Source organism: Perna viridis, chromosome 4, assembly GCF_037379345.1.
Source record: "Perna viridis isolate PV_CMFRI_1.1 ecotype Kerala chromosome 4, ASM3737934v1, whole genome shotgun sequence".
Classification (NCBI taxonomy): domain Eukaryota; kingdom Metazoa; phylum Mollusca; class Bivalvia; order Mytilida; family Mytilidae; genus Perna; species Perna viridis.
Genome location: NC_142448.1, coordinates 4,627,325 through 4,751,656, shown reverse-complemented (window position 1 = coordinate 4,751,656; position 124,332 = coordinate 4,627,325). Strand labels below are relative to the sequence as shown.

Genomic DNA, 124,332 nt, shown 5'->3' with positions numbered 1-124,332 from the left:
ACAAAAACTGTATACTATAGTACTTGTTTGCAGCTGTATAAAATATATCAGGAGGCACTGCCAGTATCATTTGGTTTCAGAACCAACATAACGTGTATGTACATTCAGCACTTCAAAACACTGTCACTAACTTTTCTTTAGAATGTCTATTTCATTAAATCCTGTGTAAATCTTGACAATTTAATAAAACTTAGTCATTTTTACGTGTGAAGTATTGATGTATTGATACTAAATAAAACCCTCATCCTTTTACCATGCAGGTAGATACAGAAAACTGAAAAAAATAGTCAACAGGTTTGGTCAAGTTAAGATTTTGTTTGTGTTTCTACATGTATTTAATTATTTTTATTTCAAAAGCCAGTTAACCGTGTTACTTTTCATGTACTTTTGTACACGTATAAAACATACTTGATTTAACAAATGTAGACTTTACGGACCAGTCGTACTTGTACAGTTCATAAACTATTTACACACAATAACATGTACATAAAGTCATAATGTGACGGTTTTCTATAAATCGGAAATGAAACAAAAAATGGTAAGTAAATTTTAAATATTAAAAAAGAAAGATTTTATATGGTAAGCATCTTTAAAAAAGGTAATATATACATGTACATGTTTAAGTATGAAGGTGACTGAAATAATATTATTATGTACATGTAAACACTTTACTTTATTTGCACGAAGTTACAAAAAAAAAAATGATTAAATAAAAAATCATATTAAGAATTGTCAGTACATGCAGTCTGACATATACATATATAGCAAAATTGAAAATCAATGGAGCTCCTCCGGATTATAACTACATGTACACAGTACTTTTACGTGCACATTACCTCTATATGTATAATATAGAGTCCTCGAAACTTCATGTTATAGTAATGGGTAGCTAATTCGACTACCCCAACTTAACAGATTACTCAATGCCATGTGTTTTGCAACAAAACGTCGGAAAGTTCATATACATGATATACGTATACGTGTATGAAACATAAACTCCTAAAAGATATGTAAAAGGGAGGTTATATTTAACCTTTGACCCCAAGTTTTTCCTCCAGCAAAATGTGAAGAAGTATGGACCATATTCAACTTGTGTTCTTAATAAAATGCAATTTGAAGAATCTATACATTCCTCCTGGACTGCTTTATGAGCATTTTTCCATTGAAAAAATGACAATTTGAAAAAAGTCGATTTCAGAACCGCTTTTGAAAATACAAAACCCAAACCTCATATTATTTAAGACTTGGCAATAAACAATATGCACATGGAAAATTTATGCTATTTTTCAATGGACAAAAGTTTTATTATTGCCAATTCTTATAAATTAATTTTAAAACATATTTTTATCTTTAAACATGAGAAAAGTAGCTCTGAATTTAACTGAATAGGGGATTGAGAAATAACAAAATTATTTTAAACAATTAGATTACAGTATTTATCTTAAATGAATTTATTTGTATATATATATAAAGACTACTACTATAATGTAAGAGGTTGGAATTCTGTTCCTCCATACCCCAACCCAAGTCAGAAAATAGCTTGCCAGACAACCTCTAGCACTGCTGGAGTAATAAATAGACCATCCGTTTAGGCCTAAAAATGTTCCCGGCCACCTACGACCCTAACCATAAGTTTTTATTTGTGATACTGAAAAAATAATAATTAAAAAGTATGCCGATTGTCTTTTAGAAAAAAAAGAAGAAAATAAAGGGAGTCGGTATTTCGGGTATACCGAGCCCGAGCCCGAGACCGAGCCCAACTTCCCCGAACTGGAAATGATTGTTATCGATATCTTCTTTAAAATGAGATGAATTTCTTAGATTTTTTTTTAAATAAGTGTGTATGAGTACAATATAAATGTATTGAAATAATCAATTTAATGGTAGATAAATTTTGCTTTCCAGTATTGCAGAAAATGTGTTTCAAAATGGGTATTTTAGGTATCCCGTACCGGGAAAAGGAGGTAACTCGATCTAAAAATTGCCTAAATTAAAAAGTGCAATTTCTGATGATAAACAAATCAAAATTTTAGTTTTGTCTCATTTTATGTATTTTAAAAAATGTTTTTGCTATTGTATGAATGGATGGATTTGTCACATTGTCATATTTAAATTATTATTTCTTTTTTTATTTATCATGCTATTTATAGATAATTTTCATTTTTTTGCTGTCATTATTAATTATCATCTGATACAGGGAGTGTATATTAGTGTAATATAAAGTCCCTGTCTAATGTAAATATATTTTCAACAATCATGGAAGTTAGTACGTATTTAAACCCATTTATGTAAAATTACAACATGAAAGTTTACACCACCTGAAAATGCCTTAAACGGAAGAGGTCGTAATAAAGTCACTGAAACAAAAAAAAAAAACAAACAAAAAACAAAAAACAAAAAACAAAAAACAAAAAAACAAACCAACAAACAAAAAGAAAAAAAAACAGATGTGGCTTTCCCCTCTTTTAATACATGTTATAAGTAAGTAAATTATGAAAGTAAACGGCTTCCTTGCCAATTAAAAAAAACCTGTTTATTTTTAAACTGTTTTGTTTTCAAATTTCATATTTCATGTAATAAGTCTTTTTTATTTGATTGTTTGTTAAAAAAAAAACAACTTTCAACTCTTCAAACAACAGAATACTTGTGTACCGATATGATATAAAATTATTTAATTTCAGTATTAAATATGAATTTTTATCATTTACAGCCGATGATTTCGGTAAAAAACCATTACATATTAGGTTTAAACTCTGACTCAATTTCATGTGGACTTTACATTCATAATACAGGTGCTTGAGTTTGTGAGTTGGATCTATAATTTAACCACCCCCCCCCCCAAAAAAAAAAACACACAAAAAAAAACTCTAAAATGCTGAGAAAAACTTCATTTAATCTATAATGTTAAGCACGGAGATGCTCCTGAATATTTACGCGAACTAATACCCCTAGTATTCAAAATTTGAGTACGCGTCCGCCAAGAAACGGTAGTGCTCTGGGTAGTGATATAATGGTACCATTCTGCAGACTATCAAAGAGTAATTAAGGGAACCAAAGTTATAGCGGTAATCAAAAGAATGTACACCAGGGACAAAGACCAGACATGGAAAACAGACATACACAACAAAGAACATAAAGTAACTAAAATCATACATACAAAGTAACAAAAGCAAATGAGCAACTCGGACTCCACTAAAAATGGGAGCATGGACCAGGTGAACCGGTAGGGTAAGCGTCCTCTGCTTTTCTAGAAACACCCGCCGAGTTGCTCATAAAAAGTCAAGTCCGGGGTAGACAAACGAGGAAAGGAAAACTATGACCCGTTGAATAAATCAGTTTTCATGGTGCTGATGAATACACCATAACGATCCACGAGTTCATGATGACGACCATATGAATCCTTCATTCCATCCAATATTCGTGAATGGAATGCACTTGATAAATCTACAAGAAATTCAGAAACTATTTCAAAATTAAAACGTGAAGTAAAACAAAAATCACTTAATAATATTCAAGTCCCTGTAAATGTCTCGTGCGGACCAAGAAGATTAAACGTTCTGTTAACGCAGCTGCCATTCTCTTCTTCATTCCTTAATTTCGACCTTTTTCGCGTCAATATCATTACTAATTGTAGTTGTCAATGTGGGCACGAGAGAGATGTTTATAATTACTTCTTTGAATGCCCCCGGTATATTGACGCGAAACATGACTTACTTCAAAATCTGAGATGGCTACCTCAAAACTGCATTATAGTAATCGATTTTCTTACTTTTGTTAAACTGTGGAACAGAACGAACTAGTTTTTAAACACGTCTATGAATTTATTAAGAAAAGTAAACATTTTCTTCTAGCTTAATAGTTACTAAGAGTAATCAAGGAAACCAAGGTTATAGCGGTAATCAAAAGAATGTAATCCAGGGACAAAGACCAGACATGGAAAACAGACATACACAACAAAGAACATAAGGTAACTAAAATCATACATACAAAGTAACAAAAGTAAATGAGCAGCTCGGACTCCACTAAAAACTGGGAGAATGGACCAGGTGCACCGGTAAAGGTTTGGTCTACAAGACATTATCATCATCAACTTCAACATCATCACCGTCATCACCATCGTCGTCATCGGAAGTAACATCTGTACATGGCAGATCCATTACTTTATAAGTAATAAGATGTTTAAACTCAATTGTTACATGTTTCAACAAAAACGTAATTACATACACCCTTACAAGTCAAGAAGATCCATATCTGAAAAAAATTGTCAAAAGAATACATTTAGTCAGTTCTAAATGTGTTGGGCTTAATATTGATTTACTTCTTTGACAAGACACTGACAGTAGTCCAATAATCAAACTTGTCAAATTGTCGTCTGTTAATTGATGGGAATGACGAAAGATTCCGTGTGTGGGTTGTATGGTCTCAACTTCAAGACTATAACAAAATCAACACATGAAATTGAAAGAATTTCATACAGTTATTCTTGGAAAATTTTAGCGGTCCCTATTTTAATTATGTATCCAACGAGACTTGCAGATCGGATATTGTTCTCTATAATTTATGCAGTTTTTAGGTAGAGTTACCTCCATTTCCCGAGAGGGGATACCTAAAATACCCATTTTGAAACACATTTTCTGCGACACTTGAAAGCAAAATTTATCTCTCATTAAATTGATTATTTAAATACAATTACATTGTACTCATAGACATTTAGTTACAAAATCTAAGAAATTCATCTTATTTAAAGAAGATATCGGCATTAATCATTTTCAGCTCGGGGAAGTTGAGCTCGGGCTCGGGATACCCGAAATACCGGCTTCCGAAAATAAAGCCTAAGAAGGAAAAACAAAGAGTTAGAAATACTGGTTGTTTATATTTAGAATCGAGTGTAAACACACATGCCGTGAGTGTTCCCTTGGTCGTGGATAATAGAATTTAAGATTTAGCTTAAATTCGGTTATCGATGTGCCGAAAAACGTTCCGTCTTTTGTCGAGTTTTATTATCTGAATAGTGACGTCACTTGCGTTGACCATTTCCTGATCAAAAAGATAGTGTGGGTCTGACGATTTTTGAAGTTGAATCTATCGACATCATCGCTCGAAGCAGCTTTGATTCAGCTTACATCAAAATGTACCGGGTGTCAAAACGTAAGAGAACGCCTATTTCATTGGCTTTATCCAGTGTTTCATCTCGAAAAAAGCAGCCAAAATCAACTACAAGACGTTACGTGGATGAAATGGTACCATCATCATCTGCACCGATTTTACCTGTAACTCAACAATCCATACAAGTATCGTATGCCACAGCATCCATGCCGATGACGGATCCTTTACCAGTGACATATCCTAGTGAGCCTACAGTCACAGTACCAGCAACTTTGGCCTAACAGTCGATGACGCCTAATCTTACAGTTCCGATTCTGTCATCAAGTATTCAGTCTTCAGGTAGTAGCGTGGTTAATAATTCCCTACCCATATCAAACACACAACCTAAACTAAATCCTGCTCAAATACCAAGTGTTTATTCAAATTTAAATATTCATGTACCTCAAAATATCAAGGAAAAAATTCAAAGGGGCGATTATATTGATCTAAGTACCCTATTGTCAAACAACCAGCATAAATCAAAAACACAGAAACTCTCGTTAGAAGGTGGCCAACTGGTCTTGCAGCATGATCAAAGTAGTTCAATAAAAATTGCATCGATTGAACAGTGGACCGATGCGTTCATTATTTTTACAAGTATATTTTGTTCAGTCCACCCACTTCGTTTCCAGGAACTTTAAAAATATATGGCAAATGTTCGTTTGGGGGCTCACAGATGTCATGGTATGAGCTGGAAGCTCTATGATGAGCAATATAGGTTACGCAAAGCTACAGATCCAAATAGTTCCTGGGATACAATTGACACCGAGCTATGGTTACTGTATATGTCTAGGACTAATATGGTTGAGTTACAAAGCACCCCAAATTCGAAAATTCGAGATTAATGTGCTATACATTTAATTATCAAGGTACCTGCTATAGAGTTCCATGTCAATTTGCACATTTTTGTTTATTTTGCAATGGAGGTCATCCAATCACACAATGCAAAGTAAAACCAAAAAATACAAATATTACTAATTCAAATACAAGATTTTATCAACCATTCCAACCACAACATACACACTTAAGACATGCTGTCAATAACACTTCTCTTTCATCACATTTTGGGGTTCAGCAGCAACGATTCCCAAGACCAAGAACTTCGTGGCATATTGCGGCAAAACTCCTATTAAATTGATTAAATTGAAGGAGTTTTTGGAACATTATCCGAATCATTTAGAAGCAAGAGAGCTTTATAAAGGTTTTGAATCAGGTTTTAGGATTCAGTACACTGCTCCTCGTGTTTATAATTTTTCAAAAAATCTCATTTCTGCTGATCAATACACTGAGGAAACTTTTAAAAACTGAAACGTGAAATAGATCTGGGACGAATATTAGGGCCATTTTCAATCTTACCGATACCAACTCTTCGAATATCCTCTATAGGGCTTGTTCCAAAACATAATGGTACGTGGCGATTAATTACTAATTTGTCACAGCCTAGAGAAAACAGTGTAAATTCGGCTATAGACCCTGAATTTTGCAAAGTAACCTACTCCTCATTTAATTCTATTTTGGAAAAAATCCACGATTTGGGTAGGGGTACCAAGCTCGCAAAAATGGACATTAAATCCGCCTTTCGCTTACTACCTATTCATCCCGCGGATTTTGATGTAATGGGTATCTATTTTGAAGGTCATTATTTTATTGATAAATGTATGCCAATGGGTTGTGCTATCTCGTGTAATGTTTTTGAAAAATTTGCAACTTTTCTACATTGGTTGGTTCAGTTTCGCTCTGGCTTAGATTCATTAGACCACTACCTAGACGATTTTATTTTCATGGGGAAAAGTAATACCGGGGACTGCAAGTACCTGATGTATATGTTTGAAGATACTTGTAACAAGCTTGGTGTCCCTCTAGCTCATGATAAAACCTCTGGTCCCACCACTGTTTTAACTTTTTTAGGATTTATTATTGATACTGAATTAATGATGGTTATCATACCCCCAGAAAAATTCAAGAAATTGCACGAACAACTAAAATGTTGAAAAAAGTAATGTTGAAGGATTTACAATCGGTTTTAGGCTTGATGTCTTTTTGTGCAAGGGCCATCCCCTCTTTCAGAGCATTTTTAAGGCGTTTTTATGATCTTATGTCGCAGATGAGACACCTTTTCATAGAATTCGTTTAAATAGTGAAGTTAAAGCAGACATCAGATTGTGGTAAGAATTTATAGATAAATTCAATGGCCAAATATTTTTTCCGGAAAAACTTTGGACATCAACTTAAATTTTAAAACTTTTTACTGGTAGTTCTGGAAACCCAGAATTGGGATGCGGGGCCTAAATGTCTGGGAAATTGGTTCAATTAAGATGGCCACAGCATTGGACAAAAACTGAGTTAATGAAAAACATGGCCTTTCTAGAGCTATTTCCGGTTGTTCTTGCGACTTATTTATGGGTCCACCTGCTTGACAATAAAAAAGTTATTTTTCATATCGATAATCAAGCTCTTGTTTGTATATTGAATAAAAAGTCTTCTAAAGACAAAAATATCATGAAACTAGTCCGACCATTTGTTTTAAAAAACATGGTTCATAATGTTCAATTTAAGGCCATTTTTATCCCAACTGCATTTAATTGTATTTCTGATGCTCTCTCACGTTTTCAGGAAAACAGATTTCGTGCTTTGATTCCGGATGCAGACAAGAACCCAGCTCAAATTCCATCCGATTTTCGGGACTTGATTTCGACATTACCATAAATAATCTGTTGTTCAAATCAGTGGCCCCTAGTACAAATCAAACGTATCAAAGAGGGTTAATTGCGTAATTTGAATTTAGAGATTTTGATATTTTCTTATATTGAATATTGATTTGTACAAATTAAACTGTGGTCCTTACCGCCATCTGTTAGTTTTACTTTGTCAGGCATATTAGATAATCCCTTTTCTTTTTGTTTTGACCAGTACCGTCAAAACAAAAATCAATATCTCAAGCGCCGAATCCCAAAAGAGATTATCCACGGACTAAGTCTAAAATTATTAGGTGTTTAATCTTTGCATATTTGGTTTCCATTGTATTTTGAGCGGTCACCATAATGACTTATTTCATTTCAAAAGTTTTAAATAAAAATAAATCCTACAAAATTTCAGAATGGTGATCGGAAACATAACATTATTTTTTTCGGCCTTTAAGATTAATTGAATGGCATGCACCAATAAGTTTACTTACCTATCTGTCTTACATGCAATGGAAAGTGTTGATTTTATCCCAACATGTATTTTGCTGGGTCAAAGATTCAGCAATTACTGTGGAATGTACAACATAAGCGTGCAGATCACAAATTGGATCACTAGGTCACGGATTTGACATTAAATCACGTGATAGTGCATTTAATGAATGAACGTGGTCACATGACAACTAATTTCCTGGAATACACCATGACTATGCCCGTGGATTGTGTAAACGCTTCGATGCTTTTCACCATCCATGAGAGAACCCAAATGATAGCCAAGGGCGTTAAGAAACCCCTCAGTCCGTCGTGTATTACAAATACCACATATGAGTGCAAACCGCGTCTAAAAATATTGAGTTGATATGTTAGCACGAAAAAAAAATTAAACCAATGGTTGATGGTCCGCGTCACTCATATCGTGCAAATGATTGGCTAGAACCGTGTTACGAAAGATTTTTGTTGATTTTAGTGTTCTATATCCACAAAGACAGTCGAATTATCTTCTAGAAGCAGCGATGTCCTAGCTTAATAATGCACGAAATGAAGGATGTAACGGATATAGGGAAAGTGCTATCCTTTTCAACTTCATTGTTATAGTGTTATTTAATCAATTTTGCGTACAAAATGAGTTTTGTCGTACTTCATTTTGTAATAACGAAATTCATTTTTTTAGACAAAATTAAATTTTGTGTAACAAAAGTCAATTTTGTATGCAAATTAGTTTACAGAATCCTTTGGATATGCAAACAAATTCTCTCTTATTACGATTTTTGGAAGGAGGCCTCTCATTGGATATAGTAACCGCGGGTCTCGTAGGTTTCCGATTACTTCGAGCAAAAGAATATCATATGGTTGATGCACTATTCTGCAAAATTAATACTTTATTATGTATTATTTGATTTTAAAGAATAGCTCATCACCCATATGATATATCCTTGCTCGAAGTAATCGGAAACCTGGGTCAGCGAGACCCGCGTTTACTATATCCAATGAGAAATCCTTACAAAATCGTGATAAGAGATTCATTTGCATATCTGTAAACTAATTTGCATAAAAAGTTGACTTTTCTGAAAATAGACTTTTGTGTTACAAAATTGAATTTTGTGACACAGAATTGACTATTGTGACACAAAATTGAAAAGTATTTTGTTTTAAATTAAAGTTGAAAAAGATAGTACTTTCCGTAAATCCGTTACTCATTGACACCTTTGCATGTTTCAATGCAGACTTTTTTTAATAATGTTTTGTTGAATGACTTAAAGCACTGAACTGATCTCCTGTTTACTTTTTTAATGAAACCCACTGATATATTTACGCAGTTCATATAACAGTCAATCACATAAAGACTTGGCGCTACAAATTGATCCAAATTTTAGGCATTTCTGATTAAAACCCATTGACATTTATGCGCAATAGGTACTGTACATGGCCACATAAGTGGATAACAAGGTGGTGAATAAACTTCATGTTGATTTTTTATTCGTGTTTCAATAGCTTAGTCACTATTTTTAACATAAATTATGCCGTCTTATCTTATCAGTAGTAAAAAAAAATGAAATTTCGGTAACACCGCAGTACTCCATATTTTTATTTGAGTTTTTATACCATATTTGACATTGTTTTTTTATGTCGAGTAATTTGTCTACAATAGTGTTATACATCTATACAACTGCATGCACCTTTATCATCATTTTTTTTTCTTTTAAACAAGTGTGGACACAGACTGGTATTGCCCAAAGAGCAAATTTGAACATAAATATGTTTTGTCTTCTAAGAGTTACCAATGGAACCAAGATTCTAGCGGAAATCAAAGGAATGTAATCCAGGGACAAAGACCAGACATGGAAAACAAGCAAACACAACAATAAACATAAAGTAAATAAAATAACACATACAAAGTAACAGAAGTAAATGAGAAACTCGGACTCCACTTAAAACTGGGAGCATGGCCCAGGTGCACCGGTAGGGTGAACGTGTTTTCATCGTCCAGAAAACTCCTCCACTTACTGAAATCAATAATTGAGTTATGCACGTTCATAAATATATATTAACATGTGTTACTAATTATCTACTGATAACAATAAATGTATTGAACTTGCTGTGTCATGTTAATAGGGATTGGGCATTTCACTTTATGTAGGTTAGCTTGGTAAAATTCTGGGGTCTCAGTCTTTTTTAGGTTAACAGAAACCGGCAGTGTAGTACCTGTCAGTTACATGGATGGCCCTAATTTTAAAATGGTAGGGGCCATAAACTAAAAAAAAAATAAATAGGAGCAATCATTAATCAGTAGTTAGTAAAATCATATCAAAATTCACAACAAGTGATCAACCATAACCATAAAGTCACCGCACGAAAATCAAGTGAATACGGACGATGATGACGTCGCTGTCAGCACCATTTTTCGGTGACACTACTATATTAAATATACACGGCAAATTCGGGATTTTGGACATGCTCAATTCCCTAATAAGCCTGTCAATAATTACTCTTCCTCAGGACCAAATTGATAATGTATGCTTTGCTAAGAATTTACTTCTATAACGTCTTTGTTTTTACATTAGTCATAATTTAAACAGTTCTCTAGCAAAGAAGAATAAAACTGCATAATGGAAAAATTTCCACTTACAGTCATGAACTCAACGAAAAACATTCGAAATTCTCATGAAACAAAAATACAATACCGGTATATAAAGAACTTTAATGCTAAATCCATCGGTACTGACTCACAATAACACTTCAAAATCAATATTTCAACTAAATCTTGTATCAAACAATTTTATCTAATTCTAAATAGTCACATACATTTGTAGCCTGAAAAATGTTTCCTTGGACAAAAACTGTATACTTGTTTTGCAGCTGTTTAAAATATATCAAGAGGCACTGCCAGTATCATTTGGTTTCAGAACCAACATAACGTGTATGTATATTCAGTACGCAACAACACTGTCATTAACTTTTCTTTAGAATCTCTATTTGTATATATATAGACAATTGATATCAGAAGTTGGAATTCCGTTCTTTCATACCCCAAGCCAAGTCAATATCAGACAATCTCTAGCACTACTGGAGTAATAAATAGACCATCTGTTTAGGCCTTAAAATGTTTCTGGTCACCCCACTGACCCTCCTTCAGACACCCTACTCATACTAAGTTTTTATTTGAAATTATGAAGAAAAAAAAATAACTTAAGAATTCGGCCGATTTTCTTTCCCAAAAGTGATAAGTCTATTACATGGTTAGTCTTTTCATATTTGGTTTTCGTTGTATTTTTATGACTTATTTCATTTCAAAAATATCAAATGAAAATAAAAATTCCTACCTACCGATATTACAAAATTTTAGAATAGTGCTCGGAAACATAACATTATTTTTCTCTGCCTTGGAATTTCTCATCAATGCCCGGGGACTGTGTGAATGCTTTGAGACCGAAACGATAGCCAAGGACGTTAAGAAACACCCCAGTCCGTCATGTATTATATACATAAGTGCAAACTGGGTCTATCATTATTGAGTATATATGTTAGCACGAAAACGAAAATTAAACCAAGTATAGGAACAGTCAGCTGATTGTCAGCGTCACACATATCGTGCAAATGATTGGCTAACACTGTGTAACGAAAGACTTTTGGGGATTTTAGTGGTTTATATCCACAAAGACAGTCGAATTATCTCCTAGAAGCAACAATGCTCTAGCTTTATAATGCAAGAAATTAAGGGTGTAACGGATATACAGAAAGTGCTATCATTTTCAACTTTATTGTTATAGTGTTATTTAACAAGTAGGGATGCGGACTGGTATTGCCTGAAGAGCAAATTCGTTTTGTCTTGAATGTGTTTGCATTAGCTAAAACAAAACATAGTGGTATTTAACAGCAATTGAAAACAATATGGTTACTTGTTACAGAAATAAAAAAAGATATATTATATATATCGTAATTTATCTCAGGATGAAGAACATACTTTTTTTAGATTTGATGTCTGACTCGGATACTAATTGTTTTTTTATTTTTGTTCTAAATTTTCCAACAGTCATATACAATCATCATTGCATAAAACACATAACTTATATTGTTCACAAATATCACAACATGATTTAGTATACAAAGAGTACATATACTCATTAAGAAATGTATATATTGTTGACAAATATTTTTGTAAATAATGGGGGTTTTTACAGAAAAATCAAAGGATAAAAAAATAATAAAAAATAATGGAGAAATAAATCAAGAGAAAAAAAATCAAAAAACAAACAAACAAAAAAACAAAAGAGGAGAAGTCCTGTTTTCTAATTTGAAATACATTAATAAATCATTCATTTCACTTACATACATTGTGAGTCCTAGACATGAAATATATTTTGGAATTTACTCCACTTATTATTGAACTTAGTAATATACTTATTTTGTACTGCTAACATTTTTTTCTATCTTATACATATCTTGCAACTTACATTTTAATGCTACTATAGGTGAATTATTATTAAAACACCATGTATCATAAATATATTTCTTAATATTAAAAAATATAATGTTTTGGGGGTCATTTTGGGAAAGTTTTGAAACATCACCGAAAATAAAACTCAGTTTTGTAATTATTAAAATAAAAATACTAAAATCATGTGAAAGAAACCAATATTCAACATTATGTAAAAAATCTTGAACTATGTTACAAATCCATAGCAAATGTTCTATTGTTTCATTTTCTGTGTGACAAAATGTACAATAAGGATCATCAACAATTTTCATTTTAAAAAGAAGTTTATTTTTAGTAAGTATGTAGTGGTTTCTTCTATACTGAAGCCACTGGAGTTTAGTTTTCTTAGTGACTACAAATGGAAGCTTAAAAATACAATTCCATTCAAAATTGTGTTCACTTAGTAGTTCCCTCCCTTTTTTGTCCATTAGGACAGATTTCATTTTTCACTGATATATTGTACATATCTTTTGACCCTTTATTACTTCTAATGAGGTTTTGAAATACAGAAGGGATAAATGGTCTACATAGAATAATGGTACATTTTATAAAAAATTTTTGCTGCTGATTTTACAGCTGCTCTCAAACTATTGTATTTCATAACATCAATGTTTATTCCACACTTTTGGTGTAACTAACTGTTCTTAAGTAAAAAATCAGCCATCAGAATTATACAAATAATTAATATAAATAATACCATGTTCAAACCAATATTTGAAGCATGGTGGCTTATTATCCATTTTAATAATATTGTTTAACCATATATTGAAAGAAAATATTCCCAATTAGTTAACAAACTACAGAAAAGACTGAATGAATCAAAACGTTACAATCTTCTCAGAAATATTCGACCTGTTCTTGGGATGGGTAATCCCTCACAAAGAAAACTCTTCTTTAAGAATTAAAATCATCGGCAAACATCATCCTACTTAGAAAATAGCAGTGCATGGAGAAAAAGAATAACAACACTATGTGGTTTGATATTTGGATACATGAAGAAGAAAAACAAAAATAATTTCATAAGCTTGCCAACTTCATTCACCCATGGAGTCAAGTTGATCTTAGACATTCTACCAAACAAATGAATAATCTTATAGAGTTTTTAAATACGATTTTATATTTTGAAGGGATGTATAAAATGAGTCTTTACGAAAAGAACACAGATAAACATATGCATCTCGGATAGGAGACATATACAAAAACAGGCAAAAGTGACATATCAAGGGAAAATAAATTGAGTTGGAGAAAAATAATTTCTGGGATGAGAAAAATCAAGACGGGTAGAGAAATAAATAAATAATCTGAAGAAAGAAAATGATAATGTTACAATTGAACAAAAAGAAATTTGAATAAAGATTAAGGAATACTCTATCAGTATATGTATTCCGCTAAAATTTACCCTGTGACAGATGTGTCGACAACACCATGATAGCATAAGCTAAATAACGAATCTAAGCTGATTTGTAACGGTCTTTTATCTGTAGAAAAATGTACATCCTCTATTTTTATTATAAAGCTAAAAGATCTCCAGGATCGCTAGAAATCAACACAAAGTTTTGGGACAAACTTTAGTACATTACTGTACAAGTTTTAACAAAGGCTAACAGAACAGAGAAACTTATTCGCTAAGAACAAGTTTTCTTTCCTTGACATCTAGCAATCGTTTTAGAATTTCAGAATTTTTGGAGAAAAATTATAGATATTAGAAACAAGTTATTCAGACATCAAATTTAACAAAAGCTTTGAAAAAATCTCAGAATTTTATAAACATTTTTTTTATATTAAGCAATGGGGGAGACAAAGCTACCAAGATAATTTGAAATAACTAGAACATAAAGCTAAACGATAGAAATCTTAATAATGAGCATTGGATTTAAAAAAGGACAATATACATCTATGATGTAATTGATGAGAACGAATTTCTAGATTTTCGATGAATTAATAAATCGAACTAATATAAAAAAAATAAGTAAATTTATAATGTAGTTCCTTTGTATTAAACATAGGGTTACACTAATTTAGCTCCTATAAACTTAACTAAGCATTTAGTCCTGCTGATGAGGTTACTCCTAGAAACACGTGTAAAATTTGCAAAATAACTAGTACATGGACTGAGATACCCCAGTGCACCCCCACTCATCAACCAAAATATGATTTTCAGGTACCTTTTTATCCCCCCCCATTTCAGAATATTTTTGTCGCTGAAAAATTCACTGAAGCATTTTTGTATTTTTTGGCTACTTTTATACCTCGTTGAGGCAAAAATAAATTTTTTGAGTATTTTGATTCTACGAACTTCCTCTTGCTTCATAACAAAATAAACTTACATATGTATGTATCATCATGTAGCCCAATGTCTCAGCTTTACAATGGTACCAATACTGTTGCAGTAACACTTAGGGATTTATGGTAAAATGAATAAAATATACCCCTCCCCGCCTAAAAATTGCTTAAATTGACTTATTTTTCAATGTCAAAAACCCTAGAGTAATCATACGTCAGTAAAAAAAAGTTTATTTGGTATTTTCTGTTTAGTATTATCACAATTTATACTTCTAGGGTTCTTTTGATAAATTTTGCCGATTTTCGTGGTCAGAATTTATCCAAAAATGCAAAAAGGGATTTTCGAATTTTCCGTAATAGTCAGATAAGTTCTCCTCTACAAAGTATTGCTTGTCTGAAACGTCTCAAATTTGGTATCAATCGATAGATAATTTTATTTTCTATATAAATCAATCACAAAAAACTTATTTTCAACAAAGACGTTTCAAAAATGGTAAAATATTACCCCTACCCCTAGAAAACTGGTCATATATATATATATATAGGTATAAAGGTATCGAAAAATCACCATGAAGTTGATGCGTGGGGGGGGGGGTGCACGGTGGACCCTCCCAGCCCATGGACTAAACCTACGATTGGTATTTTTTTTATGTAGAAACGAAAGTGGGTCGATGCAACTGCTGGTAGACCACAGGTCCCCTAGGTATTCATCAACTAAATCAATGATTGCACGAGGAAAACCCAAGACAAATCTTGAATGATTTTTTCGTTGATGAAAAAACTGTTGTTAATAAAGGAACTTGGAATAGGAATGATACAAAGTAAAGTATTTCCACATTGTGTAGTCAAACTATGACGAAAAAACCTTATATATATTGGGTCGATAAAACCCACAGACTAAATTACCGACATGTTTATCATGGCTTTCATTTTGAATTTCCAGGGTAAGACATTGTTTAAAAAGTCTTTTGTTAATTTTTTACACTATCACATAGCTTAAAGAAACATTAATTTTGTATGCGTGCATCTATTTTGACAACTGAATCTTTTAAGATATTAATATCATTTAGAGAAGTACCTGATCATTGGTGAGATATTTTGTTATAATGTTTTATTCAACTTCATCAAGATATTTTCATATTCGTAAGTTGTTTCTAAGGATTTGACAGTGTTGTCGTGATCCACCACTTTTAGGTTGGTTCTAAATTACCGACATGTTTAGAATTTCCAGGGTTACACATTGTTTAAAAATTCCTTGTCTAAGTTTGTACTACCACATACCTTATGTAAACATTAATTTTGTATAATGTATGTATCTATTTTGACAATTGAATATTTTAATATATCTATATCATTTATAGAAGTGTCTGATCATTGGTGAGATATTTTGTTATAATGTTTTATTCAACTTCATCAAGATATTGTCATATTCGTTGGTTGTTTTGGATTTGACAGTGTTGTCGCAATCCACCACTGTTTGGTTGGTTCTAGAAGAAGTATCATACTCTATAGTCTTTCCATTAATACTATTATTGCTGTGATGATATAGACTATTTAGAGAATCGACTCTGTCTGACAAATCAAAAGCTAAATGGTTATAGCCATATTTATCTTCAGAGTTATTGATGTTTTCATCTTCTAGATTAATCTCATCGTAATGACTCTCCATGTAGTCATTACTCGACATTCCAGTACTAGAACTGGTTTGTTTCTTGTGCACTTCCAGAATAGATGATTTGTGTTGCTTTAATCTGTAAAGGAAAGTTTACTTTGATAATAGATTCTGTATACAAATAAAAAATATATTTACCATTGATGATATAAATATTTTCCTAACACCGGTTAAAGAAATCAAAAGAAAATCTTTAAATGCATAGATGACTGAGATGTCAATTTGTCCTGTAACTTCTCCAACGCCTTCAAATTGATCCATATTTTCAATAGGATAGAAATCATTAAATCTTAATTTCACTTCTTGAGAAAAATATTCACGAAACAAAGTACCTAGGAAATACGTCCATATTGTCAATTTTGAGAACATAAGGCATTGGACCCTAAATTTCACTGAAAATTACCTGGTGTATTTGCATGTTGACGTTCATGATTGAACCAGATTAAATCCTTTATAGAATCAGATATATTGATGCCGGTTAGACTATGAATAATCCTGTATTCAGGGGTTTATAAATCGAATCTACCCAAAAAGAGTTGGAAATAAAGGACACTACAGACAATATATTATTACATCAAAAAGAGTTGTGATATATAAAATAAGCCTCATATTTTCACCAACTCTAAGAGATCGATATAAAGTGGAAACACATGAGTAATATATACGACAAAAGCAATGTTGTTCCGTATTGTCAACTTTCCTTTTATTCGTGGCAGCATCCCTTGTCTGTAGAAAAGAGTAATGTTGCTTTAAGATCAAAGTCATCACTAGAAAAGCAGAAGACGCTTAGCCTAGCTGTGCACTTGGTCCATATTGCCTGTTTCAGTCGAGTCTGGGTTGCAAATTTACTTTTGTTTCTATTTGCTTCTCTTTTTGTTATTTTATGTAATTTGTTGTGTGTGTCTATTTTTGTTCATATATATATATGAAATTGTTTTTATGAATAAGCTTTTACTCAAACATTTTATTTAAGACAATTTTGTCATTTAATTTTTTAAGGTAGAGATATAACATTTAAGCAGTATGGGTTAATTATTACTTTTACCAATTTAAAAATTAGACAATACACTCAGGGATTTTTGTTAGTAACTTTTAATTGAAATGAATGTCGTCGGCTGTCTGAAATATGTGGTCATTCTTTCATTTTTTGTTAATTAAGAACTTCACAACAAGTGAAGTTTCGTTCACCATTATAACTATTGACCTCACCTGGCGTATCTATAGAAATCAGTTGGAAAATCTGAATGGTATAATTATTGCACTACTCAAGTATTGTATATCAGTTACATACACCTGTTATACCTATTTGACTCATCCGGTATATCTATTGAACTCACGTGGTATATATTTTCGACTCACTCGGAATTACATTCATCTGTTATATCTTTCGAAATCATCTGATATTTCTTTTGAAATCATCTGGTATATCTTTTAAACTCTTATAGAATATCCCTTCGACTCGCTTGATTTATTTACATAACTCATCTGGTTTATCTTTTGGAATCGCTTTCGTTAATCTATTGTACTCACCTGGTAAATTTATTGAACTCACCTGGTATATATTATGATGTATGCCAAGCCTGTGATAATGATCACAACACAAAGAACAGCTGCCCCAACTCCAAACAAATACGTCAAATTATCTTTGAAAACAAATGCAATGAGACTGATTAACTGATTATGTTGATCCCACTTTATCAAACTTTAATTTAATTTAAGACAAGAAATATGCAAATGGAATATTCTATTTTCTTTTCGTATACAAGTAATGGAAACATTAACATGTATATTATAAAGGGAGTAACTATACGGAAATACCAGCCCTATTTAATCATCCAAATACTTACAAATATATTGAAAATTCTAACAAGGCAAATCGAAGTATCATATCATTTGGCAGGAAAAAGAAAATAAGATGATATAATTTATAAAACTAGAAACAAAAGCTGTTAACATTACTACCTTCCACAGTTTTCGGCTGTTGGTTTATAGGATCAGTGTAATTTGCTAAAAGTGTAACACAAATATTAAATACATTACAATGAAGACTAATGACATTAACATATTCAATATTACGTAGGAAGATGAATGATATTTCAAGTATGTGACAGATCATCGTTATAAAGAAATTGTGCAATCTATTTTCGTTTAAGGAGTTTGATATCAATTTTTAGTGATTAATATTTTTTAAAGAGAAGATTATGCGGTCACGTATAAACAAAAGTGATATGGTGAAACGAAACAATGCAACAGCGTATAACCTAAATATAAAAATAGTAGATACTTTCAAAGATCACCAAAAGGTTTTACAAAGCAATGGAAATTATAAATGTTATTAGTGTACTAAGATTTGTCATCTTAGAGAATAAAACTGGTATATTACCACCCCACCCCCCCCCAAAAAAATAATCACTCTTAAGAAACCTTATGAATGATCGGCATTTGAAGCAATCGGGTGGATGTGCAGAAAAATGAATATTACTTACATCTACATAAGTATCTTAGTTGGAGATAAGGTTCAACATTTCTGCTACAGTTCCCAGAGGATAGTAGTGTACCATTATTAACAATTTCGCAATTTGTTTTATTTTCACATCGAGCAGTAATCTTCATCCCTGCCTCTGTTGTACCATTACATTTACTACTAAAGTTCGGTATACAAAAAGATGTTTGGAACCTTCCATAGTCAATCGCCATCACATCGATGATTTCGTTTTCCGAACAATTCAGTGTTATCTTATTGTCCATACAAATGAGTATGTTTTCTATAAAAAAAGATGAAAGAAATAAAATCATTTCTAGTTTACATCAAACCGATAAGGTTGAGGCCTATCATAAGCATTGTATTGAAGCCTCAAATTATTAAATGGAACTACTAATTCCTTTTTGGACTTAATATCACAACAATTTTTCTCTCAAAATATATCCAAAATGTTAAATTCTATGTAGAAAAAGGGTAATTATATTAAAAAAAAATTCAGTTGCAGAATATCATATTTAACTAGCAAGCTCCTGGAAACAATACCTGTTCGTGACAATATTCACCAATTACCTTATGATATCGTTCTTCACTAATTTTCGTGTTTTTTTTTATTATTATTATTCATTACCGTTTTATTTATTTATCAACTTGAATGTAAGAAATAATCTACTTACCCAGTAACAATACAAAATGTATATTGCTAACGATAAGAATAATTAATGGTAAGTTATCCATTTTATGAAATTATAAATGCTGTCACAATTCTTTTTTGTTTTGTTGATCTTAGCGTCTAATTTATAAAATATTCATTGTTACGTCTTTAAAAAAAAACTTGTACTTTTCAAGTGTTGTCCTATGATTAATATTCTTCCGGTAGGAAAATAAAACTTAAGCACACGTTTACTATTTTTGTTGCATGTATTTATTAGTCGATTTTGAGTTCAATTGTTGTTTATATGTCGATATAATTTGATGTGTTACAAAGACAATAAAAGCTTAAAGTTGAATATGATAATCCCCATACCAAAAAAGTAAAGGTTTGTCATACGTGAATCTTTCTTCAAATCATGTAATGTTGTTGAAAGTAATAATTACACTTGACAAACTATGCAACCTTCCGTTTTTGTTCTGTTGACATACAATATAATGTATCTTAGTGTGCATATAGAATTGACAACAATTCTTCATATTCAGTGATGTACAGTCACGATATTAATACAAGGTTCTTCCTCGTTTGTTTAGAACATTTCCGTAAAAGTTCAAGGCAAGTTGTAAGTTTATTTAATACTTGTTACGTTCAACTGTGGAAAATACACGTACTCATGGAAAATAGAACTCGTTCTTTTATCTAAGTAAAGTACTTTTATTTTTTTAATGAATTATCGTTAAAACTATCATAGAAGAGCCATAATGCAATAATTTAAGAGCATAGGGTTGATTTTTATTAGTATAAGAACTCAGAATGTGTATTGCTATTATCAATTCACTAATTGATAATCATATATGTATTGTCCATTTAAACCATTAAAGTGATCCCCAGCCAAAGTGACTATATTATTAATTTTACTAAAGGGGATTCTTCTGTGAGCCAATTAATAAACATATCTAATGACTTCGGAAAAGCTCTTGACGCTGGAAAAGGAAAAAGTTATCTTTTGTGATATAAGTAAAGCCTTCGACAGAGTTTGGCACAAGGGACTATTATTCAAGCTTACAAAATCAGGAATATCGGGTAGTCTATTAGAATGGTTTCGTAACTATTTATCGGGTAGAGCTCAAAGGGTTGTTTTAAATGGGTCACATTCGGATTGGTTGTTTATAAATGCTGGAGTACCACAAGGGTCTATTCTTGGACCCTTGTTGTTCCTAATATTTATAAACGACATTGTTGACGAAATTCAAGCAACAATCAAACTATTTGCTGATGACACAAGCCTATATGTTATTGTTGATAATCCTATCAGCGCGGCTGAAACTTTAAATCATGATACCTCAAAAATTTATAAATGGTCTCAAGATTGGCTAGTGAAATTCAATCCACAAAAAACTGAAACAATGCTTGTGTCTCGTAAAGTAAATAAACCTATTCACCCTTCACTAGAAATGAACGGTCACGAAATTGCATCTGTTGAAAATCACAAGCACTTAAGTGTTTATTTATCGAGTGATGGTAAATGGATTGACCATTGCAATTACATAATTGACAAATCGTACAAAAGAATCAACATTCTCAGAAAATTAAAATCAGTTTTAGATAGATTTAGTCTTGAAAAATTATACTTGTCTTTTATACGTCCGATTTTGGAATATGCAGATGTAACCTGGGATAATCAAAACCAAACTATTATTGATAAAATTGAAAATGTACAATTAGACGCTGTCCGTATTGTAACAGGCGGAACAAAATTAACCAGCATTCTAAAACTCTATGCATGCCCATAAGCAGAATTATTGATAAAATAAAAATCAAGATTATTCTCTCGCTGCCCACTGGCCATGGAGTAAAAATTTGGGCGAAGCCTCAGGATAACCAGCTAATAGCATCAGGGTTACAGGTAGAGACTGTTAATCTTGAATTAATCGACCGCTGCAAAAATACGTCATTGACGCAACGCTCGTCTGGAGCAGTCATATCGTTTCTTAATAAGAGTTTGTTTTTTTTCCTCAACGGGCCATATCAACTTGTAAAGTCTTCTCTTTGTGTTTGCTGGTGTCGACGTCACCGTAAAACATCAGTTCCTCACATACCCCTGTGTTAAATTAAACCTGGGACCAATAAAACAGCTTCTTGGTCCCAGATTAAACCATTTTTTTCCAGGAAAGTGCATTGGCATGAGGGTATGAAACTTTGCTTAGGGACGCACCATTTAACTTCCGGTGGGACTTGGTTTTTTTTCTTTGGTTGTTAAAAATATTTCAATTCTGACTTTGGAGAAAAGATAAGGTAAGGAATATTTAAAAAATAAGTAATGTTAATAAAAAAAGGAAAAATAATTCACTTAGAAGCGTTAGAATAGTACATATTTTTGCGCGGTAAGTGCAGAAAAATCTGAGTCAGAAGAAAATCAAATCCCCTGAAAGGTTAATGGTCATCTCCTCTTAACCCACAAAAGCAATTTGAACAATGGTAGATGATCGAAGATCCTCATTTTGTTTGTATGTGTCAAACTAATACTGTGTCCACACTTTGCTCAATCGACCGCGATTTCGATCCTCTAGTATAGTCAATTGTATTAAAGAGCCCTGTGTTTGAATCGGAACTGGGTAATATTACGTGAATTCAATGGTAACCGATCATTTATTTTTTTAATGTAAACTATCTCACACAAGCAAACAAACAAACAAACAAACAAAAAAAAACCCCAAAAAACCCCAAAAACATGTGTATGATATTTTAAAAGAGGTACGTTAGAGCGATCTTTGGGTCGCTTACGATATAAACCAGGAAATCATATTATACAACTGCCAATGCATATTCATAGATATCGGGGCCGTGCTAATGCATATGACCTACATATTCTTGTGACGAGCCCATGTGCCTGAATCGGAATCTGGGTAATGCTCAATGCTAACCGATGATTTCATGTAAACTTCCTCTACAAGCAAGAAACACACGTAGAACACACGTACATGATACTTAAGAGGTACAGTTTCATCTCGTATGAAGGTAGAACTATGACGCTATGGCAGTAAACACAGCGAAAGAGTAATCAAGGGAACCAAGGTTATAGCGGTAATCAAAAGAATGCAATCCAGGGACAAGGACCAGACATGGAAAACAGACATACACAACAAAGAACATAAAGTAACTAAAATCATACATACAAAGTAACAAAAGCAAATGAGCAACTCGGACTCCACTAAAACCTGGGAGCATGGACCAGGTGCACCGGTAGGGCAAGCGTCCTCTGCTTTTCTAGAAACACCTGCCGAGAAGATCTGCAGCATTACGTGGTGTATAGCTATATATTTACGCAAATCATATGCGAATATTAAGTACTGTAATAACGAGTGCAAGAAGTCGCTAACAATATTAGCGACTTAAAAAGTAATAGACAAACGCCCAACGACTGGCAAAAAAAAAAAAAAATTATCAGTATCGAACTTGAATTGTGTTGATCGGATCTTTGGATCCGCCGTGGAAACAATAATGGTTACTTGAAATCCGGAATGTGTTTATGTAATGTCATTTTCGTATTGATATCCAATCCGTACTCGATATAATATAAAATGGGAAATTCAATTTGATATCATTCTTCAATTTATTAATTATTTTGAATTAGATAATTAAGGAGCATAAAATTGTACTTTTCATTTATACTTTATTTTGCAAATAATCCATCTACCAATGCCAGAAAGACATATATTTACACTTCTTAACTATGATGTCAAAGAAATTAATTTGCATAAATAAAAAAAAAAAAACAAACAAACAAAAAAAAACACAAAAAGAAAACAAAAAAACAAAATTAAAAAGAACAAACAAAACACTGTTTTTGGTATGTTTAATGAAAAGCAGATAAAAAGTAAAAACAAAGGCAAAACCAACAACAAAATACAAACTTATCACAACCAAAACAAAAATAATCAATTTTATGATTTTTACAGTAACTTAACTTGATATCATGTTGGAAATATCACTGTATTACTTCTTCCAATATAAGCGTTGTCACAAGACAATTTAATTGAAGTCATTGGATTGGTTACCATGGGAACGGTTTTAAGTATTGGTTTACCTGGTATGTAGGTAAGGAATATAACATCAATAAAACGAAGGCAGATTCTTGTTCGTTTCTACTGATATATAAAACATGGCTATTTTTCTGGGTTCTCTTGTTTATCTTTGGCTGATTCGCAGCAGCAATACTAAAGGTAAGATTGTTAACTATCAGGTAGAAATAAGTCGCATTTTAACAACCTCTCTCTTGATCATAATTCAACCTCTTTATGTGAATAATTGAGTGTGCATATAGGCATAAACAAACAAGAACTTTTACTCAAATTGAGAAGATATATCCATAGAATGCCATGGCAACATAAAATTTATTTTGAATCATTTCCTACATACACAATCGATACATAATCGCAAACTTAGAACATTAAAAAGTAAAATTAAAATGCCCAAGGCAATCATTTACTCGCTAGGTACCTTTCTTCCTGGAACATCAATTTTCGTAGTTTTCAATAAATTTGATTCCAAAACGATATGTAAACTTAAGTGTCAGTCCCTGTAAGAATCATGCAGTAGGTGAAACATGGTACAAAAAAACCCCACCATTTTGATAGTGTAATTTGACTATTTTCACCATCAGAATCAAGGAAAACAGACAAAAGTTTCTATATTATGCTAGACTATTGAGTTAAATTTTCATTGAAATGCACCGAAAATGAATATTTAAGGACTCTGTCAAAAACCTCATATTTCTAACATTCTATTGAAAAAATTCTGAGCAAAGCTGCAGTGATACAGAGATAATGGTCTTTTCAAACAGAGTATCCTTGAGTGGTATTACATTGTCAGATCGGTGGGGTTTTGACGTGTATGTTTCCGATTCTTCCCATTTTGCCTGATTCTTACAAACACTTACACCTAAAGGCTTTACACAAAACCACGAAATCGGATTTCCAGAAATATTTGACATACCATGGTATTAATACCCACCAATTTATATATAAATGTTGTAACAAAGCGATTTCAGTAAGCCCATCAGTTTAAAGTCTTTTGTTCCGTACAATACCATATACATGTAAATATACCAGACACTGGAATGTCCTCTAGTAGAAGTTGTCATTGTATCAATCCTGTATATATTCATTGTAGGTACATGTACATCGGAAACCATACCAGGTAAGTTAAAACTGTAAACAGAGCTCTTTTCTAAGGTTTTGTTTTATCTTTGTTTTAAAAGTATGTATATTTGTCATCATATGTTCTTCTTCTTGTTTAATTAAATTATTACAATATGCAAGATTTTAGTTTATGTTATAAACTCACAGTTCCTGTTTGACAACCATGTTTATTTTTTGCCATATGTTCGTGCAATTACTTATCAAAGGCCTTTTTATACTTTGACAGAAGCTTTATATATGTGTGTCATATCATGAGACTTACTCTCTGACACAAACTTTATTTTTGATGGGCGTATCCTTTAGTTAATTTTGCACACATTTTTTTTTCAACTTTGTCTATTAATTTTCATTACTGACTCCCTTATTTCAGAATATATTACTTATGATTATTCTTATTTTTCTAACATAGTTGTCCGAATGTGCATGGGAGGTGCTGCAGTCGGCCCATCCGTTCTCATGAATTTCTATGACGCAGATTTTCAAAAGTTCCCACAGTGCAAATGTTCAGTAGAAGTAAAATCTGGGACATTTTTGTCCTTGAACGAAGTTTTTGCTCCAGAAGGTTTAAAATGTGGTACATCTATTACAATAAAGGATGACTCCGAAGACATCAGACATATTATTAATTGCAATGGTGAGACCACAGTCAAGTATCTGCAACGAGGCCAGGTTATAAAATTTATACTTAACAGACACTTTTGGGATGCTGACGCGAATTACTGCTACAGACTGAACATGGGTAAGTTTTCGAAAGCCACTGCCATCTCCAGTTTCCGATTTGCTATTGGTAATGTAGTAACATTAACATTAGTTGAAATTGAGAGCTAACTTTTGTAAACTAGATAAAGCCTCTTTTGACATGCTATACAGACCATCTACAGAGGCACTGTTTACCAAATTATATGGTATTTGACATGGGCTATATTCACGGTTGTGCCTTATGTTACAGACTTAAATAATAAGCACAAAAGGTTATTTAATGATTTGCATCACGAAATATTAAGCAATATACAAATCTGAGGAGAACCAGCAAAATGACAATACAGTTAATGCATTAATATACTATCTATCTTTAAGGTGGAGGAGCCTCTCCTTCTATTCATGTAAAATGTGATTACTACACAACATCGACTTCAACGACAACACCAACAACGACAGAAACAACGACTAAACAGTCAACTTCATCTGAAAGGGGAAACATTACTCAAGCTCTATACACAGATCAAATTCATGGAAAAGTCTCTTCATGTACCAATATTACAGGTTTATAAAATTGTAAAATTTTAATGTATAATTAATCCAAATACCTTACACTAGTAAGTGTCACTTAAGGATGGAAAACATGTCATTGGACGACTTTATTTTCTAGTAATATAACAAAAGCTATCACTGTATATTAAACAGAGTTTAATTGTACATTCAATAAATACTTTTCTTAAAAACTAAATTTAGAGCTAAAATAAGAGAACTTACGATAAAAAGCTGAAAACAAAAACAAAGAAACAAAAATAAACAACAATAAATAAAAACAACGAGGGCATAATAGGAAAGCATAAAATAACACAATGTGTACATCAGCAAACTGAAATATTTGTCCATCAGCCAACTGAAATAAGTGTACACCAGCAAACTGATCAGACTTAAAATAAATAAGTGTACACCAGCAAACTGACAAGACTTAAAATAAATAAGTGTACACCAGAAAACTAATAAGACTTAAAATAAATAAGTGTACACTAGCAAACTGATATGTGTACACCAGCAAACTGAAATATGTGTACACCAGCAAACTGATAAGACTTAAAATAAATAAGTGTACACCAGAAAACTAATAAGACTAAAATAAATAAGTGTACACCAGCAAACGGATACGTGTACACCAGCAAACTGTTAAGTGTACACCAGCAAACTGAAATATTTGTACATCAGCAAACTGAAATAAGTGTACACCAGAAAACTGATAAGACTTAAAATAAATAGGATTTTGAATGTAGATAGTTAAAGAGCAGTCAAGATAACCAAGATTAGAGCGGAAAGCAAAAGGTCTAGACAGGGAAATCAGACACACACAACAAAGAACATAAAATAACGAAAATAACGCGTACAAAAAAAACCAAAACTAATTGAGCAACCCGCACTCCCCTAAAAATTGGGAGAATGGACCAGGTACACCGGTTGGTTAAGCGTCCTCTGCTCTTCTAGAAATACCCGCCAAATTAAACAAATTTCGTATTAAAAATACTACAAGCAACGATTAAAGGTCGACGATAACTAAAGAGTGGTAAATATAGGATCTGTAAATGCATAATTCTATTTTCTTGTAGTGATGGTTTTAGCTTCATTGTTAGGCGTTATAACGATCTACAGTGTTTCTATTACAGTCTTCATCTTCAGGAGGTAATTATGTTGTCATAATTAATAATCCTTTCTAATTTGGCGATTGAATTACACATGTACATGTATTGTAGAAGTCAGATATTGTGTATTAGTTGATCGATCACATATTATGGTTCATTCCATGTTCTTTATTGCGTACAGTTGAATTTACAAATGTGGAGGTAAAAACTTATGTTAATGGTTTTTACGTTTTTCAACATAATGTTTGACAATATATATATTCTTCGAATAAACATGACTATTGTAAACAAATGATTTTTCGTTAAACAGGAACAAAGGTAAAGTTCCAGATGTACACGTTCCAGAGGAAAGAGATGAAGTGTATGAAGAAATCAAACCAACATATAACCCGGGAAACGGTATTATAACCCATAACCCGTCAATAACAACCCGTCCATTACCTAACCCATACCACGGACACTCATTTGATGACAACAATACCGTGCTACGTAAAGCACCAATACAACCTAAATGGAATAACACATATGATAGAGTGGAGGATAATATCAATGGAATGATTTACGTTAATCAGAGATTTTGATGTTAATATTTGATTAGATAGTTATCGTACAATATAACCTAGCATGAAATACAAATTAAAGACAGACAGACAGACTGAGACATCATTATTACACAATTTGATACACAAAGCCCAGAGCCCGAGCTTGTTTAAGTAAGAAATCAAATTGGTGGGAAAAGGTCATTTATTAAAAAATCATTTAATGCAGTAGTTATGTATATATGTATATAAAAAATATCAGTTAATTAATATAAAATTAAAACAAAAATAAAACATATCAAATGAATAAATGACAGATTAGCAAAAGGTGGGGAGAAACTTTCTGACCAAGAAGCGAAATAAAAATATGAGATAAAATTAAACTAAGTAAAGGAGGTATGTGGGTGGGTAACCAAATTGCGAACCACAATTCACATAAGTATTATTGCCAAGATGTCAATTAATGCTGATGCTATTGAGTGATCCCACAATATATGATTATTTACACGTGAAACTTTCTTACGTTACCAGGTTACTGACCAATCATAGGAGCCATGCTCTGATCATAAGTGAAAATTAAACCTTATCATTTATCAGATTCCGACTAATTATCATGAATAATATTATACTTATACGATTTTTATTTCTTTACTTTCTTAGAAAAAACTGCCGGTCCATATAATGCCATATGGACCGGTAAGAAATTATATGGACCGTCTCGCTTTCAAATTAAGATCATGACGTCATACATGTAATTTAAGAAGTTGTGTATGATTTTTTTTCTCCCCCCCCCCACACACACATTAAAAAGAGCTCAGCTACGCTTCGGTCTATATATTTTTTGGGGCGATCAATCGGTCCATATATTGCCCTATGACCCTTAGCATCATGAACTATTTGCTAAATATAATATTGTTTGACACATTTGTTCATGAGCAGACCCTTGAAGAGAAAGATGATATAACGAATCAAATAAGAATGACCCCCAATAACTCCATATGACAGCTTTGATAATGACCAGCTAGACACTTAACAGGACGTCTTTACTGCTTTCTTAAATTATTTTATTCATATTTTCGGTCTACAAATAAATTCGGTTTTAAGATACCAAATGAATGATTGCATGTGATTGGTCTATTCTTTTCAGTGATACCACTTTTCCTTTCTCTCATACACCTTTTTCTGTTTCATTGATGATAAAGGAAGTTTGAATTTGAAACTTCATGAAAAACGTGATGATTTTAACTTTCCAAGTGTAAACTTAACCTTTCTTGAGGTAATATACCAACATCTCTAGTATAATGCAGATCATGTTTCATAGTAGATCCATTATGGTCAAGTCTGTGATATATACGCGAACTTCTTTGTACAGCATGGGTACCGTCAAATAAGCTTTTGAATGAAGGGTATCCTGAGTCTTTGTTAATATCATTACTATAGAAGATTTAATTCGTCATCACAATTTGATTGAACGATTAGCAATTTGTATCTCAATTTTAAGATGAGACATGATGTTCTCAGTTAGATTCAACGTCTTACCGGACTGACAATCCACTGAACTTGACACTTACTAGCTGTACATATTTTGTCGGAGGAGTTATAAGAGATTTGTAAAAGGAGCTAAAAGATTTAGGTCGTATGACTCAAAACCGTATTTTCTCCATTGCAGTTTTTAATCACACTTTTGGCATGTGATGACGTTGAAATAAGACGGAGACACATTTCATTTCCTTTGAAATCTTGAAGTTAATTCTTGACGCTGGTTCAGTTGATTTCAGAATGATTTACTGTGATCTCTATTTTCATCATATGCATACTACATCATGAAACTTGATTAAAATACATGATATCGTCTAAGTGTGAATCACTTCTTTGTATCTGATGGGACCCTATTGTGACTCTTGTCTGGAGAGCATGTCGGGGAGCTGCATAACTGTAGTTAGATTCCTACTGAATTATACTCACTTGCAATGGATGCCGTGACCGGAGTAGGACATGTTTAGGTTACAGACCACCAATTCAACCAATGAACATTTGGAACGTACGCAAAAATAGTTCTACGCAGAAATTACCCCTGTTCCTCATAGTGCTGTGAAAAAAGTTCTCATCTTATTTTAAAAATTTAAACAGTTTCTGAAAGGAAAAACATTTCTGTACATTTTATAGGTGCATTTTGCTTCTTGTGATGTGAAGCCTAATCTCCATAATGATTTTTAAATATACCCCTATCTTGTGAAAACACTGGGATTTCCCATGCTATTTATAGACCCTTCACTTCCGGTGACCAGTACTGCACTGCAAGTCTGCTAACCCCACATGCCATTCTGAGGATTGTGAGCTGACATATGTAGAATCATGCTGATATATAGTCCTCTGCAGGTTAAAGTTAAGGTAAAGTCCAGAGAAGCCATTGAATATTGTGAAATTAGCATAGAAGCCTATGGAAAGTGGAATTAGTGGTTTTTAGCCTTAAGCTGAAGCCATGGCATAATGAAAAGTTTCTTGAAATAGCTTTAAACTACTTGAAGATCTTGTTAACTTTGCCATGAGAGGAATACACTACAAAAATCCTTCAAAATATGCATTTTTTTAAGTTATAGGTCCAAATTATGGAAAATTGGTCTTTTTGGCTGATTTTTATGTCCTATCTTGTAAAAAGTGTAGAAAATTTAGTAAAAATATCAAATATTAAACTTTGAGGGCTATATTTACCTAAATATGGTGGTAATAAGCACTTGAAATCAAGTTTTGTGTAGATTTGAGCAAAAATTAGGTTAGAAATGAGGAAAAACTCACTTTCATTACTGCGGTTAAGGCCATATCAGCATTCCCCTATGGCAACATGGAAAATCCATTATTGAGTACTTTTTTTGCTTTAGGTGCCCTTTACTGGTCATGTTTTAATGTGAAAACACTGTATTTACAAATTTAAAGCCAAATATATCACCTTTTGTGAAAATTTAAAGATTTAGGATTTTTGACATGTGATCAAGAAAAAGGGGGAGGCATGTCAGAAATAAATTTTTAAAAATAGACCAATTTCTCAGAAAATGATTACTTTTAAAACTATTTCTTTATTAATATTGTTAAAAAACAAGTTGTGATTGATATTTTTTATTTGAAAAGTCAGAAAAAGTTCTTTGCAAATATTTAATGCATTTAAGTATGGTAGAATATTGTCACTTTTTTGCTCGCACAACTTGGTTACCCTATATTTAAAAATCAAATATTTAAAAAAGTGCTTGTCACATTTCACTGACACTTTGCAAATGCATTCAGTATGTGTGTAGGCAGATACCTGTATAGTTATTTATTTTTTCTAAGACAAAAAGTGACTCTTAAGAAGAAGCCATGACTAAATGAAAAGTTTCTTGAAATAGCTTTAAACTACTTGAAGATCTTGTTAACTTTGCCATGAGAGGAATACACTACAAAAATCCTTCAAAATATGCATTTTTTTAAGTTATAGGTCCAAATTATGGAAAATTGGTCTTTTTGGCTGATTTTTATGTCCTATCTTGTAAAAAGTGTAGAAAATTTAGTAAAAATATCAAATATTAAACTTTGAGGGCTATATTTACCTAAATATGGTGGTAATAAGCACTTGAAATCAAGTTTTGTGTAGATTTGAGCAAAAATTAGGTTAGAAATGAGGAAAAACTCACTTTCATTACTGCGGTTAAGGCCATATCAGCATTCCCCTATGGCAACATGGAAAATCCATTATTGAGTACTTTTTTTGCTTTAGGTGCCCTTTACTGGTCATGTTTTAATGTGAAAACACTGTATTTACAAATTTAAAGCCAAATATATCACCTTTTGTGAAAATTTAAAGATTTAGGATTTTTGACATGTGATCAAGAAAAAGGGGGAGGCATGTCAGAAATAAATTTTTAAAAATAGACCAATTTCTCAGAAAATGATTACTTTTAAAACTATTTCTTTATTAATATTGTTAAAAAACAAGTTGTGATTGATATTTTTTATTTGAAAAGTCAGAAAAAGTTCTTTGCAAATATTTAATGCATTTAAGTATGGTAGAATATTGTCACTTTTTTGCTCGCACAACTTGGTTACCCTATATTTAAAAATCAAATATTTAAAAAAGTGCTTGTCACATTTCACTGACACTTTGCAAATGCATTCAGTATGTGTGTAGGCAGATACCTGTATAGTTATTTATTTTTTCTAAGACAAAAAGTGACTCTTAAGAAGAAGCCATGACTAAATGAAAAGTTTCTTGAAATAGCTTTAAACTACTTGAAGATCTTGTTAACTTTGCCATGAGAGGAATACACTACAAAAATCCTTCAAAATATGCATTTTTTTAAGTTATAGGTCCAAATTATGGAAAATTGGTCTTTTTGGCTGATTTTTATGTCCTATCTTGTAAAAAGTGTAGAAAATTTAGTAAAAATATCAAATATTAAACTTTGAGGGCTATATTTACCTAAATATGGTAGTAATAAGCACTTGAAATCAAGTTTTGTGTAGATTTGAGCAAAAATTAGGTTAGAAATGAGGAAAAACTCACTTTCATTACTGCGGTTAAGGCCATATCAGCATTCCCCTATGGCAACATGGAAAATCCATTATTGAGCACTTTTTTTGCTTTAGGTGCCCTTTACTGGTCATGTTTTAATGTGAAAACACTGTATTTACAAATTTAAAGCCAAATATATCACCTTTTGTGAAAATTTAAAGATTTAGGATTTTTGACATGTGATCAAGAAAAAGGGGGAGGCATGTCAGAAATAATTTTTAAAAAATAGACCAATTTCTCAGAAAATGATTACTTTTAAAACTATTTCTTCATTAATATTGTTAAAAAACAAGTTGTGATTGACATTTTTTATTTGAAAAGTCAGAAAAAGTTCTTTGCAAATATTTAATGCATTTCAGTATGGTAGAATATTTTCACTTTTTTGCTCGCACAACTTGGTTACCCTATATTTAAAAATCAAATATTTAAAAAAGTGCTTGTCACATTTCACTGAAACTTTGCAAATGCATTCAGTATGTGTGTAGGAAGACACCTGTATAGTTATTTATTTTTTCTAAGACAAGAAGTGACTCTTTAGGTTACAGACCACCAATTCAACCAATGAGCATTTGGAACGTACGCAAAAATAGTCCTACGCAGAAATTACCCCTGTTCCTCATAGTGCTGTGAAAAAAGTTCTCATCTTATTTAAAAAATTTAAACAGTTTCTGAAAGGATAAACATTTCTGTACATTTTATAGGTGCATTTTGCTTCTTGTGATGTGAAGCCTAATCTCCATAATGATTTTTAAATATACCCCTATCTTGTGAAAACACTGGGATTTCCCATGCTATTTATAGACCCTTCACTTCCGGTGACCAGTACTGCACTGCAAGTCTGCTAACCCCACATGCCATTCTGAGGATTGTGAGCTGACATATGTAGAATCATGCTGATATATAGTCATCTGCAGGTTAAAGTTAAGGTAAAGTCCAGAGAAGCCATTGAATATTGTGAAATTAGCATAGAAGCCTATGGAAAGTGGAATTAGTGGTTTTTAGCCTTTAGGTTACAGACCACCAATTCAACCAATGAGCATTTGGAACGTACGCAAAAATAGTCCTACGCAGAAATTACCCCTGTTCCTCATAGTGCTGTGAAAAAAGTTCTCATCTTATTTTAAAAATTTAAACAGTTTCTGAAAGGAAAAACATTTCTGTACATTTTATAGGTGCATTTTGCTTCTTGTGATGTGAAGCCTAATCTCCATAATGATTTTTAAATATACCCCTATCTTGTGAAAACACTGAGATTTCCCATGCTATTTATAGACCCTTCACTTCCGGTGACCAGTACTGCACTGCAAGTCTGCTAACCCCACATGCCATTCTGAGGATTGTGAGCTGACATATGTAGAATCATGCTGATATATAGTCATCTGCAGGTTAAAGTTAAGGTAAAGTCCAGAGAAGCCATTGAATATTGTGAAATTAGCATAGAAGCCTATGGGAAGTGGAATTAGTGGTTTTTAGCCTTAAGCTGAAGCCATGGCAAAATGAAAAGTTTCTTGAAATAGCTTTAAACTACTTGAAGATCTTGTTAACTTTGCCATGAGAGGAATACACTACAAAAATCCTTCAAAATATGCATTTTTTTAAGTTATAGGTCCAAATTATGGAAAATTGGTCTTTTTGGCTGATTTTTATGTCCTATCTTGTAAAAAGTGTAGAAAATTTAGTAAAAATATCAAATATTAAACTTTGAGGGCTATATTTACCTAAATATGGTAGTAATAAGCACTTGAAATCAAGTTTTGTGTAGATTTGAGCAAAAATTAGGTTAGAAATGAGGAAAAACTCACTTTCATTACTGCGGTTAAGGCCATATCAGCATTCCCCTATGGCAACATGGAAAATCCATTATTGAGTACTTTTTTTGCTTTAGGTGCCCTTTACTGGTCATGTTTTAATGTGAAAACACTGTATTTACAAATTTAAAGCCAAATATATCACCTTTTGTGAAAATTTAAAGATTTAGGATTTTTGACATGTGATCAAGAAAAAGGGGGAGGCATGTCAGAAATAAATTTTTAAAAATAGACCAATTTCTCAGAAAATGATTACTTTTAAAACTATTTCTTTATTAATATTGTTAAAAAACAAGTTGTGATTGATATTTTTTATTTGAAAAGTCAGAAAAAGTTCTTTGCAAATATTTAATGCATTTAAGTATGGTAGAATATTGTCACTTTTTTGCTCGCACAACTTGGTTACCCTATATTTAAAAATCAAATATTTAAAAAAGTGCTTGTCACATTTCACTGACACTTTGCAAATGCATTCAGTATGTGTGTAGGCAGATACCTGTATAGTTATTTATTTTTTCTAAGACAAAAAGTGACTCTTAAGAAGAAGCCATGACTAAATGAAAAGTTTCTTGAAATAGCTTTAAACTACTTGAAGATCTTGTTAACTTTGCCATGAGAGGAATACACTACAAAAATCCTTCAAAATATGCATTTTTTTAAGTTATAGGTCCAAATTATGGAAAATTGGTCTTTTTGGCTGATTTTTATGTCCTATCTTGTAAAAAGTGTAGAAAATTTAGTAAAAATATCAAATATTAAACTTTGAGGGCTATATTTACCTAAATATGGTAGTAATAAGCACTTGAAATCAAGTTTTGTGTAGATTTGAGCAAAAATTAGGTTAGAAATGAGGAAAAACTCACTTTCATTACTGCGGTTAAGGCCATATCAGCATTCCCCTATGGCAACATGGAAAATCCATTATTGAGCACTTTTTTTGCTTTAGGTGCCCTTTACTGGTCATGTTTTAATGTGAAAACACTGTATTTACAAATTTAAAGCCAAATATATCACCTTTTGTGAAAATTTAAAGATTTAGGATTTTTGACATGTGATCAAGAAAAAGGGGGAGGCATGTCAGAAATAATTTTTAAAAAATAGACCAATTTCTCAGAAAATGATTACTTTTAAAACTATTTCTTCATTAATATTGTTAAAAAACAAGTTGTGATTGACATTTTTTATTTGAAAAGTCAGAAAAAGTTCTTTGCAAATATTTAATGCATTTCAGTATGGTAGAATATTTTCACTTTTTTGCTCGCACAACTTGGTTACCCTATATTTAAAAATCAAATATTTAAAAAAGTGCTTGTCACATTTCACTGAAACTTTGCAAATGCATTCAGTATGTGTGTAGGAAGACACCTGTATAGTTATTTATTTTTTCTAAGACAAGAAGTGACTCTTTAGGTTACAGACCACCAATTCAACCAATGAGCATTTGGAACGTACGCAAAAATAGTCCTACGCAGAAATTACCCCTGTTCCTCATAGTGCTGTGAAAAAAGTTCTCATCTTATTTAAAAAATTTAAACAGTTTCTGAAAGGATAAACATTTCTGTACATTTTATAGGTGCATTTTGCTTCTTGTGATGTGAAGCCTAATCTCCATAATGATTTTTAAATATACCCCTATCTTGTGAAAACACTGGGATTTCCCATGCTATTTATAGACCCTTCACTTCCGGTGACCAGTACTGCACTGCAAGTCTGCTAACCCCACATGCCATTCTGAGGATTGTGAGCTGACATATGTAGAATCATGCTGATATATAGTCATCTGCAGGTTAAAGTTAAGGTAAAGTCCAGAGAAGCCATTGAATATTGTGAAATTAGCATAGAAGCCTATGGAAAGTGGAATTAGTGGTTTTTAGCCTTTAGGTTACAGACCACCAATTCAACCAATGAGCATTTGGAACGTACGCAAAAATAGTCCTACGCAGAAATTACCCCTGTTCCTCATAGTGCTGTGAAAAAAGTTCTCATCTTATTTTAAAAATTTAAACAGTTTCTGAAAGGAAAAACATTTCTGTACATTTTATAGGTGCATTTTGCTTCTTGTGATGTGAAGCCTAATCTCCATAATGATTTTTAAATATACCCCTATCTTGTGAAAACACTGAGATTTCCCATGCTATTTATAGACCCTTCACTTCCGGTGACCAGTACTGCACTGCAAGTCTGCTAACCCCACATGCCATTCTGAGGATTGTGAGCTGACATATGTAGAATCATGCTGATATATAGTCATCTGCAGGTTAAAGTTAAGGTAAAGTCCAGAGAAGCCATTGAATATTGTGAAATTAGCATAGAAGCCTATGGGAAGTGGAATTAGTGGTTTTTAGCCTTAAGCTGAAGCCATGGCAAAATGAAAAGTTTCTTGAAATAGCTTTAAACTACTTGAAGATCTTGTTAACTTTGCCATGAGAGGAATACACTACAAAAATCCTTCAAAATATGCATTTTTTTAAGTTATAGGTCCAAATTATGGAAAATTGGTCTTTTTGGCTGATTTTTATGTCCTATCTTGTAAAAAGTGTAGAAAATTTAGTAAAAATATCAAATATTAAACTTTGAGGGCTATATTTACCTAAATATGGTAGTAATAAGCACTTGAAATCAAGTTTTGTGTAGATTTGAGCAAAAATTAGGTTAGAAATGAGGAAAAACTCACTTTCATTACTGCGGTTAAGGCCATATAAGCATTCCCCTATGGCAACATGGAAAATCCATTATTGAGCACTTTTTTTGCTTTAGGTGCCCTTTACTGGTCATGTTTTAATGTGAAAACACTGTATTTACAAATTTAAAGCCAAATATATCACCTTTTGTGAAAATTTAAAGATTTAGGATTTTTGACATGTGATCAAGAAAAAGGGGGAGGCATGTCAGAAATAAATTTTAAAAAATAGACCAATTTCTCAGAAAATGATTACTTTTAAAACTATTTCTTCATTAATATTGTTAAAAAAACAAGTTGTGATTGATATTTTTTATTTGAAAAGTCAGAAAAAGTTCTTTGCAAATATTTAATGCATTTCAGTATGGTAGAATATTTTCACTTTTTTGCTCGCACAACTTGGTTACCCTATATTTAAAAATCAAATATTTAAAAAAGTGCTTGTCACATTTCACTGAAACTTTGCAAATGCATTCAGTATGTGTGTAGGAAGATACCTGTATAGTTATTTATTTTTTCTAAGACAAAAAGTGACACTTTAGGTTACAGACCACCAATTCAACCAATGAGCATTTGGAACGTACGCAAAAATAGTCCTACGCAGAAATTACCCCTGTTCCTCATAGTGCTGTGAAAAAAGTTCTCATCTTATTTTAAAAATTTAAACAGTTTCTGAAAGGAAAAACATTTCTGTACATTTTATAGGTGCATTTTGCTTCTTGTGATGTGAAGCCTAATCTCCATAATGATTTTTAAATATACCCCTATCTTGTGAAAACACTGAGATTTCCCATGCTATTTATAGACCCTTCACTTCCGGTGACCAGTACTGCACTGCAAGTCTGCTAACCCCACATGCCATTCTGAGGATTGTGAGCTGACATATGTAGAATCATGCTGATATATAGTCATCTGCAGGTTAAAGTTAAGGTAAAGTCCAGAGAAGCCATTGAATATTGTGAAATTAGCATAGAAGCCTATGGGAAGTGGAATTAGTGGTTTTTAGCCTTTACCCTTCCGGAGACACTACCGTGACCGGAATAGGACATGCATGTTTATCCTTCCGGAGACAATCCCAGTTATTTATGGGAGTTTATAATTGCTAGTGCTTTAGATTTTTTGGTGTAATATCTTGTTTTCCGTATCTTCAGTTTTTATATGTAATTATACCTTATTATTTTGTTCGCTTAATTTTGTATGTAAATCGTATTTGCTTCATATTTTCACGTTTAGGACATGTATTTGGTTTGATATATGTAAATTCTCCCATTATTAACGCTTCGGTATTTTTGCCTATACTCCGTTTATGCTATTGTTTGATTAGAAATGTCTGTTAATAACTTGAAAACTGTTCACATTAAAAAAAAGTAGGCTTTTCTTGCACCGTTGGTCGCCACGTTATTGCCTAAAAAATTAAAAAGAGAAAAAGGAAAAAAAGAGAAAAATAATTCCGTCTTATTTTAACGATTATTCAAAATTACAATGAAAGTTACAGATTGGACTATCTGGGGTTCCTCAGAAAAAGGGGGTGCTAGGTCATTATGTGCCATTTTTGTCAATTTTACACGTAAAAATGACAAATTTCACCCCTCCTCTGGATCCACCACTGCATTCATATGATGCCGACTTGAAGCGTAGCAAATAAGTTTAAATTGTTTCATGTAACCACCAATGCAACAAAGTTAATAAAACACTGATAAAATGGAACAAAAGAAGCACACAAAAACATATATATATATATATATATATATATATAATAAACCAAACCAAAAAAGAACTACAACAAAAACAAAAACAAAAAGGAAGGAAGAAAAAAAAACCAACCAAACAAAAAAAAAAAAAAAAACCCAAAAAATTAAAAACAGAAACAAAAACAAAAAACTTACCAAACCAACTTGACATTAATGTGGAACTGGTTAGGTGGACAACGAATTATTGACAGCATGACAATCGTATTATTGTTTTATCCGAACAATAGGAATAATAATTATGATATCAGATGTCCATTTAAAGATATCAAAATAAATACACAATGAAGTCTTATTGGCAGTTAAGGAATATGAGGTGGTCACAGACTAAACTCATCTCAAACTAAGTTTAAGTCCTACGCTCTTTAATGTCATGCAGTAAATGTTTAATAAATAATTCCAAATCAGCATGTCTGTTATATGCAGATGCAAAATTGTTTACTAGTGTAGAATTTAGTTGCAAATCTTGACGAAACACAACATGGTATTTAATGAAACAGATGAAAATTATCCAAAACTACAAAAATGCCCCCTCCCCCCTAAAAAAAACCCCAAAAAACAAAAATAAAACAAAACAAAACAAAACAAAACAAAACAAAAACAAAAACAAAAACAAACAAACAAATAAAAGAACAAAAAAAAAAAAAAAAAAAAAAAAAAAAACTAGAAAAAAAGATGTTGTCATCGAACCTAAGTGGTCAAGTGCAGTGAGCATACATTATTTCTTCAATTACTCTTTAGTGATTTATTTTAGCAAAGAAAGTTATCTAACAATAACAGAAAGTATTTACGTGTAAAAGTTTTATTTGCAGTTTAGGAAAATTAAACCAATTTTTCAATTAACTTTAAAAATGAAAAAGTTATGATGGTTTAAATTGATGCCCCATGCCACTCAATGGATTTTTTTTTGCCAAATCGCAAGTAAGTGATGACATCACCAAGAACTCTACTACATCAAGTACTGTTGAATCTCGGTACATTTTAAGGTCCTACTGTCATATGGGACGATCATGGTATGTATTTATCAGACGTTTTTTCTTGGCTTTATTCCCCTGTATTATTTGTACCTAAGATGTTGCTTCGATGAATTTTTATGCGAAACATTTATGCAGGTAAGATTTTGTGAAACCTTATATTAAAAGGATATTTTTGTTTCTTATAGGATAAAAAAAAAACGTATGTTTTACGCAGCGCAAACATTTTTCTTCAGACTTCAATTGCACGAGTAAGCCTGAATTGGATAATTAAAGCTAATATTTGAAGGCTCAAGTCAAGACCACAGACATATGTAAATATACACTTGGGGACGCCATTCACGAAAATAATATATTTTTCCGTTGTTTTCTGCTTACCGAATTCTCCTTCAACTTAAAGATCAAGTTTAAATAATAATTTAAAATTGCATTTTTTCATTGACGTCAAAAGGTTATTCTGAGACAGCTGCGATCATTTGGAGCAAGATTACAAGTGTGATTTCATGTATTAACTGACTATGTGCAAGATTGGCTCCTAGAAGACAATGAAATAAAAAAATAGAATGGGAATTCCCCTACATTTCACAAAAGTCGGTCTGTGTACAGAACTCATAAAAATATTCAAATTCAGTAAGTTACAGTTACTATTTTATGTACAAATAAAGAAAATTTGATTCTCTGCTAAAAACAGGCTAACTTGTGCAGATTTGATGTGCACTTTTTCCACAGCATAATAACACAAGTGCACTAAAATTTGATTGATCTATTTTTGTGTACATGTTCTCTATAGGTATCAGTCTTGTATTACATATTCCTGAGCGGGTGTACATCAAAACATGGAGGCTAAAAAATATAGTGTGCTTTCTTTTTGCTTTTTCCTGTTCTTGTTTTTTGGCAAATGACTATCATTGTTCATCAAAAGTACAGGGTAAATATCAAGTTATGACACAAAAAACTTGTTTTTGAGGAAAAACAGTATTTTCATGAATAATAATGTTCAGAAAAAGGGTCTATTTAATGAACTCAAAATAAAAGTGAAAGTAGAAAAAGTCTATTTTTAGTTCGACCTTTCCTGATGTACCAAAGTTTGTGCCTTTTTTTTCTAGAACAGACATAAAAATTATTTTTGACATTTCCTTAATGGAAAAACATGGTAAAAAGTTGGATTGAAACTCCCTATCTATTATTTTTTTTTTAAATCATGAAAATTTAAGGTATACTATAGAAGCCTATGGGGCAAAGAATACAAGACTGAGACCTAAAAGCTCATTGGTTGAATTAGTGGTGTGTAACCTGAAGGTTCGAGTTGCTGTTTTTTTCGCAGATGTTTTGAAAGCTGGTCTTGTGGATGGACAATGAATAAATGTGGTTTTGGTGACAAACCGTGAAATCATCTGATCAAAATTAGAAACAGTAACAGGGATTGATTTTCAGAATTTGTTCTACTAGCTAAATTAAGCAAGTACTGATAATTTACACTGGCTAAATTTAAGTTTTTGGGGTTATTTCTGGACTTCACCTACATGTACATTGCATGCAGAATTCCACTAGCAAATTTTAGCAAATGGAAATCATTTATTTCCTGATCACTGCAGTTTCAATTATTTTCATAAATGTAACATATCTTTCCAACCAAGAAGACTGGGATGATCTCTTGCAGTCTTCATGCTAGTAATGGGAAATCCAAATTTATGTCATGGACCATGACTCATGGTTCTGGAGAAGTTAGTCTTTTTTGTTCTTCAGACAGACAGGCATCTCAATGTTTATGTGTTCAAGTGGTGTTTACATAGTTTACTTTTTATACTTAGTACATGTAATTTATTTCTATTTGACTACATTCTTTTAATAATTTCAATAATGTTATTATTATTAGCTTTTGCTATACATATTTTTATGACCTTGATATGTTCCTACACACATAATATGTGAATCATATGAGTCAATCCAGTGCTTGTATCAGGTGTGTCGTGTACTCTCAAAAAGAGAACAAAAATTGATAGACTCTTAAAACCACACCAGAAACACTGTACACTCCTTGAGACCTTTAGGTTTCCTGCATGCACTGTACCCAAACGCACGCTTAACGTTTACCAAATGCACAATAAATGAACTTTCCTGCCGTGTGTCTAAACACACAATATATGAACGCTCCCAGTGTGTGTTTAAACGCACGATAAACAAACGCTCCAAGAATGTGTTTAAATGCACGATTGACGAACGCTCATATCGTGTGTATAAAAGCATGGTAGACGAACGACGAAAAATAGTATTGAAATATAATGAAGACAGAAAAAAATAGAAAATAAAATTATATAAATTAATAATAGCAAAAAGTATAAAAATAACAGTTAAGTCAAGGAAATGATTAAAGTACAAAAATAAACGAACGCTTCTATTATGCATTTAAACGAACGTTCGTATCGTGCGTTAAAACGAATGCTCCTATCGTGCGTTAAAACGAATGTTCCTATCGTGCATTTAAATGAACACTCCCAGTATGCGTTTAAACGAATGCTTCTATCTTGGGTTCAAACGAACGCTTCTATCATGCCTTTATCGTGCTTTTAAATGAACACAAAATGATGTGTAAACGCATGATAAACGATGCATGAATGCTAAAATGGGAAACGTGGACGTCTTAAGGAGTGTATCTTTTAAATTGTGAGAATACAAAATAAAATTAATCGTCTGTTATAATATGGGACAAATTTACCAAAACTGGGACATATTTAGGTTGGAACAAATTGACCTGTATCCTCTGACATATCAGCACTATATTTTAGCAGGAATATGACATTGGTTGTGAAGGTGAAAGTTACATTTGAACTTCCCATGTGCCATAGGGCCACTGTGGTCCACATTTCTATACTACCTTTCATTGCCAGGCAGTGGCCCAAACTTTTTTATATTGTCAGTTTTGTCACAAAAGATTACGTCATAATGCCATTACGACGAACAGTCGCCCGTACGCTGAAAACTGAAATGCCTGGTGGTGCTCCATCAGTCTGGTTTCGGGTACTTCCACCAGAGCAAGAGAAAGATACAGCATTTCTTGAATTACCATATGGACCTGTTCATATGCTGAGACGAGATGTAGAACCGATCCTGTATTTTTATCTGCTCTTTTTCATGGATCTCATATGCTCGGGCGTTAAACCCGATCTCATGAAACAATTTGTTAGAGAAACGAACAGGTACTTTTTGTTTTCTCGCCTGAATATACATGTAGCTGAAATATTGCTGCTCGGGTGTTAAACCCCAACAAACAAACAAACAAACTTTTTGTTTTCAGTTCGACACATTATAATCTCAATGTCATAATAATTTATCACACTAAAGATTTTATCGCCTAATGTTTCAAATTAACCTATGACATAGTAGGAACACATTCAACACAATGTGAATATTCTCGTAAGTGATAACAATGTACTTAAATTTCACCCGATTCATACATGCAAACTGCGATGTGTCGTATAAATTTCAGTGAGCGTATAGTGACATGATGTTTATTCGTCCGTTCATCAATCCGTCCTTGCTTCAGTCGGGCTTCAGTATACCATGGTTTTTTTTACCGGAATAACACCAAACAAATCTACTAGTACAATTATGGTGAATAAATGATACAGTATTGAGATCTTCCTCTGAAATGTTACTAAAATACATTACTTTATCTCCATTCCATAGATCTGCTTCAGAGTTATTCAAAAGAACAGTAGATGTAACCGGAATTTTTTCCAGAAAGAATTTGTGGAAAACTGATTGAAAACTTGGACTTGCCGAATTTAAAGCGTTCCTGGCTATTTTATTCAATATGGGCTTGAACAAAAAGACATGCATAGGAGAATACTGGAACACAAAACATATATCCCAGTTGACACCTTGGTTTAGACATATTGTCAAGAAACCAGTTTCAGAATATTTTAAAATTTCTACATTTAGTCGAGAGCAGGAAAATCCTGACACGGAATGATCCCAATTATAACCCTTCATCTAGAATACAGCCCTTTGTAATTAAGAAATCCATGTGTTATTATAAGCAAAGACGAGAATTATCAGTTGATGAATCTTTAATGGGAACAATGGTCGGAGATCAACATTGCAATTGCATCCCAAGCAAGAGATCGAGGTTTAGAGTTAAGTTCTGGATATTACATGTATGTGAGTCTGTAACTGATTAACTCCTACAGATGATCATTTACCTTGGTAAAAAAAAACAGGGACCAGCTTTTCCCACCAGCACCATTGTTGTTCTCGAATTACTCAGCGGAGCAGGACTACTTATGAAGTGGTTTCATGTTTTTGCAGACAATATTTTTTTTATGTCAATTGCAGTAACGAAAACTCTTTGGCATTAACGTACTTTTTTTTTTACCAAAACAATATGATCAAACAAACCAATGCCATAAATGATTAAAGAAGCTAATCCAGATCCTGGAGAAGAAATTTATGCTGGTCAAAGAGGCTTTCATCTTTGTGCATATAAAGAAGCTCCAAGATGTAAACCAGTCAGAGTTGTGTCGTCATACTATGCTGCATGTAGATGTTGAGCAATAAACCAAAAGTCATTAATGTGTACGCTACCTTTCTGGGCAGAGTTGACCTTTCAGATCAAATAATGGTGTCATATAGTGATCATTGTAAAAGTTGTAAAGTTTGGAAAAAAGTAACATTACATATTTTACAATGAATTCTACTGAACGTATATTTGTTATATTTCCAAAATACCAGTGACAATCCTATAATGTCAAGACTAGATTTCATTAAGCATGTTGTTGAAAGCCTATCTGAGGATTACCTCAATGGGAAAAATCCACAAAATGAGAGAAGAAGAGTAAGAAAAATCCTCTCCAAAAAATATAAAGTTGCAAGGTCTATTCAAATAGGAAAAATGGACTTTGTCCGAGGTCGAGAACAGAATACTCTCCCTGCATAAAAGGAGTGCACAAGACGTGTTTACAAAGACATGGATGTTAAAACTTAAGAGTAATCATAATTTTTTTACAAGTGTAATCTGTTTTAATAAATATTTATATGGAAAGGTAATGACATCTGTATTTCATGGTAAATATTTATAAGTATTAATCATATTACTTTTGGCTTTTAACAATGCCATTTTAACAACTGAAGAAACAATTTACTAAGCTATACAAAAAAGTAATAAAACTAGTTGAAACCAATACTCGTATTACTTTATATATAATAGTCTATAATCGTCTACAATAAATACCATTAAAACAGTAACAGAAATATGTGCAAAAAATTGACATAAGACAAACAAACAACAACAGGAACAACGAAAAAAAATGAAATGGAATGTTACCCTGGAGTGATTGGACGGATCGGGGTAAACAATACTATGACAGTTAAGGGACGATTCAGATGGACATATTGTGACATTTATGGTTTGAATGGAAAACATTTGGGCCACTCCCTGGCACTAGAAGGAAGTAGGGGCACAAAAATTCTGGCAATCAAAAGTTTTCTATCACAGGCTTTTACTTAGTTCTACTGTGGTGTTTTCCAGGCTTAATATACATGTACTGTCACCCTATTCAAACTTTTGTTTGGATCATTGACCTAAAAGTTATTATCTTTATGTTGGGGTGTCTCGTCAACTTTTTTCATTTTAGTACACATACATTTGTAAATTTTTGATCAAATATTTTGACAATTAAATACATAAACCAGGTAAAAACACATTCAGCCATATTCTGTCAATTTGCAGATTCCAGATATTGCAATAAAATCAATTATTGCTATGAAAGATTTAAAAATTCTTATGATTCCTGCACAAATGTTATATTACCTCTTTAAATGTATGGCTATGATGAAATTCTTGTAATGCAGTTTGTACATGTACCTAAATGTATGAAAGTGATGAAACTCTTACATTACCTATTAAACTGTATGAAAGTGATTGCATTCTTATATTACCTGCATGATGTATAATTGATTGAAGATACAGGTCATGACAGTCTTTCTTATAATGTTTCTCTTTTTCCATAGGACATTCTTCCAAAGATTTCCTCGAATGGCGTCTACTACTGGTGCAAAGTTAATGAATCGCTTAGCAAAAGAAAAATCACCTTACCTGTTACAGCATGCTTCTAATCCAGTGGATTGGTAATGTTTATAATCTGGGAAGTTAGCAATTTTAATCCAGTGGATTGGTAATGTTTATAATTTGGAAAGTTAGCGCTTCTAATCCAGTGGATTGGTAATGTTTATAATTTGGAAAGTTAGCGCTTCTAATCCAGTGGATTGGTAATGTTTATAGTCTGGGAAGTTAGCGCTTCTAATCCAGTGGATTGGTAATAATTATAATCTGGAAAGTTAGCGCTTCTAATCCAGTGGATTGGTAATGTTTATACTCCGGGAAGTTAGCGCTTCTAATCCAGTGGATTGGTAATGTTTATAGTCTGGGAAGTTAGCGCTTCTAATCCAGTGGATTGGTAATGTTTATAATTTGGAAAGTTAGCGCTTCTAATCCAGTGGATTGGTAATGTTTATACTCCGGGAAGTTAGCCCTTCTAATCCAGTGGATTGGTAATGTTTATAGTCTGGGAAGTTAGCGCTTCTAATCCAGTGGATTGGTAATGTTTATAATTTGGAAAGTTAGCGCTTCTAATCCAGTGGATTGGTAATGTTTATAGTCTGGGAAGTTAGCGCTTCTAATCCAGTGGATTGGTAATGTTTATAGTCTGGGAAGTTAGCGATTCTAATCCAGTGGATTGGTAATGTTTATACTCCGGGAAGTTAGTGATTCTAATCCAGTGGATTGGTATTGTTTATACTCTGGAAAGTTAGCGATTCTAATCCAGTGGATTGGTAATATTAGCGAATATTTAATTCACTTTTGGGTTTTGGTGAAGGTGAAGGGAAGAGTTTGATATGAATTCTTTATTCTGTTTTGTAAAATAAAACTATTTGAAAATTCTGTTTTTACTGTAATTGTAATGAAAGTTGGCTGCTTATCATCATGTATTTTGTAACTGATCATCTAAAAACATTTTATTGAAAATTATTTTACCGATTTTAAAGGAATTTTGTTCACATGAGAAGACCATGAATAGTTTCTCCAAAAATGTGGAGCCCCAAGCTTTGAACAAATTAATACAGTGTACAAATGTATAGCATTATAAAAGTATATTAATCAGTTGATAGGAAGTAAGGAGAATTTTCAATTTTTGGGAAGACACTCAAAATTTTCTTTGTTTAACTTAGTTCTTTTTTTACCCACTTTGATTAGTGGGAGGTGCAAAATGTGCATGCTGTTTGTCAGTCTGTCTGTTGATGCAGTGGAATTTTGTCACACAGTGCTATTTTGTGCACCTCATGTTTTACATTTACGTGTGAATGACTAATGAGTATGGATTTACCATTTGTGGATTAATTGGATAATTAACCTTCTGTAGCTTCTATTTATGAATGTTATGTTTATGGGCTTGCTTACTGTAATCCTCTTCATTTTTTATCCCCCTTTCATCCTGTAGAAAATTTTGGTTCATACTAGACAAGATACCCTTTTATCAAAGAGAAACATAACAATCAAAGGAGAATCAAGCTTATATTTCCATTTGTCTTTTAGATATCCATGGAGACCAAAAACACTAAAGATAATAATAATAAGATTAAAACAAGAACCTATTTTCTGTCTGTATTCCAGGTATCTATTGAGCAACTAGGGGCAATTTGAAGAAACAAAAGCCTATATTTCTGTCTGCATATCAAATATCCTTGGAGACAAGAAGCACTAGAGAAAACCAGAAGAAAAACGAGAGCAAATATTTCTATTTGTATTCCAGGTACACATGGCACTAAAATAAGCCAGAAGAGAAAACAAACATGTATTGTTTTCCAGGTATCCATGGGGACCTGAAGCACTAGAGAAAGCCCGAAGAGAAAACAAGACTATATTTCTGATTGTTTTCCAGGTATCCGTGGGGACCTGAAGCACTAGAGAAAGCCCAAAGAGAAAACAAGCCTATATTTCTGTCTGTAGGCTACTCTACTTGTCACTGGTGTCATGTGATGGAAAGAGAATCTTTTGAAAATGAAGATATTGGAAAATTTCTTAATGAACACTTTGTTAGTATCAAAGTTGACAGAGAAGAACGACCAGATGTTGACAAAGTCTACATGACATTTGTGCAGGTCATTATTTTCATAAAGAATTAAATCACTTTCATACATTTGTGGAGGTGATATAAGAATTTCATCACTTCATACATTTTGAATTTATGTAAGAAGTATATACCAGTTATACACATATAGTTATATGAAGAGTACAAATCTTGAACATTGACAAAGCAAGTATTAGGTGCAAACAAAAATGCAAAGGGAAAGGAAGCATACAGGAAAGGCATTAAGAAACAATAGACTGATGGAATAATATCAGCATGGCTTTGGTTATAAAACCATATCAGAGTTAATACATTCTAAGGTAGACTATTACACAGAGCAGCTTCTTTAGTCTTCTTGCAAGTTCATATAGAAATATGTAATTCCACTGAGCATTTAGTGTTTGATTATGGCATAAGAACTCCTGGTTTATTTTATTATGTAAAGAAATTTGGATATTAAAGTGAACATGGTTTTATTAAAAGGCCACTTTGAAGGGGAGATAATTAGATCAATTTTTAAATTAAAAGGCAGTACTGAAATAAAGAGGCAGGATCTATTAATATCCAAATATTTTTTTTATATTAAAGAAAAAAATGTTCCTTTTCACTAAATAAAACAGGCAGGATCTATATTCTCTCAAAATATAAAGGCAGGACAGGATAGAGAAAAAAAAGTCAAATGGTTGCCCCCTAAGAAAATGTTTTACAGATATGTATTTTGAGGATAACAAAAAAAAAGTTTTGCCATCCCTAATTTTCTTCTTAAAATACCAGACAATGTCAGTTGAGTAATATTTTTACAAATTTTAAAGAAATGGATAGACCAAAAGCTGTGTAAAAATATAAACTGTAAGACTCGATTCACTCAAAATTAAGATCAGTGAAATATATTTATATAAACCACATCCATCATATATTATCTTTGAGAAAAAATAGGAAAATATACAAAGAAAGAATATTTGGTATTATCATCCATAAGGAACTGATGTACAATATATAATGTTAACAATTTTACAAACAAAAATGTACATGTGCGTATATAATCCTAAAACTAATAATGATTGTTCTCTTTCTGAAAACATTTGGTAGAAAAATGAATAGAAGAAAATGTATTGAAAGATTTATAGTTAATTTATACCCTAAATAACACAAGGCAGCATTATGTATGGTTACTGACAGGTATGTGCTTTTCTTCTGGGGAATACATATCTTTGGTCATTTTTATATCATTGAAAGTGATATTACAGGGAGTATCTAATATTTTGTTTTGTTATGTATATATAAGTTTGCTGTACAAGTCGAACAGTGGTACAAAATAAACTGTACTGCCTAGATACAAACACAGGATTATAACAGATAGGCTTGTAATATACCAGTTTGTCAATGAAGTTGATTCACTAGACTTTGATGTGCATAGTTAGACACTTAAGTTTTTGTTTCTATTTTACCTCTACATACAGGCTTCTAGTGGAGGTGGGGGATGGCCTATGAGTGTATGGTTGACCCCTGACCTTAAGCCAATAGTTGGTGGTACATACTTTCCACCAGATGACAGATATTATGGACGCCCTGGATTTAAAAGTGTTCTAAAAATAGTATCCGAACAAGTGAGTTGTTATGTAGGATGTTAGTTTCAATTCTTAAGTAATTCAAAGGATCAGATATTTATTTAGTCCTCCCTCCCCAAAAAGAAGACTTTTGTATCATCTTTTTAATTAGTATTCTGAGTCCCAGTAGTTTATGCATATTCTAGTGACAATGGACAAATTAAGGCATTGTTGAACTTGTAAACAAAGGCACATAAAATAACCAGAAAAAAAACAAAACAAAACAAGAAAGCTTTATGGTATTTGTAAAGAAAAAGGTTGGATATTATAACAAATAATTTCTTGCCTACCAATGGTTGAATACATCGAGTCTCACCCAATAATAATTTATCACAAACATTCTGATTGATTAGCCTGGCTTGATACTGAGTTGTTGTTGGCATCAATTGGTGCAAAGGAGGCAATGAATTAAAAGGTTTATTCATATTTTGGATGTAAAAATATTACCAGTGTAAGGATTGTTTTTAGTTTTTATATGCTCTTCTTTCTAGATGGGAGGTATTATCGCATACTAGTGTCTGTCTCTCTGTCCATCATTCACACTTCGCACAGTAACTTATAAATGTAGGCACATGTTTTCTATTCATACAAAAATGGGATGGTGATCAGTTTTTGGTTACTCAAAACCCCTTGCACCATGTCAATGAAACTTTGGTGAATTGTTTGTCAATATCTGTAATTTTTTTCTATATTACCAATTTTACTATTTAGGGTTATGAGTCTTAGTTCTTAAAAAGAGGAAGATTTAACAGTTTTCAGACTATAACTCAGTAAAGGTTCCAAACAAGTGTTTGGACTTAGAAAAAAAATTGATTTCTCGAAGTTGCACAGTAACTTTAAAAAATAAAAAAAAATTAATGAAGCTTTGTTGATTGCATTTTTATTATGCAAGCTCCTCATTCTTTTTTATATGTTTTTTGTCAAATATTTAATCACAAACAAATTTCTAAGCTGTATCAAGATGTGTCCTTTTATTGCCCAGTCTCATCTGAATATAGCTGAAGTACTGCTGCTCGGATGTTAAACCCCAAGAATCAATCATTTATTGCCCAATCTGTTCAAGAGTTTGACCTCTTTAGGAATATGTAGCTACTCTTGGTGATGCGTTTTATTATTTTTGCAATTAAAGCTTGGTAAATCAAGTTCGAGACAATTTAGACTGTTCGTAAATAGCTTTAAGAATCTTGAAATGTAAGCTGTCTTAAAATTAATAACATAAATTTTAATTAAATGTTTGCTTAGTGGAAGGAAAAAAAGGAAGTGATTAACAAACAAGGGACAGCCATCCTGGATGCTTTGTCCCGGGGAACCATGCTAACTGGAGCATCTGACTTAGGGATCCCAGGTCAGGAATCTGTTCTGAAATGTTATCAGATGCTGAAGGATTCTTATGATGAAGAACTTGGTGGATTTGGCAAGGCTCCTAAGTTTCCACAGCCTGGTAGGTATGTGGAAAGGATCCTAATGCCCTTAAACCTGGAAAATGTTTTAAATGTGTTGCAAGGTCATCATAACTTACTCTTTTAAAATTTGTTTGTATTACATAACTATGTTTATCTCTTAATTGAACCTCATACATATTACACCATAGAAGCTTGATGGGCACTGTTTTATTAGTAAGAAAAAGCAAAAAGACTGTGATTTGAATGAGAAACAGAATATCCATGATCTGAGGACTAAGAGTAGGCCAAGAAAAAAGACAAAGTACCATCAATGATTTAAAAAAAAATAAACACAGTAGCTGTAGAATAAATCTAGCACTAATAACTTTGAGTATGAACCAGGGGTATGGGTAGGGTAAGTGTCCCCTGCTTTTAACAAACAACCACCGAGATGCTCATTCGATGTCAATATTGGTGAAAATGAAAGAGGGGAACTAGGATATAAAAAAGTCTGTTTTCATGGTGGGATGCCCACAACGTGATGATCAATGAGTTCATGAAGTTGATTATAAACTTTTTGGATCGATAACTTAAGTATTGTGGCAGCGTTGTTCCAATAGCTTATTTGTAAGAAGATTAGCATGATACAAACAATGTATGTAGCTTTGGCAGGGTCTGGCATAAAGTAAAAATCTATTTTTAACAGTGGACTTGTTGAGAACAAAAGTACATGTACCTTGATGGGTGTGGTGTCCAAAATCAATTATACCAGTAGAACTACAAGTCTTTCAAACAAAAAATTAATTTTACCTTGATTATAACTACTGAAGCATGAGTTGTGATTTCAGCAACTTTATTTTTCAGTGAATTTCAACTTTCTGTTCTCTATGTATTCATCTGAGCCTGAAAGTGATACAGGGAAACAAGCTTTAGAGATGTGTTTAAAGACACTTAAATATATGGCTAAAGGTGGCATTAATGATCACATATCCAAGGTTAGTTTGTAATTGATGGCTAAATGTGGCATTAATGATTACATATCTTAGATGAGATAATAATAGGATAATTAATTTGAAACAGTGAATAACCAAACATGGCCAATTGATTATCTTTTTTATTATGTAGATTTCCTCCATTATTCCTTGTAGTTTTCAGCATAAATATAAAATTTTGTAAACGGCAGATTAATATTTGTGACATGAATATTTGTGATGTTTTGGCGGGGTAAAGTCCAAGAGTGGTGGGCTAGTTTTCCAATGGGAACAAATTGTGCTTCTCTACTCGCTGACCTATTTCTTCACTCTTATGAGCTGATCTAATCCAAAGGAAGGAACTATTGTTAAGCCAGACCCTTTGATCTCAGTTCCTTTATATAGATGACTTATAATAGTTAAACAATCCTAGTTTCTGGGATTATATACATTGCATCTACCCTAAAGAACTTGAGATAAAGTTCACAACTCATAGGTTATGCCAGAGCTTGCCGTAACTATGCAGACTTTTAAACCATGCTTGACTTCTTAGTATTAGAATTCTGGAACAGGGTTACGTTGATACATGACTGAAGTCATCACTACAGAAGTTGTGTGGTTGTCATTATGAACTGATTATTACGGTGTATTCATTTGTTTGACATGTCCAGTCTTCCTTTCCTCCTTCGTCTACCCTCTAACTTTTAATAAGCAACTCGGCTTGTGTATATAGAAAAGCAGAGAGCTCTTGGGTTGCCCAACCTGTGAACCTGGTCCATGCTCCCAGTTTTTAGTGGAGTCCTAGTTGCTCATTTTCTTTTGTTGCTTTGTAGGTATTATTTTGGGTATTTTATGTTTCTTGTTGTGTGCATCTGTTTTCCGTGTCAGGGCTTTGCCCCTGGATTACATTCTTTTAATTTCTGCTAGAATCTTGTTTCCCTTGATTACTCTTTAATAAGTGTGCAGAATTTGTTCTGTGCACAAGTTAAATCTTAAATTTTTTTTATTTTTTGGCGGATTGATATTTGTTTTGTGACAATTTGTGATGTTTTGGCAGGAGAAAGTCCAAGAGTGATATCACAGAATTTATTTAACAGTGTGCAATATCTATTTTTTTGAAATTTGAAATTTTGACAGAGAATAGTAGGATAATTAATTGGAAAGAGTGAATAACCAAAATATGATCACGAGTGCTGAAGAATGCCTAGATTAACGAGTGTGTGGGATTTGTTCCACGCATGAGTTAAATCTTAATGCGTTCTTGGCATGAGTAATCATAATTTGGTTATTCACACTAACCAATTGATTATCCTATTTATTATATAGATTTCCTCCATTATTCATTGTTATTTTCAACACAAATTTAAAATTTTGTGAACGGCGGATTGATATTTGTGTTGTGATGTTTTGGCTGGAGAAAGCGCGAGAGTGAAATTACTGAATTTATTTCACAGTGTGAATTGTCGAAAAAAATTACACTGGGAACAATCAGTAAATCACTCTATATATATAATATCATTTGGTGTAATACTGCTGTCTATTTAAACACTGTGTCAGTTATTATTTTGTTTTTAAGAACACATGGAAAATAGACAAAAAAATTTCCCAAGTAGTAGTAATTATTAGTAATCTAGAGATAATTACATCATTAACAATTATAGATTAGTCTCCGTACTGTCAATTGTTAGTAAGATTCTTGAACGACATGTTTTCAATAGTTTTTATGAATATCTAGCTACAAACTTGTTGTCAGTCTGCTTTTAGACCAAACAGCTTTAGATAGCCTTGTTGATTAGTGGCAGAAAAATAAAGATGGTAAATAGACAGGTGTACTATTTTTTTTTACCTAAGCAAGACCTTTGATGCTGTGAATCAGAATTTATTATTATAGAAGTTGAATTTTTTTGGAATTTGTGTTGCTTGAAATGTTTTTTTTTTGTCACAGCCTAAAAATACTCTAGGTGTCCCACAATGTTCTATACATGGGTCTTTACTTTTTACATTATATGTAAATGATTATTCAAAATGTTTAAAATATTTACATGCTACAATTTATGCAGATGAAACATCTGAAGATAAATCATATGAAGTAGAAAAATCAATTAATGCCATTGAATACAAATTTAAAAAAAAAACCAGATCTGGTTAAGTCCACACAATTGATGAAAAGAAGTACACCGACAATGAATTTAAATAAAACACAATGTATGTTTATTGGAACAAAATAAAACACAATGTATGTTTATTGGAACAAAATAAAACACAATGTATGTTTATTGGAACAAAATAAAACACAATGTATGTTTATTGGAACAAAATAAAACACAATGTATGTTTATTGGAACAAAATAAAGGTTGCTAAAATGTAGAAAACCATGCTTTGAAATTAATGGTGTTATTCTTGAAACTGTTGATGTATCAAAACTCCTAGGATCTAATATAGAGTGTTCTTTGACATGGTCTTAACATGTAGATGTTTTTACTAAGAAGATATAGAAATAAAAATGGGTGGGTTATGCAGATTAAGCAGTTTTATGTGTAGTAATCTTAAGTTAAGGTTTAGAACCCTGTAATTTTATTGACTTTTGTTTGGTGCAAACATTGTTGCTAATATTAATAAGATTTTTAAACTTGAAAAAAAGAGCAGCACAGATAATTTTATTTGAGCAAAATATCATGACTCCATCTATTGTATTTTTCAAGAAATTAAATGGATGGCTATGCCTCTAATTATTTTTTATATAGAAAGGCAATTTAAATTTTCACAAAGTTCCAGAATATTTTTAATGCATTAAGTTAGTGTGAGATCCACCTGACAGAGCAATCCAAATTTATTGTATGTTCCAAAATGTAAAACAGAATATGTGCTCTTTCATTATGTCTGGTAGCTGTCTGTGGAACAAGTTGAGTGATGATTTAAAAAATTGTACAACTGTAGAATCTTTTAAAAAGTCATATTTAGAACAGTACTTTGGTTGATTGAACTGTATATCACCTGTATCATTTTTAGTAACATTATTATGTAATTTTATTTTGTATATTTATTTAGGGTTTTCACAGGTACTCAACAGATAAGAAGTGGCATGTACCACACTTTGAGAAGATGCTGTATGATCAGGGACAGCTATTGGTTGCTTATTCTACTGCTTATCAGGTATTTTTTTTTTATACTTCTTGTAGCTTCGGTTGTTGCTTTTCAGGTATGAATCTTTAAATTTTCTTGTATTCTTTGCCTGCTTATCATGTATTTTTTTGTACTTCTAACTAATCTTGTGACTTTTATCTCAGATATTCTGTTATGGCTTCACACTTCTTTTGGCTTCTTTCCCTGTCCTGTATTATTAGATATGGTTTCACACTTATTGCTTCTTTTCCTGTCCCTGATTATCAGATATGGCTTCACACTTCTTACTGGTTCTTTCCCTATTTGAATACCAGGTATAGTCTACCTTTTTCATGGCTTCATTCCATGTCCTTGATTATTATGTATGGTTTCACACTTCTTATGGCTTCTTTCCATGTCCATAATATTATCAAGTATATCTTTTCCTGTCCCTGATTATCAGGTTTTTTCTCCCTTTCTCATGGCTTCTTCATATGTTCTCTCATTTTCAGGTATGATTCCACACTTCTTTATATCATTGCTTAATAGGTATCATTTAACATACTACTAATGGCTTTAGTTGTTGCTTACAAGGCATGATTTTACACATCTTGTGGCTTCTGATATTTGGTATCAAGGTATGGTAAAAGTGTTTAGCATGATGAGATCTACTTGCGGTTAAATTTACATTTTAATCTTTTCTGCCATGTTGGAGTTATCGCCCTTTTTCAGTGTTTTTTTGCTATTTTCAATGTTATTTCTTTCAAAAATCTCCTCCTCCGACACTATTTTATCAATTGAAACAAAACATGGTATGAGTGTTCCTTTAGGTATCCTGCATAGAAATGATGTGGGTTTTGTTGATCCATTGAAAAACATGGCTGCTGTTACTAAAAATAGAACAAAGGGGTCAGACAGTAGTTTTTTGCATATATATCCAAAACCGTTAGGTTTAGCCAAATTCTTTCAATAGCTGATATGATCCTTATTTTTTCAGGCATAAAATTTGTCAGATGCCTCCTTATAAAAGTTATTGCCCTCGACAGGGGAAAATGACAGTTTTTTTTTTTTTTTTTTTACAGTTTTCAGCCAATGTCTTGAAAACTATGATAGATTTACACTTTCATTTACTGAAATGATCCTTATGATAAGTCCTGTCGAAGTTTTCTTGAGTCAAAATTGTTGGACAACTTCTTGTTTAATTTATTGCCCTTGAAAGGCAAATTCAACCAGGTGGGCGATTCAGGCTCCTGGGAGCCTCTTGTTTACTGTAAGTATGGATTTTATATAATGATAGTCAATATTAACCCTTGTTGTGCTGTGCCCGGATTTATCCTGGCTTGTCCCTGTTTCCACTTTATTGGTTCTGCCAGTGTAAATCTTAGTTTAGGAAAGCACAATTTGTTTCCAACTGCATGCAATGTGACAGTGCTTTAAAATGAGGCTTTTTTATGTAGAGTTTGTTAAAAAAATAATGACTTGAGAGCTGAAAAAAGAGGTCATGAGTTTTTACTGCCCAAAAAAGTGAGATTATTTAGGAGTAGGATTTATTTCTTGGCCCCTCGTCACAGCAGAATTAATTTATAGTGCTTTATTTTGCCTGGAATCTAGATAAGAATGATGTCTCTCACCGCCATTGCTATGTTTACCCCTTGTCTTAACTACTTCCAGTTTTAGGCCAAACTGAAGCAAAAAATTGGAACAAATCCTAAATTCTTTCTGACAAGTGACCCTTCAGTGGACTCCTGACCTCCCACTCATGACTGTAACAAACCTTATTTGGCTTCAGTGGCCTTCACAGGGTACAAGCTGTGGGATGAATGTGCTTTGGTTCTTGTCTTGCTCCTGTGGAACTCCACATCTAGCAAGAAATGGCAAAAAATGGACACAAATGACAATTTTCAAGTGACAGACCCATTTTTACAGCGGTGTCAGCCTACTTACCACCCCCAATACCTCCTAATCTTATCCATCCAACCTTGTGATCAACTATCTTTAACTTTTACATAAAAATCAGCATCAGTACCATTGTGCAACTGATTTGCATATAATTTGCATAAGTTTACAAAATATCGAAATTAGACATTTTTTCAGAACAAATCAGTATAACAAGGGGGTAAAATGTCTATTGTTTTATAAAATGTTTTATAAAGTGGAGAAAGGCAAGAATAGCATTGTTCCTTTTCACATCAGCAAACCTTATAACAAGCATTATAACAGTAGATTTATATCTGTTGAAAAACATGTTTTTCTTTTTCAGATAACAAAAGACACTGTATTTGCTGAAGTTGTAAAGGATATTGTAGAATATACAACTAGGGATTTACAATGTTTTGTAAGTATGAAACTTTTCCCACGAAGAAGCTTAATCTTTAACAATCTTATTTTATAGTCATTACTTTTGTCAATGAATTGCATATTTCTAGAAATTAAAATCTACCACTACTGAGAGTGCAAGACAGGAAAATGTCAGACACCAAGAGGTGTCCCAAGATTTCATTGTCTTGCATTTTGTGACGGTGCATACTTCTTTTCTTCATCTTAAAATTGATTCTGTATTAAGTACAGAAAATGCAGAATGGCGCTTGCTAGCCATAATTCCTTTGCATGACATGACATTAGGTTTTCTTGTGACACCACAAATGACACTTGTTTTTGCTGAGATAAGGAAATCTCACATGGCTAAGATACTATATTTGTCTCAAAAGTAAGAAAATTTTATCTGGTGGATATTCTGATTTGTCAAGTACCTGTAAATATCCATATTTTCAAAGTTGACAGATCCTTTTGCTGATCAAACAATTTGGCTTCTGGAATATGTGGGGATTATTTGTTTGTATACTTAAGGCTTTAGGGTAAATTAGGACAGACTGTGTGGCAATTATATATGGTATGATTGGATTTTATTTAATATTGAATACAAGGGTGTAGGGGTATAAGGCCATAATTATGACCCAAAAGTATGAAATCTATGTAATTACGTATAGATTCTTCAAGACATAGTAATATATATGAATAAAAGGAAAATGAATCTTTTGTGGCTTTAGTTCATTGTTATGATACCACAATGGTGCAACAGTTATACATTATTCAATAAAAATCTGCTGAGGTAAACTTTGTTGTTTTCCAGAAACATTTACATCTAGGAAACTTTGTCCACACCAAAGAAACAACTTTATGTTTTCACCTATGATAAAATATGTATTCACTAAATATGAAGTTGTCTCTTGTGTGTGGACATTATGTCTTTGCAAGAAATGTTACCAGAAAATGACCTTGAACAGAATTTTTAATTAGCTCAAAGGCTAAGTGAGCTTATGCCATCACTTGGCGTCTGTCGTCATTGTTGTGGACAAATTTTTGAAAATCTTCTCCTCTGAAACTACTAGACTGACAGGATGTTAGCTTGGCATGATTGTTCCTTGTAGTATTGTTCACAAAATAACTGTGGGGATTTATGATCTGTGAAAAAACCTGGCCACCTCTACTAAAAATAGAACATAGTGGTCTGAAGGCATTTTTTTGCAAATTACTCAAAAATCATTGCCTTTAGCAAAATTCTGGCAGAGGGTAATCTTGTTCAGCATCAAGAGATGGACCTATGCTAAATCTTCCAAAATGATTTTTCAACTGATGAAGGAGTTATGGCCCCTGAAACAGCTTTTTTTTTGCATTTTTCCTGTGTTCAATTTTGAAAATCTTCTTCTCAAAAACCATTTTACAGAAAGTTTGCATATTTGTTCTTGAGGGTATCCCATTCAAAATGACTGTTGAGATTTTTGATCCATAAAAAAACATGGCCCCTGAAAGAGTCTTTTTGCCATTTTGTGCATGTACAACTTAGATACTCTTCTCAAAAACCATTTTACTGAATTCAATGAAAGTTGGCATATTGTTCCTTAGGGTACCGCACACAAAACAACTATTGGGATTTTTAATCCGTGAAAAAAAACATGGCCTCTGTTACTGAAATAGAACATAGGGGATAGAAATAACTCAAAAACTGTTGCCTGTAGCAAAATTTTGCTTGGGTAATATTGTTGAGCATCATGGGACCGACCAGTGACAAAAATTTAAAAGCAATTCGTCTACTGATGTAGGAGTTATGACTCCTGAAACAATTCTTAATTTTTTTTCCCACATGTACAACTTCGAAAATCTTCTCTAAAACCATTTATAAGCATTTAATGAAAAGAACCATATTGGTTCTTTAGTTTACTGTGCTATATATAAAAAAACACTAAAATCAATGCTGAACTGTGCCATATTCTTTAAAAAAAAATTAAGCCATTGAAGAAGAAATGGGTGATTGTAGATAAGTTGCTGTGTATTAAAGAGAAGTTTATGTTTTGTTCAGGAAGGAGGTTTTTACAGTGCAGAGGATGCTGATTCCTATCCTGATGATAACTCATACACAAAAAAGGAGGGAGCTTTTTGTGTATGGACCTACTCTGATATCCAGTCTCATCTGAAAGGAAGTGTACAAGATAAACCATCCTGCAAGATGGCTGACATTTTTTGCTACCACTATGATGTGCAGAATGAAGGAAATGTAGATCCAATGCAGGTCTGTTAGTTGAAATATTGAAGCTAAAAATCCCCAGAAAAGAAAGTTTTTGGGGTATACAGGATACTACCAGCTGTTTCTCTGCCTGTTTGTCTGCCCATGCTTCTTTATCAGTCCTTATTCACTCAATATATTATTATTTAATATATAAATGACGATTAGGCATCATTTGGAGATAACATGATGGAAGATTGCTATAGTCTTATATCTGAAAGGGAGATAATCAAACATAAATATTTTCATATGAGAAAAACCTTGTTAGCTAGTGCAATGTCCCCATTTCTGCTTATTGGCTTATGATGAATCTTATAGGAGGATAAGACATTTCTTATTTCATACTGTTTAAGTTCAATCATTTATATGTACACATTTAATGCTGTGAAACACAAAGTTATCCCCCTTTGACTTGAGCAAGAACTAAAACAAAGCTTATTGCTGAGAAAAGTTCAAATTTTTTACACATTGATAATTATTACACAGTATTAAATGAGATAAATCTTATCATCTCCTTATAAATAATTTATTGAAATTATTGGAAATTTATTATTAGTTTAAATGGAAACTAGCATTTATGGAGTGAAAATTCTGATGATTTACTCAGTTATTAAAAATGGATGGAAGGATGCTGTAGATATTGAGCAATCATTCAGAAAACATGAAAAACATGTTTGCTAATTAGATTGAAATTATTCTGTATATATACTCTTAATATATTGGTTTAGGTAAACATGATCCTTATATAGGGGTTTAATTGTATTATAACATTTATCACAGGATCCCCATGATGAACTGAAGACTCAGAATGTCCTGATTGTGAAAGGGTCAGTGGAGAAAACTGCTGAACATTTCAACCTTTGCATGGATAGTACAAGTAAAGTTCTGGAAGAGTGTCGCAAGGTACTCTATGATATAAGGCAGAAACGGCCAAAGCCACAGTTAGACACAAAGATACTGTCTTCTTGGAATGGTAGGTTGCATTTTTTTATTGCAAACATCTTCTGAAACATATGGCAGATTCTTTCTATATTTTGTACGTCTTATTGTTATGAAATATACACAGAACCCCTTTTGGACACATCATGTATATTTCCTCAATATTAAATTTGACATACAAGGGTATTGTTATAAATTCTAGATGACAATGCTACACCTCCATTTTGTGAGAGTTATGGGACTTTTCTTAATTCCGACATTTCTCAATTATTGAAGATCTTGTGATGCATTTTTTAACCACATGTTGGATTTTTTTTTCCATTTTTGTATTTTAGGTTTGATGATATCAGGACTGTCTAGAGCTGGTGCCATTCTGTCCAACTTAGATATAACAAACAGAGCTGTAGAAGCTGCATCATTTGTACAGAAATATTTATATAAACCAGAAACTAATGTTTTGTTGAGAAGCTGTTATGCTGAGAATGACAAAAGTATTGTGCAGGGGTATGTTATATACCGTATGTTATACCAAGACTGACATAAGTATTGTACAGTGGTATGTTATATACCGTATGTTATACCAAGACTGACATAAGTATTGTACAGTGGTATGTTATATACCCTATGTTATACCAAGACTGACATAAGTATTGTACAGTGGTATGTTATATACCATATGTTATACCAAGACTGACAAAAGAATTGTACAGTGGTATGTTATATACCATATGTTATACCAAGACTAACAAAAGAATTGAACAGTGGTATGCTATGTACCATATGTTATGCCACGACTGACAAAAGAATTAAACAGTGATATGCTATATACTGTATGTTATACCAAGACTGACAAAAGAATTGTACAGAGGTATGTTATATACCGTATGTTATACCAAGACTGATGAAAGTATTTATTTCTTGCGTGAACCAACTTTTACCAAATTTCTTTTGGATTTTTTTCATTTGGACTTATGTTAAAAATATTAGACTGTTTCTTTTCCCAGCAAGTCTTTGATAGAAGGGTTTGCAGATGACTACACCTTTTTGATTCGAGGCCTACTGGATCTGTATGAAGTCACATTTAATGATAAGTGGATCAGCTGGGCAGAACAGTTACAGGAGAAACAGGATGAGTTATTCTGGGATGGGGAAAGTGGAGGATATTACAACAGTCACCATGGAGATTCTACCATTGTTCTCAGACTTAAAGAAGGTTGGTCAGTTTTATAAGATAATTGATGTTGTTCAGTGTAACTAGAGACACCATTGTTCAATGAAGTTTACACTTTACATAGTTGTTTATTATGGTGGTCTAACAATCTGCATACTTTTCAGAGAAAATTCGATTTTATTATATGAGATATAAAATTTATGTTTTAGAAATAGCATTTTTTTAATTCAAACTATACACAAATGATTGTTATAATTGTTTGAAAGTTTGTATGCATTTTGTCAAAATTCTTATTTTTCTTTTTGGAGTAATTGACTTTTCTATATTTTTGTAGGATTTTTTTCTGCTTATTGGACAGTAAGGCAAAAAAAAAAAAAATAGTATCTCTGTTTCCTGCTACCTTACCTACCTTAGTTTTTTGTGCCTTCCCTAAACTTTTTATTAATATTTTGGCTCAAGCACTGTTAAAGTTTAGATTGCTTCCCCATTAACTCAATGTAAAATGTTTTTTAAAAATAAAATAATTTTTCTTCTTACTGGTAGTGGGAAACAAGACTATTATTCTTTTTGGCCTAACTTGAGAACCCCTTGTGCAATGAACATTGATTTTTAGTTTCTGACTTATGGGACTTCTTCATATGTTTTACAAGATTTTTTTTTCAATACCACACTATAACTGAAAACAAGAATCCCTGTATTACGACTTAAACATCACATTTATTAGAGGTCTAACTTGGTACAAGAATCCATGTATTGCTATCCAAACATCTCATTTATAAAATGTCTAAAATGCTACAAGAATCTATATTGTAAAGGTTAACTTCAGCATAACATATGATATGTGATATAAAAAATTATGTTGTTTTTTTTTTATTATACATTTTTCTTTTTACTAAAACCAAACATCAGTAACAGTTCATATGCCTAATTACATCAGCTTGGATAGGAGTGATTCCAATGTCAATACAAATCTAAGTAGGCCACTGAGTAATACATTATAGGAATGTGTCCTACCTAATTACCAATGAACACCTGTGTGATCTTCTGGACACTGCCTTTAAAGTTTGAATAGCTGTCAGTTATAATGACCTTAACCTTTATATTACCATCCACCAGTGTGTTTGGGTAGAGTGTATTCAAGTGATTTAATTGTTTCTGATTGGACAACATTGTATATTGAACTTAAATATGCATAATGGGTTAAGAAAAGCCTTTTTCAAATCAATTATCTAATTGAACTGTCTTTTAAAACTTTTATTTAAAAAGTATGAAGGGTGCACATTGTTAAACTGACTTTTTAGCTCACCTGGCCTGTGGCCAGGTGAGCTATTGCCATCACTTGGCGTCCATTGTTGTCGTTGTCGTCATTAACAATTTCTTCAAACATCTTCTCCTCTGAAACTACTGAATAGATTTGCACGAAACTTACAATGGTTGTTCCTTAAAGTATCCTGCACAAATTGACAGTTTGGATTTTTGATCATTTAAAAAAAAACATGGTCACTGTTACTAAAAATAGAACATAGGGGTCAGACAGCAGACTTTTGCATTTATCTCCAAAACCATTAGGTTTAGCCAAATTCTGTCTTTGGGTTATAGGATTCAGCATGATAAGATCTATTTGTGGTCAAGTTTTGGTGAAAATCTGTTGACCCATGTTTGAGGTATTGCCCTTTTTGCATGTTTTTTTGCTGTTTTTGATATTATTTCTTTCAAAAATCTTCTCAGAAAACTTCGAAACAGAACTCAATGAAAGTTGTTATTTTTGTTTTTTAGGGTATCCTTAACAAAATGACCATTTGGATATTTGATCGGTTAAAAACATGGCTGCCATTTCTTAAAATAGAACATAGTGGTCAGACTTCAGATTTTTGCATATATCTCCAAAACACTTTGGTTTAACCAAATTTTGATGTGGGGTAAAAGTATTCAGCATGATGAGATCTATCTAAGGACGAGGTTTGGTGAAAATTTGTTGACCCATTTTGGAGTTATTGCCCTTTTTGGACATTTTTTTGCTGTTTTTGATGTTATTACTTTCTCTTTTTCTGTTTATTATCTTCTCCTCAGAAACTACTATACAGAATTTAATGAAAGTTGGTATTCTTGTTTTTAGGGTATTCTGCACAAAATGATTTTTGATTGGTTGAAAAACATGGCCATCATTGTAAAACTAGAACATATGGGGCATACAGTGGTTTTGTGCATATATCTCCAAAACCTTTAGGTTTAGCTAATATCTTTCAATTGCTGAAATGATCCTTATTATAAGGCCTATTAAGTCTACAAGGGATCAAAGTTGTCAGATGACTCCATGTAAGAGTTATTGCCCTTTAGTGGAGAAAAATGACAGGTTTTTTTTTTTTTTTTTTTTTTTTCAGTTTTCAAATAATATATAGTAAGATATATAGTAAACTATGATTGATAGAATGAGACTTTCAGTTGCTGAACGATTCTTATTATAAGGCCTACAAAAGTGTCTAAGGATCAAAGTTGTCAGACAACTCCATGTAAGAATTATTGCCCTTTGAGGATGCTTACCCTACCGGTGCACCTGGTCCATGCTCCCATTTTTTAGTGGGAGTCCAAGTTGCTCATTTGCTTTCGTTACTTTGTATGTGTGATTTTAGTTACTATATGTTCTTTGTTGTGTATGTCTGTTTTCCATGTCTGGTCTTTGTCCCAGGATTACATTCTTTTGATTACCGCTATAACCTTAGTTCCCTTGATTACTCTTGAAAGGCAAAATAGTATGTTTTTGGCAGTTTTCAGCCAATATCTCGAAAATTATAATAGAAAGAATGAAACTTTCAGTTGATGAAATGATCCTTATGATAAGTTCTACCAAAGTCTTCATGGAGTCAGAATTGTCAGACAACTCCTTGTTTGAGTTATTGCCCTTGAAAGACCAAAATTTAACCAGGTAAGCAATTCAGGCTCCTGGGAGCCTCTTGTTTTCTTGATCAAATATTTTTTTAAATTTAAAGAAATGTTAAAGTTCATAATTACACTTTCACAAAACGGCCATGTTTTCAACTTGCAACTTCCTTTAAGTGGGGAAATGCTCATGTCTTTAATGTAAGATCATTAAACATTTTTTGTTTAAGGAATGCTTGTTATCTGTTTTAATATACTATTAATATCTCATTTTTCCTAAGTTTTTGTTATTTGAGACACTTTCAAAGTGTACCAGTATCAATAGAAGTTTTAACTAAGATTTGAGTGGCCTCAGTGACTTATATTTACTAAATGATGATGATTACAATGTTTATTTAAAAACTATAAATAGGCTTTGTTAACCCATTATGAATAATTAAATTTAATTAACAATGTTTATCCAATCAGAAACAAGTAAATCACTTGTATGTAGATTACAAGCTACCCAAACACAGTGGTGGATGGTATGATTTAGAGGTTAAGGTCATCATAATTGACAGCTATTCAAACTTGAAAGACAGTGTCCAAATAATCATATAGGTGTGCAGTGGTAATGCAGTAGGACACATTCCTATAATGTAGGGCAGATTTCTATCTAGAGAACAATTTACTCAGTAGCCTACCTGATTTGCATTGAAATGGGAATCACTCTTTTTCAAGCAGCTGTGAAAAGAATTTTACAATACCTAAGAAAAACCCCATTGTAATTCTGCTGTTTTTTGTTTCTAAACACTAATTAATGACCATACTTGTCTTTGGATTATTTAAAGTCTATTTTGACAAAAATATTCTTAAGAATTTGAAAATAAACAAGTATCAAGCATTTTCTAATAATTAAATATATAAATAAAAGTTTTGATTTTATCAACATTGCTGGTATGATCATACAGTTAGGGAAACAATTCCTGCTTATTTTGAAAATACTGAGGTCAATTCCATTTGGTATATTTACAAAAAGCCAACCCATAAATATGTCTTGAGTTATTGTGAATTATGCAAAAATGTGAACACCAATATCCTGATATTGCAGTAACTCAAAAATATATTTATGGTCCCAGTTTCCATGTTATAACAGGTAATCTGAATGTTGTTAGCAACCGAGAGGGAAAAACATTTCTTTAAAAAGGACTTATAAAATATTATTCTCTGGCTCCTGTCAATTGGAATAAATGTTGTAACATCATCCAGGATTCACTCCATTTGTATTATATAAAATGAATAAAGCGTGAGACAAGCGTGAGACAAGCGTAGACAAGAATGCAATTGGAATATCTTATGAAATGGTCCTTTAATAAATCGGGATGTGAATATATTTGAATTCTTTTACATCATTTTTTGTAGTGAAAAACATAAAAACATGATATGCTTACAGCACCCAAATTCATGTTAGACAACATTTTGGTTTGCTTTGGCGATACTGTTTATCATCAAGTTATTGGAATTTCCACAGGGATCAATTGTGCTTCATTGCAAATCTCTTTCTGTATTGTTATGAATGGCAAAATAACGGCTAGAGTAAATAAAGACACTTCCAAACATTATTTGGTAGAAAAATTTGATAAATACTTAAGATATTTGGATGATATTTTAGCTCTTATGACTTCAATATTTATTCTAAGGATATATATCCTGCTGACCTATTCCTGAAGGGGTCAGTTGAAGCCTGCCCTGTGGTGTGAGTGTTTACTTGTTGTTCATTGAAAACCCATGAGTGGCTTTGGGCTGACATTTTTCATCTCATAGGAGTTGTTTTCTTTTTGACATAATCACTAAATCAGTTCTTGTTATATATGTTGGGAATAATGACCTTTTTAGCTCACCTTGCCAAAGGCCATGTGAGCTATTGCCATCACTTTCTGTCGTTGTCGTCGTCCGTTGTCGTTGTTAACAATTATACAAAACTCTTCTCCTCTGAAACTACTTGACTAATTAGAACAAAACTTGGTATGAATGTTCCTTGGTGTATCCTGCATAGAACTGATGTGGGGATTTTTGATTTGTCGAAAAACATGGCCACCATTACTAAAAATAGAACATAGGGGTCAGACAGTAGTTGTTTGCATATATCTCCAAAACAGTTAGGTTTAGCCAAATTCTTTCAATACTTGAAATGATCCATATTATTAGGATATTTTGGCTCTTTACAACAACGATTTCTATATTTATTCTTAGGATGTATGTCCTGCAGAACTTTCTTAAAAGGGGCCAGTTACAGCCTACCCTGTGGTGTGAGGTTTTCTTTGTCGTTCATTAAAGACCCAAGAATAACACTTTTCATCCCTGTGGGGTTGATTTCTCTTTGACATATTCACCATATGCATTTTAGTTATATTAGTAAGGAATATTGACCATTTTTACTCATGAAGTTTAGTGGCAAATTACTCATGTCTGAAATTTGGCTTGATAACACAATCTTTTGCCAATTTGATGATATAAACTTAGTGATGCTTGATTAAACATCATCCGATTTAAACAATTCAAATAAAGTTGATTTATGATATGACTGAGCCAGTTGTTCTAGATAATTTAAACATTTAAACAATGCATTTGTTGTTCTACTTATATTTCAAATTTAAATGATCCAGACATTATTTAGTAGTGGATTTGTTCACACAATTTGCAACTTTTTAAAATCATTTTTAATGGAGGAAAAGTTGTGACTGTGTGTAATTTTATTGTTATGGTATAGTATAAAGGTATAGTTTGCAGTTCAAACTTATGATCATGATGATATATTCAATTTGTACTCCAATTTTAGATCAGGATGGTGCTGAACCTTGTCCTAACTCAGTAGCAGTGAGTAATTTACTCAGACTCTCCAACTTCCTGAACAGATCTGATTATGCTGATAAAGCCAGGAAGATATTACATGTATTTAATGAGAGATTGATTAAGATACCACTGGCAGTACCAGAAATGGTCTGTGGATTGATGTTTTCCATGGCAACCACTAAACAGGTAAATATCTCATACAGCAATGAAAAAAGATACCTTGGTAAACAAGTTGGTTGTAAAGCATGTATAAATTTGTAGGATCCATGGTAACTACTTAACAGGTTAATATCTAAAACAGTAATAAAAACAAGGTTTCCATGGCAAAACAAGTAGGGTTATAAAGCATTAAATGGCAGCAACTAAACAGATAAGTTTTTCAAAACATTAAAAAAGGGGTTTCCATGGCAAAAAGTGGGGTTGTAAAGCATAAATGGCAACCACTAAACAGGTAAGTATTTCAAACATTAAAAAGGGGTTTCAATGGCAAAACAAGTAAGGTTGTAAAACACTTAATGAATAGTATCCATGACAACCTCTGAATTACAGCTAGTTGAAATAGACCAGTTCCAATTTCAATACAAATCTAGGTAGGCTACTGAGTAGTTTTAGTAGCTCTCTAGGTAGAACTCTGCCCTACATTATACCAATGTGTCTTACTTAATTACCACTAAACACCTGTGTAATCTTTTGGACAGCCAAAACCTGAAACTTTTCTTGATTTGCATTCATTTGATTTCTGGAAAACCTAGTTCAAAACTGTCAGATTCTCGATTTTGTATAACCATATATATGTTGTGATGTGCATAGGATATGGTGTTGTCGTCTGCATAATTGTATAGAGTGAAGTTGAAGATGTCAATAATAAAGATTTTGAAAAGTACCGGTCTGAGAATTGAACCCTGTGGAACTCCTTTGTAAATGTTTTGCCATTCACTCAGTGCTGTACCAAGTTTCACAGATTGCTGTCTGTCGGAAAGGTAGTTTTTTATGAGTTTGAGTGCATTTTGAGACAATCCACAGGCTTTTAATTTCTGAAGTAAAAGATCATGTGGTGAACAATCAAAATCTTCACTTAAATCCATTATAATAAATGTATTTGTTTTCATCTAGAGATTGCTTCCAGTTTTTAAGAATTTTTAATAATGTTATGTTACATCGATATCCTGGTCGAAATGCAGATAGGTATGGGTGGAAATGTAAACTAAAATGATCCTTGAGTTGGTTATTAATGGCTCTTTGGAAGAATTTTGATATAACTGGCAATCTGCTCACAGGCCTATAGTTACTTTTTTCAAGGGTGTTGTTCGTTTTGTGATCATTGTTTCTGATGTCTTTTTCTACATTTATGAAAAAAAATGTTAAGTTTTTGTAACTTCAGTTTGATTGTTTATGTTATCATTTTCACATCTTTTGAAAAATTGCTGCCTTTTTTGGTAATAATAGGTTTTATAGTTGGCCAAAAATCTTTGGACTTCGGTCCCCTAAACATCTTTCGTAAAAATATGTTTTAACAGAGTTCTTCTTTATTTTGTCACTAGATTTCTTTGTTTGTGGTATTTTCCCCAATTGTGATTTGTTGTACATTTGATCAATTTGTTGTGGAATTGTCTCTTTTTACACACTGCTGATCTTAACTCTGTACTTGTAAAAAGAGCAGGTTTTGTACAAGGTTTTCAGAGTTTCATTGGTGCATGTTTTTCAACAACATTAACAAGTTGTTTTTCAGAATGTTTGTACACAGTATATATGTCGTCCTGATTTAGCCAAGAGTGTTTCGTTAGCCCAAGGTGTTTTCTTTAGCCCAGGGTGCCTTCTTAGCCCAGGGTGTTTCCTTAGCCCAAGGTGTTTTCTTAACCGAGGGTGCCTCCTTAGCCAAAAGTGTTTCCTTAGCCCAGGGTGCCCCCTTAGCCCAGGGTGTTTCCTTAGTCCAGGGTGTTTTCTTAGCCCAGGGTGTTTCTTTAGCACAGGGTGCCTCCTTAGCCCAGGGTGTTTTCCTAACGGCTTTTTGTTTCATTTCCTTTGTTCTCAGATTGAAGTTTGCCGCTGCCTCTGTCAGAATTTTACAAAACCTGACGTCCTCAGAAATATTGTCAACAGTTGCTATAAGATAATTGGCACAAATTTCCATATGCAACTTTCTCCTGAAATATAAGTTTATCTGTGGTTTCCCATCATACCTTCTGATTCACTGTTTTCCCTGTTAGTTGTTTTCGTACATAAAACGTACACATAATTTAAACTAATATTAGGGTGTGATCTGATGAATTCAAATGGTCTCTAGACTGTTAAAAGTAGTATAGGTGTCAATAAATTTTCTGATTAAAAAATTGTCAATCTGTGAGGCATCTTTCCCATTATGATGATAAAAATTGAAAATAGATTTGCACTGTTCATGTTCAAGGAGTCTATGCTCTTAATTAAAACTTTGAAATTGTCTATCTTGAGTCTACGTCCTTGCAAGAGAAGCGTTAATGTCTTCATCAATTACAGTTTTGACTGTTGATGGTTTGTTATCATTATTTCTGAAATTTTGTTTGTTGGAAATCGGTTAAAGCCCTTCCATCTTCTTGGGGGTCCTTCTCTTAGTTCTCTGTAGAGCAGTGCAAAAGAACTATGTTCTTCTGTTACCGGTGGGACACCAACTTACCCGATATTATTTGGCAGTTTTCGCCTGAATTTTGTTTCTTTACAATTTTTCACCCACATTTTATTTACCTGTCTTTGAAATCTTTTTATTTACCAACGTACTGACTAAATCTTAGGAAATTACAAGAATTAAACCAAAACGTCCATTTTAGTCACTGGCCGAAGGCCATGTGAGCTATTGCCATCACTTGAATGTTCCTTGGGGTATCCTGCATAGAACTGATGTGGGGATTTTTGATCCGTCGAAAACATTGCCGCCGTTACTAAAATATAACATAAGGGTCAGACAGTAGTTTTCGCATATATCTCCAAAACCGTTAGTTTTAGCTAAATTCTGACATAGGGTAAAAGTGTTCAGCATAATGAGATCCATCTGTGGTCAATCTTTTATTTAAATCCATTAAGCCACGTTTTTGCTATTTCGTTATTTCTTTCAAAAATCTTCTCCTCTGACACTACTTAACCAATTGAAACCTACGAATGTTCCTCAGGGTATCCTGCATAGAACTGATGTGGGGATTTTTGATCTGTCGAAAAACGTGGCCGCTGTTACTAAAAATAGAACATAGGGGTCAGACAGTAATTTTTCGCATATATCTCCAAAACCGTTAGGTTTAGCCAAATTCTTCCAATAGCTGAAATGATCCTTATTTTTAGAACTACAAAAGTTTTCAGACATAAAAGTTATCAGACTACTCCTTTTAAGAATTATTGCCCTTGAAAGGGAAAACATGACTTTTTTAACAGTTTTCAGCCAAGATCTTGAAAACTATGATAGATAGAAAGAAACTTTCAATTGAGGAAATGATCCTTATGATAAGTCCTACCGAAGTCTTCTTGAGTCAAAATTGTTGGACAACTTCTTGTTAAATTTATTGCCCTTGAAAGTCAAAATTCAACCAGGTGAGCGATTCAGGATCCTGGGAGCCTCTTGTTTTAGCCACTTTCAATGTGATTTTATTAGTAGATTGGCTTCATTAAAATACAAACTAGGTTTTACTACATTTTTAGATACTTAAGTGTAAAATAGTATTAGTACATGTATCATCATTTTTGAATATACATTATATTAATGGGCCTTAAATGACTCTTATTGGCTCTACCCCTTTGCTTCTGAAGACTGAAATAGCTTATATTTATCTCTTATAATCACCTGCTTAAAACAGGTCAATATTTTTTTTTCAGTCCTTAATGCATCTAGAACAAATTTGTTTTTATACTGGATATATTGGAGATATATGGAATTATTTTGAATTATCACCTATTTAAAGTTAACATGCAAACTTGTTTGCTTAATAACAGCTAATGACTGCCTTAAGCAGTGATTAGTTAAATGTCAAAGTACATTTTGATTTATACATTGTGATAAGTAGCAGATAAAAGTATAAATCCAGGCCCACAATCCGCCCGGTTTTACTCTTCAAAAATATGCCCTTTTTATTTTTAATGATAATTGATTATTTTTTAATTTTTTCAACGAGAGTGTGTTTTTCATATATTTCTTGTCTATTGGTTTATCCTCATTTGTCTCTTTAAAAGTGGCTAAATGGCAATCCATAATGAAAGAAATCACAATATATAACCTCAAGATTGGTAAAGTGTGATTTAGTCAAGTTCAAATATATTTATATATAAAGCAGACTCCTAGAGATACACTTTATTTATAGCTACGATGTGTGATATCCCATGTAGCCCATCATGTCAGCTGTCAACTCATACAAATGTCATGACCACTGAACTTTATATTAGTTAGTTTGGTAAATGTAGTCTTGTTGAGATACAGGAACCAAATTCTGATCTGCGACGGTCAACACTGAGTTATGTTGGGTATGTAAAGCTTACACAAGAAAGTGCGTTGGTCAACACTGCATTACGTTCATAATAAAAAAATGAACAATATTGCATAGACTTCCCTTCATTTTAATTTTTTTTCTGGATCGGAATGCCCACTCCTCATGCAAAAAATCCTAGATCTGTTCCCGATGGATTACTCTATACAGTTGTCTTCATAATTATAGTATTCTTGGCGTGTTGGTGAATACTTCGTGGTGTATGGTTAATAAACTATGGAAAGTTATCACAAACTTGTGGTGTAATATATATTGATTAATTAAATACCCACCATTTTTATTTCCTTAAATTCTACGCGAAGACTTCAATATTTCTGTTTGTCTATAATTAAGTTTACATTGTAAACGGAAAAAATAAGATGTCATTTATCATTGGACCCCGTGCAGGTCCGGGTGTCAAAAGAATAGGCCTGCAGCAGCGCTAAGCTTGTCGTAAAAGGCGGCTAAATAGTGCTCAGAAACCTAGTCGGCGGTTAGGCGCTCTTCCCACAGAGCAACTGGGATGTGTGCCCCAGGTGGTGGAATGGGATACCCCTGGCATGTTACATGCTGGGGTTGTCAGGCTATAATACGGAAAACCTGACCGCAAACCAAAGTGGTGCACCGTGTTGGGAAAGATGCCACGTTCCTTGCACGTTAAAGAACCCTGCTGTGGTATTCGATAGGAGTAGGAACCTTTGCGCTCCGCCACAGGAGGCTAAATTGCCCGACCTTACCCATCCCCCTTTTTCCAGTGGCAATCAAAATTTGTCGACACTATTATCCTTGTGACCCATCCTTTTTCTTCATTTCATGTTCATTTTATCATCCATTTCATGTTCATTGTCTGAATATAGCTGAAATATTGCTGCTCGGACGTTAAACCCCAACAAACAAACAAAAATTTATCATTGGGGCCAATAGAAACAAAAATCGACTAATATTTTGAAGTAAAGATCATCCTACTCAAAGATCCTAAATGTAATTAATCAAAAAGTATTTCTGAAGTATTTAATGCGGTATACGTGGTGCTTAGTTATCAACATGCAATTAGTTTCTGTACTATGTACAAAGCCTGCTTATAAAGGGTTAAATAAATTTCATCGCATGAGGAATTATACAATATCACATAAGGGAAAGTTAGATTGTACATACGGTTCATATTTCCAGACATATCGCCATTGAAATGCATTTAAGAGAGCAATAATACATACAGTAAATTGTTAAAAAGGTTCAATTTTATATCACCAATTACCATCGCACAACAGTGAACGTGCACCATCGCACTTTTAGGAAAAAAAGATAGATAAAAAACGCACCTCCGCGTAGTGGCCAACGGATTTCCGTGTTACTATTGGCAGTCAACAATCACTTCTGATCATTGCAGATCAGCATGATCAAGAATGTACTTAAGCGTATTTCCATTGTACTACTTCGTCCTTGTCTTACAAATATGTTTGTCATAAACATGTGCTCTCTACCAAGGACGAAAAATTCCAAAGATCTTTTGGAGACAATCAGTTTAAGACTATTATGTTATATATAATAGCATTAAAACCTATGATTATTCAACACTGTATACTTCTATTCCACATATTCAACTAAAATCCCGACTTAAAACATATATCGTTGTTTTTCCAAAAAGATGGTACAGCTAGATACAAATATATAGTTCTTGGTAGAGATTCCTCATACTTTGTAAGAAATAATTCCAAATCATCTCCCAAATATACAGAGGAAGATGTTTACAAAATGCTGGAATTTTCAATCGGAAAACTATTAACCAAACTTTACGACAAATGTGATGACTTTTCATTTAGAATTTTCCTTTCATCTGTGGCAGCATCTCTTCAGCACCTGCGTATGGAGTGGTCATATCAAAACTCATACGTTATGCCAGAGCTTGCCGAAACTACGCAGAGTTTTTGTATCGCGCTAGAACTCAAACAAATAGGCTTCTGGAACAGGGTTATGTTGCTACAAGATTAAAGTCATCACTACAGAAGTTTTATGGTCGTCATCATGAACTCGTGGATCGTTATGGTGTATCCATCTGCACCATGAAAACCGATTTATTCAACGGGTCATAGTTTTGCTTTCCTCGTTTGTCTACCCCGGACTTGACTTTGTGTAAGTAACTCGGCGGGTGTTTCTAGAAAACCAGATGACGCTTACCCCATCGGTGCACCTGGTCCATGCTCCCAGTTTTTATAGTGGAGTCCGAGTTGCTCATTTGCTTTTGTTACTTTGTATGTATGATTTTAGTTACTTTATGTTCTTTGTTGTGTATGTCTGTTTTCCATGTCTGGTCTTTGTCCCTGGATTGCATTCTTTTGATTACCGCTATAACTTTGGTTCCCTAGTTTAATCTTTGATATGTTTTATAGTGGTCCTGAACATATGAAAAACATGTATACTGCAACCATTCTATTTGAGCAGTCAAAATTTAAAATCTGTACAATATTGCCGTAAATATATGTTCACTAACTGAATAGAACTTTTTTGATGTGACGTCACAAACGGTATGTGCATTGTTTTGATGTCGTCTGTTTCGGACAAAAACGTTCGTTTTCCTTGTTTCAAACTTCATTTTCCGTTTAAAATTTTGTTGCAGTATAAAGACAATAACAACCTTGCATTTTCCCGCAGTTTTAAGCCTCATCCATATATCGGTTTTATGATAAGGTTACGCACAGTTATTGTCTATATGTATGACAAAGATATATTCGCAGGTGTTTGTCATGCATATAAAGCATTTGTTGCAACTTTTGCTGTGTAAATTAACAGACACGGTATATTGTAGTGTTTTACAGTTTCTATTTTGTTAAGACAAAATAGTTTGATATTATGTCAGATTTCTCTTGATATTCCAGATAATATTGGTTGGAGATCGGGAATCAGAAGATCTTAAAGCATTAATAAAGTGTGTGAACAGTAATTACATACCAAACAGAGTGTTGATCATTATTGATGGTTGTAATGACACCTTTCTAAGGAGTAAGCTAGATATTTTAGCCAGTCTGAGTAAGATTGATGACAAGGCCGCTGCTTATGTGTGTGAGAACTACACCTGCTCTTTACCTGTAACTTCTATAGATGACTTATCGAAACTTCTCAGATGAGGTCTATTATTATTTTGTATATTAATATAACTATTACATGCAACAAAATTGTTCAAATCATTTGCTTTTCCAAAAAGATCTATGGTAGAGGAAGAAAACAGGTTTTGAGTCACATGGTGGTACTGCATGTGAGGTAGCTATGGTAACAGGAGAAGGTTTGGATTGACTTCTTCAGTGGTGAATTCATTACACTGTTCAAAAAAATTATTTGTAAAAAAGGTAATCGAGTCCTAATAAATGTTTTTAACAGAGAACAAGTAACCATATTTTTGCAAAATACAATTTTTTTCTTGAAATTTTTCTTCAAATATACGGTTAAAGTTAGTAAAAGCAGAGCTTAAATCAAATAATTTTATTTTCACATTACTGAAGAGAGAACTGTTATATAAAACCTTCAATGCTTTCTAAATTCTTCCGCCGTGTTTTGATATGATGTATATTTCTTTACCATGAAAAATCATAAGACGTCTACCCTACCCGAGCACTGCGTCCAAACTCCCAGTAATTTTGTGAAGTCCTGGTTGTCATTAATCGTAAATCATCATTGTGTATGTGTTTTCATTTCTGTATGTTAATTCGTCTCTCAGCAGTTAGTCTTGTCCATTCTTATTTTAATTGGTAAATGATACTATTGCCATGCTTTTTTAAAACTATCCGTTTAAAGTGTAATCATGGGAACCAAAATTCTAGTGGAAATCAAAAGAAAGCTATCAAGGGACAATAGCCTGACATGAAATACAGACACACACAACAAAAAACAAAAATTAACTAATATAATACATACAAAGCAACAAAAGTAGAAGAACAAATCGAACTCCACTAAGACTGGAAGCATGTATCAGGTGCACCGTTGGGGTAAGTGTCCTTTTCTTTTCTGGAAACACCCACCGAGTTGCTCATAAAAAAGTCAAGTCAGAGGAAGACAAAAGAGGACAGGAAAGCTATGACACGTTGAACAAATCGGTTCTCATGGTGCAGATGGATGCACCGTAATAATCCACGAGTTCTCGATGACGACCATAACACTTAAGTAGTGATGACTTCAAACTTGTAGCAACATAACCCTGTTCCAGAAGCCTAATTGTAAGAAGTCTAGCGCAGTACAAAAAGTCTGCGTAGTTACAGCAAGTTCTAGTATAACGTATGGGTTATGATATGAAAACTCCATATGCAGGTGCTGAAGGGATGTCGCCACAGACGAAAGTAAAGTTGGCAATACGGAATGAAAAGTCATCGCGTCTGTCGTCTTGTTAAGTAATATTTTGTCGAAGTTGCATGTTAAGTATTTTTAGTTTTTTTTGTTGGGAAGGACAATATGACAATTTTTTTCTGTTTTTATATATATTTTCTCTTAAAAAGTAAAGTTATGTCAATTTAAGCGAATGATAGATACAATATGAACTGAATAGGTTAACTAGTGTATCATGCCATAAGATCAGACTCCCATGTGGTGTACAAAGAAAAAAAAGGTTCATTAACAATATATAAAGAACATGTCTTGTTTATTATTATTCATTGAAAGATTAGATTATAATGTAATTCTTTTTCATATTTCATATGTTTATAGGCTAGAGGTATTATGGATTTGGATTTTACGTTTTCGAGTTGTGGGACCTAATTTACAAAAAGTGGGGAAATTTCACGTTTTCGAAATACAATTTATCGCTTTCTGCAATTTACACAAACGTTTGAATATATAAATTGCTATTGTTTATAGCGGCCGTTCGATTCAATTTCTTATGTTTTTGAGTAATGGGACTTTCAACCTTGAGATCATGTCAAATTTTTCCGACAATAATTCAACAACCTTTCAGTAATGTTCATCTTTGATCCATATCTGTCTTATTGATGAATATTTTGCCGGCGTATTTGGTGGGAATGGTCTATAAAGGGCTAATCATAGGTCGATGGCACAGATTATTGTTTGCAACCCTCTGATATTTAAATGCATTTATCATGCCCCTTCATATAATTATTCTTAACCAATTAAAATGCAGTATTTTTTGCTTTCGAAAGGCAAATAAAAAACTCAATCTAGATTATTATTTTTATCTATCACAGTATTACATTATTGCTTCTATACAGGAGGTGTCCATTCTTGTTTTGAATTGCATGTTCCTCTATTTTAATGTTTTGGTATTGATAGTAATGGTGATAATTTGACAATGACGTTAGTTCCAGCAATATAAGCACGTATTCTTAGCACAGGGAAACATATCCAGGTATTAGACTTTATGGTAAGTAGTATGGCGATAAGTGGTTATGAATCAGCATCGTGTAAAGTCAATTTGAGATCGAAAAGGCATAAATTATTTGTACGAACATCTGCTTTAAAAAGTGATGATAGAAAATAAAACGTGGAATTTTAAAAGAAATTGGACTATTTAAGACTTCTGTAGACCAATCGAGATACCTAGTTTATAATCATATCGTTTCAAACTATTTCTGATCAATTAAATATAATATCATACTATTTTCATTACTAAGAATTATTTCCGTTTGTTTTGACAGCAACAATGTGGCCATCCGCACGGAATAGATCTGGAAGTCAAGGGAAAGTTATCAATGAACTACGGTACCGAGTTGTTGTTCTTGGAGCTGCTGGAGTTGGTAAATCTTCCATTATATCTCAATTTCTGTATGATAGATTTAATAAAGGTTACAAAGAAACGATTGAGGATTTACACCAACAACAATATGAACTTGGAGAATATAAATTGACACTTGATATTTTAGACACTTCCGGTAGCAGAGAGTTTCCCGCGATGAGAAGACTGGCAATTGCTACGGCAGACTCTTTTGTGCTGGTATATTCTGTCACTGATGTTAAATCGTTTGAAGAAGTCAAGAAAATTAGAGAAGAAATCATTAGCCAGCGTGGTAAGGTTCCGATGGTTATAGTGGGAAATAAAGCTGATGGTGATGCTGAGTTGATGACTTGCAATGTTCAGTCTATCGTTTGTTTTGATTGGGAGTCTGGCTTTATTCAAGCATCAGCCAAATGTAATACGAACATTGTTTCAATATTCCATGAACTATTGAGTATGTCTGAACTATCTAGGTCACTAGGTTTGGACCTATCCCGACGAATGTCTATACCAATCAGCACACCGTCACGACAGCTAAAGAAAAGAAGTTGTATCATACTGTGACAGTCATCTATGTTTTACTTAATATTCAAAATAAATGTATTTCAAAACATTTATTTGGACGAATTTTATCAGTTTATTTGTTGAATTATAAATGAATGGCAATTCTTTAGAAAACAAGCTAAACGGACATATGTATGACGTCAGAAGTTAATAAGTATTATAATATGTTCAATTAGTTTTAGTTTTTGACAAATTTTATGTTGACTAACAAATGACCATTCTTAAGAGACTCTTTACTACAAATGAACTGGTTTTTTTCACAGTAGTTTTCCAGTTGACATTTACTCTATTAATTATGCTTATCAGGAGATGATTATAAAGGCCCTAAGGTTACCTCTGAGTTGCTCTACTAAAATGACATTGAAGACTTGGTTCACTTTTGATCCCCGTGACCAGTTATTTTTTTTACCAAACTATGACACAATAGACCCTCAAGTTATTTCTGAGTTGTTCTCAGTAATGTGTACCATTGACATTGAAGACCTCAAAGTTAACTCTGGTTAGCTCTACCAATTATGTTGATCATAAAGATGAGGTTGAAACCCTTAGGTTTCTTCACAGTTGTTCCATCGGTTATGCTTCCAGGAGATGATATTGAAGACCTAAACTTTACCTACGAGTTGCTTCGTCAGGTATGTTATCAGGAGATGATATTGGAGGGTCTTACCATTAAGATAACCTACGAGTTATGTTACCAGAAGATGTCATTGAAGAACCTGAGGTAACTAGTTGCTCCATCAGTTATGTTCAATTATTTGTTGTAAAATTTTGCCTAGGCTCGGTTTCATAAAAAAAAAAATAATAATAAAAAAAATTAAGTTTCCTCCAATCCTGAGTTTATTACCAGACCATTCTCAATTTCAAGTGATCTGATTGATCAAAATTTGAGTTGATGAAGGAATTGTGTAAAATTTCAGTGTGACATTTTTAATCAAACTGGACACAAAAGTTGTAGACCAGCGATATTCATTTTGATATTTTGATCTCGGAATCAAAAGCAGCCATAAAGATTGACCTATGTTTTTTCATTAAAAAGTCGTATATGGACAATATCATTTATATGACATCATCATATGTGCAAAATTACATCTGAGAGTCAGTGTACAGTATGAAATATACCGATCTAATAATATCAGTCATCACTTTTTAGTTTATGCTCTAAAATGATTAAAAAATAAAGACAGGAATAATAAGGGTTACAAGAAATATACGACAGGACATACATTATTCTTACAGTACAAAGTCCTCAGATAAGATTGACTATCAGCAGTATACTATAGTGCGTCTGCCAAAAGTAGTGATCGTGAAGAGATCATATATGGATCTGTATTTAGATGGAACATTGCTATAGTACCGTAAACATTTTCCGGTCGTATAATGGTATCACCCTGTCGTCGTCGTCGTTGTTGGTACACGTCACTTTTAGTTTATTTTTACACCAACTTGTTAAAGATAGAACATGGTTAAATTAAAAAAATATATATTTACTATCGAAATAGTTCAGGCAAATCGATTAGAGATAGCTTTGTTATATGCTTTCATAATAAAAGCATGCTTGTGACAAAAATGAATTTTACATCGTATATATTGAGAATGGATATTGTTGATATGCCGGAGACGAAAATCCCAGCGGGATAAAACATGTCCGCTCTAAGCCACCCATGGGTCTTTATTGAGCGACGAGGAAACCCTCACGCCACAGTGCAGGCTGCCGGTGGCCCGAAAACAACATTACACGCAGGTACAGCGAAATAGTTGCCCTAATAGACCACAACAACATGAAAGAAAACAAAATGACTATAGAAAACAAAAATGGATATGGTGAAACGTAACAAATGCACCAAACCTAAATACAAAATAGTAAATACTTTCAGAAATCAAGAAAGTCTTCAATAAAACACTTTAACGTAAGCTCTGAATGGCCTCGACAACAGACATCTACGGTAACAGAATGATGGTAATTCTTAAAAATAAAATAAAATAACGACACAAAGACACATTAATGACCAACATCTCCTGACTGTAGACAGGCGCATGTCTACGGTTGGGTTTAACAAGTTTTATAAATCCTAAAACATCCTTTTTCAAGGTAAGGACAAAAATGAATTACTAAAGATGAATATGTCAGAGACAAAAAATCCATGGACTGAAACATATCAGCTCAAAGCCACCCATGGGTTTTCAACGTTACACACAGGTACAGCAAAATAATTACAGTAACAACATAAAAGAAAACAAAATAGCAATAGAAAAAAAAACGGATTTAGTTTTTATGTAGGGCTCTTGTTTATTTCGGGGACATTCAGAGCTTGCTTTAATTTGTTTTATTTTACACTTGTAGACTTTCTTGGGGATTTCATTCAACAGACCATTAAATTCTCTACATGGAATACCTAAACACACACCATACTCACACATGGGATATCCACTAGAAGAACGCTCGCAGTTACTGAAAGCTAGCTCAGAATATATCAAAGAAAGATAATACTACCATAACTACCAGCATTAGAAATATTCGTTTACTATAATTCAAGGAGATGGAATTTGGAGTAGTAACGCCACTTTGTGAATTGGGAAGATGTCATGTAATGCAATACTCAAAAGTGACTAGTTTTATGTAGGATTTCAATAAGAGGTCGAATAGCCCTGAAAACAAGATTCAGACAAGAAAAGACAATAATTTGAAAATCGCATCCTTCTTGAATTTTATCAAGGGTAGTTGAGAGATCCACCGGACTTAGTTCGAAAAAGTGTCTTTAATCGACTATATGCCCGTAATAACTAGTTGAATAACCTACAAGTGCTTTTATATTTTTGTATCAAAGTTTACTAGCGGTGCAAAAATGAAGTTTGTGATATTGATACCCCTGGTGCAATGCACATTAGTATTCCATGAATACACATTTCAATTTAAATTAGAAAACAAAACACTGCGTAATGCTCATTTAACTGATAGCCATTCCCTCATTGACCTCTTGACATCATAATCAATAAAATATGAAGTGCATATATAAGTATGTAATAAAAATTCTGTGAAAATTCAATCCAATTCCATTCAGTGGTGTAGGAAAAGTAACGATAATAGATAGGCACCTCTCTGTGTAACGTAAGGGAGGAAATACGGGCGACAAAAATCTTCTGTAGATAACCTATAGATAAAGACACGCACAACAAAGAACATGAAATAACCAAAATAACACGCACAATACCGGTAGGGTAAACGTCCATTGCCTTTCTAGAAATAGAAAATTACTCTTAAAATGCCAAGTCCGGGGTAAACGAAAGCGGAATTGAAAACTATGACACGGTGAATAAATCGGTCTTATGGTACAGATAGATTAACCATAACGATCCACGACTTCATGATGACGTCCATAAAACTTCTGTAGTGATGACTTCAATCTGGAAGCAACATAACCTTCTTCTAGAGGCCTAATTGTAAGAAGTCTAGCGCGGTACAAAAAGTCCGCGGACAATATTTACCAGCCCAGCAGTCGATGCTGCGGCGGACAACGTTTACCAGCAAAGTAGTCAGACTTGTTGAAATTGAACTTCATATTAGAATACTTATAAAGATTTACAAAATAACAACTTAAAAACCACTAAAACACTTAGATTTGATTTCTTTTATTGCTTCAAGTAGAACGTTCTGGTACTATATTTGGTTCCTATTTCGATATTTTAGGTTTTATGAACTTTATGCATGCAATTTATCAATGGATTTAGATAATCTGATGTATTTGGTACCCATACTGCTGACGATGTGTATCTTCCTTAAACACATTAGCATAACAATTTGTATTTCTTATCCCTCATTAGACTTGAGTTCACATTGATTTGTGATCTCCTTTACAGTTGAATTTTATTAGAAGTGATAATAATCCTCCTCTGCAGACCTAATACGATTTAATCAGTAATTATTGATCTCAGGTAAAATATACACACAGACATTTCTTCGACCTAATTATTTTTTTCCGCTTTTATTACACACGTGCACTCAATCTTCTATTTTGAGCTATACTATTAAAATGTTGCTCGCTTATGGATTTTGAACCGTAAATGAGAGAATAGCTATTTCTTAACATTTTTGCCTGTATGCTTAATTTATAATACCACTGTAGCCTACCATGCATAGATTAATGATTAATTAAGTACCATTCTGTGTAAGAATCAGGCAATGGGTGGAACATCATTTTCACCAATTAAGTCATTTTTGCTTAAAATATATTCAGTACATCTAGAAAACAACCAAAAAACTATTTAAGTTTAATCCGAAGCATCTGTGACGTAGATATTTTTTGACTGCTTGTGTAGGGAAAGAGTGCGGAAAAATTTTCCGCCTTTTTCCCGTAGTGCATTTCAACTGAATTTGACCTATCAATATCTTAAAAAGGCAAAATTAGACGGAGAAGTACTTAGAATTTATTGTTTTAAAAAATCTTTATACAGTAGGAATTTGTCATGATTGTTTGCTTTTTTGTATTACTGGTCAAAATATTTACAAAATATGGATGAAAAAAAAAAAAAAAAAACAAGTCCAGAATACCTTTTTTAATTGCAAAAAACGAACTAGTCTAGCAAACATATTATATTGTAAAAATCAACTAGTTCAGCATTTAGTTATATTATAACTAGTCCAGAATATCTAATATGTTTTAATATAAACCAATCCAGAATACCTTTTTTGTCAACAAAAATGAGCAATAATGACGTGAACCATTTTACGGTCTCAGAGAATATGCAGCTTTGTTTGCATCATTACAAAAACTAGAATTGTGAAAAGATCATTTATTCTATATTTGATTTCTAGCAAGAACATATTACATAATAATGGTTATACCCTTGGAAAAATATGAGTGATTGTGCAATCAAAACCCAACCAGAACCATTCATATTTTGGTAAGTTAACCTATGTAACAGAGCAACACCTAAATTCTTCAAATTAAAATTTCTAAAAATTATGGAGGCTGTCTTCTAGCGAAGCAAGAAATATTGACCTCTACTTTTAAGGACCTAGCTAAATACATACATACTCACACATATATACATGTGTATGAACACTTACAAGGGCAAGCCATGTTGACATCTTGCTAAAACAAAATAAAGACACTTGGTAGAAAAATTTGTAGTGCAAGCCATGTTGACTTACATAAAAAATAATGAAAATGAAAATACAATATGTCAAATAAGAAAAATGTCAGGGCAAACCATGTTGACCCCTAACTTAAATCTAAAACGATTACATTAATCAATGTAGAGCAAGCCATGTTGTCCTCTACTTACAATAATGCATTCTGATATAATGTTGAAGAGCATTTGATTTCCATCCATCCATCCATTTGCTGAATCACTGATAACGGTATACCTCTCGTTGTCGCTGAAGTCGCGGCCCCAATTCGAGAAACTTTGCCCTTTATAATAATCCGCGTTCAAACCAATCGCTTGTAAAAGAAATTTGAGTTGTTGGTTAAAATAGAATGCTAAAACGGGTTCGCCGTCTTGAAATTGAAAAAGAGGACCACTTTTATGTTATAGCAACATAAGATAGTCTAAGAGAGAGAAGATACCGGACAAATAACACTATTTTTTAGCATTACAATGTTTGAAATGTCTTAAAACAACACGCATGTTCCGTTGATTTGATGGCCCTTCTTCAAAACTAATGACACTAAGCTGAACCACATTTTGAGAGTCGTTCTGCTTTTTTTGCGGAAGTTTCACCTATTCGTAAAAAGCAATAGTAAGCCAAAAGCATCATGGTTTTTAAAAGGACATTTAAAATTAAAATTAAATGCGGTACGGATAATTGCAGGGATCACAGCTGCCAATTTAAGAAAAGAAATCTTTCCTAATAGGTAATCTTATATCGGAAGATTTCGTTAAATTTTCAGAACCTTTTAAAATTTTCTTAACCAAAAATGATTCGGAAGGATCTGGTAATTGATACATTTTGTGAAAAAAACTAATAGCGGACACATAAGGAGATATTGCTGGCGGTTGATAGTTCTTTAGAAACATGTGTGAGATGAATCGAGCAATCATAATCTGGGTAGATGGAAACACTTCTGTCAATGGAAAATGATCATATATCAAAATGCTTGGTATATTTTAACCATTTTGTTATAAGGAGAACGTGTGGCGGCAGACAAAGACACGTTTACAAGTTGGGTAGTTACAGTGTCAAGAGATGTGATGCTACTTTGACTGGTGTGGCACTAGACCAAGGAGCGTTTTGAAGAGATTTGAAGTGAGAAACGAGATAAGAAATCACAAACTACGTTTGTTTTTCCCGGGATATGTTTGGCTCTAAAATGAATATTAAATCTCGGCGCAGACAGTACCATTCTTCGTACGAAAATCATAATTTGTTTTTCTTTTGAGGAGGTTTTATTTATATCAGCTACTGCTGCATTATCTATCAAGAATAATTTTTTGTGGTTCGATAAAAGACGGCCCCATATATCAATAGCTAGCACTATTGGGAACAGTTCTTTAACAGTAATATGTAAGTCCTCCACGTTACTAAACTACTTAAAACCTTAAAAATTCTGCAAAACCACCATGAATCCCAGCGGAATCCGAAAAAAAGCTTTAGAACATCAGAGGAAATCCAACTTTTAATAAAAAAACAGGATTTCCCACTGAAGTTTTTAACAAATTAATGCCATAACATTAAATCAAGTCTAGCTTCTGAGTTGAGAGAGTAATCAAGGAAACTAAGATTATAGCGGAAATCAAATGAATGTAATCCAGGGACAAAGACCAGACATGGAAAACAGACATACACAACAAAGAACATAAAGTAACTTATTTTTTTTTAACAAAATATGAGGAATCTCTACAAAGATATATTTGTATCTAGGTATACCATCTTTTTTGGAAAATACAACGATGTTTTTTAACTGAGTATGGAAATAGAAGTATACAATGTTGAAAAATCATAGGTTTTAATGTTATTATATTCTGATAATAGTCCTGAACTGAATGTCTCCAAAAGATCTTTCGAATTTTTCAGGATCCACATCGAATTAATAGCACTACGGGAGTAACAAGTGTTCTGGTACAGTAGACCCTCATTGACGGCCGTGAGTGTAGAAGTTAAAAGTTTTGAAAGAGGTTTGATGGTACATTTTGAAGATTTAGCTATGTAACGTTGTTTGTATGGATTCCTGTGGAATTAGGAATCCAGTACATAGACAGTAAATCACAATCATCGTCCTTGGTATAGAGACCAAAAGAGGGTAGCACAGATTTATGGTTTTTCAAAATCTCTTCTTTGGAGATTGTGGTAGCAGTATAGGTCTTATCACTGCTATTATTTTCTACGTCTTTCTCTGATAAAAAACATTGAATTTACCGAATTGCCCTATGGGTAAGACAAATCATGGATCAATCGGAACTGTCCAGGTTCCTTCTTTGGAACTGAACCTAGTGGTGAATATACAAAGTCTGGAAAAGCAGGTACAATAAAAGGGTCCGCAATTCCTTTTTTCTTACTTCCTTATCTAATTTCATACTAACGGCAGAGAAATTTAAGTTTGCATGTTGCCCAGCCGAAACCGATTGGGAAAGATTTCCGGACTATTCTTTAAAAGGGCACCCAACCGGGTGTAGAATTCCTCAGAATATTCTTTTGCCGACTTGATTGGTTAAATTTGCTTTACGCTGCCGACCGCCACAGTTCATCATTTATAACACCCCGTGAAAAGTTCATGAATTTTGTTAACATTCCTAAAATTTTCGTCATAAACATTTGTCGCTGAAAATCCAAATTGTTTAGCCATATACCTTATATAATGGCCATGTTTTATAAGTCCTTATTCTGAATTCTGATTATTTAACAAATAAATGCCAAAGAAATGTCGAATGCGTTAGCCCATTGACAAAAAGATAGTAGTTCCCTTTTATTTTTCTTGTTTTAAGTTGTTGACGTTGTCATATTCAAACAAAATTTGTCGTGTATTTTCGTCCTTATCTCTTTGCAAGGGCAGAAGGGAAGAAAAATCAATATACTTATCAGAATGAATTAAGGATCTTTGCTTCTCTGTAACATGAAAACATAATGGTATCGAGTTTTTAACAAGGAGCAAGAAATATTTTAGCCACCATAATGTATACCTATTTGATGAGGTACATTTGAATTGTTCAAATTTAAAAGTTCAGGGTCGGACATCAAGGGCGGCTGGAAGTACTATGGTAATGATTGTTGTACATTTTGATTTGATCGAACACCAGACGAAAAAGAATCAACAGTAAGAATAATTCAACACGTGGATGTACTTCGAACGTATTGTGGGTTTTTGGTGCCGTGTCCGATGATATCGGTGTCAATGTCAATCCCAAACCTTTAAGCTGGCTCAGCAATGATGTGGCAATCTCATATGCGTACAGCGAAGAACCCATCATGTCCAACGATAGACTTACTAGCTTCAACAGGAGAAGGCAACGTTTCGGAAGAGGTCAGTGCGGCACGTTGGCCTCTTCTCTTTGTGCTGGTGTTTTGAGATATTTTCCTCTACCAAACCTGCGGGAGCTGTTTTCTTCCTTTACTGGTCTTTTGCATGATGTCTACAGAATAATAATAAATGACCTTTTTGAGACTCAGATAATAAATAAGTATTTTAAAATACAAATCAAGATGCTGATCAATTTGGAACCAAAACAATTATTTTCTCCACAACATTCAAAATTGTTTAAACTGAGGGGCCACAACCTGACTTTATTCAAAACCATAATAAAAACCATTGTACTGACAAACGTGTTTAATAAACACAACATTACCAGGCAAACCATAACATGTGTGATAACCATATACATGAATAAAACCATGTAAATTTGTATTTACGACTGAAACTCGGATGAGTGTAGCTTTTTCATATCAAACCATAAAACCATTAATATTGCTAAATATAACTAGCAATACAAACCGTATCAGTACAAAAACTATACTTAAATATTGACAAGTTGAGGCCAATTAATCTTCATACGACGCATGAATGAACAATTTGTACTACGCTGAATAACATTTGTATCACCATATGGATAAACAACGAAGTCGGCTCGCAAAGGTCTGCACGAACACTTCTTGCATAAATTTGAAATTCATCGGCATTCAAATGAACCATATGATTGAGCAACACATTAGAGGTGTGTTTCCAATGACCCCAATGTGTCCAATAAGTTATGTTATCTTGGATTGAACATACCTTCCGATACATCGGAATACCTTGGGAGCAATTGCAAAAAAAACACGTGGCCACTTTGGTAGCGTCAGGTGCTCATGACAAATCATTTCAACCAATTTGCAAAAAATACACAATGCGGATTAAATTAAGAAATGATTTGCATTGAATCTTGCTTTTGAATATATTTCCAACCGGGCCTAAGCGTCCCCTTCCAGGACAATAAAATTCTACTTGGATGTCCGTTCTATCCAAAACCCAAGTTCAACCTACCCATAATGACGATTATTATCTGAGAAAGACTGTGATCTATGGACAAAAAAAATGCTAAAATTTTAAGCCCGTCGAACCATGATTCAGTAGCAAATCAAATTATTTTAAGGTTCGCTTTTATCTTTCAAAATAAGAGAGTAAGCAAGGCTGGTCCTCCACGTCACCTATTGTCAGCTACAACACCTGTGTTGGGTTATGGCGATCCACTCAAAACTTCACTCGTTCCAGCGAAATGTTTATATGATGTTTAATCCAGCTCCGACAGATATTTAAAATTAATTTTCAAATTAAACTTTACAGTTTTTAAAAACAGCGTCACCATGTATAAAGCTGACCACTCCAGAATGATTTAGATTTTGAATAAAAACCGATTTAATAGGATTATCAGTTGTATCATCGACAGGGAAGAAATAGAGGTTTTAAGCGAACAGAATCACAATTTTCCGCTACCAATTAAAGAGTAATCGAAGGAACCAAGGTCATAGCGGTAATCAAAAGAATGTAATCCAAGCACAAAGACCAGACATGGAAAACAGACATACACAAAAAAGAACATAAATTAACTAAAATCATACATACAAAGTAACAAAAGTAAATGAGCAAATCGGACTCCACTAAAAACTGGGAGCATGGACCAGGTGCACCGGTAGGGTAAGCGTCCTCTGCTTTTCTAGAAACACCCGCCGAGTTGCTCATAAAAAGTCAAGTCCGGGGTAGACAACAGAGGAAAGGAAAACTATGACAAGTTGAACAAATAAGTTTAATGGTGCAGATGGATACAGCGTAACGATCCACAAGTTCATGATGATGACCATAAAACTTCTGTAGTGATGACTTCAATCTTGTAACAACATAACCCTGCTTCAGAAGCCTATGTGTTACAATTCTAGAGTAGACTCGGCAAGCTCTGGCATAACGTATGGGTGGTGATATGAACACTCCATAAATGAATGTGCTATAGACTTTATTTCCATGAATAAAACTGGTTGAGCAACACTTCTTTTAAAAAGAATCTGCAAGTGCTATTATATTTGTGTATCAAACTTTTGTAACGGTGAAAAAACTTGCCTTTAGAAGTTTGTAAAATCGGTTTCCCCGGTGCAAAAGCTCTTCTTCTGTCAGGAATCTGTTACGTTCATTAAAATTTGACGCTAATAGATACGAGCAAAACGAACTAGTTGTAAAATTTAAATAAAGAGAAAAATATCAACATCTATAGGAATAGAAAATTAACAAGAAGAAAATTAAAATCGTCTATTTTGTCATACAATTTTGTATAAAGGCTATATATATATTTTAATCAAGAAAATGCTATGCGTACTGTTCATGTTAGACTTGGTCAACCTAAGTTTCGGTAGATATCTTGAACATAATTATCGAAATTTTTACGATCAAAACATCATCAAGATATTTAGAATGATTATTAAGTTCACGCACATATCATGTTTTGTGAAATCTTTATGGAGTTTAGCCGTGCTCTGTAATTAGTAACAATAGAGGAAAAATCGTCCAAGAGAGGAAAACATTACCTAAACGAATATTTATATTGTCAATTATTAAATAAATTTATTGTTTACGGTTATATAAATTCGTTTATTGTATTTAGTGTATTTCACGTCTAATATCACTGAAAAAGCATTAATATGAACCGAGAGTTAGATTAATCAAAATATCATTTGATTAAACATGACAATATTTCCTTAATAAATTAATCACATTCATACATGCAATATGAATCCCATATGTACAACACAAAAAGATACATACAAATATTCTAAATGAATTTTAAGTTGAGTCCGAGTTGCACATTTACTTTTGTTGATTTGTACGTATCATTTTCTACCCGCACAGGTAGGTTATTTCTTATTGTACAAAATAGATAAAACACGATAAAGAAGACTGGAAAGCATTAGATTCTTTCTGCAAAACAGTTAGAAAATAAAACATTTTGGTTTAAAATACTTTATCCCAAATAAAAAAAAACATAAGAGCATAAGATGTATAATATATATATATGTAACTGTCCCGTACTACCATACATCGTGTACTAAGTTACAGCTCTAGATTAATCCAATGAGGAGGAATGACCCGGCCAGCGAAAGCTATATTTTTATAGCTAGCTGGCCGAGTGGTCTAGGGCGCTGGACTTTTTGCAGGCGGTGTTGCCATAGATGTCACAGCAGTACGAGTTCGAGTCCCGCGGAGGGAACGACCAAAAATTTGCATCGCAAATTTGACAGTTCTAACATCGTTGGGAATTTTTCAGACCTTTACAATAATCACTATCTTTAAGCCGTAACACGGAAATTTATTATTTTTCAGAGATTGTAAATTCTACTGTAAATGTAAAACTCAATAATCCGCTGACTCAACTACAACTGATCTAAGTTTCAACATGTATTTTGAGTCTAATATATTTGGTGTTGTATGAGTAAACATGTCTGACAACTCATTATTGGTTGTTTGATTTCAACATGCCGGTATGCATTGTGTTGATATTCGTTATGACTACATTCAAATTTTGTAAAAGCTGAAGTATGATTTGTACAACAAAATGTATTAAAATGGTCAAATTATGTTGGTTCTTGGTTGTTTGTATACTTTATTTCACAGCTATGTGTCTCAAACTTGACTATTTTTAATGCACGGAACACATTTTGTTTTTGTTATCTATTGGTTCAAAGAGTAGGTGGTCAGGTAAATTTCCCACGCTCGGCTGTAATTTAGTCCAAACATTAGTTGTGTCCGCATTGAAATTTGAAATCCTGCATTACCTAAACAGATGACACTGGTATAAGTAAGTTGAAAAAAACCCATCTATTTCAACATGTATACGAACACTATGGTTTCTTAAAAATATGGTTAGAAAATAAAAAAAAGTACAACTATAAAGACAATGTATATTCATAATTTCATCAATTTGTTGTCTGTCCTGCCTTTCCTTTTATCTGTGGCACAATTCCTTCAGCACCTGCGTATGGAGCTTACATATCACAACTCATACGTTATGCCAGAGCTAGCCTTAACTAAGTAGATCTTTCGTATCGCGCTAGAATTCTTACAACTAGGCTTCTGGAACAGGGTTATGTTGCTACAAGTTTGAAGTCATCACTACAGAAATCTTATGATCATCATCATGAACGCATGGAACGCAACGTGTATCCATCTGCACCATGAGAACAGATTTGTTCAACATGTCATAGTTTTTCTTTCCTCTTTCATCTACCCCGGACTTGACTTTTTATGAGCAACTCGGCGGGGGTTTCTAGAAAAGCAAAGGACACCTACCCTACTTTATCCATGCTCCCAGTTTTAAGTGGAATCCGAGTTGCTCATTTATTTTTGTTACTTTGTATTGTTTTGTCCCTGGATTACATTCTGTTGATTGCAGCTAGAACTTGGTTCCATTGATTTTTCGTTGACTACTTATTTTACTATCTTCTCCAGATGGCAATTTTATGCTGCGTATTTTTATTGTAATATACCAGAAACGATTTGCCGTAATAGAAGCGTGAGGTCTAGTACGCTATCAACACCATTTCCATCATAAATGTTTGAACCATTTCAGAATAATTGCGGTTGTTTCCAACTTACCAGTTTTTGCCTAATATTACTTTGTTACACGGACTTCCCTTTTGACTATTAATTTTGACTATTTCCTAGATTACATCAGTTCAATAATTTTGTTATTGCCCTTTATTTTTGATTAACCCTTACACAATATTCTGAATTTTTAATGGTAACATCCTTGATATGGTTGTGATATAAAGTGTGAATGCTCTCTACAGGTAGTATTTCAAATGTTAACTGCTTTGGTATAAGAGAATTCTAACAGACAACGTGATTCACATGTCCTTTATGTCTGCGAATATTTTCCTTCAGTCACATGTATCGTAACATGTGTTAGAAATATTTAGTGGTTTGATTATTTTTTTAACTTCAATAATGAGTTTTGTAACACGTTTGTCACATTGTTATATCTCCAGGACTTTGATTGAACATTATCGCATTTTAATCCTTATCATAATTGTATTGTATTATTAAATTTTCAGGGCAACATTGCATTTCCTAAATATTAAGTAGCACTCCAGCTCAGAATCATGCAAAATGTGATTCATGTGTAAAAAGCCTACACATTTTTATTTTTGATATTTTGTTTGAACTGCCATAGTAAACAGAAATTGACATTCGGTATTTTGTATAACCCGTGTTCTTCGGAAATAAAAGTTATATAGAATCAATCTGATTAAAATCAGCTGTTAAGATACTCTACATTGCCTAACGCTCCCTAACTAATGTAACGTATCCTAACAGATGATTTTAATATTATTGATATAGAATGCACTGTAGATTTCACAATTAAGGGAGATAACTCTGTAAATTGCACTTAAATACAATAGAATCCATTGGATTTTTAATGTTGATTATCTCCTAAGAGCAGGCAGATATGAATGAATAATTACACATTTCATAGTATAGACTCATAAAACAACTTAATAACAAATATAAAAATGTGCAGCCTTTTTGGGATGTATCACATTTTTTTTCAGATTTTGCATGATTCTTACAAAGACAGCTACTTAATTCATTTAAATAAAATCGATAATATCATTATGGATTGAATGATTATACTCAATGAAACTAAAGCGGTTCGTCCTACTAACACCCTCCTCCCTTTGTAAATAATGGAAACAGGACATCGAATAAGAACTGTTAAATAAGCAATACAGAATTAAACGAAATCTAGTGATTAATTATCAGCATCGATACAACGTGATTGGAATATCGTAGCATTGTAGTGTGAATGTGAACAGACTTTTAATGTATTACTAATCGATAATAATCTATGCCTCAAACATGTGTGTTGTAGCGGCATGCTGATTGGTTTAATATCTTTATATATCAATCGCACAAACTAAAACCTGCCTTCTGACACTACAAACAATTTCAAAATAAGGTAAGTGAATAGTATTTTAGTATTTAATTGGTATATGAAAACACTGATTATAAATAATTCAAAGGTTTGGTTATAAATGTGCTTTTATCATAAGTGAATTTTCTGCTGTGAAATTCTTCCTTTTATCAAAATTAATTCAGTATGCAAGTTTCATATATCATTTTTTATCCCACACACCATAAGATGATTTACGAAACAATAACAAATTTAAACACTTTTACGTTTTAGCACATAGTGTTTTAAAACGGGATAAAAAATATATTGTGGACTCATTTTAATTTAAGCATATGCAATTTTCTTACTATGTTTATGAAAAGTACGCTGTTGTTTGCTTCATTAAAACGCTACACCTATTAAAAATATCATTGTACAAAATGATAATGCACGGTATTTACATTGATACACGAGTAAACTACTATTAGCTTTACAACACTTAAGCCTACAGTAAAAATATAAAAACAAATTAATTTGTTCATTAACGTCGATGATAAGTACATTTATAACGTTAAGAAAACGTAAAGAAATAAAGCTCGATCACTTTGTCAAGAATATTTTATTTATCGATTTCGAAATCATTGCAAACATTCAGCTTATTGCAGATGTAGTGGTTTTCATTAAATTGAAGCTAATGTCATTTTGTCATTTCAGGTCTTGCGTTGTAATTGCGCATTTCTCGTTCTGTTCACCATTTTACCAGTGGCCATCAATGTGAACCCCCTTTGACACATTTGTTTTTCATTACTTTTAGAATGTCAATAGTTCGTCCCCGATCGGGTAGTCAAGGAGCCTCAGAAAACGAAGTGCATTATCGAGTGGTTGTACTAGGTGCAACCGGAGTCGGCAAATCATCCATCATATCACAGTTCCTCTATGACAGATTTAATGCTGAATACGAACAGACGGTAGAGGAGCTACACCGGGGACACTATAACCTTGGGGAATTCAACCTAACACTAGACATTCTTGATACTGCGGGTCATCGGGAGTTCCCTGCTATGAGGAAACTGGCAATTAATACTAGTGATGCCTTTATTCTTGTGTTTTCAATGACAGATATCACCTCGTTTGATGAAGTACAAGAACTTCGTCAAGATATTTTGTCAATTCGTTCAGAAGTTCCTATAGTGATAGTCGGTAACAAATCTGATGCGGATTCCGAAATGGTACGACTGGACACTAAAACTGTCGAGTCCATAACATGCATGGACTGGGAATCTACTTTCGTCCAATCTTCTGCCAAGGATAAAATTAACATTGACGGTATTTTTCTTGAGATACTAAACTTATCGAAACTATCGTGCAAATCTAATCCGGAGTTGCTGAGGCGACGAATGTCGTTACCGTCTACTTTGTTAACGAACTGTGAATTTAAAAAGCAGACATGTACCATATCATGATGTTAAAGAGTTTTCATATTTTTATCACAGTTGTTGGTGTCAAACATACAAATAAATGTACTAACTAATTTTCTTATGCTTCATGTAATGATGTCTTCAATGTAATAACGATTATATTAAGACGTTACTACTAAATGCTACTTAATCAAATTGTAATTATACGTATTTCAGTACATATGGAAAAACAACATAGGTCCATGCGGAAAGGCATATGTGTACATTTATTTAAAATATGAGTGTTCCTTAATTTTTTTTTATATGAGCCCCCCGAAAAAATATATTTAAAAAAAAAAAAAAGCTATAAAAAGTTTCATTCACATTGGGAATTGTGTAACAATTCAACTCGTTTCTTTCTTTTAACTTTTGAATTTCATCATAACCTTTCTGATAGCAAATAAGCTTGTTCGGAGCCAAAGATTATTTAAGATGACTCGCTGTATCTGGCCTGAAACCATCCATAATTCCGCGGATATTTTTATTTTGGTAGGAAAAAAGTCTACTGACGGTGCTAAGGTTCTGAATTTGCATCTAAAATCGAAAGAGTAATCAAGGGAACCAAGGTTATAGCGGTAATCAAAAGAATGTAATCCAGGGACAAAGACCAGACATAGAAAACAGACATACACAACAAAGAACATAAAGTAACTAAAATCATACATACAAAGTAACAAAAGTAAATGAGCAACTCGGACTCCACTAAAAACTGGGAGCATGGACCAGGTGCACCAGTAGGGTAAGCGTGCTCTGCTTTTCTAGAAACAACCGCCGAGTTGCTCATAAAAAGTCAAGTCCGGGGTAGACAAACTAGGGAAGGAAAACTATGACCCGGGATTTAATTTTCGGACAATTCAATATAAAAAGCCTTAAAATGAATATTGCTTAGCATAGTGATCAGAATAAGTCGGAGAACTAATTTCATAATAAATTTATCTTTAGAGGAACATCTATTCAAAATGGAGACTAAAGTCAAGTTATCAATTCGGAGGATGACTGTTTTATGTTTTAAATGATCACCCCATAAGCACAATGCTCATAAAACTGGTACTAGCTCGAAAAAGGCTTACTATCTGTAAACAATTGTAGAGTAACATTTGATAAGACTGAATTAAGACAATAACGTCTGACCTAACTTCATCGTTTAACCTGAGCTTGTAATAAAGTTTCTTGCTTTTAATCATCATCATCATCTTCCGGTACGGGAGTAGACTCCGCAGGGAGTGTGGAACCTCCCAGAACTTGCCGTGCTATATAAATGAATATGGGGGTCGGAAATTTAACGTTAAAAGACAAGTTCGTAATTCATTACAATTAATGTTAAAATATATAACATAAAAGTTAAACATATTTACATTATGTACAGTGGTTTGGGTTATTTTGTTTTATTATTTAGCTAGATAACGTCCTTCAAATGTTAACGTGGAGATACCACTTTTGAAGGACTGTAGGGAAGATGACATACAGATAGATTCTTAGAGATTGCGCTATTCTGTTATAGTGTTTGGGTAGAAGGAATACTTATAGAAATCTTTGTTTGTATAAACTTGCCTCAATTTATATTGGCCTGTAGTGCGCCTATCTGATTGTGTGAGCATATCATTTGTAACTTCCACTACCCCCCATTTATCTTATAAAGTAAAACAAGCCTTGCTTTTGTTCTGCGAGATTGAAGACTCTCCCAATTGAATTTGTTTATCATGCCAGTCACTGTACCTGATGTTTTATTTGTGTAGTTATTGAAGACATACCTTGCGGCTTTTCTCTGAACCTGCTAAAGTTGGTCAATTTGGTTTTGTTTATATGGATCCCAGACTGGTGAGGAGTACTCTACGATCGGACGCACAAGTGGTGTATACGTAAGGATTTTAACCATACGTGTGCAGTGGTTCATATTTCTACGTAAAAAGCTTAAGGTATTATTGGCTTTCGCCGTTATATTGTTAATATGTGGACCCCAATCGAGATCCCTACTTTAAGAGTAATCAAGGGAACCAAGGTTATAGCAGTAATCAAAAGAATGTAATCCAGGAACTAAGACCAGACATGGAAAACGGACATACACAACAAAGAACATAAAATAACTAAAATCATACATACAAAGTAACCAAAGCAAATGAGCAACTCGGACTCCACTAAAAACTAGGAGCATGGACCAGGTACACCGGTAGGGTAAGCGTCCTCTCCTTTTCTAGAAACACCCGCCTCATAAAAGTCAAGTCCGGGGTAGACAAACGAGGAAAGGAAAACTATGACTCGTTGAATAAATCAGTTTGCATGGTGCAGATGGATACACCATAACGATCCAAGTGACACCTAGATATTTGCTGTCTGGTACAGTCTCAAATGTGTGGTTATGCATTTCATATTGAAATGAATTTAGTTTAGCTTTTTGTAGATTTATTACATAGCATTTTTCTGGATTAAATTTCATTTGCCATTATGATTCCCACAGTTCAAGATTTGTGAGATTCTTTTGTAGTTCATTAGATTCATTTATTTAATCGTTTCAAAAAGTCATAAAATCCAATCTTCTAATTAAAGCCCGAGCCCAAGGTATTGCACGACAACAGAATAACCAGTGACTGATTGAAGGTTCCTAATGGACATTTTCTTCAAGATTACCAGTGGAACCAATTGTGCTCTTAATTCAAGTAACTTCTCCTGAATATAATACCTAGTTTTTGTATCTATAAAAAAACCAGGAAGAGCAAAATTGTAGAATGACCAAATGTTTAATTTTCGGGCTAATGGTACATCTAATTCTTGACTCATTTTCATGAAGGTGTCCATTGATACTGTACAATCATTAAAGTTTTCAGTCCAAAAATATGAAATTATCTAAATAATGGTCGACAGAATGGAAATCAGATTGAAGTTTAACTTGATACTGGAGAAATCGTGAAAAAGTTTCAGTTATTACATTGCATGACTGGGCTAAACCCATAGAAAGATATTTATCCACATCATAACAACCTTGAAATTGAATCCCGAACAAATCAAAGTGAACAGGATTTACTATAAGCAAACGAAAGGCTGATTTGATATCTTGGACCAAGATCATAATCTTATTTTTTTTTCTAAAATGGAATCAAATGATGTGTATGTAACTTTCCAATATTTTTTCTTAAAAAAGGAATCAATATTATAATCATGGGACGAAGACAATTTTGTGATCAAGCTCCAATAACCATTCGTTTTTGGCACCAAACTTTTTGGAGAAATTTGCAAAGTTGAAATTGGTAGCTCAACAAATGAACCTAGCATTCTGCCAATCTCAACCTCTTTGTTTAACTTGGCTAGTGTCTCGTTTACATGTTCGTTGGCCAAAAACACATCTAGGGTTGTCCTATGATCCTTGACCCTGTACATTGAAGACGGAAACCATTGTAAAGCCCTCAAGAAGTTTATTTCTTTCTAACTGATTTGGATAACAATTCAATATAGACATCAAAACTTGTACTTTAATTGGGGTGTACTTCTTGTCATCAAAGAATCTAGCTAAACGATATTCTTTCTTTCGGATCGGAACACCTAGTTTCTAACTGAAAAATGTTGTACATTTACATTAGATCTTGAACCTAGGAAAAACAGTTTCACTGAACATAATTGAAATTTGGCATATTTCTATGTGAATAATTGTACGGATTACTTTTACAATTCTTAACTGCGTGAGGTTAGTTACATCTCATACACGTGTGACTAAAATTGCAAGATTGGCCATAATATCCAACTGGAACAGCATTTCAAGTAAGGGTTGATTTAAATTTGACACTGCCATATTAACAGAATGGTTGTTTATAAACATAATCCATGTCTACGTCAGCGCAACAGCTCGTTGGATTTGCAGCTTTTTTCAATAGGTACTGTTCATTGCTTGACTTACATCCTAAATTATTGCAATTTAAAAAAAAAATTTCAATAATTCTTGAAATCTACTTGGAAAAACTGTACAATACACACTCATGAAAATTATAAATGCATTTGACCATTGTTCAATAGACAATATTTACTATCACTTTTTCTCCCTATGTATGACTAGTTTTTGATAGTCAGTAGTCCGTTTGTTTGACAGTGGTGTTGCCGGATCAATAAATTCATTTTTTTTATATAAATTTCTCCTTTACGTTATGTGCAATAGTTGATGCTACGTCATTGTTGATGCTGTATATCATTGGTTTTGGAGTGCCTGTTTGCAATGATGTAGCCATTGATGATGTACAACAAAAGAAACAATACTGCCGATTTAGGCAAGTTATTGTTCTAATTGTAGATGAGTTCAAAATGTTAGTGTCCGATGAGCTACATTTATTACCTAGAGAATTTTTAGCTTGAGGTGGGAAACCGACCCGAGAAAGGCAAAATTCGGTCTCCAGGTTACCTCATTGTCTGGCGGTGCACCCTGGCTCATCATCAACGGTGCATCATAGCCTTGAGCTGAAGATACATCATAACCTCGCGATGTTACCGGAACAGATATCAGTAGCCTGAATTTTGCCTGGTGCGAGTTGTATTTCGTCTAGGCAAATTTGCCTGAAGTGGGTCTACATATATCATACCCATTCTCTTACTGGCGCTTCTACTCACATATTGCATCATGTACTGAAACTCAAAATAGTATTATCAGCAAACAAAACTATAATAATTATAACAAAAATAATTTGATACAAAATAATACTTCTGAAAATCTATATTTCCAGAACCCTATAAAACATTCAATCAAAGAATATATCTAATCTTAATTATATTAATCACTTTTTTCCTCGTTTGGTACAGCGAAACAAATTCGGAAGATTGCACATACTAACTAGAAGACTAAGTCAGAAATAAAAAGAATATGAATGCCTCTGGGCATGTTAAAGAGTAATCAAGGGAACCAATGTTATAGCGGTAATCAAAAGAATGTAATCCAGGGACAAAGACCAGACATGGAAAACAGGCATACACAACAAAGAACATAAAGTAACTAAAATCATACATACAACGTAACAAAAGCAAATGAGCAACTCGGACTCCACTAAAACTGTGTATGTTCCAGAGGGGGTCGGAACCCCCTTTTTCATAGAAAAGTTTCGTTGTATTATGATAATAGAAATAACGATAGTTGGATGAAATAACGAATGCTATTGAAAAAAACAACGAGTTTACTACGAAAATGTGTAGCTACTCACGGCAAAATACGACTATGAACCCATGAAAACTACCATAAGCAAACGATCTTACCTAATTTAACTAAAACAACGCTTATTTTTGACCGATGACTTCGGATTAAAAAAAAATTGGTTTGTCGTTACAAAAATTCGTCTGCTCACGCATTGGAACTTTTCAGAAAAAGAAGACTTCTGGTATTCAGAAGTTGGATTGAATTATGTTAAAGAAAAGATTACATTTGTGACAAACTATTAAAATTTGACGGATATTGACAAAATAAGACGCCGGGCCAACGACAAATGAATTTAAAGTACATTTTACATTAAGAGATCTTTCGAAGTAACGTGTATTTTTGCAATGTGGCAAATTTCTTAAAAAAAAAATTAAACTCATCAATGTTTCACAGCAAAAAATACGACCTCGGGACAATGGAAGTTTTGTTGTTACTATCAACACTAGTCGATGTGTAGTAAAAAAGTACGACGTCGGGACAATGTTTTGTTGTAACTATCAACACTAGTCGATGTGTAGTCAAAAAATGCGTCGTCGGGACAATGTTTTGTTGTTACTATCAACACTAAGTCGATGTGTAGTCAAAAAATACGACCTCGGGACAATGTTTTGTTGTTACTATCAACACTAAGTCGATGTGTAGTCAAAAAATACGACCTCGGGACAAAGTTTTGTTGTAACTATCAACACTAAGTCGATGTGTAGTCAAAAAATACGACCTCGGGACAAAGTTTTGTTGTAACTATCAACACTAAGTCGATGTGTAGTCAAAAATTACGACGTCGGGACAAAGCTTTGTTGTTATTATCAACACTAGTCGATGTGTAGTAAAAAAATACGACCTCGGGACAAAGTTTTGTTGTTACTATCAACACTAAGTCGATGTGTAGTCAAAAAATACGACCTCGGGACAATGTTTTGTTGTTGCTATCAACACTAAGTCGATGTGTAGTCAAAAAATACGACGTCGGGACAATGTTTTGTTGTTACTATCAACACTAAGTCGATGTGTAGTCACAAAATACGACGTCGGGACAATGTTTTGTTGTTACTATCAACACTAGTCGATGTGTAGTAAAAAAATACGACGTCGGGACAATGTTTTGTTGTTACTATCAACACTAAGTCGATGTGTAGTCAAAAAATACGACGTCGGGACAAAGTTTTGTTGTTACTATCAACACTAAGTCGATGTGTAGTCAAATGGATCAAAATCAAATAATTTTATTGAATAAGAGAACAGTTAATCATAATGTAATGTGTAATTTATGTAAAAAGCATAGTAAATACACATATTAAGGAAACGGTTGAGGAACACAAAAAACGATATCCGTAACATAAGAATAATGTATTCAGCATCTGAGGGGAAGAGACTTACAAAGCTTCCTTTAAAGCTGATTGCCATATTCTTGCAGAACGAAATGTCGCTTTCAACAAAATTTTAACATTATTAGCAGATTCTTTGGTCCACTGTATTAAAGGTTATATCTTCCTGTTTCAATAAGTACGAGATGATCTCTCATTTGAAGTATTGATATTTCGAACGTGATTTTTTTTATCAAATTGAACACAATTTAATATAAATTCTGAGTTTTCCATATTCAGTTTCCTTTAAATAGTATTACTTTGTAATAATTTTATTCAAATAGAAAGATTTGTTTCTTTATAAATTCTGAGGATTTAAATCAAGTAATTGTAGGTTGAAAATTGATAAACAATTTTAATCCATGGACGGAGATTTGAATTCTCTAACATATCATCTTCCGCATGTGCAGAAGGTAATATATTGTACATTTGTGTCTTATACGGACATTGTGCTGCAAATTGTTTTAATCTAGTTTAATAATTGAACATTAGTTTAATATTCTAAAACAGGGTGGATACAATCCTAGTTCTGCATGTATAGCAAAATCGATTGATATTTGTTTAAAGTTGGGTGCGGTTACATTGTTTACCAGCTCCAGTTTTAAGTACAGCAAATTGTCTCATCAATTTCTTATCTACGAAAGCAAAGCAAGGGAATGCATTCTACATTCAAATTATTTGCTTTTAGTTTTCTTTGTGTTTTCTGGTTTTCTGGTTGTGTTCGGTTGTCCCAAGGTTTAAAAAAGTAATCAAGGGAACCGAGATTTTGGTGGAAATCAAAAGAATTTAATCCATTGACATAGACCAGACAGGGAAAACAGACACACACAACAAAGAACATAAAATAACCAAAATAATACATATACAACACAAAAGTGAAATGAGGAACTCAGACTCCACTTAAAACTGGGAGTATGGACCAGGTGCACCAGTAAGGTAAGCTTCCTCTATTTTTCTAGAAACACCCGTCACGTCAAGTCCAGGATAGACGGAAGAGGAAAGGCAAACAATGACATGTTGGTATAGCAAATTGGTTCTCATGGTACAGATGGATACACCGTACCGTTCCACTTCTGTAGTGATGACTTCAATCATGAAGCCACAAAACTCTATTCCAAGAGCCTAATTGTAAGAAGTCTAGCGCGATACAAAAAGTCTGTGTAGTTACGGCAAGCTCTGGCATAGCGTATGAGTTGTGATATGGAAACTCCAGACGAAGGTGCTGAAGGATGTTTCCACAGATGAAAGGAAACAAATACAATTTCGAGGTTTGCAGTTGTCAAAAAGAAAGACTGAAAGTTGTGACAAGAACAAAACTAATGCATTATATCTTTGCAAATGGATCAAAATTTAAAAAAGGAACATCTTTAACTTATATGTCATCATATGCATCAAAGAAAACAATAATTATGTTTTTCCCAAAACAAGTAGCATGTTTTCATTCCACATGAAATGTTGAATAGTCGATACCTATACGAAATTTAAAAAAAAAAGTTGTACCTGAAGTCATATCATTTTCTCAACGAGGTATTGTAACGCCTGTAATTTATATGTAAAATTATGCATTTTTTCTTTAATTGTTTCAACCCAATTTTCTCCACATTTTCTGTTCTAATGAAATTTTAAATCGAGATAAAAAAAAAATAAACATCAGAAAAAAACAAATGGTTTTGTAATCTGAAATTATAGAGTAATCATTATAATGACTATCTGGCAATGCTAATGACACGAAAAGGCTGTCCTTGTATGTTTTACTCATTTACAGGTTTACCAGGGAAAATATACTACCATTGCGAGAAATATGACTCACGCAACGAAATGCCATCAAATACCTTTCTGTTACATGTGTTGTTATTGTCAATTATTTAGTTCTAGAAAACCAATTACACGGAGGTTCAAAAGGTTACATGTTTTATTCTAGCTTACAGTGTATTTATTATTTTCATAAAATAATTGAATAAAACATAAAAACGTTATGCATTCACCACCGTAAGATTTCCTGACAATGCAAATTGAATGACGGCGTCAAAAGAAAGTGCCAACACTTTCACTTTTAAACATGTTAATATTTGATATCATCTTCGGTTGAAATATTGGGAAAAGCAAATAATTGGCACAGAAACTGTATGTTGAAGTAGTTGAAGCGTTCAGTTAGTTTTATATATTCATTTGGTAATTGTAGCACTATCATGTCTAACGAGAGAAGTCAATCTGTCTTCTTGTAGCGATATCATGTCTAACGAGAGAAGTCAATCTGTCTTGTTGTAGCGATATCATGTCTAACGAGAGAAGTCAATCTGTCTTCTTGTAGCACTATCATATCTAACAAGAGAAGTCAATCTGTCTTGTTGTAGCTATATCATGTCTAACGAGAGAAGTCAATCAGTCTTGTTGTAGCACAACCGGTCTTGTAGCACTATCATATCTAACGAGAGAAGTCAATCTGTATTGTTGTAGCACAACCGGCCTTGTTGTAGCACTATCATATCTAACGAGAGAAGTCAATATGTATTGTATTTATATCAATGTTCAGTAATAGCAGGTGATCAGAAAATTAAAGGCCCGACAAAAGAATTTTAGTGATAGCGCTATCATTTCGAATGAGACAATTAAGTCATGATTTCTCAATGGGGTCCTACTAAACACTATTTTTCTGTTAATTTGGAATAGACTACAAGTCCATGTGCTTCCATGTATGGAAGTTAAAAATGACTTTGCATATTACAATGTAATACACAAATTTTCAGAAATATTCCGACTGTACGTTAACTAACAGCTTTGAATTATTGTAAACACACTACAACCATTCACTAGTCTTGAAATAACTTGGTGTCGGTTTAAGAAAAAGTAATCAATGAAACCAAGATTCTAGCGGAAATCACAAAATCATAAAAACACAAAATTACATCGAGTAAAATTTAAAACGAGATAATAGATTCCAATAATTGATGCAGATATCCCATGGTTTGGAAAGAAATGAAAGCGCTTGATACAAAATAGACATTTGTCAATCAGGTTTATTTGGTCTTTTATTGATATTAGGAACAGTAAAAATTTGAAATATAATATAAACATGTTTAACAAAAGGTTTTTTTATACTATACAATTAATCGTTCGTAACATAATCATTCTTCATTTGATTCATATATTGTTCTATTAAGGTATCGTTTTATTTATTGAATGACAAATACAGTTATAAATTCGCTATAAAAAGTAACCTTACAAATACATCGCCACCATTAGTGTCGTTCGTCTAATTCCCATCTTCCTCATTCATAACAATTTCTACACAATATAGCAAGTTCAAAAGTTTACATGATGAGGAAAATACTCCTCGAGGTTTCCCTTTTCCTGTAAATATGCAATTATATTTATATTTCAAGGTCTTTATATCAGTAAAAACACAATTCGTTTCATATAGATAAACATATTACCGGAGGACATGTTTCGGATTTGACTGCATCCTAATGAATCTAACTATATGTCATTGTCAGAATGCACTGTCGGCATTTACACTTTTGACCTCCTGTTACTGGGAAAAGCGTACACAATAACTACCAACAATAATCCTGTTGGGAGAAAACAAACTGTTTACCTAACCCAGGGAGTCAAAATAAATCCATTAAGACGTGCCCCGTATTTTTTTTTAAAACTATCACACTGAGTTTACCCTCAAATAATTCTACGTAAAAGATATTTACTGTAAATTAAAAAAAAAACATCATAATTTTATCAGGTCAACTGAATACAGAAAAATATCCTGATAATGAAATGACATAAGGTATATCTCACATAAAAGAAAAAACAAGATTGGATTTATGTAAGCACTGATTTTAATGCTGATTAATCTACCAAAGGTTCGAAGAAAATAGACAAAATCAAATTAATAAAGAGCAATTGAAATATATATATATATATATAAACGTCTCAGAATGTGACGACTCTATTTACTACACTGCTCCATCAGATCAAATTGATACAGGGAAGATATATAAACGTATAGAAAGGTCTGAAAAATTCCCAACGATGTTAGAACTGTCAAATTTGCGATGCAAATTTTTGGTCGTTCCCTCCGCGGAACTCGAACTCGTTCTGCTGTGACATCTATAGCAACACCGCCTGCACAGTCCAGCGCCCTAGACCACTCGGCCAGCTAGGTTATATAAAAATATAGCTTTCGCTGGCCGGGTCATTCCACCTCGTAGGATTAATCTAGGGCTGTAAATTAGTACACGATATATGGTAGTACGGGACAGTTCATTTAGATGTTAATATGTAGGATAGAGGATCAAATTAATAATGCATGTCACAACAAATCAATATTATACAAACGTCTCAGAATGTGACGACTCTATTTGCTACACTGCTCCAGCGGATCAAATTCATATATATATATATATTTCTGCAAAGTGTTTCTGAATACACACAGTGTGAACAAAGAATCGGACGAAAAATGATCGATGATACAGATGCTGTCTTTGGTGTTGTTAGGAGGCGAACGAAGCTCATTGTGTTGCATAATGTGCGAGCAGACAGGTCTTATGCATCATTATACGTAGAACAGGGAGGAGTTCACGTGACATTCAAAGGTTACTGAAAACGCATGACAGTAGTCAGAGTGCAACTAGCATTATGCGCGTAAATGAGGATGATTTTTAAAAATAGAGGTAAAGACCACTTCAACAATTACCCTTGTACTGGTATAATATGTACCTTTATTGTTTAATTTTCCTCTTATGTTCAGATTGTGTGCATGGAATATGAGAGGCACGGTGTGTGGTGCGCCATATTTTCAAACTGCATTATAAAGCAGTGGCATCTGTATGTTGACTGAACACTTAAATGCATCTAATATCTCATTTTCTGAAAATTTGATTGTTTGTACAGTATTGGTATGAATAGCAATAGTTACTCAAAAGGTTTTGGAGATACAGCATTGCTTATTAAAAAATCACTGGGTTTTTAAATATATGTTAGATACAATGAACGATCGGATATGTGAAGTAAAACTATGTTCAAAACATTATATGAATATTTGTGTTTTATGTGCATTGCTTCCATCAGCAAACCGTGATAAAGAAATATATTGGAAATATTTAGATGACTTGTGTAGAATCTATGATATACATAATGATGACAATGTTGTAATAATGGGAGGTGATTTTTAATGTTAATATTACTACAGCACAGACAAACGAAAAAGATTCTAACTTTACTGATTTTTCCAGAGATTAAAACTTGCGCCCGGTCCCTTTTTGTCAAAGTAGGGTAGGTCCTTTATACACATATAGATCAAAGAGTTATCAAGGGAACCAAAGCTATAGCGGTAATCAAACGAATGTAATCCAGGGACAAAGACCAGACATGGAAAACAGACATACACAACAAAGAATATAAAGTCACTAAAAATCATGCATACAAAGTAACAAAAGCAAATGAGCAACTCGGACTCCAATAAAGACTGGGAGCATGGACCAGGTGCACCGGTAGGGTAAGAGTCCTCTTCTTTCCTAGAAACACCCGCAGAGTTGTTCATCAAAAAGTCAAGTCCGGGGTAGACAAACGAGGAAAGGAAAACTATGACCCGTTTAAAAAAGAAGTTTTCATGGTGCTGATGGACACACCATAACGATCCACGAGTTTGTGATGACGACCATAAAACTTCTGTAGTGATGACTTCAATCTTGTAGCGACATAACCCCGTTCCAGAAGCCTATTTGTTAGAATTCTAGCGCGATACAAAAAGTCTGCGTAGTTTCGGCAAGCTCTGGCATAACGTATGAGTTGTGATATGAGCACTCCATACGCAGGTGCTGAAGGGATGTTGCCACAGATGAAAGGAAAGTTGACAATTCTGAATGAAAAGTCATCACGTTTGTCATAAAGTTTGGTCAATAGTTTTCCTTTACCATCGATTTCTAAGATATGAGGCTGACTTCACATTGCCTGTAGTATCCTTTATCGCAAGTTCTTTGGGTAAGATGCAATGTATCAAATCCCCGAAATTAGGATTGTTAAAGGTAATACGTCATCTATATAACGGAAACTGCGTTTAAAGGATCCAGCCAAACGATAGTCTTTCTTTCGGATCAGATCAGCTATAAAGTCAGCCTCATAAGAGTGAAGGAATAGGTCAGCAAGTAAAGGAGCACAATTTGTTCCTATTGGAATGCCGACCGATTGTTGAAAAACACGTCCACCACACTGGACAAATATGTTGTCGATTAAAATTTCAAGAATTTTGTAAACATCTTCCTCTGTATATTTGGAAGATAATTTGGAATTATTTTTTACTAAGTATGAGGAATCTCTACCAAGATCTATATATTTGTATCTAGGTGTACCATCTTTTTTTTTGGAAAAACAACGATGTATAATGTTTTTAAGTCCGGATTTCAACTGAGTATGGGGAATAGAAGTATATAGTGTTGAAAAATCATTGGTTTTAATGCTATTATGTTCAGATAATAGTCTTGAACTGATTGTCTCCAAAAGATTTTTCAGGATCCACATCAAATTAATACCACTACGGGAGTAACAAGTGTTGTGGTAAGACTGCAGACCCTCTTTGACAGTTGTGAGTATAGAAGTTAAAAGTTTTGAAAGAAATTTGGTGGTACATTTTGCAGATACAGCTATGAAACGTTGCCTGTATGGATTCTTGTGGAGTTTGGTAGTCCAGTACATAGACGGTAAATCACAATTATCGTCTTTGTCAGAGAGACCAAAAGAAGATTGCACAGATTTATGGCTTTCCACATCTCTTCTTTGGAGAGTGTGGTAGCAGTATATGTCTTATCATTGCTATTATTTTCTACGTGTACCTCTGATAATAAACATTGGATGTAAAACGTTTTGCAGACAAAAACAATGTTGTTTTGGGCTTTGTATGCTGGTACGACAACATATTTGTCATGTATAGCAGACAATGTTTTTGCTACATCGGGGTTTTTGAAAACTGATGTAGCATTGGCACTCATTGACCTACTTAAAACTTTCATTCGTTTTAAAATTAAAGATATCATGGTATTTATCCACTCTGACAGAGAATTAATCTCTTCTTGTTCTAGTTTTACCCATTTTCTTGAGTAGTCCTCCACTGCACCCATAAGAACTTTAAAGTTATAATTCCAATTTATGGAGCGTGGTTCACGGTACTTGGAACCTTTAGAAAGAATATTACGCAGAGATTCGTTTTCGATGATAGTTAAATCTCCAGTAACGACGTGACCAGAAGGACCATATTTGAATAAAGAGTTTTGTTATTAGACCATTGTTGATTATATTTGTCTTCCAGATAATAATGCCAATGATACAGTTTTTAACCAAAGATGTTCTAATTGTCCTTATTCTGTATCAGATCACTTTGCAGGTAGTGTACATGTCAATATAGACCTGCTTGGTACATCAATGGAAATGTATAAATCCAATAGACATGCTTTGAAATGATCGATTTTGAAAAGAAACTTTATCAGTCTGAAATTTGTAAACTACTTAATTTCTCCTTCTCCAGTTAAACTGTAGACGTCGATTCGAATGACGTCAAACTTTATATAACAGTGCTTACTAATGAAGGAAATTTTTTGTTGTTCCCTCCTCTGGACTCGAACTCGTACCGCTGGGATATCTATGGCAACACCGCCTGCACAAAGTCCAGTGTCCTAGACCACTAGGCCAGCTAGGCTATATCAAAATATAGCTTCCGCTGGCTGGTTCATTCCTCCTCGTAGGATTAATCAAAGGCTATAACCTAGTACACGATGTATGGTAGTACGGGACAGCTCATCTAGGTGTGTAATGTAGGAGAGCCTAGCTGGCCGAGTGGTCTAGGGCGCTGGACTTTGACTAACTGCCGAACAATTCCCCCTACACGGGAATCCAAGTCGATTTTTGTTGAGGATAAATGTTTTCGCTCTTTGTGATATGAACATCAATAAACAGAAACGGGTTGTAACACCTCCAGGTTCACATTGCGTGTGTAAGGGTTCTGTTTAAAGTTTGTGAACGCTGTATCGGTGCAGTGTTAAGCGGAACATATTCATCAGAGATTACCTACATGAAGCACATTACACCGACATGCAAACCAAACATCTGCAGGATCCACCGAGTTGGCCATACATGTATATCAAAATTTGTATGAAAATGAACCTTTTGTACAAAATACCTGGGGAGACAACATTAATATTAACAAACCTTGTATCAAACGATTGTATTCATGTTACAGGCATTTTGTTGATTTTCAGGCATTCTATAAAGTGACTTAATCATACAGTCATAAGACAAAATGCTTGAAAATTGCTAGGCATTTTATAAAATGACTGGATTTAAATTTGATTTCTATCAAATTTAAAGAAATTGAAACTTTCTTATCAATCCATCTAAAGGAATAAGATAAAAATACGAACATGTCCTTCATGGAAAGGTTTGTGTTTCACACAAATAGTCACAAATAAGATATGGAAAAGGGAGAAATTTATTGCAGTGCATGAGAAGAAGAGTTTTAGAATGCTATGGACTACTACTGTCTCTAATGGTATGTTTATTGCATTGTTTATTGTTATCATTCCTCCATTTGATGTAGAATAAACTTTTGTTTTACAGCGTGGTAGTGTTCATAATTATATAAAAAGGGTCTGCAGTTAAAACTCAAGAAATTAATATTTGTTTGAATAATTTTATTTTTTTCTATTTGTTTTAATTTTTTTAATTTTTATCAAACTGATTGTAACTTTAAAATTGGCATCGAGAGACAGAGCTGGAGTTGGCATTGTAGTCGGCAGGACTGAAAAATAAATGAAACCTGTAAGCGTCCTCTGCAAGAATATTTCAGCGTTTGTACCCTTAAATCTTTGTTGTTTTTTTTTCAAACATACAAAATATTTTCTGTATATCTTGGACCAAACCTACACGAACAATGCAAATTAATGTGTGTTTTGAACGATTTGGTGTCTTAGATTTCTATATTTGGATTTGATTCCAAATAAGTAGAATAAATTCATTCACAGTCGCAATGAATGATTTCATAACAGAACATGCAAGTTGGTTGAAAATTAATTAATCTTTCGAAATTTTTTGTATAAATGGTATCAGTTCTTATCTCCCAAAACTACTTAAAAAAACCGCTATAATGGGGATTATTATCGATCTGCTCTCGTAGTGATGTTTCAGCTAAGTCAATGCAACATATTGTATCGAAAGCGATTTCATCACTGTTCAGATTTTTACTTTTTCTTTAAAAAATTAACAATTCTACAAGCCTTTTAGTTTTCCTTTTAGAGTTTTTTTAAAATTTTTTTTTTTATATAAATGATCAGAATTTCAAAGCGCATTTTATGCCTTTTTGTTGAGATAACACTATAGTCTACACTATACTAGAAAATTACAGTCTTCCTTTTTATTGTAGAGCTAACAAAAACCCGTTCATTGTTTGTTGGTCGTTCCCGGAAAACAACCTTTGTCTATAAGTCAAATTTCCACAAAACTGAGATAAAGTGTTAGCAATCATGAAAGCTGGTCTTGGTGTAATTGTCAAATAAATCTAAAGGAACAGCACTTTTTCGGGAGGGGGACATCCTAGCCAGTTTTTTTTCCATTCCTTTTGTTAAAACCATTTAAATTGTATAACAGGGCTGATGATACCATCGGGGACAAAATCCACCAGCAGCGGTGTCGATCCAGTGGTGTGAAAGAGTAATCAAGGGAACCAACGTTCTAGCGAAAATCAAAAGAAAGCAATCCAGGGACAAAGACCAGACATGGAAAACAGGTGTACACGATAAAGAACTTAAATGATATATACAAAGTAACAAAAGCAAATGATCAACTCGGACTCCACTAAAAACTGGGAGTATAAACCAGGTGCACCGGTAGAGTAAGCGTCCTCTGCTTTTCTGAAAACACCTGTCGAGTTGCTCATGAAAAGTCAAAAATTGCAATACATGTTTAACTATTGAGATGTTGGCAATAAATAATAAAAACCCAGTTGGGAGGATATTAGTAAATAAGAAGATATATTGCATCAGTCTTTGTAAAGATTTCCTAGAGACATAAATTACAACAACGCATGCTGAGAGCAAAACTTGTGAGGACTAATTAGTTTATTTCAAAAAAGGTAATAATCAATTATGAAAATATAAAATGATGCAGAATTGGCCGACTTATTATTTGATGAACTTTTGCAATTTTTTATTTAGATATAATTTCAAATAAATTCAATCCATTTTAGCATCAGAAGCAAAAAAAGCAATGAAATGTACGAAACAAAGTGACCAAATACCTCGTGTACCTTCATAATCGACAATCAGTTCCAAAAATCTAAAACAAAAATGGGGCACCAACTAAGCATCAGGCATAAATCTAGGATGTTCCCCAGTACAAAAAGGTCCGAACCTGACAACAGACCGGAACCACTGTTGGTCTTGTAAGGCTGTGGTGTCCCCAGATGGGAATCCTAGTACGCTCACATCTGGTTAGGACAGTGCCCCTACAATTCCAACACAAAGTACCCAATCACACGTTCAGTGTGCAAATCAACTATTCCAGTACAAAAAGTCTGACAATATTAAAGTAATCAAACCATGTTCCATCACTTTAAATGATATATTTGACTACAACGATGACGAACCACATTGTATTACATAAAAATGTGGTATTAAAAATTGCAAAACATGCCACATTCTAATAACCGATTCTTTCTTCGCTAGTACCGTAACGAACAAAACCTTTCACACAAGACGTCACGATGATCAACTTAAGTTGCATATCAACAAACTTAATATATGGAATAAAATGCAACTTATGAACGATTAAACAAACGAATGTGCGATCATCGTTCGGGAATTAAACCATCAAAGTGACGACAGTTTATCAACATTTTAATCAAGAAAATCATTCAATTCTTTCTATGAAAGTCCGCATTCTATTAAAAATTTACCATCCAACGAACAGTCCCGTTCTAAGAAAAAACTATCATAGGGAAAGAGAGAAATACTGGATACGCAGACTAGGTACTGCAATACTTAACGGGTGCAATGACAACATCAAAAGTATAAGAAACCTTTCAAGCCAATGTAGCAATATCATAAATGTGATGAATTTATTTGACAAAAATCCAAGACGGGAAAGGAGTCATGGCCATCGCCACTATACGTCATCTAAGAAATATGATGTCTCCATAGATGCACTTCTTCCTTTGATACACAAACCTCTTGGACTTCATTACATTCGAACTAAACTCTATTCTACACCGCTCCCTTTACAAAACAAGTATTGACACACCTGTTTCTGAACCTACCTCACCTCTATACAGACTTGTTGCCATCATTTTGGATATTGGTTTCCCCAGACTCCTTAAATCAGTTTGTGTAAAAAGTCAAGATGAAGAAAAAAGATCCTTTCTTCCACTATCGTTTGTCAACAAAGGTATATATTGCAATTAATTTTGCTAACATTCTCCATCACAATAACGTAACCAACAAAATTCCCCCATATTTCAAGGACAAATCAATACCGATTATTTCATATTCCTATACTTCACCCATTGCATCCAAAATTTTCAATTATAAAAGGCTATTGCAGAACCTCAAGATTGAGGGCTTCAAGGCTAAACCACCTGACTGACTGTTCTCGCAAACACTCTCCATTCAAATATGGTCCTTCCGGTCACGTCGTTACGGGAGATTTAACCATCATAGAAAACGAATCTCTGCGTAATATCCTTTCTTAAGGTCCTAAGTACCGTGAACCATGCTCCACAAATTGGAATTATAACTTTAAAGTTCTTATGGATGCAGTGGAGGACTACTCAAGAAAATGGGTAAAACTAGAACAAGAAGAGATTAATTCTCTGTCAGAGTGGATAAATACCATGATGTCTTTAATTTTAAAACGAATGAAAGTTTTAAGTAGGTCAATGAGTGCCAATGCTACATCAGTTTTCAAAAACCCCGATGCAGCAAACACATTGTCTACTATACATGACAGATATGTTGTCGTACCAGCAGACAAAGCCCAAAACAACATTGTTTTTGTCTGCAAAACGTATTACATCCAATGTTTATTATCAGAGGTACACGTAGAAAATAATAGCACTGATAAGACCTATACTGTCACTACACTCTCAAAAGAGGAGATAATGGATAACCATAAATCTGAGCTATCCTCATTTGGTCTCTCTACCAAATATGATGATTGTGATTTACCGTCTATGTACTGGATTCCTAAGCTCCACAAGAAACCATACAAACAACGGTACATAGCTGAATCTGAAAAATGTACCACCAAACCTCTTTCAAAACTTTTAAGTTCTATTCTCACAACTGTCAAATAGGGTTTCCAGTCTTAGCACAACACTTGTTACTCCCGTAGTGGTATTAATTGAATGGGAATCCTGAAAAATTCGAAAGATCTTTTGGAGGCCCTCAATTCAAGATTATTATCAGAATATAACAGCATTAAAACCTATGATTTTTCAACACTGAATACTTACATATAATTATATAGTTCTCAGTAGAGATTCCTCATACTTTGTAAAAATAATTCCAAATCATTTTCCAAATATACCGAAGACGATATTTTCAAAATGCTGAAATTTTTGATTGACAACGTATTTGTCCAGTGTAGTGGACGCGTTTTTCGACAATCGGTCGGTATTCCAATGGGAACAAATTGTTCTCCTCTACTTTCTGACCTATTCTTACACTCTTATGAGGCTGACTTTATACTTGATCTTATCCGAAAGAAAGAGCACCGTTCAGCTAAATCCTTGAATCGCAGTTTCCGCTATATAGATGACGTACTATCGTTAAACAATCCTAGTTTCGGGGACTTCATCCCATCTACCCCCAAAGAACTTGAGATAAAGGATACTACAGACATTGTAAAGTCATATCTTGACCTACACGTTGAGATCGATGGTAAGGGAAAACTATTGACCAAACTTTACGATAAACGTGATGACTTTTCATTCAGAATTACTCTATCATCCAGAGAACTACCTGTATTCAATTAAGAACTTCATTATTTTCAAAACATTTATAGTATTTACTATGGTAGCATTCTATAAATATCTTTTTTTAATGTTTGAAGACATCGTCCTAATGTCATTATTATGCCGTAATATCTCAAGACGCAATATTGTAAAATGTAAAAAGAAAAAAATACTAATTTTATTGCAGGTTGTCATGGACTGTGCTTTCATCTTACATGTTTGATCTTGCTCCTTTATGTCTAACACCTGTCAGGTGTAATTTTGATATTCTATCTAATGAAATTTCTCGGTCAAAACTTTTTTGAAAAAAAAACGGAAGTTGTTATACCTTCTAAGTATCGTACTAACGACATCCAAAACGACCGGAAGTCGTAATGTATTGTTATAATTCTGTAGGGCATACTAAATACAATCAAACGGGTACCTTCTTGTACAAAGCAGCATTAAAATCATATTATAGACGTCAACAGTATCACACTTGTTTTCTTTGATCTATCTCTAAAGGACAGAACGAAACATATGGTGTACATACGATCGATGAGGCAATTCTTTCCTTTGTTAGTTTTAATTTATTGCGTACCGTCTGATTCCACAAAGTGAACATCGAATTATTCCCCTTATATCATAAATATGTCAGATACGTACCGTGTCAATAACGTTGTAAGACATGACATGACGGACGAAAAAGTTTTATCATATATTTTCATTTAATCTTAAAAATCGCACAGAGATACCCATAAAAACAAATAAAAAAAATTAAAACAATAACAAAAAATACATCATCCTCAACAAAAAAAAAAAAAAAAAAAAAAAAAAAAAAAATAAAATAAAATAAAATAAAATAAAAAATAAATAAATAAAACTGAACATAACGAAAGCAAAAATGGAAAACTTTCGATTACGTCCAAAAGAAATAAAACACAGAAGAAAAAATTTAAAAATTGAACACCGAGTCAATAACGCATTTACTACTCCTCGATTCGCTCTCTCTCTCTTGTTTCGATGTAAGTTTTGTGGTCAAGGAAAACAAAAACATGTTCGAGTAAGTAGTACTGCCACGAAATGTAATATATGTTAGTGTCTGTGAGGAAACCTCTGACAGTTCCCGTTCTACACCTGTGCTTTTTTTTTTACACAGTCGAACCTCGATGTGTTGAACTGGGAAGAGTCGAAATCTCGGATAACTCGAACTAAAAACAAAGTCCCAGCAAACCTCCCATAACTCCATTACAATTTTACCTCGGACGACTCGAACAGAAAATATAAAAACCACGGGATATTGGTATTAAATGATGTCATATGTCCTGAAGTTCTAATTTTAAGTAAACGATGACTTTCTAATATTTCTCGATTCAGGGTTATTACCTCTGGATCTCCTGGACCATAGGTCTTTGTGAACTTATTCCATCACTTTGTATCCGTGTTCTGTCGCCTGTTAACTTTTGAAAAAAATCTTCTTTTCTAAAGCATAACTCTAATAAAGATGATATTTGGTCTCCTTTCTCCCTTAAGCTTAGAGTATCTAGTTTCAAAATTGTATCCAACACATTAATTGTCCGAACAAAATAATCGACATAGCTATAAATAGAACAGTGGGATATAAGTCTATATCTTACAAACATAAAGAGAAAAGTGCGAATCCAGATGAAAAATGACACCATCTGCAATATTCTCCATTTAGCAATTTTCTTTATTTAGTCAATTTTGAGTGTGGACTTCTTGTTAAAGTTATTACCAATGAAAGTCGAAAAATGAATTTTTTGCAGTTTTTAGTCAATATCTTGAAATCCATCAATGGCAGGAGAAAAAACTTTCATTGATGGAATGATCATTATAATGAGGCCAACAAATGTCTTCCAGAGTCGAAGTCGAAGGAAGACCCTTGTTATAGTTATTGCCTTTGTAAGGCGAAACATGAATCAGGTGAACGATTCATGCCCCGGTTAGCCTCTTTTCATCCAAATCCAAATACATATATACCATTGTCCAATGGGTCCTAGTTATGTCACTATGCTCGCTGATCTGTTTTCATAGCAGGGCTAGTTCAAAATAAAGAATTGCACTTGGCCATATCATTTAATCTCAGTTTTCGCTTTTAACATCGCATTTGTCCCAATAATCTTGAGCTACTATTAGAGATCGAGAAAAGAGGAAAATTCATAACAGAACTTTACGACAAATGATACACATTTTTTTATATTGCATTTCTAAACTCCTTACAAATAAACTAACAACAGTAAGTTGCCACACTCGTCACTTAAAATTGTATCGCTCACATCATGAACTCTTTGATCGCTATGGTGATGTATCGTCACTTGTTCACATAGTTTCCCTCATTCGTTTAATCCGCATTTGACATCGTACCGGTTTCATTAAAATCGTTAGTTCCTTAAAAATCTTTTGAAAGACAAAAAAGTTAAAGAGGCTAGAACCTTTAATTTCACATACTGATATCTTGACGATGTTCTCTCCATTAATAATCCTAAATTTTGAGAATGGCTTCCGTTTATTTATCCCCCAGAACTAGAATTTAAAGAAACTACACAAAAATGTACCGACGCAAATTCCTCCGCGTCATGTTTAGACCTTCACCTCGATATTGACGACAGTAGTATCTTTGAACTTGACAAACGGGACGATTTTGATTTTAAAAGTATATATTTTCCTTTCTTGTGAAGTGAAATACTAGCTTTCCCTGCATATTGTGTTTTTATTTCTCAGTGGAGGTATGTCAGAACTAGTAGCACCTATTCTGACTTAAGACGCCACCGCGTTGCCTTAGAGACAGGATTTTGGACCAAAGTTATAAGAAAGTACGTCTCATGCGCTTCCTAAAAAGTTTTATTTCCAATATCCATATCTTTTGGAAAAATATTCTGTTTCTATAGTTAACGGATTTTCATAGGGTCTACAAATTATTTTTCTGTATTTTTTTTTATCTGTTCATTCATCTTTAACTTGACTTACTTGACTAGTAAAGCAGAGGATGCTTACGCTACTGTTGCAAATGCTCCATGTTAGTGGAGCTCAAATATTCCTTAATTTTAGTTCATTCTTTTAGTTCATTTGTGTTATTTAGGAAGTTTTGTTATCATACAAGAAATTCAACGGAAAAGCCACAGTTCTTGCCTTCAAGCTTTTGAGTCATAGAAGTTTTTTTATCATATGTAGAAGTAATAGATTATATTGAAAATCCGATTAAAATAAAAATGCAATTCCCAAGAGAATGGGAATAATACAAACCCATATAAAGATATTGTAATTCAATTTTCCTATGAAATTAGAGACGTCAATCAAACACTTGATGTGTCTGAATGATGACCTTGTAACATGATATAGTAGGTTCAAAAGTTTAATAAAGACACTCACGTGTATATGGTTTGTTTGTTTGTTTTGTTTTGTTTTTGTTTGTTTAAAAAATACATAATCAATTTAAGGAGAAAATGTGCTCAACAATTGTAAAGTTTAGTTTCTTGTTTTTTTTGTAAGACTTTAAAGTCGTAGATCGAATATATTTATCTTGTTTTAATTCAATAACTTTGATGTAGCGGTCGATTTTAATATTTGAAAAAGTCTGTTACTTTTTATATTTCCTTTTTTTTCTTTCTTGAAATGTCGGAAATCATGCCAAGAATTGAAGGTACACAAATCGGGGTTTAAAATTGTTCCTATTTCAAGATCGCCGTCCAAACTGATCAATTTGTTGCTAAGTAAAATTATTAGGTAAATTTTGAAATACATGTAGCTTATAATCCATACATTACATACTTTGATTAAACACAAAATGATTGACAAAATATGTTTTTTTGCAGCCGTCATGATAGCAAAAATTTCCATATAAGTTTCCTGACAATTTTAACTATTTGTGGAATTAGTTTCGTGACATTGTCTTACCGATTTATTCTATTTCCGCTTCAAAGCATATCGAAATATATTAAAAGTAAATAGTTGATCAGTGAGTAATATACTTCCGCAGTAATTTTCCCCTTAATAGCTAAGTTATACTAAGGATGAATTATATTTTAATTTTTCCCATTTTTGACAAATTTCCATACCAATCGACCAAGTGATTAAAAATAGTTCTAACAGGACGTGCTTCAAAGCTCTTAAGACCACAGCCATGGTAAAAATAAGTGATAAACATAGGACCAACATTTCGTGCAACACATAGGCTGCGACTATAGGGTCTGTAAGTCTCATTCTAGTTTCATTTTCCTTACAGGAATTTTTGGTATCCAACGTATTGAAACCCGAAGACCGGCCTGCATTTTATTGTTTACTTCCGGGATCCTCGAAACGCTATGCAAAATCTTCTATTTTACGCTTATTCGTAACACTTTTGTCATGTGGAAATAGATATTTGTCCTTGTTATTGGTATTTTTACACGAAAATATGTTTGGGTTTTATATACTGAACCCATCGCTCTGAAAACGACAAATCTCTAAATTTGAAAGGTAGACCAGGGATCATTCTCGTTAAACCACGGAGTCACATGATGAGACTTACAAACCCTTTTCAAAAATATGAAGAGAGAAGTCCTATTAGAATCGAAATAAACCGCGAAAACTCCATTTTATCATTGTTTTACCGCGGGCTGGCAATTTATGTCGTTATCTAACCCACCGCTATCGCTCAAATTGCCAGCATGTGTTAAAAACAATGATAACATAGAGTTTCCATTATCTATTTCTTTATTTAATTCTCAAGGAGATTAAAATGCCTCATATACATTGTACATGTAGTAGATTTTTTAAGGGTCAACTTTAAGGTCATGACCTTGCAAATTCGTCTGCATCGACTGTTTATCATGTCCACTTGACATTGATAGTACGCGGATAAATATAGTCCGGAATTTTTGTGATATATTAAAGGTCATATCATGTGGATATGTTAAAATTTGTTGTTTTGATGATAAAAAGCCACTTAATATCTGTTCCGCATCAATTGTTTCATCTACACGTAACAAGAGAACAATTGTTTAAATTTGCGTATGAAGATTCTACGAAAGGCTTGTGAATGTGTATACGTATTCAACGGGGAACATCATGGAAAAAATAAAATTGTATTAAAATTAGAGAAACAGATACTCCTTCAGTTTCTCTTACATAAACATATTTCTACACTCTCGATAGTTAAATCAAAGTTTTCAACAAGATCGCTTAAGCTTACCTGTTAAAAAGAACAATTGATGAAATTTGCGTAGGAAAATCTTACGCAAGGGTTGTGAATAGGGTACTTGACGGAGAAAACTCGAGTGAAGAAAAAAATTAATCCACTCAAAATTGAAGGAGACTATATTTCTCCTATTCTAGTCCATCGTTTTCATTGTTCAATATTTATGGGAGAAACCGCTTCTCCTTAATTAGCCTACATGTTTGCTTGATTCTGACTATTTTTCCACTCTTTTTGTAGAGTGCTGAAGCTCGAATGTTAAAAATCTTAATTTTACCACCTCGGATGGAGAAATGACCAAAAGTACACATTACTGAAGAAGAATTTATATTTCTATTCATATCTGATTACAAATTTACCCTTTTTTCATGGCAGGATAATGTATTGTCGAAAAGTACAATCTAAATGTGTACTTTTTGCGGGACAAAGAAATTGTTAAGTAAATTTCTTTGTATTTTCTTCAGCTCCTATAATACAGACTATATTTGAAAAATAATACGGAATTTTGTGTATACCGAAATGATTTATACATAAAGATAACTACGTGTGGGAGAGCATAATACACCTTACAAAAATATACCTTGCACCGCTGAGAATCGAACCTAGACGCATCGGTGACTGTCCAGTTACAGGTCGATTTTATTTCAATTAGACCACGGGAGTGTGATATCTAGTTAATAGACACAGGCTAGGCGAATGATGTTTCTAAAAATCCTTGTCGTAAATATTGACTATGTTTTCTAGGGGTTTGTTTGTACTATTTATCATTCTGTGCGACATTTACAAATAACTTAAACATCCAAAGACTTGGATTTGACGCTTTCTAGATCATCGATCTGTTATATCACAATATCATTAAATACAATCAATTTACTTTTAAGGAACGACGTATGATAAGGAATGGTATTGATTGCTTTGTGTTACTTTTAACGACTGCATGTGATTTTCTCATTGCATGTGTTCAATTATCTTAGTAACGTTGGAATTCCGATACTTTTCCACGACAGAACGGAAGTAAACGATAGTTTGATATCCTCTGGGAGTTCTTACATGCAACTCATGCATGTGGTTATAGTTTAAACTGAAGTATTCCATTCGATAGTCGGTTATCAAGTGACAATAAAAGCATTATATATAATTTGTGTTTGGGTATTTTTCCATACCAGTGAAGGTCGAGAAAAAAGGAATATATTCAAACCATTGTTTTCCTATGAAGTTTAAGTTTCCCCTTGAACTGATGAAAATATTTAGTTAATAAATGTAGGTTTGATGCGAAGATAAGTATAGGTATTTATCATCGATTTCTGGTCAATTCTTCCAACTGTTACCTGTTTCGGTCAATATCTTCAGCCGTTTGACTGATTTATCAGCCCATTCCCTTTGACTTACTATCACTAAGTCGGATTTTCCCTCCCCTTTATATACCAATAAGGAATAAAATTTGAAAGGTTCAAGGAAAGTTTACAACTTTCAATATATGATCGATAGCCACTTGTTGTACATTCTTCTTAAGTGCAGAATTTTTCAAACGACCACAATAAATTCGCAGGGCGGCGAAGGATAAGAACCGCAGACGTCAAACACTGAACAGTTGGGACAAGTCTGGGCGCAAGTTTCAAACGTGGTACAGCCCTTAATATTTTGATACAACTTTTGACAAGATTTTGACCAAATAATTTGAAAGTGGTAATAATCAAATAATGACATAACGTACCATTTGCTCTTCGACATTAAAAAGGTAATTTACAATTTCATAGACAATTACACACTTTACTCAAGGCCATAAATAATAATAAGTACAAGTAGGTTCGATTTTTTGAAATGTTTATTTTTCTTCTTTTAATCCTGATTCCGAAGCAATTTGCGACATAACCTCCAAAACAAAAACCAACCTGTAATTTTTGGTTTGAAATCATGTTATAGTTATCACACAAAAACCAAGTGTATGACGACAGCGGCATACAATCATACGACTGCAAAAAATCTGGATATGTTAATTTGAATGAGTGTTTATTTTGCTTCCAACGGTTACGCTACTATACTTGGGAACTTTCTGCACGACAAACATGTATAATGCCTGTACGATGACTAATTAAAACGTACGTGTTATATTATTACTGACGAGAAAAAAAAACAACTTAAAGAAAAAATATTTCCACATTACTGCAATTTTTTTTTTATTTGAGCATTTATGAATATATCAAAAAATAATAATAAAAGAAATAAACTTGTATGCTTCATTTTAGCACCGTTTGTCCTAGTTTGACATTAATCTGTTCCTCAACAGTTTCGAATTGGACCAAACAGAACCAATGAGAAGACCTTCCCATTCCATAACAACTGGCTTCCTTTTCAAATAACCATAACAATGATCATGGTAAAACCACAGGAGAATATGACTAATTGTTTTGTCTAAAGACATTGGCATAACATTTTAATACCATGAGAAGTTCGGTATGACTGCACTGTAGGTCAGGAATATCGTTATACTGCCTTGTCATGATGTAAACATCTTGTACCAACCAATAGCGTTGCTTTAAGGATAATGACAGAATCAGCTATTGTTCTTTACGTCAATATATAAGGCTAGGGACCAGTAGCATTTACTTCAAACATCGATCTAATGTGTTCTCAACAAGGTAAGTTATTTAGTTTATACTTTAGCGAACAAATTTTTTATGGAGAAACATTAATAAAGGGTACAAAATATAGTACACAGTGTGTTTCTTTTTTTTTTAAATTTGGATTTATTTTAAATTAAATCTTCGCAAAAAAATGCAGTTCGCTTGCGAAACAGCAAATATCAAATCGCTTTTTTTCTTTCATCAACAAACAAACAAAAAAAAAAAACTGAAAAAGGCTTTTACCTTATAATACAGTGAGACATATTATTAACAAATGGTGACTTTTTTTTCTTTCATCAACAAACAAACAAAAAAAAAAAAAAAAAATGAAAAAGGCTTTTACGTTATAATACAGTGAGACATATTATTAACAAATGGTGACTTACTCTTCACAGTTAAACGGTCAAACATTTAAATTTTAAAGTGATGATGTCATTTTGTGTGTCTGAGATCAAACGCAGTTTATTTTATTTCAATTTCATTAACATATATTCACAAATTTGTTTGAAAAGAGAGAGAGAAAACACGTAACAAAACGGTGGAATAAGTACTACTCACATTTATTTTTGAACATTTGTAACTATTGTTGATTTTTTTTGGTTATAGAAATGTCTCGACCACGAATTTGCAGTGAGGGAAGTGCTGACAAAGAAGTACACTACAGAATAGCAGTACTGGGAGCTGCTGGTGTGGGAAAATCCTCCATTATTTCACAGTTTTTGTATGACAGATTTACCACTGAGTACCAAGAGACTATAGAGGAACTACACAGAGGTGAATATAATGTGGATGGTATAGAGTTAACGTTAGATATATTGGATACTGCAGGTCACCATGAATTCCCAGCCATGAGACAGTTAGCTATTAGCTCTAGTGACGCTCTCATTTTAGTATATTCAATGGCGGACACTAGTTCTTTCACAGAAGTTCAGAAATTACGAGAAAATATTCTTGATGAACGCAAACAAGTGCCTATTGTGATTGTTGGTAATAAATCAGACATAAGTACAGAGTTATCTCCCGTAGATAAAGAAACTGCTGCATCTATTGCTTGTTATGATTGGGAAACTGGTTTTGTACAGGCCTCTGCCAAGGACAATATAAACATTGTTGGAATATTTCAGGAACTTTTACGTTTGTCCCAATTTAACCAACCTTTGAGCCCTGCTGTCAGAAGGAGGCGCGCTTCCATGCCAAACACCGGGTCATCGAATTCGATTCATAGACATTCGAGGAACAGTTGTGTAATATCATGAGCTATTATCACTGTGTATTTCATTTGTAAAATTTTATAATATAAATATGTATTACAAATATTTTTTTTTCAAATTATCTTTTTATTCGTGCAATTATTCTCAAAAAGTGACACAAAATCATAGCCCTACGTGGAATTGTATGTTAAGTTGTAATAATTTTGTTATATTATTTTAGTTCACCAAGTAGAAAAGTATTATATATCTGTACCTAAAACAGCTTTGAGGATGGACCTAGTGCACCGGTTGATGATTCTTTTTCTCGTGTCATATTCCGAGTAGTCCAAAAGATGACAATCCCCGTATGAACATCATAATCACAATTTCATACAGTATATAAACGTTCAAATTCATTCTTGACATGTTAATTTCCTGCAATCTTTGGTATCCATATGTAAGTAGTCTGTAGTAAATATTACGTATCTATTTAACATTTAATATGGCAAAATATCGTCATGTTTCCTAGATATTGCAAAGTATGAAAACAAACATATATAAACAATTTCATATGAACATGTATATTTCCATTAATTTTCTACTACTTGTCATTACTATATCAGTTGATCTATACCATTGTTAAGTTCAATTATCTACCAAACAAACTGTTAAATGTTGATTACTCAAAGTTGAAACCAAAATTGTTAAAACCACTGATTTTTTATACGAATACTCATGTAAATTGGTGGTTCACTATCATGTAGCTGATGCACACATCCATCGGGATCATTTATTATTTTTTTTTACCTCTCCAACAATTTTGCTTCCTTCATTTATTCAAATACATCCTTCATCCCTTAAAAACAAAAGGAAAATGACCGACTTTACTTTTGTCATATAAGAGGATAGCCATATATTTATTGCCTTACAAATTCTTAACCCTAGTTCCGTCGATATCAGACTGCCGTAATTACTTTAATTTACAAATCTTGTTAGACTGTTTACGTCAGATGGAAGATCTAAAATCCGTCGATCAATTCCCAAGACAAAGAGAATAAATCATGTTTTCTTCGCAGCATTTCCTAATCATTGCGTCATTAACTCGTTAAACGCCTAGACTTTGTGGCCTAAAATGACATAAAATAACAGAAAAATACGACTCCAAATAAAAAAAATGAATTATGATTTTAATTGTTGGATAGTTTTGCGAGGATACGATCATCGGTCGACAAACAGTTAATTGATGGAGTCAAGTAAATGGTGAGCCAGCTTCACCATTACACTGACGAACTCCTGAAAAAAAATTATATCTACATAGCTGCAGCATTCGTGTCGAATATCTCAGTCTGAAATGCGTAAGTTTCCCTTGCTCCATGATAGTGTCTGATAGAAGTTGTTACACGTTATTTGTACAGTACCATTCCCTGAATTCGACAACGTAGTTTTCCTTGATAGTAATTAAATCAGTTACCACTACAAAATAAATCACACTTGTTGATAAATCATAAGTGATGCAACATTATATTCTTTATCGACCCATAGAATGTAAAAGGAGTCGAAACGGTAGTATTCATTCAATAGAAAAATGATGACCAGTACTAGCACCATTCAATATCTGATACAAAAATAACAGTTACTAAATAAGTTGTCGTTTCCATAAAAGATGTCAGACAAGCAGCTGCGTCTGTACAGAAAATGCTAACAGACATTTCAGGCCTTAGAACACACAATGCATGCACAGACGTTAACAATCCCTCATAAATATTAAGATAGGGAAATAAAATATTTGATTTCACAAATAATCTGAAGTATTGAGGTAAATTACGGTGAATGAATGATTTCTTATGCAGTTAACAATTTACACCTACATGTATCAGCAGACGGAGTATTTACATCTGAAACTGCCTTTATGAATTGGCAACTACTTCCGACAAACAATTATATACTCAAAATTCCATTAATAATTAT

General features: G+C 33.2%; 6 protein-coding genes, 1 long non-coding RNA gene and 2 pseudogenes across 15 annotated transcripts; 7 read left to right on the top strand and 2 right to left on the bottom strand.

Moving 5' to 3' along the window:
* Positions 1-11,011: 11,011 nt before the first annotated feature.
* Positions 11,012-20,097, bottom strand: LOC148618518 (uncharacterized). The gene is made up of 5 exons (XM_088577536.1): positions 19,913-20,097; positions 19,243-19,521; positions 18,719-18,763; positions 18,309-18,399; positions 11,012-16,835 (listed from the first exon to the last, which is right to left on the bottom strand). The coding sequence occupies exons 1-5, from the start codon at positions 19,971-19,973 to the stop codon at positions 16,475-16,477; spliced, it is 837 nt and encodes a 278-aa protein (XP_088433662.1). The 5' UTR covers positions 19,974-20,097; the 3' UTR covers positions 11,012-16,474.
* Positions 20,098-20,379: 282 nt separating this feature from the next.
* On the top strand, positions 20,380-30,317 carry LOC148618517 (uncharacterized). The gene is made up of 6 exons (XM_088577535.1): positions 20,380-20,509; positions 25,060-25,086; positions 25,498-25,827; positions 26,166-26,351; positions 27,413-27,485; positions 27,756-30,317. The coding sequence occupies exons 3-6, from the start codon at positions 25,506-25,508 to the stop codon at positions 28,024-28,026; spliced, it is 852 nt and encodes a 283-aa protein (XP_088433661.1). The 5' UTR covers positions 20,380-20,509; positions 25,060-25,086; positions 25,498-25,505; the 3' UTR covers positions 28,027-30,317.
* Positions 30,318-39,798: 9,481 nt separating this feature from the next.
* Positions 39,799-77,548, top strand: LOC148618515 (spermatogenesis-associated protein 20-like). Of its 6 annotated transcripts, none has more exons than XM_088577529.1 (14): positions 39,799-39,875; positions 45,747-45,863; positions 47,675-47,894; positions 49,324-49,470; positions 50,713-50,911; positions 51,717-51,847; positions 54,873-54,977; positions 57,187-57,261; positions 59,284-59,493; positions 60,268-60,460; positions 60,762-60,930; positions 61,431-61,639; positions 67,293-67,492; positions 74,658-76,945. In XM_088577529.1, exons 1-14 carry the CDS (start codon positions 39,847-39,849, stop codon positions 74,904-74,906), a joined length of 2,253 nt encoding a protein of 750 aa, XP_088433655.1. In that variant the 5' UTR covers positions 39,799-39,846; the 3' UTR covers positions 74,907-76,945. The 6 variants fall into 6 exon arrangements, with proteins under 6 accessions (XP_088433655.1, XP_088433657.1, XP_088433654.1 ...); XM_088577528.1 differs by lacking the exon at positions 39,799-39,875 and adding an exon at positions 77,418-77,548 and having other exon boundaries at positions 45,694-45,863; positions 74,658-74,907; XM_088577527.1 differs by lacking the exon at positions 39,799-39,875 and adding an exon at positions 77,053-77,143 and having other exon boundaries at positions 45,694-45,863; positions 74,658-74,907.
* On the top strand, positions 42,360-45,423 carry LOC148618516 (uncharacterized). Its single transcript, XM_088576889.1, has 2 exons — positions 42,360-42,934; positions 43,425-45,423. Exons 1-2 carry the CDS (start codon positions 42,531-42,533, stop codon positions 43,501-43,503), a joined length of 483 nt encoding a protein of 160 aa, XP_088433015.1. The 5' UTR covers positions 42,360-42,530; the 3' UTR covers positions 43,504-45,423.
* LOC148618514 (GTP-binding protein Rhes-like) lies at positions 74,788-78,111 on the top strand. Of its 2 annotated transcripts, none has more exons than XM_088577534.1 (2): positions 74,788-74,907; positions 77,418-78,111. In XM_088577534.1, the coding sequence occupies exon 2, from the start codon at positions 77,423-77,425 to the stop codon at positions 78,056-78,058; it is 636 nt and encodes a 211-aa protein (XP_088433660.1). In that variant the 5' UTR covers positions 74,788-74,907; positions 77,418-77,422; the 3' UTR covers positions 78,059-78,111. The 2 variants fall into 2 exon arrangements, with proteins under 2 accessions (XP_088433660.1, XP_088433659.1); XM_088577533.1 differs by lacking the exon at positions 74,788-74,907 and adding an exon at positions 77,053-77,143.
* A 129-nt stretch (positions 78,112-78,240) lies between these two features.
* On the top strand, positions 78,241-81,085 carry LOC148618513 (uncharacterized). Its single transcript, XR_015921389.1, has 2 exons — positions 78,241-78,779; positions 80,400-81,085. It is a non-coding gene; the product is annotated as an uncharacterized LOC148618513 (long non-coding RNA).
* Positions 81,086-85,962: 4,877 nt separating this feature from the next.
* LOC148618512 (uncharacterized) lies at positions 85,963-90,815 on the bottom strand (annotated as a pseudogene).
* A 1,550-nt stretch (positions 90,816-92,365) lies between these two features.
* Positions 92,366-93,926, top strand: LOC148618511 (GTP-binding protein Rhes pseudogene; annotated as a pseudogene). 2 transcript variants are annotated; one of them, XR_015921289.1, is made up of 2 exons: positions 92,366-92,470; positions 93,219-93,926. The product of XR_015921289.1 is annotated as a GTP-binding protein Rhes pseudogene, transcript variant X2 (transcript). The 2 variants fall into 2 exon arrangements; XR_015921288.1 differs by having other exon boundaries at positions 92,443-92,470; positions 93,119-93,926.
* A 27,224-nt stretch (positions 93,927-121,150) lies between these two features.
* LOC148618510 (ras-related protein Rap-1b-like) lies at positions 121,151-122,488 on the top strand. The gene is made up of 2 exons (XM_088576888.1): positions 121,151-121,189; positions 121,781-122,488. The coding sequence occupies exons 1-2, from the start codon at positions 121,174-121,176 to the stop codon at positions 122,428-122,430; spliced, it is 666 nt and encodes a 221-aa protein (XP_088433014.1). The 5' UTR covers positions 121,151-121,173; the 3' UTR covers positions 122,431-122,488.
* Positions 122,489-124,332: the final 1,844 nt, after the last annotated feature.

Bases quoted from the DNA above. Each gene is read 5' to 3' on its own strand.
- LOC148618518 (XM_088577536.1), bottom strand. From the start codon at position 19,973: ATGGATAACTTACCATTAATTATTCTTATCGTTAGCAATATACATTTT. The intron at 18,764-19,242 runs GTAAGTAATATT...TTACACTTTTAG, and splicing joins ACTAAGATACTTATGTAGAT to CAAATTACACTGATCCTATA. The intron at 18,400-18,718 runs GTAGTAATGTTA...TTGTTTTCAAAG, and splicing joins ACAGCCGAAAACTGTGGAAG to ATAATTTGACGTATTTGTTT.
- LOC148618517 (XM_088577535.1), top strand. From the start codon at position 25,506: ATGTGCATGGGAGGTGCTGCAGTCGGCCCATCCGTTCTCATGAATTTC. The intron at 25,828-26,165 runs GTAAGTTTTCGA...TCTATCTTTAAG, and splicing joins CTGCTACAGACTGAACATGG to GTGGAGGAGCCTCTCCTTCT. The intron at 27,486-27,755 runs GTAATTATGTTG...TTCGTTAAACAG, and splicing joins ACAGTCTTCATCTTCAGGAG to GAACAAAGGTAAAGTTCCAG.
- LOC148618516 (XM_088576889.1), top strand. From the start codon at position 42,531: ATGACATTGGTTGTGAAGGTGAAAGTTACATTTGAACTTCCCATGTGC. The intron at 42,935-43,424 runs GTACTTTTTGTT...TCCATTCCATAG, and splicing joins TTTGTTAGAGAAACGAACAG to ATCTGCTTCAGAGTTATTCA.
- LOC148618515 (XM_088577528.1), top strand. From the start codon at position 45,709: ATGACAGTCTTTCTTATAATGTTTCTCTTTTTCCATAGGACATTCTTC. The intron at 47,895-49,323 runs GTCATTATTTTC...CTCTACATACAG, and splicing joins TCTACATGACATTTGTGCAG to GCTTCTAGTGGAGGTGGGGG. The intron at 59,494-60,267 runs GTCTGTTAGTTG...CATTTATCACAG, and splicing joins GAAATGTAGATCCAATGCAG to GATCCCCATGATGAACTGAA.
- LOC148618514 (XM_088577534.1), top strand. From the start codon at position 77,423: ATGTGGCCATCCGCACGGAATAGATCTGGAAGTCAAGGGAAAGTTATC.